The sequence below is a fragment of the Loxodonta africana genome, chromosome 2 (assembly GCF_030014295.1).
Source record: "Loxodonta africana isolate mLoxAfr1 chromosome 2, mLoxAfr1.hap2, whole genome shotgun sequence".
NCBI classification, from domain to species: domain Eukaryota; kingdom Metazoa; phylum Chordata; class Mammalia; order Proboscidea; family Elephantidae; genus Loxodonta; species Loxodonta africana.
The window spans coordinates 155,006,804-155,150,982 of NC_087343.1; the positions used below are offsets into that span (position 1 = coordinate 155,006,804).

At 40.7% G+C, this 144,179-nt stretch overlaps 1 protein-coding gene and 1 pseudogene across 2 annotated transcripts; both read left to right on the forward strand.

Annotated features, from left to right (window-relative positions):
• The first annotated feature begins 46,057 nt into the window (after positions 1-46,057).
• Positions 46,058-112,416, forward strand: NDFIP1 (Nedd4 family interacting protein 1). Of its 2 annotated transcripts, none has more exons than XM_010591427.2 (8): positions 46,058-46,198; positions 75,697-75,784; positions 88,846-88,976; positions 97,719-97,806; positions 98,715-98,839; positions 101,297-101,363; positions 103,777-103,882; positions 111,368-112,416. In XM_010591427.2, exons 1-7 carry the CDS (start codon positions 46,136-46,138, stop codon positions 103,878-103,880), a joined length of 666 nt encoding a protein of 221 aa, XP_010589729.1. In that variant the 5' UTR covers positions 46,058-46,135; the 3' UTR covers positions 103,881-103,882; positions 111,368-112,416. The 2 variants fall into 2 exon arrangements, with proteins under 2 accessions (XP_010589729.1, XP_064133628.1); XM_064277558.1 differs by lacking the exon at positions 46,058-46,198 and adding an exon at positions 46,595-46,856.
• Positions 88,983-97,710, forward strand: LOC135228790 (large ribosomal subunit protein uL22-like; annotated as a pseudogene).
• Positions 112,417-144,179: the final 31,763 nt, after the last annotated feature.

Consider the following 144,179-nt stretch of genomic DNA (forward strand, 5'->3'; position numbering starts at 1 on the left):
GCTTTCGGTGATTTTGCCCATTTGTAATGTTAATATACACTGATGTTCTCTAAGGTTCCTTGGACTTGAAAGACATGGCTGTGGCAGCATGCTTGTCCGTTTTCCCATTCTTGTCTATTCTATAATATTTCTCTGGACTTGGGCAGACATGGCTCTGGCAGCATGCTTGTCTGATTACCCACTTTTGCCTTTTTGAATATATGCCAAATAAAAATTTTCTCTTTGCTATACTAAACTTTGTGATGTTTTTACCCTGCAACAGGCAGCTCTACTCTGTTCTGTTGGGTCACTGTTAGTCCAAATCTACTCGCCAGCAACAAGTTTGGTTTTTTGGACCAGGTTATTGGGAGGCAGAATTATTGGATAGTGAGAATAAAGCTCCACAGTTAAAATTATCTTCTTATCCCAGATCCTGGGATGCCAATTGCTCTATCTCTTCTAGGAGAGACCACCTAATACTTGTCCTCAGGTACTCCTGCCCTGAGTGAGGAGAAGGCTCAGAGGCATATTTCTATCATCTCCTGAAATTGTTCTTATGTTCTTGCTGCTCAGAAGGGGGACAGCTTCCAAGTTAGCAGTGGTGGGCTAGCCTAGTGCCTTTTGACATGATTGGTTAGGCAGGGAGGAGGAGTAGAAAGAGTCCAGCATACGTGATTTCCATCCCTGGGTCTACCACTGAACTAAATAGAGGGATTGGATTAGAGACTACATTTCCACATAAATTGTGGTGCTTTTGATTGCAAATGACAAAATATCAGACTAAAGGTAGCTTTGTTGTTGTTATATGCCATTGGGTTGGTTCCTATGGGACAGAGTAGAACTGCTCCCTTAGGGTTTCCAAACTGCTTAGGTATTCAAACTGCTGACCTTTTGGTTAGCAGCCAAGTTCTTAACCATTGAACCACCAGGTCTATTGAGCTCACCTAACAAGTTTGGAGTAGGCAATCCCAAAGTAGGCACAAGTTAAGAATTCTCTTCCACCATTCTCAACAGGCTGGCAAAATCTTCTCCATGGTCACCAGATGGTGGTCACAGTTTAAAGCACGCCACCTATCTTAGTTTCCTAGTGCTGTTATAACAGAAATCCCACAAGTGAGCGGCTTTAAAGAACAGAAAACTTCTCACAGTTCAGGAGGCTAGAAGTCTGCATTCAGGGCACCAGCTTTAGAGGAAGTCTCTCTCTTTGTAGGCTCTGCAGGAAGACCCTTGTCTCTTGCTTGCCCCTTTCGGCTTCTATAGCCCCAACATTCTTTGGTTCCTTGGCAATCTTCACATGGCATCTATCCCCTCCACCCTTTCATGATCCCTTTTGTGTCCAATCAGCTCTCTTTATAACTCATAAGTGATTATATTTAGGGCACACCCTACACTGATATGGCCTCATTAACATAACAAAGAAATCTCTATTCCCAAATGGGATTACATCCATGGGTATAGAGGACACAATTCCATCCATAATGCCTCCTTACCGAACAGCTGTCTAAAGTGAGAAACAAGGGGGAAAAGTTAGCAAAAGACATTCTGTTCAAGGCAATGTTGATTTTCTTAAGGAGGAAAATCTTTCCTAGAAGAATCCTTCCCTCTCTACAAACTTCCCCTGTAGTTTCATGGACCAGAACTAGGACACATGCCTACCCTGAGACCAGTCATGGACAAAAAGAAATGGAATGGTCATGCTGGCTTAGACCAGTCATAATTTATTCTTGAGTGTTGGATTCATTGCTGCCACTCACCCTGATGATCTTCTGGTGGTTGGGGCAACTAGAGGTGAGTAAACTAGCTAAGAACCATCCTGTATTCCAATCGGTTTTTCCAGCCAACAGGGAGAATTGTAAGGTTTTCTACCCCTGTTTACCCAGTGGTGGATATTATGGTGCTGTGGTCAAAGTCCAGCATTTTAATCATGATAAGAAAGTGCACAATAGTGGGAAGAGTGTGGGCTTTTGAGCCCAACAGATCTGGGTTTGAATCTTGGTTCTCCTGCTTGCTAGCTGTGTGACTTTGGGCAAGTTCCATAATCTTTCTGCACTTCTATTTTATCATCTATAAAGTTAGGGCAAAAATACTTATTTTGTAGGGGAGCTGTGATTACTAAATGAGATAATGTATATATGTAAAAAATAAAATATATATGTAAATTCTCTGGAAATTAAAACTAACATCATACTCAATGGTAAAAGACTGTATACTTTCCCCCTTAAGATCAGGAAAAAGACAGGGATGTATGCTATCACCATTTCTATTCAACACTGTAATGGAGGTTCTATGGTAATTTGGCAAGGAAAAAAGAAAGAGAGAAAAGAAATGCAGATGGGAAAGGAAGAATAAAACTATTTCTATTTGCAGATTACATCATCTTGTATGTAGAATATTGTAAGAAATCCACAAAAATTATTAGAACTAATAAACAAGTTTAGCAAGATTGCGGGATACAAAACTAATATGTAAAAATCAGTTCTACTTCTATACACTAGCAAAGAAAGGTATGAAAATGAAATTAAGAAAATAGTATCATTTACAATAGCATAAAAAAGAATAAATTTAACAGCAGAAGTACAAGACTTGTACACTATAAAATATTGCTGAAATTAAAGAAGATCTAAATAAATCCTTGTGATCATGGATTACAAGACTTAATATTGTTAAAGGTGGCAACCCTTCCCAAATTGATGTACAAATTCAGTGCAAGTCTGTCAACATTCCAACTGCCTTTTTTGCAGAAATTGACAAGCTGATCCTAAAATTTATTGGAAATACAAGGGACCCAGAATCGCCAAAGCTGGAGGACCCATACTTCTTAGTTTCAAAATTTCTACAAAGCTGCAGTAATCAAGACAGCGTGGTACTGGCATAAGGACAGGCATAGAGACCAATGGAATAGATTTGAGAGTCCAGAATTAAACCTGTATGTTTGTGGTCAATTGATTCTCAACAAAGGTGCCAAGACAATTTCATAGGGGAAAGAATAGTTTCTCAAGCAATTGTCCTGGGTCAACTGGCTATCAATATGCAAAAGAATGAAATTGGACCCCTAACTCACACCATATAAAAATTAACTCAAAATGTATCAAAGACCTAAATGTAAGAACTAAAACTTAGAAGAAAACAGGTGCAAATATTCATGACCTTGGATTAGGCGATGGTTTCTTATATATGACACCAAAGCATAAGCAACAAAAGAAAAAACTTGGATTCATCAAAATTAAAAGCTTTTTTGCTTCATAGGACACTATTGAAAAAGTGAAAAGACAAACTATAGAATGTGAGAAAATATCCAGAATATATATTAAAAAGTTACAGTATGATAAAAGATGGACAAACTATGTGAAAAGATATTTCTCCAAAGAAGTTATATAAATGGCCAATAAAAACATGAAAACGTGCTCAACATCAGTAACCATTATGGGAACACAAGTCAAAACCGCAATTAGGAACCAACTCACTGCTGTTGTTGTTAGGTGCCCTAGATTTGGTTCTGGCTCATACCACCCCATGTACAACAGAACAAAGCACTGCCTGGTCCTGCACCATCCCCACAATCGTTGCTATGCTTCAGCCCATTGTTGCAGCCACTGTGTCAATCCATCTCATTGAGGGTCTTCCTTTTTTTTCACTGACTCTCTACTCTACCAAGCATGATGTCTTTCTCCAGGGACTAGTCCCTACTGATAACATGTCCAAAGTATGTGAGATGTAGTCTCGCCATCCTCCCACTTCTAATGAGCATTTTGGCTGTACTTCTTCCAACACAGATTTGTTTGTTCTTCCAGCAGGCCATGGTATATTCAATATTCTTTGCCAACACCGTAATTCAAAGGCATCAATTCTTCTTCCATCTTCCTTATTCCTTGTCCAGCTTTCACATACATATGAGGCGATTGAAAACACCACGGCTTGGGTCAGGGGCAACTTAGTCCTCAAAGTAATATCTTTACTTTTTAACACTTTAAAGAGGTCTTTTGCAGCGGACTTGCCCAATGCAATGTCATTTGATTTTTTTTTTTTTTTAAGAAACAGAAGTTTTTATTCTCTCACAGCCTAGTAGACTAGAAGTCCAAATTCAGGGGCTTAGCTCCAGGGGAAGGCTTTCTCTGTTAGCTCTGGAGGAAGGTCCTTGTCATCAACCTTCCCCTGCACCAGGAGCTTTTCCACGCAGGAACCCCAGGTCCAAAGGACCATTTGATTTTTTGATTGCTGCTTTCATGAGGTTGATTGTGGATCCAAGTAAAATCAAATCCTTGACAACTTTGATATTTTCACTGCTTATAGTTATGTTGTTTATTGGTCCAGTTTTGAAGATTTTTGTTTTCTACATGTTGAAGTGTAATCCATACTGAAGGCTGTGGTTTTTGATCTTCATCAGTAAGTGCTTCAAGTCCTCTTCACTTTCAGCAAGCAAGGTTGTGTCATCTGCATATTGCAGGTTGTTAATGAGTCTTCCTCCAATCCTGATACTGGGCACTTACTGGGCACTTCTTCATGTAGTCCAGTTTCTCAGATTATTTGCTTAACATACAAACTGAATAAGTATGGTGAAAGGATGCAACACCTTTCCTGACTTTAAGCCACAAGGTATACCCTTGATCTGTTCGAATGACTGCCTCTTGGTCTAAGTACAGGGTCCTCATGAGCACAATTAAGTGTTCTGGAATTCCCATTTTCAAAATGTTATCACAGTTTGTTATGATCCACACAAGTCAAGTGCCTTTGCATAGTCAATAAAACTCAGGTAAACTTCTTTCTGGTATTCTGACATCAGCCTGACATCAGCAGTGATATCCCTGTGTCCACATCCTCTTTTGAATCTGGCTTGAATTTCTGGTAGTTCCCTGTCGAAGTACTGTTGCAAATGTTTTTGAATTACCTTTAGCAAAATTTTACTTGCCTGTGATATTAATGATATTGTTTGATAATTTCTGCATTCCCTTGGGTCAGCTTTCTTTGGACTAGGCATAAATACGGATCTCCTCTAGTCAGTTGGCCAGGTAGCTGTCTTCCAAATTTTTCGGCATGTGCTTCTAGTGCTTCCAGTGCTGCATCTGTTTGTTGAGACATCATAATTGGTATTCTGTCAATTCCTGGAGCCTTGTTTTTTAGCAATGCTTTCAGTGGACCTCTTCCTTCAGTACCATCTGTTCTTGATTATATGCTACCTCTAAAATGGCTGCATGTTAACCAATTTTTTTTGATACAGTAACTCGGTGTATTCCTTCCATCTCTTTTGATGTTTCCTGCATTGTTTAGTATTTTCCCCACAGAATCCTTCAATATCACAACTCAAGTCTTGAATTTTTTCTTCAGTTCTTTTGGCTTGAGAAGTACCAAGCAAGTTCTTCCCTTTTGGTTTTCTAACTCCAGGTCTTTGCACATTTCATTATAATACTTTACTTTGTCTTCTCAAGCTGACCTTTGAAGTCTCCTGTTCAGCTCTTTTACTTCATCATTTCTCTTTAGCTACTCAATGTTCAAGAGCAAGTTTCAAGTCTCTTCTGACTTCCACTTTGGTGTTTTCTTTCTTTTGTGTCTTTTTAATGACCTCTTGCTTTCTTCATGTATGATGTCCTTGATGTCATTATACAACTTGTCTGGTCTTTGGTCATTAATGTCCAGTGCATCAGATCTATTCTGGAGATGGCCTCTAAACTCAGGTGGTATATACTCAAGTTTTTTCTTTGCCTCTTTTAGACTTGTTCTAATTTTCTTCAACTTCAGCTTGAACTTGCTTATGAGCAATCGATGGTCTCTTCCACAGACAGCCTCAGGCCTTGTTCTTTCTGCCTGATGATACTGAGCTTTTCCATCATCTCTTTCCACAGATGTAGTCGATTTGATTCATGTGTATTCCATCTGGTGAGGTCCAGGTGTATAGTCACCATTTATGTTGGTGAAAAAAGGTATTTGCAATGAATAAGTCATTGGTCTTGCAAAATTCTATCATGCAATCTCCTGTATCATTTCTATCACCAAGGCCATATTTTCCAACTACCAATCCTTCTTTGTTTCCAACTTTTGCATTCCAAACACCAGTAATTATTAATGCATCTTGATTGCATGTTTGATCAATTTCAGATTGCAGAAGTTGGTAAATATCTTCAATTTCTTCATCTTTGGCCTTAGTGGTTAGTGCATAAATTTAAATAATAGCCATATTAACTGATCTTCTTTGTAGGTGTATGGATATTGTTCCATCACTGACCACATTGGCATGACTCAAAATGAGAAGAAACAGCTGCAAACATCCATTAATTATCAGAATGTGGAATGTACAAAGTATGAATCCAGGAAAATAGTCAAAAACAAAATGGAGCGCATAAGCATTGATATCCTAGGCATTAGTGAGCTGAAATGGACTGGTATTGGCCATTTTGAATCATGCAATCATATGGTCTACTATGCCAGGAATGATAAATTGAAGAGGAATGGGGTGGCTTTCATTGTCAAAAAGAACATTTCAAGATCTATGCTGAAGTACAATGTTGTCAGTGATAGGATAATATCCATATGCCTACAATGAAGACCAGTCAATATGATTATTATTCACATTTATGCACCAACCACTAAGGCCAAGGATGAAGAAATTGAAATTTTTTACCAACTTCCGCAGCCTGAAATTGACCAAACATGCAATCAAGATGCATTGATAATTACTAGTGATTGGAATGGGAAAGGTGGAAACCGTGCTCACTAGGATGGTTATTATTAAAAGGACAGACAATAACAAGTATTGGCAAGAATTTGGAGTAATCTGAACTCTTTTGTATTGCAGATGGAGGTGTATAATAGTGCAGCTATTGTGGAAAACAGTTTGGGGGAATCCATAAAAAGTTCAACATAGAGTTACTACATGGTCCAGCAATTCCACTCCTAGGTGTATGTATCCTGCAGCCTTGCTGAACTCCTGCTTTTCCCCACATCCCCTGAACAACTGAAGTCACAAGAGGCCTAGGACTCCATTTCCTCCCAATTCTACAAGGCAGGGCCAAATGCTGCCTTACAGACCTCCTGTAGCTCATCCAAGAGAATTGAAAACATACATTCACACAAAAACTGGTACATGAATGTTCATAGCAGCATTAGTCATCGTAGTCAAAAAGTGGAAAATATCCAAATGTTTATCAACTGATGATAAATAAATTGTAGTGTATTCATACAATGGAATAGTGTTCAGCAATACAAAAAGAATGAAGTTCTGATACATGGTACGACATGAATGGACCTTGAAAACATACTAAGTGAAAGAAGCCAGTCATAAAAGGTCACATATTTTATGATTCAGTGTATATGAAATACCCAGTATAGGTGTGATTGTCAAGGCTGTGTGCCAGCTTGGCTGGGCCATGATTCTCAGTGGTTTGGCAGTTATAATGTAGTTTAGCAGTTGTATAATGATGCAGTCACCTCCATGATGAGATTTGATACAATGTAATCATTTCCATGATGGGCTCTGCTGTGAGTAGCCAACCAGTTGAAAGGGAGTTTCCTTGGGGGTGTGGCCTGCATCAAATATAGGTGGACTTTCTGGCAAGGCTTGTGGGCTTTTGCTCACTCTGGATCCTGCATCTGGCTCCTGTTTGTCTGACCTCGCTCTGGATCCTGCATCTGGCTCCTGTTTGTCTGACCTCACTCTGGATCCTGCATCTGGCTCCTGTTTGTGTGACCTCTAGTTCTTGGGACTTGAGCTAGCAGCTTGCTTTCTGTCTTGCCTGTTGATCTTGGAATTTGTTGGTCTCTGTGACCTGTGAGCCAGGAGAAGCCTCCAGTCTGACATATGGACTTGGGACTTTCCAGCCTCTACAACCACATGAGCCATTTCCTTTACATGAATTTCTATATGTATTTATGCCCTCTCCTGGTTTTGCTTCTACAGAGAACCCAGCCTAAGACAATAGGCAAATCTGTAAAGACAAAAAGTAGATTAGTGGTTGCCAAGAGCGGGGGTAGAGAGGAGTGAGGAGTGACTGCTAATAGATATGGGGTTTCTTTTTGGGGTGACGAAAACGTGCTGGAATGTAGTGATGATAGTTGTACAACCTTGTGAGTACACTAGCAGCCACAAAGTCGTACACTTACGAAGGTAAATTTTATGGTATGTGAATTATTATTTCAGTTTAAAAAATCATGATGGGTCTTATTATCCTGGTCATTACCGTTTTTTTTATTGTGCTTTAAGTGAAAGTTTACAAATCAAGTCAGTCTCTCATACAAAAAGTTATATACATCTTGCTGTGTACTCCTAGCTGCTCTCCCGCTAATGAGACAGCACATTCCTCCTCTCTACCCTGTATTCCCTGTGACCACTCAACCATTTCCTATCCCCCTCAGCCTTCTCATCATGTCTCCAGGCAGGAGCTGCCCACATAGTCTTATGTGTCTACTTGAGCCAAGAAGCTCATTCCTCACCAGTATTCTTTTCTGTCTTATAGTCCAGTCCAATCCCTGTTTGAAGAGTTGGCTTCAGGAATGGTTCCAGTCTTGGGCTAACAGAGGGTCCGGGGACCATGACCTCCAGGTTTGTCTAGTCTCAGTCAGACCATTAAGTCTGATCTTTTTAACAGAATTTGAGGTCTGCATCCCACTATTCTCCTGATCAATCAATGATTCTCCATTGTGTTCCCTGTCAGGGCAGCCATTAGTGATAGCCGGGCACCATCTAGTTCTTCTGGTCTCAGGCTGTTGTAGTCTCTGGTTTATGTGGCTCTTTCTGTCTCTTGGGCTCATATTTACCTTGTGTCTTTGGTGTTCTTTATTTTCCTTTGCTCTAGGTGGGTTGAGACCAATTGAAGCAGCTTAGCTGGCCACTTGCTAGCGTTTAAGACCCCAGGCGCCACTCTCCAAAGTGGGATGAAGAACATTTTCTTAATACATGTTGTTATGCCAATTTGGTCATTACCATTTTTATGGAGCCCTGATGGCATAGTGGTTAAGAGCTTGGCTGCTAACCAAAAAGTCAGCAGTTCAAATCTACCAGCCACTCCTTGGAAACTCTGAGACAGTTGTACCCTGTCCTATAGGGTGGCTATGAGTTGGAATCAACTCAATGGCAATAAGTTTTTTTTTTTAACCATTTTTATATCATACCATCCAGAGCGTATAGTGTGATTTTATTCTGATTCTACTCCAGACATCCCTCCTACAGCTCCCTACCCTCCAAAATAATTAGAATCCTTGGGACACTGCCTGATATGAATAGGATCTGGGGCTGATATCCCTTTCAAAGTAGCTGGATTGTTTTTTGCTTGCTTAGTTATTTTGCTAGGGTAAAGGACCAGTCTTATCAAATCAAGGGGAGACGGGCAGCAATGGACTGAAACTAATTCACGATTTTGTTTAAATTTACTTGTCAAAGGCAGAGATATTCAATTTCATGCATACTCCCAATTCCCTGCACTGGGAGCAGATTTCCAGGAAGCAATTATGTAGAACAAAATGTAATGGGTAACAGGGGGTGCCTTGTGAATTATTCATAATCCAATAATGATTTTAACCCATTTTTAACATGACCTGCTATTGGGGTTAACTTCTGGAAAGTTCCCAAAGTAAGCAACACAGAGGCGTCCTTTGGCTCTGCTTATACAACCATAGACCTCCTGCCTTTCCCCAAATCACCTGAACAGCTAGAGTCCAAAGAGGCCTGGGACTACATTTCTTCCCAAGCCTATAAACCCATTTCCGTCGAGTCGATTCCGACTCATACTTACCCTATAGGGCAGAGTAGAACTGCTCCATAGGGTTTCCAAGGAGCAGCTGGTGGATTCAAACTGCCGTTTTTTTGATTAGCAACCATAGCACACTGTAGCTCTTAACCATTGTGCCACCAGGGCCTCTCCTTTCTAAATCTATAAAACACAGACCCAGTGCCATCAAGTTGATTCCGACTCATAGCAACCCTATAGGACAAAGTAGAACTGCCCCATAGAGTTTCCAAGGAGCATCTGGTGGATTCAAACTGCTGACCCTTTGGTTACCGGGGTAAATGCTGCCTTACAGATCTCTCGTAGCTCATTTGTTCACTCTTCACTGCAGCCTTCTCAGAGAAGTTGGTGTGGCATAACGCCCAGCACTAAATGAATCATTTCTTTTATAAGGACTGGCACAAAGCTGGTTCCTATGAGGCAGAGGTTAAAGATGTCCCAAATGCCCAACTTTTCCAAATGTCAAACATCAAGTACTCTCTCTCCCCTCAGTACTCTTCTTGGGTTCCCTAATTCTTTGGGTTCCCTAATTCTCTGCAAAGTCTCACAGAGCTCAAGAACTGTATAAAGGAAATGGCTCAAGCAGGTTTGGAGGCTGGCAAGTCCCAAATCTGTGGGTCATGCGTAGGCTTCTCCTGACCCACGTGGCTGCGTGGACTGAAGAACCCAAACCTGCAGTTCAGACCATAGGCTGCTGGCTCACAAAGCTGTAGAAGCTGGAGAATCAGGTGAGACCACATGCTGCCAGTCCATGGGGCTGTGGAGGCCAGTGAATTCCAGGCCTCTGACTCAAGTCCCAAGAACTGGAAGTCTATCGATCACTAACCGTACGGATGCGGGATCTTGATGCAGAGAGAGAAATCTCCTCCAGGGCATCTACATGTATACTTAGATGCTGGCCATGCCCCAGGGAAGGCCATAACTTAAGTGAGGGTGAGGCTTGAGTCATACCCTCTTGTAAGACTGAGACCCAAGGACCCAAGACAAAGCCACACCAATCCTGCCTCATCAACATGTAGAGGTCAAGATTCACAGTACATAAAATGGAGGACAACCATACGATATTGTGACTCATGGCCTACCCAAGTTGACACATAACCCTAACCATCACAGGTTCCATATACCTTATTTGCATAGTCCCGCTCAATCATTGTGTGTGAGTCACAAAGCTCAAGGTTAGAAGAGTCATATTAAGTAATTCATTACACCACAGACCCCATTTCCTCCCAAGTCTATAAGGAAAGGGTAAATGCTGCTTTTCAGATCTCATGTAGTTCATCCATTCACTCTTCACTGGAGTCTTCTCAGGCAGGTCAGTGTGGCATAATGCCCAGCACAGTGCCCTGCACTGAGAAGGCACACAATTCTTATTTGTTTTTGATTGCTTGATTGAATGAAAGAACGAGTAAGGAAAAGAATAAAGTTCTTGAAATAAGGAAGACATAGACTTGGATCTTAGTTCTGCTACTCATCAGCTATGTGATTTGGGCAGAAGTCTTGTTCTTGGTTTCCTTCTTTGTAAAATAGAGACAATAATACCTGTCTTACTGAGTTATTGTGAGAATTTGAGAACATAGCAGGTGCTCAGTGAGTAATAGCTACTATTATGGTCTTTTTTTTCTTTCTTCTTCCCAGAATTTGGTTAATTCTGTAAGAGTCAGCTGAAGCTTTCTTATGAGCCACAGGTTCCCAAACCTGGTGGTGCATCAGAATGATTTGCAGAGTTTTAAAAAACATAAATTTCCAGTCTCCACCTCCAGAGATTCTGATTCACTAGGAACATGTTGGGGCTGGAGAATGTATTTGTAGTTCTGTTTTTAATTAAGGTAGAACTTGCATACAGTGAAATGCACATACCTTAAGAGTATAATTGGATGAGTTCTGATAAACATATGCACTTGTATTTTGAGTCATGCCACCTCAGCAAATGAAGGTTCTGAAAGCTTGACTCCATCTACATCATTAAGGTCAACTCTATTTTGAGGAGGCAGCTCTTCCCCAGTTGCCTTTTGACTGCCTTCCAACCTGAGGGGCTCATTTTCTGGCACTATATCAGGCAATGTTTCACTGCTATTCATAAGGTTTTCACTGGCTAATTTTTTTTTCAGAAGTAGACCACCAGGTCCTTCTTCCCAGTCTGTCTTAGTCTGAAAGCTCAGCTGAAACCTGTCTGCCATGGATGACCCTGCTGGTATTTGAATACTGGTGGCATAGCTTCCAGCATCACAGCAACACACAAGCCACCACAGTACATTAACTGACAGATGAAGAAAGGTGATCCAATCGAATGTGGAAATTATCAAATAGTATCATTAATATCACACAGAAGTAAAATTTTGCTGAAGACCTTTCAAAAGTGGTTGCACCAGTACATTGACAAGGAACTGTCAGAAATTCAAGCTGGATTCAGAAGAGGATGTGGAATGAGGGATATTATTGCTGATGTCAGATGGATCCTGGTTGAAAGCAGAGGACACCAGGAAGATGTTTACCTGTGTTTTATTGACTGTGCAAAGGCATTCGATTGTGTGGATTATAACAAGTCATGGATAATATTGCAAAGAATGGGTATTCCAGAACACTTAATTGTGCTCATGAGGAACCTATACATGGATCAAGGGTATACTGAGTGGTTTAAAGTCAGGAAAGGTATGCGTCAGGGTTGTATCATTTCACCATACTTACTCAATCTGTATGCTGAACAAATAATCTAAGAAGCTGGACTATACGAAGAAGAATGAGGCATCAGGACTGGGAGGAAGACTCATTAACAACCTGTGATATGCAGATGACACAGCCTTGCTTGCTGAAAATGAAGAGGGCTTGAAGCACTTACTGCTGAAGACCACAGCCTTCAGGATGGATTACACCTCAACATAAAGAAAAAAAAAAAAAAACCCTCACAACTGGACCAATAAGCAACATCATGATAAATAAAGATTGAAGTTGTCAAGGATTTCATTGTACTTGGATTCACAATCAACACCCATGGAAGCAGCAGTCAAGAAATCAAATGGCACACTGCATTGGGCAAATCTGCTGCAAAAGATCCTGATAAAGTGTTTAAAAAGCAAAGATGTCACTTTGGGGGCTAAGGTGTGCTTGACCCATGCCATGGTGTTTTCAATCGCCTCATATGCATGTGAAAGCTGGACAATGACTAAGGAAGAACGAAGAAGAATTGAAGCCTTTGAATTGTGGTGCTGGTGAAGAATATTGAATATATCATGGGCTGCCAAAAGAACGAACAAATCTGTCTTGGAAGAAGTACAGCCAGAATGCTCCTAAAAAGCAAGGATGATGAGACTTTGTCTCACATATTTTGGACATGTTCTCAGGAAGGAACAGTCCCTGTAGAAGGACATCATGCTTGGTAAAGTGGAGAGTCAGTGAAAAAGAGGAAGCCCTTCAATGAGATGGATTGACACAATGGCTCCAACAATGGGCTCAAGCATTCCAACGATTGTGAGGCTGGCGCAGAATTGGGCAGTGTTTTGTTCTGTTGTACGTGGGGTGGCTATGAGTCGGAACGAACTCAAGGGCACCTAACAACAGCAACGTGCACTTGTATATCCAACACACAATCAAGGTATGAAATATTCCATAGCCCCAGGAGATTTCCCTGTCTAGTCAATCTCAATCTTGTATAGGTAACCATTTTTTTTATTTCTCTCACCATCAACTAGTTTCGCTTGTTCTTGCACATCATATCAATGGAATCATACAGTATGTACTTTTTGTGTGACTAGCTTCTTTCCCTTATCATAATGTTCTGTGCATAATTTTTAGTATATGTAGTAAAATATATAACTTTAAGTTTGCTATTTTCGTCGTTTTTAACTATACAATTCTGTGGCATTAATTATAGTCACAAGGTTGTGCAGCCATCACCATTTGCTTCCATTTTTTCATCACCCCAAATTGTAATGCTTTGGGATTCAGCCATGTTGTTGCATATTGTATTTTATTCTTTTTTACTGCTGAGTAATATCCTACCGTGTGGATATACCTCAATTTGTTTACCTCTTCACCTGTAGATGGGCAGTTGAGGATTTTAAGCTATTATGAGTAAAGCTGCTATAAATGTTTTCATTTCTCATTTTTCATAGGCAAACTCATGGGAGTGGAATTGCTAGGTAATAGCATACGGATATGTTTAACTTTATTTTTAAAAGTGCTTCACATGAGGTAGAGGAAGATCAACTTTGATGATTTGACTGATAAGTTTTTCTGTTTTTATTTTGTTGTACAGGTGTCACGGACACCTTCTTTCACCAGCGAAATGCCTTCTCTTTTCCCTCTCCCCACCTGAGGAGTCCACCCCCGGCCCCCAACCTCTGTCTTGCCAATTTCTTACCAGAGAAGAGAGTTCCCAGCCAAGTGTCCCCACGAGGCTCTTGGACTGTGTCATCCAAATAGTTCCAGGAAGCAACAGAGGGTGAAGGGAACCAGATGAGGCGGCCAATGCAGTAAAGACTTGCTCTAACCTTGTCATGGTGACTGTTTGCTTAGGATGAAAGAAGACAATCTTCTAATTATTCCTGGGCCACAATAATCCTACCAGCCCAGCATGCAGGCCTGGGGCAGTTTGGAATGGAGACCTTCAGCAGATCTTGGGGAACTCTGCCATGTGGCCAAGAGAAGAAGAACGAGCAGAGCCCAGTTAACTCCACAGGCTCAGAAAGTGGAGTCAAAATTGTGTCCTCTAAACTGTGATGAGAGAGAACAAGTTGTCAAAATGCAACCATTTTGTTCCAAGTGACGTACTGGCTGTTGGCTCAGCAATTATTTTTATTTTCTTCTTGAAATTGCTTATTGTTTTTGGAAGTACTAGAATTTCACAGTAGGAGGAAAGACATTTGGGAGCTGAAGTGGTCCCCCAAGTCCATGTTTCCCAAAGGGTGGTATGTGTGTATGGTACTCATGCTGGTTTAAGGGGTTATAAAGATGAGCCTATTGGGTTGCTAAGAGTCAGAATTGACTTGATGGCAATGAGTTTAAAAATGAGTATGATTTAAAAAGGAGCCTTGGTGGTGCAGTGGTTAAGCACTTGGCAGCTAACTGAAAGAAAGGTCAGTGGCTTGAACCCACCAGCCACTCTGTGGAAGAAAGATGTGGCAGTCTGTTTCTGTAAAGATTACAGCTTTGGAAACCCTTTGGGGCAGTCCTACTCTGTCCTGTAGGGTTGCTATAAGTCAGAATTGACTCAATATCAATACAACCATTTTTTTTTTTTTTTGGTATGATTAAAAATAACTCTTTGGGATGAAAGGTTACATGGATTCTTTGCATTATTTTTACAACTCTTTTGTAAGTGTGAAATTACTTTGAAGTAAAATGCTTTAAAAAAAGTATTTGTTTTAACCACAGTAGAAAAAAAAAATAAAACTAGCACCTTAAATATGTGATTTCATATGAAGCCCAGTTAAAAAGGTAATTCAATTTTCAGAAAAATATTAAGTCTACGACAGCACAGGTGATACACAGGTGTGACAAAAAAAAATGTGAAGGTGGCTATGAGTGACCGAGGTTTGGAAAACTGCCTGTGATGGTTAGAAGTGTGTGTCACTTAGCTGGGCCATGCTTCTCAGTGTTCTGGGAGTCATATAATGTTGTGATCACTTCCCTGTTGAGATTCCATATGTGATCGCCCCCATGATGGGATCTGCTGTGAGTAGCAAGTCAGTCGAAAGAGAGTTTCCTTGGGCATGCGGCCTGTATCGAATATAAGTGGACATTCTGGCAAGGCTTGGGGGCTCTTTGCTAGTGCTGGAGACTGCAGCTGGCTCCTGTTGGTCTGACCTCCAGTTCTTGAGACTTGAGCTAGTAGCTTACCTTCGGTCTTGCCCTCCGATCTTGGGATTCATCAATCTTGGCAGCCCGTGAGCAAAAGCCCTGCTCTCTGACCTACTGATCTTGGGTTCGCCAGCCCCTGTGGCTACGTGAATCAGGAGAAGCCTCCATCCTGACTCACGGGCTTGGGACATTCCAGCCTCTACAACCACGTGAGCTATTTCCTTGAAATAACTCTCTCTCTCTCTATATATATATATATATTTACACCCTTTACTGGCTTTGCTTCTGTAGCGAACCCAGCCTAAGATACTGCCCCAGTCAAACTTCTTATTTAACAGATGCGGAAGCCAAGGCCAGAGACGTGAGTGACTTGTTAAAGGTCAGACTTCATCAGAGCTAGGACTAGATCCCCAAAGTTACCTGGTTCTTGGTCCAGTGCTATATACCTAGTGTTCCCCTCTTGTAAGAAGGAGAAGGAATCTCAACAACCATGAAGCCAACCCCCTGATTTAAAGTCAAATGCATTTGCGGAAACAGTCTACTGTTTACTCAGATTAAGTCAAAGAGCCAAAAAAAAAAAAAAAAAAAATCTGTTAATAGGTGTAGGTTCTGGAAAATCTAACTTTATGGGGAGAAACTAGTTTTCTAAGGATGAGCACCAAGGACTTTGGTAATTCTCTTCCTGAAATCTCTAGAGAAGATGACAGAAAGGGCAGCTGGTTTCTTCACCCCTGCATTCCAGCCCATCAGAAGATTTTAAAAAGCCTCTAAGACAAGGCACTGAGTGCCTGTGTGAACAGTCTACCCCTCCACAGGCCTTATCACCTACACTCTGAGGACCCTGATTTGATTGTCCTCAGAACTAGCCTCAGGCAGCTGGAAATGTGTAAGGGCACACCTTCTCAGGTGGCTGTCCTCTTTGAATCTTCACGGGTCCAATAGGGAGACTTAGAGGGGCAAATCTGTTAGAATTTCACTATTTGCTGGTCCCCACAGCACTAAGGGTGAAAAGGGCAGACATTGCAAATACAAGCATGGACTGAACTTTTTCAGCTGGAAAATTAACTGACAGTGACAGACAGGGTCCATGTTACTCTTTCTCTTCTCTAAATGGTGTCTTCTGTTTCTTGCCGAAGCGTCTGTCCCAACCTCTACAGTCTGGGAGCTACTCATTCTTCCTCTGTGTTGAGGTAGAAGTTGAGGTGGGGTTGGCCTCTTACATCCTAAGCAAATAATCGCCTTGTCAAGGTTAGAGAAAGTCTTTGTCTGGTTGGCCGATAGATTTTGAGCTAGTGTGTGATTTGCGGAACCCATGCCTCAGAGAAAATTTAAGGCCCTAAGAATTTGGCCCCAGTTAATTCCAATGGAGACGTAGTGAAATACAGCATATGTAAGTTTTCTTAATCAGCCGTTCAGGAGCTCAGCATTTAAGAGAACAGCACGTTATCCTGGGGTCAAACCAGAGTCCACCCCTACCTCCTGTCCTTGCTCTGGTGGTTAGGAATGAGAGCTCTCAGAATTTGATACAGGGTAAATTAGAGAAATAACTACAGTTTCAAAGCTTCTCCTGCCCTTTGTAGGCTAAAAATGAAGCTTCTTTTGCTTAGTAAAGCACTTTAATGTGTTTTTAGGATAATGCAAGGTAGACTCAGAAGCCTCATTTGGGTAGAGGTGGACAGCAGAATACCTCTGCCTTAGAGAGTAATGAGGAATTTTGGGGTACGTGCTAGGAATTTTGGGAAAGAGTCAAGGAGGGAGGAAAAGAATGTGGTATCTTTAGTCTGAGCACTAAAGAGAAGATTATGAGAAATGTGTGAGAAATTATTCTACTGGTGGAACATTAAGTTGATCTTGGTCTGAGCTATGGCGTATTCCCCATCTGTTATCCCAAGACCTTTGGTAAAACACTGAACACAATAGCCCAGTGTTGGTGCCGACTTGGGGTCATGCACAGAGTGTGTAGGACTCAGTTTGAGGGCAACAATGGTAAGGCTAGCAGAGAAGACCTTATGGTAAAGGGTAAACTAAGGAGCAGGGGTTGAACTAGGGGGCGTAGGTTGTAAGGATGATTCTTTCAGGAACAGAAGTGAGACCCTAAAAGTAAGAAAGGAGGAGTTAGGTTGGGGCAAGGTGAAGGTGAGGGAGTGGAGTGGCATGCACCTAGATGGGCCACGCTTTGTAACGGTGTTCTGGACCTTGGGATTCTCTGCCCTCCCCTAGCCACAGGTAGCTAACTGGCAACTCGGGAGGGTCCTTGTTAGTATTCTGACCCTGTCCTTGACCAAGGATGGGAATATCTGACCTGGGCCAATTTTTGGTCTTGGAATCAGAGAGTGCTTGAAGTCAGGCTGTCTCCCATGACCTAGGCTGTGAAAAGCAAAACTCATAGTATCTGTGAGCAGCCATGCTTCCTGTCTTGTGGGAAAAGCTGCTTCAAACTAGAAGAGAGGAAGCTGATGTCTAGAGAGAGGGAAGCAGAGAGAAGAGACAGTAGTGGAGTCTTCAGACTCCAGCTATAACCCTCACTAGGGCACCCTTTTTGCTAAGCTGACTGGGGTTTGGTTTCCGTCACCGCATCCAAAAGTGCCAGTAGACACCAAGAGCCTTCTCCTCACCCTCTTCATCAGTGCCCACCCTGGCTAGACTAAACGGAGACAGAGGAAAGTGTCTATTCTAGGACTGGAGTTCCTTAGCTTTGATTTCTTCACCACACCTATTAACCAAAATTGTATTTACTTGTTTACCTGTTTACTGTTTAATACGTCTCTCTCCTCCCCCCAGGAAAATGTGAAGTCCCATCTGTCTTGTTTAACGTGGCATCCCTAGTGCCTGGACACAGTAGACGCTTACAAGTTGTTGAGTAAATGAATAAACGAAGCTGGCTTGAAATCAGGCCACTGCAGACTCCCTGCAAGGCCAAAGTTGTAGCAGAAAGCTTTTGGAGCCAGACACTGAGTCTGGGACGTTTGAAATGTGTGTGTCCAAGCTATCTGCCCCTTCTGGCGAGTGGTATGCTGACTGCAAGGCTGCAGGCCCTGGGTATGACAGACAAGCGCTGTTGGGAGAGGTTCCAGAGCAGATGACAAAGGCTTCAGACAGGACCGGGGAATTGAAAGGTGGCTGTGACTAGAAAGCGTAAGCATTCAAAGCTGCCTGGAGGTCAGAGGGGGCCGGGCCAGGCAGGCTGAGGAGCCTGGACAGGAAATGGACAGAAAAGCAGTCAGTTCAGGGCTGACGTAATTGGACAGAGAGCGGCAGCCAGTTGCCATGGTAGCAGCCAATCAGAGGGCTGCTTATGTGGCGAGGAGTCAAGGTTTCTAAAGAAAGGGCTAAAAATGCTCCCTTTGTTTCCACTCTGAGAGAGTTGTCCTCAAATTCCTGTGGGGGCGATGCGGCAAGGGGACAGAGCCAACAACGGTGGCCGGGAGGGAGCCATGTGAAGGCCCAGGGCTGGGACTAGGGAAGGGCAGCTAAATATGTCCTTCCACGTAGCTGTTTGTGCCTCCCAATGTAGAGCAGCTGCCAGCGGCTTGGGTGTCGAGAGTGCAGGGTTCAGATCCTGACTGCCCCCGAGCGGCTGTGTGGCCCAAGACCGATGAAGCCTCAGCCTGTAAATATGCATTGTAAATATGGCCTACCAATACCTCCTCCACAGGACAGTTGGAAGGAGCAACACAAGTGATGCATGTCACACATTCGCTTGGAGAGTGATAGAGCCTATTGTCATTATTTCGACAAGTGACACAAACTGCTTCACAGCAGCTTCCCTAAAAGCTCTTAAGTTCTGAGGAGTAAAAGTTCTTTACTCAAGCCAGTCCCAACTGATAGCGACCCTATATGAGTATATTTGCTTCTTTACGGGGACCAAAAAGGCAGCCTCAAAAACTCCAGAAGGTGACCAGTTAGACTCATAAAGTGATATTTAAAAAGAAAACATGCTTAAGGCTGTCTTGAGAGCTGGCTTTCCTCCTTTACCTCTGGTGAGCAGTCAGAGAAAACTCTCCTTTGCTCTTTGGCCCAATTTGTGGGCCTGGACAGGATACAAAGATGAGGCCATCTCTCCCCTCCCCTGCCACAGCAGGAGTGAGAAAACAGAAGACTCAAACGGAGTACTTCCTCCCATTTGCAAGCGAGGCGGGTGGAGGGCACAGGAAGAGCTTAGTGACCAGTGATAGGCCAGAAACAGAGCAAGGGCACACTGTGAAAAGCAGGGAGATGCAGATATTTCCATTTGGACTCCAGCACAGTCCTCTGTTGCTATGGCAACTGGGTGGGCTCTCTGGTGGGTGGAAGGCAGCAGCGGTTGCATGGAAATGAGCACTGGAGGCAGCAGCTCTGCTCTTTTGCGGTGCAGTCGAGGCTTTTCTGACTGATCAGAAAACATCTGTCTCTCATCACAGGAGACCACAGGAGGCCCCTGGGGCTTCAGGGTTGTCACACTTGTCTCAGATCTACACCCGCTCCCAGCCAGGAACCAGGCCCTTGATGAGGATCCAGGTCATCCCTGGTATGGAGAAGTAGCTGCCTTGGGATCCCTACCTTGGAGTATCTCCTCAGATCACATGTTCACCTGGAGGTTTCTCTTCATTTTCCTCATTGATTTATTAATTCATTTGTCTGTTCATTCATTCAACAAGCACATACTTTGCACTGACCTTGCAAGGTGCTTGAAGCAGAACAGTGAACAAGGCAGACAAGGCCTCTGCCCTGAGTGGGGGGCTTACAGCAAACAGATAAAGAGAGATAGACTCTGAAGGTAATAAACAGGGCCATATGATCCAGAGAGGGATCCCTGGGTGGTGTAAACAGTTAACATGCTCAGCTGCTAACCAAAAGGTTGGAGGTTTGAGTCCATCCAGAGGCACCTTGGAAGAATGGCTGGTGATCTGTCAGCCATTGAGAACCCTATGGAGGATACCCTTTAAACCTGGAACTCAAACCACTCCCAGAGGTCACCTTTCAGCCAAACGACAGGTTGGTTCATAAAATAAATAGTATTACCTGTGAGTACTGTGCTCCTCTAAATAATCATCTAAATGAAACCAATTGTAAATGTTTACCCTAGACCAAAGATGAGAGGGAAGGAGGGGGGACAGGGAAGCTAGATTAGTGGAAACAGAACAACCAGACTGGAAATACTGAAAATGCTGACACATTTTGAAAAATGTAACCAACGTCACTGAACAAAATGTACAGAAATTGTTACATGGGAATCTAACTTACTGTACAAATTTTCACCAAAAGCACAATAAAATATTAAAAATAAATAAAAATGAAGAAATCGAAACATTAAAAAAAGAACCCTATGGAGCACAGTTCTGCTCTGACACACATGGGGTCAACTCAATGGCAATTGTATTCTCTTTTATGACTCAGAGAACTTCCAAGGTGATGGGCTGATTTAGAGTGGGTGGTTGAAGGCCTTTCGGAACTGAAATCGCCAAGTCAAACAGAGCTAGACACTGGAGGCATACAGGTGGGGCATGTCCCAGGGAATAGCAAGTGCAAAGGCTCAAAGCAGGATGGGTCATGGCATTTAGAGGAGGAAAACGGAGGCCTGCATGCCTCAGTGCAGAAAGCATGGCAGATAATGTTCTGAGGAGTAAAAGCTGCAGGACAGAGCTGGAGAAGAAGCAGGGGGATCAGGCAGAGCCATGAGAGCCTGGCCATGGAGCCTAAGTTTTACTCTGAAGGCAACAGGAAGCACTGTGGGGTTTTAAGCAGAAGAGATGATCTGATTCATGTTTTTAAAAGATCACTATACTAGCCTAGGAGCCCGGGTGGTACAGTGGTTAAAGCACTCAGCTGCTAACTGAAAGGTCAGCAGTTTGAACCCACCAGCTGCTCTGCAGGAGAAAAAGGCAACAGTCTGCTTCCATACAGATTTATATCCTTGGAAACCCGATGGGACAGTTCTACTCTGTCCTGGAGGGTTCCTATGAGTTGGAATTGACTCAACAGCAGTGGGTTTTTTAGGTATGCTAGCCTAGTGGAAAATGTACTCTAGGAACACAAGAATGGAAGTAGGGGGGCTAATGAGGAGACACTGCAGTGGTCCAGGTGTGAGATTGTGGTAGCCTGGTGGTGAAGATAGAGATTTTGCAAGTAGACCTGTCTCTGTTGCCTATGGCTGCCATGACAAAATATCACAAAATAGGTGGCTTTAAAAAGAAATTAAAAGAAAAAGAACAGAAATTAATTTTCTCATAGTTCTGGAAGCTGAAAATCTAAACTCAGGCCTCAGTAGACCCATGCTCTCTCCCTCTGTCCCCTTTAGGGGAAGATCCTTCTTTGTTTCCTCCAGCTTCTGATAGTCCCAAGTGTTTCCTGGTGTTCCTTAGTTTGTAGATGGATCTTCACATGGCAACTGTCTTCCCCTGTGTGTCTCTCTGTGGCTGTTCTCTTCTTTTATAAGACAGTAGTTGTGTAGGATTAGGAGCCCTGGTGGCACAGTGGTTAAGCGCTCAGCTGCTAACACGAGCCGTTCTACCCAGGAGAAAGATGTGGCCGTCCGCTTCTGTAAAGATTACAGCTTCGGAAGCCCTATGGGGCAGTTCTACTCTGTCCTATAGGGTTACTATGAGTTGGAATCAACTTGACAGCAACAGGTTTCAACAGCTTTAGTCATGTAGGATTAGGACCTACCCTAATCTGATATGACTTAATGATAATATCTTCAAACAAAGATACTATTTCCCCAAACAAGGTCACATTCACAGGTGCAGGGGAAATGACTTCAACATATCTTTTCGGGGCACAGAAAAGATGAGACCCAACAGGACTTGCTGGACAAGTAAGGGTGGAAGATAAGAGAAAGGTGGAACAAGGGTTTAATTTCAACCACTGGTGGGTGGAGTTCCCATCTGTGAAAGAGGGGCGATAGCAGAGTGTACAGGGGAAGGATTGTACCAGATCTCAGATATATTTGGCCCAGATGAAATGCATTTAAGTTGCCCAAGAGCCTTTTTTCATGCTTATCATGAAACTTCTGAGAACCGAGCATTTTATAACCAGCACTTTTAAGAAGTTAAATTGAAAGGAAGCTTCCTTACAACACAGTAGTAAGGAAGAAAACAACTATTTTAAAAGCTAACTGATGGATGTCCTAGGGTGGTGGAGGAACTTGTTATAGGGAAATACCTGCTCTTTTGAGAGGAAAATTACTTGATGGGCCATTTTTCAGTGTGAAAGGTGAGATGGTAAGATCCTCAGGGGCATGATACGAACCAAATTATTGTGTGCCAGGCACTGTGCTCAGTGTTTTCAATACAATCTATCTTAACACCTGTTACGTATTAAGAGAAAGAAAGGCCTAGCAATCTGTTTCCAAAAATCAGCCAATGAAAACCCTACGGTTTTCGATCTGATCCACAACCGATCATGGGGATGGCACAGGACCAGGTAACATTTTGTTCCGTCGTGCATGGGGTCACCATGGGCTGGGGGCTGGATCAACGGCAGCTAACAACAACAGCATACTAAGAAACTGAAGCTGAGAAACTTAAGGAATTTGAGGAAGGTCACACTCTACAAATAGCAGAGCCCGGATTTGAACAGACAGAGCCTGTTAACCACTCTGCAATGCCAAAGAGAGTTAAACTGCTGAGCTGAATGAAACAAAAAGAATTTGGGAACTGATCCCTGAACAGCTGATTTGGGAGCGATTTAGGGAGGTGGGAGAAGACTCTTAGGAGAGAGGAGGTGACCCAGCAAGTTGTCAGGAGGCCAGAGCTTGTGAAGTTCAGCCAGCAGTTCCTCCCCAGGTACAGTGGCCAAGGAGTTTTTCGGAAGAACGATGCCCGGTAGTGTTTACTGTTTGGCGCGGTGCTGTAACCCCTCTCCTTTACCCATGATCTTTGGTAAAATCGTTGGTATTTGGGAGTATAAAGAAAAGATGGTGGTGATGATAAGCATGGGGAGAACAGGTGAGAACAGAGGGCCCGAAAGCAGATTCAAGAGCGAGAATTCACCACAAAGACATAAGCTCCCCTGGAATCCACGGAAATCCTAGGCAGGGAGCTGGCCTTGCCGTAGGCTATGAAGTGGGGGAAAGAAGCCATTTTATTTGGATATTAAAGGAAAGGGCAAAGCCAGAAGGCTAGGGAACTTGGGGAAATCAGATTACTTATGGTTTTATTACGCCACAAACAGAGAAATAGAGCGTTTCCAAAAAGAGGCCCAATGGAATGAAAGCTCCTGTCTAGACTCAGTGGCTCAGTGGTAGAATTCTCGCCTTCTGTGAGGGAGACCTGGGTTTGATTCCTAGCCAATGCCTCTCATGTGCAGCCACCACCAGTCTGTCGGTGGGGGACTTTCATGTTGCCATGATGCTGAACAGGCTTCAGTAGAGCTTCCAGACTAAGACAGACTAGGAGGAAAGGCCTGGTGATCTACTGCTGAAGATCAGCTAATGAAAACCCTATGGAAATGTTGAATTGGCAAGTGTTGTGTTATATATATTTTTACAATTAAGAAAGGAAACTGTAAACCTTCACCTAAAGCACAACAACAACAACGAAAAGAAAACACTATGGATCACAACAGTCTGATCCCCAGTCGATGGTGCAGGACTGGGCAGAGCTTTGTTCCGTTGTGTGTGGGGTCACCATGAGTGAGGCGGACTGGACGGCAGCTGACAACAACAGGTCAGTACAGTTATCCATCAGACATTGGTTCAAACGGCCTGGCAGCCTCCTGAAGTCTGTGTTAGAACCACACACATTTTTGCACCACATTCATCCACCCAACTGCCCACCTTCCAATGTCTCCGTATGGCTTTATTAAACCAGAAGAGTGGGAAGGAAGAGGGACAGGGACCAGTGCAGGGTACAGTGAGGAGACAGCCTACTCTCCTGACAAGCCCCCAACGAGCTCCAGTCCTTGCCTTCAATCCGTGTTGACACCGCAAGTGGTGCTTTATTTATTTTTTCGGGTTTGCATTATCCTGTGGATTTACAGTCCCCTTTTTGTCTGTGAACATTGACATTAGTTTTAGAACACAATCTCCAGGCGTAAAATAACAGGCCTGTATAACTTACTGTGTTACTGCTTAGTGGATACCTGGAATTTTTTTTTTCTGGAGGGTGATTTGGGAGTATCTCTTAAAATTTTAAATTCCTCTTCTCTATTTTAGGGAAATTATTTTACCTGTGCAGAGTTTTCACATACAGCTTTGTATGTAATAACAAAAAATTAGAAACAACCTAAGTGTCCACTGAGAGGAAATGGAATTCCAGATGGTGGTTGGAGAGAAAGTAGTAAATCTACATACAGTAAACTAGAAATAAGGCCAAGATAAAGTGCTAAATGAAAAATCAACCTGTAGAATATGATCCCATGTAGGAACACAGAACAAAAATAACCTTGCCCACAAAACAAAGGGCTCAAGACACACAAATACCACGTTGGCTATGGGAGTTACTTATGGGTAGACCGTGGACTTGAATTTGAGGAGTCAGCTGGGGTTTTTACTTGAACTGCATTGCTTGACATTTTTCCCAGGTGGAATATGTGTGTGTGTTTCCTGTGTAATTAAAAATTATGAACAAGTCCTAAAAATACACAAATGCCACTGAATGGCATGCAAAAAAAAAAAAAAAAGCTGGTGCTGATTGTCCAACCGCAGGTCTGCCTGCACAGCCCTGTCAGCCCCGACCTGCCCTTCCTGCGATAATGAGCTCAGGGTCAATCTGAGTTAACGTGGCTGAACTCCTTGGCCCTAAGCTAGACAGTTTCATTTCAGCAGAACCATTAAGAATCCCAAGCACACAGCCCTGCCACGGTTCATAACAGTCATGCGTAATGAAGCGAAGATTAAATTCTGGGCCTTAAGATAAATTGCTGAGTGAAACAGCAAAATGCAGGGAAAAAAGCAAGGCCCAGAACACTGTGAACAGACTTTCACTATCTGAGTGAAAATAAAAACTATGCGCAGGCTGGCATGTATGATAATCTCTCTCTAGAAACTGGTGATTGCTTCTGGGGAGGGCAACAGTGGGGATAAAAGACAGAGATTGGAGAGAGGCTTAATTACAAGCACTTTGGTACCTTTTGAAGGTCCCTGGGTGGTGCAAACGGTTTGCACTCATCTACCAACTGAAAGGTTGGCAGTTTGAACCCACCTATTGGCCTTGTGGGAGAAAGGCACGGGGATTTGCTTCTGTAAGGATCACAGCCAAGAAAATCCTGTGGAGCTCAGTTCTATTCTGTAACATGTGGGGCCTCCATGACTCAGAATCAACTCGATAGCTGTGTGTTTGGTTTTGATAATCTTCTGAATTTTGAAATGTTGTATGTTTATCTTAACCTTACTTATTTTAATGGTACCCAGTCCTGGGTACCATTAAAATAAGTAAGGTTAAAATAATATTGGGCCACCGAGGAAAAACTACTAGAAAACTAAATTGTGAGAGACATAGTTGGGGGAGAAGCACATGACTGAGGGCTACTGGGATGATGTTGACACATGGGGCTACTCTTTTAGATAATAACTGTCTCTTCCAGTGCCCTTGCAATACCCTTTCAGTTCACCTTGATGCTGTGATAGAGTATGTCTCTAGGCATCTCATCCCTTAGTTTCCTTTCAGGATTTTTAGGCTAATGGAATACTATTTACTGTTATTTTACACTGAAGATGGTTCATGCCACAAAACTGAAGTTTCCCAAACGTAGTTGAGAAAGCTTTCTACTGTTGCTTGCCCAGGAAACATTATATACCCAGCCACTCCTGTTCCTTTGAGGAATGAGGCAAGACCTAAATAAATATGCATAAATAAATAAATGTACCCTGCTGTGTATCAGATGGAGCCAATACTGTGATCACGTTCCAGTTCAGATATCGTAAACAACCCTCCTCCAATACTTTTTCAAGACTGTGTACCCCTGCCGGCTGCTCTGACTGGAATCACAACAGAATGTCCCAGTTGAAGTGGGAAAAAAATGTACAAAAAAACTCAAATTTACAAAAAGACCAGACTTTACTGGTCCAATAGAGACTGGAGGGACTCCTGAGACTATGGCCCTTAGACACCCTTCTAACTTGGAACTGAAGCCATTCCCGGAGATAAGCTTTCACTCAAATAATAAGCCTATAAAATAAATAATAACCCTTCTTAGAACAATCATCTACATAAGACCAAATGGGCAGCATCTCCCCCAAAACAAAGGTGAGAAGGCAAGAAGGGGCAGGAAAACCAGACGAATGGAAATGGGAAACTCAGGGTGGTAATGGGGAGATGGCAGACACATTGAGAGGACTGCAACCAATGTCACGGAAAAATTTGTGTATACATTATTGAATAGAAAACTAATTTGCTCTCTAAACCTTCACCTAAAGCACAATAAAATGTTTAAAAAAAAAAAAAGAATATGTGAACACACACATACAACACACTCCAACACATTTTCTCACAAGTAAGTGTTCTTCGTGTACTAAGATACTAAGAGAAATGGGAAACTCTTGAAGGGTTTTAAATAGGGCATGACCCAATCAGCTCTGCATTATTAAAGGATCTCTCCACCTGCGGAGTGGAAAATGGAGTGGGTTGCAGTAAGGCCAGAGTGAATAAGGAGCGAAGGGGTGAGAGGCTGCTGCAGTGGTCCAGGCTAAACATGATGACAGCAATGACGAGCGAGGTGGGTTTGATGAGATATTAAGTGCAAAAGTGCTTTGTAATTTGTGAAACGTCTTCCCTGTGGACTCACTGTGACCACCCGTGCCTCTACGTTGCCCTTAGCAGCCGCATCCCATGCTGCAGTCCAGGCAGAGGTGACAGGCTCATCTTCGACATAGCTGAGGACAGGACGGGGGGGAGGCAGGTGGTGGTCATGCTCAGGCTGCCACAGCTGCAAATGGCATGAAGTGAGGAGGAAACTCAAGCCTGCACTAGAGCCCTGAGCTGCCCTGGGTTGCGGTGTCTAATGTGTCAGTGACAAAAGGTGCTGGTTAGAAATGGTATACAGGGAAGGCAGAGTGAGGCAGAACTTCAGACGAAGGGGCAGGATGCTCTCCTCTTTCTTCCTTAGCTCTCTTCTTCAGAAGTCCCCAGTGTTCAGTAGTGGAGCAACTACTGGTCTTAGAACTTCTGGTCTCTGGGTCGTGTAGGCTGTGGCTTATGTGGTCCATTAGTCCTTTGGACTAATTGCTCCCTTAATTCTTTGGTTTTCTTCACTCTTCTTTGCTCTGAATGATAAGAGACCAATAGTTGTATCTTAGATGGCTGCTCACAAGCTTTTAAGATCCCAGACACTACTCACCAAAGTAGGATGCAGAACTTTGTCTTCATGAACTATATTTTGCCAGTTGAGGTAGATGTCACCCGAGTCTATGGTCCTCTGCCTGGGAGCCTAGAAACTTCATGCCACCAGGTATTTGGTTATGTCTAAGAAGTTGCCCTGACTATGGCCCTTACGTGTTATTGAATCTCTTTGGAACTCAGTTTCTGCACATGAAAAATGAAGATTATCATTGCTCATGGAAACCCTGGTGGCGTAGTGGTTAAGAGCTACAGCTGCTAACCAAAGGGTTGGCAGTTCGAATCCTCCAGGTGCTCCTTGGAAACTCTATGGGGCAGTTCTGCTCTGTCCTATAGGATTGCTATGAGCAGGAATCCACTTGACAGCAATGGGTAATGGGTATCATCTCTTATGTGGAATTTAATGTAAACAAATGAATTATTAAGTGCCATTCTTTTTGTAGCATGGAAGTTGCCAAGTTTGTGGTTAGCGGTTGAGCTCTTAACCACTGTGCCACCAGGGTTCCAACACAGGCATAGAGGTTAGGATTTACAGCATACATTTTTGGGGGGACACTATTCAACCCATAACAAATACTCTGCCTTTCCCTCATTTTTACATGTGCAAATAATAACCAAAACCAAACCTGTTGTGTCAAGTCAATTCCGACTCATGATAACCCCATATGCTACAAAGTAGAACTGCTAATAGAGTTTTCTTGGCTGTATTCTTTATGGAAGCAGATCACCAGGCCTTTCTTCCATGGCAGTGCTGAGTGGGTTCAAACTGCCAACATTTAGGTTAACAGTCGAGCACAAGCTGTTCTACCCAAGGACCTATGTGCAAATCCTACTTATCCATTAAATTCCAACTCAGACACCACCCAGCCACCTCCATGAAGTTTTCTTTTATCCTTCCAACCGAAAGTAACTTCTTTCTTCTTTGAATTCTCACCACACTATCTGCTTCACTTCTGGCATTTAATACCTTCTGGGTTTTTTTTTTTTGTACAAATATTTTATGTTTTCATCTAGACAGTGAAATCCTTGAAGGTATGATCCCTGTCTTCATACACATCTATATTGCTCCAGAAGGCCTAGGCCACAATAGTTGCTCAGTAAATATTTGCTAAAAGAAAGAATCAACATAAGCAAACCTGAGCACTAGCTCAAAAAGCTATTTCACTTTGTTAAACTGCAAACTGAAGCTTACTTGGGTTCTGTTCGTGATTTGAAAGTAGTTGCTAAAATGTAAATTCTAGGAGGGCAGGTGATCTTTGTTTTTGTTCATTCTTCACTGAAGCCCAGAACAGTGCCTGGCATATAGCAGGCCCTCAAAGTATATTAGTTGAATGAATCAAAATAATAATAATAATGATAATGATGTAGCCTGGCAATGACTTCTCTTGTGCTTCTGTCACATGAGGTGAAGGCATTAAATGATTAACAGGGTCTACCCACTTTTGAAACCAGCTGGACATTTGCCTGGTGATCTCTATGGAAGCCTGCACGTTTCACCTTTTTCTAAACGGTTAAGAATTGGGGGAAGGGGGGCTATGTGATTGAGATATGACTTTTACCTCTAACTGGGAATTTACTTACTCTTGCCTTGTAGAAATCATTTCACTTTATTTAAAAGATGAAAATATTCTGCATAATTTTTCAATTTATATTTGTTATCACAATAGCTCCTGAAAGTTCTGTTATTTACCCCATATTTGGCAAATGCATATTCTTATCTTCCAGGGCCGTCCTGCCAAAACAGCTCCTGTCTGTTTTTCAGTTTCTCTTTGCTGCGTGCAGGGTGGCAGTGTTGTTTTCCAGTTTGCCCTGCTGCTGGTCATATACTAGCTGATGGAAAAATCTACTTATAGAGGGTTGTGGTAATATTCCCAATCTCCATGTGAAATGTTGACATCAGAGAGGTGGCTTTTTAAGGCCTGATATTTGTAATCCATGTCTGGCACACTGTAGGTTCTTGCATTTAATCACTCAACAGATATTTATTCAATGCCTGTCCTCCACCTGAGGATAGCAGCATTAAACTCAGGCTCTAAGAACATTTCTGGTGTTGCCTCTTAGAGACAAGTTGGCTAATTAACATACGGGACCGCTGTTATTTTTCTTGTCTGGTCTGTTGTTGTTAGGTGTCATTTAGTCAGTTCCAACTCACAGCGACCCTACATGCAATGGAACACAACATTGCCTGATCATTCACCATCCTCACAGTCATTTCTGTTTGGACACATTGTTGCAGCCCCTGTATCAATCCATCTCGTTGAAGGTCTTCCTCTTTTTCTCTGACCCTCCTCCAAGCATGGTGTCCTTCTCCAGGGACTGGTCCCTTCTGATAATATTGTCCAAAGTATGTGAGATGAATTCTCTCTATTCTTGCTTCTAAGGAGCGCTCCGGCTGTACTTCTTCCAAGACAGATATGTTCCTTCTTTTGGTAGTCCGAGATATAGTCAATATTCTTTGCTATCATCATAATTCAAAGGCTCAATTCTTCTTCTGTCCAGCTTTCACATGCATATGAGGCAAATGAAAATATTATGGCTTGGGTCAGGTCACTTTAGTTCTCAAAGTGACATCTTTGCTTTTTAACACTTTAAAGAGGTCTTTGGCAGCAAATTTGCCCAATGCAATGCGTCATTTGATTTCTTGATTGCTGCTTCCATGGACATTCATTGTGGATTTAAGTAAACTAAAATCCTCCGCAACTTCAATATTTTGTCCATTTATCATGATATTGCTTATTGGTCCAGTTGTGAGGAAGTCTGTGGTCTTTGATCTTCATCAGTGCTTCAAGTTCTCTTCACTCTCAGCAAGCAAGGTTGTGTTGTCTGCATATCACAGATTCTTAATGAGTCTTCCTTCAATCCTGATGCCTTGTTCTTCTTCATATAGTCCAGCTTCTCGAATTATTTGCTAAGCATAACAATTGAATAGGTATGATGAAAGGATACAACCCTGATACATACCTTTCCTGATTTTAAACCACTCAGTCACCTTAGACTATTTGAATGACTGCATCTTGATCTAAGTACAGGTTCCTTCTAAGCACAATTAAGCGTTCTGGAATTCCCATTCTTGGAAACGTTATCCATAATTTGTTATGATCCGCACAGTCGAATGCCTTTGCATAGTCAATAAAACACAGGTAAACATCTTTCTGGTATTCTCTGCTTTCAGCTAGGATCCATCTGATATCAGCAGTGATATCCCTTTTCTGGCCTAGTACTGGTAAATGGCCCAATTAAAGCAATAAAACTGAAGAGGGTTTGATCTTCCTTTAACATTTATAATCAACAGGAGCTCAGTTCTGTGCCAAGAAGGCCTGAGTAGAGATTTTATTGTGCCCTTTGCCTATTCAAACTGGTATATGACCATTAACTAGTTAATACAAAAAGGCCCTCAGGGAGGCCTGGTGAAGCCATTATCATTACATTACTGAAGACAGGTGGCTTGCTTAATGCCAGCAAGCGAGGTCAGTGTGCTAGTTTATGAAGTCGCTGACCGGAGACAAGCCCTTCTTTGCCAGGATTGACCAACCCTCCCACCTCAGACATATGCACATCTTTTTTGTTGTTTTGACATAAGAGGAGCTCCGTCTTGCCCTCTTAAAGCCCTGCCCACTGGTGACCTCCATCAGGCCATCCTCTCTTCTCAGACACTGTGCCCCAAGAAGCCCTTTTGTGAGAGTGCTGGCCCCTTGAAGTGAGATTGGATGGGTTTATATTTCAGAAATTATCACAAGTTGATATGCAGACCTCAGCAATTAAGTCTTTGGAGTCAGGCAATTTGGGTTCAATCTTAGTTTCATTGTTTAATATCGAGTGACTTTGGGGAAGTCCTTTAAACTTTTTGAACCTAAGTTTCCTCTTCTGTGAGATGAGGATGTTAATAATAGTGCTTACCTATGACATTGTGAGAGTCAAGTGGGGTAATGTCTGTAAGCACTTAGCACAATGCCTGGTATATAATAAAAGCCCCGTGTATAAAAATCCAGTTGCCAAGGAGTTGATTCTGACTATAGCAACCCCACGTGTGTCAGAACAGAACTGTGCTCCACAGGATCTTCAATCGCTGATTTTCCAGAAGTGGATCACCAACACTTTCTTCTGAGGTACGTCTGGGTAGACTCAAACTTCCAACTTTTCAGTTGCATTAACCTTTTATATCACCCAGGGACTCCATTTGATGTATAATAGCTATCAAATTATTAGCAAACACTATAAATTGCCTCCACACAGAAAAATAAAAGACATCTAAACTAGTCAGATCTGGTCTTTCCAACAAAACTCACCTAAAAATCTATAACCAGAATAGAAACCAGGCTCTCAAAGTGAGATAGAGCAGGTCTGACCTATATATATTTGTGTTGGCTAAAACTTGGGGGAAAAAATATAGCAAGAAAGAAGCATGCCTCGTAGAACTTGTTTACCTGGATGCAGCAAATTGAAGAGAAAGCTGACACACTTTGGAGAAATACATTTATTACCTCTGGGAAGAGATCTCAAGTGCAGCTGAGCAACCAGTATTTTGACGTTTATCTGTTTTCCCGATGCTTTATGAGCTCCATATAAAACCAGTCTAATGACCTTCCTACCAAGTCTGAACAATTTGCTGATGGAGCTGTGGGTTTCTGTGGGCCTTTTTTGTGTGTGGATGTGAGTGGCTTTGATTTCATTTCTGGAATAAAGGAAGTGCAAAGACATTAAGTCTGAGCTCTTCAAAGAAAGAACTCTATAATTGCATTTTGGCAGTCGATGTGCTGTGCCGTGTGCACTGTGAAAGCCAATGATGATTAATCCTGCAGATTTATCTGAGCTCACAAGCAGACGCGCAATAATGACAATTGCGCCAGGCAAGAGAATGCTGCGTTCGATCACTACAGACTTGGGCCTACTGTGAAGTACATGCATAGTAGCTGCAACCAGATGTCAGCCAAGAAATCTAGACCTGCATGTCCAATACAGTAGCCACTGGCCTCCTGTGGCTACTGAGCACTTGAAATGTGGCTAGTTCAAATTGAGATGTGTTGTAACTGATTTCAAAGACTCGGTATGTTAAAAATTTCATTTTTATATTGAGCACAAGTTAAAGTATAGGAGCCTGGGGTGGCACAAGCTGTGTGCAATTGTCTGCTAACCAGCAGCTCCACGGAAGAAAGGTCTGGCAAACTGGTTCTGTAAAAATTACAGCCAAGAAAACCCAATGGAGCACAGTTCTACACTGTAACACATGGAGTCCCCATGAGTCAGGGGCTGACTTGATGGCAGCTAACAACAACAAATTAAAGTAAAATATTTTAGATGTGTTGGTTTAAATAAAATGTACTATTAAAATTAATGTCACCTCTTTCTTTTTACTTCTTTAATGGGTCTGATAGAAAATTTAAAAACCCTTATGTGGTTCACGTTTGTGAGTTGCCTTACATTTCTACTGTGCCGATCTATAGTCAGAGGCTAACAGGTGAAGCAGACACCTCTTGAGCTTGCTCTCCAGCTCACAGTGATTCCTCTTTTACTAGAGACTACCTTTGCCCTCCTAGCTGCCTTGGTGTTATTTTTTGACCCACGGAAGGACTCCTGACTCAAGAATGTCAATCAGAATGCTCCAGTGGGAATTTGGATTTGGAACTTATAGTTGGACCTATAACATGTAAACTGGAGCTAAGTTCTCACCTTGGGTCCTGTGAGATACCCTGGATCCTTATAATAAATGTCAACTTTTTTCACTGAATCTAACTTAAATGGGTTTCTGGCTATGAAAAGAGTCCTGAATAATTCATACTCCAAATCTACTTTTCTTTATCACCTCAGATCTACACAGGGGTAGATTTTTCCATGAAGTACAATAAATCTTACACTTCAGGGTTTCTCACTTGCAAAGATCCCTTCCAAAGCCACTGAATGATACCAGCCATTTTGTCTATTTAATTTTGGATTCTTTTTCTTAAAATGAGTCCCCAAATTGTATAAGCTTTAGGCCTTCAAAAATGTGGATTTGCCCTGTGTATTTTTTTTTTTTTTTTATGCATTCCCCTCTGTGGCTGCAAATGTAAACTTTTGTGATTTCAGGAAGTCTGTTGGGTGGCACAAATAGCTAAGCACTCAACTACTAGCTGGGAGGTTGGCAGTTTGAACCTACGCAGAGGCACCTTGGAAGAAGACCTGGCAATCTGCTTCTGAAAGGTCACTGCCTTAAAAACTTTATGGAGCATTCTACTCTGCCCACCTGGGGTCTCCACGAGTCAGAATTGACCTGACAGCAACTAACAACAACAATCCCTTCAAAATACCCAACTCATTCCTACCTCAGGGCCCTTAATGAGCCTTCCTCTGCCTGCATTCTTCCCTCATCTTCAAAGAGCTAGTTCTTTCTTGTGAATCGGTTCTTACCATCAATGTTACTTCCTCCAAGAGGCCTTCCTTGTATACCCAATCCAAGAAGCTCCTGTGTCTCTGTCACTTCATTTTTATTTTCATGATGGCATTTACCTGACCGTTTCTTGTTATTCATTTATTTCCTTATTGTTTCTCTTCCTACTCTTCCAAAAATTGTACCATAAGAGCAGGAACCATGTCTGTCTTGTTCACTGCTGTATACCCAGCATCTAGAGTGGTGCCTGGTACGCTGCAGGCATTCCAGAAACATTTGTTGGGATTATTTATCAAATACTTATAAAGTGCTTTTTATGTGCTGGACAGGATTCTAAGAACTTTTTAAATGAAAGAACAAATCAAGTTCCCAACTTTCTATTAAGTTCATGCTCTGTGACAGATTTTCAATTCCTAATTCCCCTTTCTGAGGAAGAAAATTGGAGCTCACCAACAAGTATTTATTAACATATGCCTCTGTTCCAGACACTGGGGTCAATCTTGGCAAACATTAGAATTCCTTAGAATTCTCACAGCCACCCTGTGAGGTTGTGTATTTGGTAGAGACTGCATTTGGCTGTAAGTAACTGAATCCTGACCACAATGGTGTTACAGATTGAACTGTGTCCTCCAAAAATGTGTGTTGTTAATCCTAACTCCTAAATTTGGTTAGAGCTCATTTGGGAATGAGTTGTCTTTGTTATGTTAATGAGACAGTATTAGTGTAGGGTGTGTCTTTAGTCAATCTCTTTTGAGATATAAAGGAGATTAAACAAACCAGTGAACAAGCACAGTTGAGGGAAGATAGATACCAAGCCTCATGAAGATCACCAAAGACCCAAGGAGTAGAAGCTGAAGAGACAAGCGCCTTCCTCCAGAGCTGACAGAGAGAGAAAGCCTTCTCCTAGGGCTGACGCCCTGATTTCAGACTTCTAGCCTTCTAAACTGTGAGAAAAAGAAACTTCTGTTTGTTAAAACCACCCACTTGTGGTATTCCTATTATAGCAGCACTCGATAACTAAGATAAGTGGCTTAAAGCACTTTTCGCATGTAACAAGAATTCTGACGTGTGTGGTCCAGAAATTGTACAGCATCTTCATGAAGCCAACAAGGACTGGTTTCTTTTGCTTTCTGCTGTCATTCTTAGTGTGTGGCTTTTGTACTCATAGTTACAAAGACGGTTGCTGTTCCTCTAGGTGTTATTTCCTTGCTTTAGACAAGAACAGGAGGAAGAGTAAAGGGCAAAGAGCAGGGGTCAGCTGAATTTCTCCCTTTTGATCAGGGATACAGAATTATCTTAGAAGTCCCTTGTAAGATATAAAAATTCTTACATCTCTTTGGTCAAACTGGGTCATATGGCTACCCTGGGCTGGATTATCCAATACGCAAGGTAAGAACAGGGCTTACCTTGCTTACCAGATCATCTGTAGTAAACAATTTCACATTTTTTCACTACATCAAAGACTCTACTTCTAGGTATGGCTGGCATCTGTCTCTCTCCCAACCCCACAGCAGTTTCCTACAGAATCAAAGCCTCTTTTCAAATTTACAGTCCCTGACAGGGACGGATGACCCGGTAAACTAAGGCTTACTTGTGCTTACTAGTCTGTAGTGACCAATTTCACATGGGTTTCACCACATCAAAGATGTTCATAGCAGCATTATTCATAATAGCCATTACTTGCCGGGCTACTGCTGACCATATGGTCCCTGCATGCAGACTAGAAAAAGGTGTCCTTTCTTCCTGAAGATGCAGCCACGTACCAGACTGAAAGGCTTGGCCAGTGGCATGCACATTGGAATTTCATTTCCACTTGCCCCTTTCGGTGGTATCTTCACATGATGAATATATTGAACAACTGTTCGTGATGGCCCCAAAACTTGTATAATAAAAAGTATTTAAAATAAAAGAGTAAAAGTAATATGTTCTTTTAAAACATCCACTCTAGGCAGAATACTCTCCTTATGGAACTACTAACAGACTATGGCAGACCTTTGAGCTCATTCTTCTTCCCTCTTTGTTTCTATTTATCCACTCTACCCAACTTTGATCAATCCTTCGGATCTAACTAAAATTGCCCTCCTCTGTGACAGCTTTTACAACCACTCCAGCTCACAAGGAGCCCTGGTGATGCAATGGTTAAGAACTAGGCTACTAACAGAAAGACTGGTGGTTAGAACCTACCAGCTGCTTGAGAAGAGAAAAGACCTGGAGATCTGCTCCTCTAAAGATTACAGTTTAGGAAACCCTATGGGGCAGTTTTACTCTGTCATATAGGGTCACTATGAGTTGGAATTGACTTGATGGCACACAACAACAACAACCAGCCCATCTGGTCATTTCTTCCTTTTCTGAACTATCGTTGAACTTGATCAAACACACATGGATGGAAAAAGGAGGTGGATGGGTTGCATTTTGCCTTCCAACTCCAGGCAATTGGCAGTGACTGACCAGGCAGGGCATTGTGTTAAGAAGGATTCTTAGCTGCATCTGATTTTAGTGATAGTACTGTGATTGATTATTGATGTCTGTGCTGGCCAGGGAAATGAAATAATTTACGTGCATCACATGCATTTTCTCTGCGTGGTTTGGGCATTAACTATTTCATGCATTCACCTGTGTTTGACAATGAAATTATAAACACCGAAAGCACAGCCACCACATCTTAGATTTCTTGTTCGTATTAATGATATTCATTTATTTTGTTATTGATACTGTTGCTGATTTTATACCCCCTTAGAATCTTTCACAGAGCTAGCCACAAGAGTGTCCAGTAAATAGCGAAATAATACTGTAATAAACAGTATTAAAAAGAGAAATATGGCCTTTGGAAAATACTGCTTTTTAGGAGCACAGTGGTTCCCAGTAACAGAAAATATCCCAAAGTGGCCTCCAGTTTATGGTGGGGGACAAGGACAGTAGTAGGAAGTGGATGCAATGGAAATAGACACATTTTTATTTTTTGTTTTAACAAAACTTGGTTACCTTTAAACTATACTCACTATATGCAGTCTTTGTATGTGGGTAGAAAATGGAGATTTCCTTTTTTTTAAAAGAGAAAGTTGTCCATAAAATAAGAGTTAAATAAATATTTATTGGCTGAATTAATGCATGAATAAAATAAAAGAATTAAAAACATCTCTAACATGACGAGGTGTCTCATGGAGCTCAAGCATCTCACACCCCTGACAAGAAGCTAGCAAATGTGTCTTTGTACTGAACCTAGTTCTAGGTTAATGCAGCCACAGAGTCACTTGGGAGGTCCTCCCACTGCAGAACAAGGCTCTTCCGTATGTCCCCAACTCTGTTGGCTTGATTGAAACCCATTCTACCTGCCCGCACCCCATGTGAGCCTGCACAGGCCCAACCTCAGGCCTGCTGTTTGCAGTGATCCTAATCTTATCTCTGCACACAAAGAATTACCCACGGAAAGTCCAGGCCCGGAAAACTCCCAGGTCTCTGTGGCTGGAAAATGTGTGTCACCCCAACTGTCACTAGAGAAGTCATCCCTTCCACTGGCTGTGATTCTGAAGGTGCAGGAAACCTGTGCAGAGACATATGTTAGCTCCTGACAGGTACACGCTTACAGAGCACTTGTACATACTTGGTCTTGTTTAGTTGATCTTTAGGAGGGAACAGACTAGGCCAGAGTCTCCACGTCCTTTTCCTTGAAAGCATTCTGCTTTAGAAGAACAAATTTTCCCCAAGTTTATAAGCAAATTCTCTCTTACTTGCTGGCAAGGGACACTTCTCTTCCTCTCCCAAGAAGGAACTCTCTTCTGTTGGAAGGAAGGTATACATACCTTTAAGCAGAGCTCCATTGAGAAGGAAGGGCCACAGCTGAGCGGTGATGTCTATGTTTTGGAAGGGGGTAGGGAGTGACATTTTTAGGCTGCAAACCTCTTCTGGGACAGCTTGGAACAGGCCTATTTTTAGATGCATTCTCTGCCACCCACAAAGAACTCAAAAGGTAACCAGGCACCTGGCGGTTTCCTGAGGGGAAAATTGTACAGCTGCTACATGTTCTGAGTTACAAAGTTTGACTTTATCAATCTGATGCAGAGAGCAAGATACTTTTTTTTTTTTTTTTAAATCAGTTTGGTTGCATGATGACAGCATGTTTGGGGTTGGCACAAATCCCCAAATCATAAAAGGCTGGGTTACATACAAACCCTCAAAGAGCCGGAGGCAACCGTGTTGTGTGTTAACCAGTTTGGATGGTGCAGGGATGGGAGGAAACGTGTTAGGTATCAGGTGACGTGGCTCCTTGTTCCAGCTCTGCTACTTCCGGGCTGTGTGATCTTGGGCTTGTGGTTTAAAGTGTCCGAGCTCAGTTTCCTCATCTTTGAAAACAAGGGTCCAATGAAATGATTTCTAAAGTCCTTTTAGCCCTAATATTCCATGACACACACAAAACAGGATATTTAACCGCTAGGTTACTTGTTTCCTTATCCATAAAATAGGGATAGAAATTGAATCTACCTCATGCAAGTGGTGAAAAAGACAATAAATGTAATTTGCTTGAAATAGTTCTTGGCATAAAGTTATGTTAGTCACTCCATATGTGTTAGTTACTACTAATAATAGAGCCAGTGACATCAGAGGCAATTTTGTTAAGGTGCTAAACAATAAAACTGCCACCATTAAAACTTTCTGTAGTGAAAAACATTAGTGGTAATTTAGGCTGGTTTCCTGGAATGATCTATAACCAGCTGCCATTGAGTTGACTCCAGGCCATGACAAACCATGTGTGTCAGAGGAGAACTGTGCTCCATCAGAATATCAATAGCTGATGTTTCAGAATTAGCTCACCAGGCCTTTGTTCTGAGTCACTGGTGGGTGAATTTGAACCTCCAACCTCTTGGTTAGCAGTCAAGTGTATTAATCGTTTGCACCACCCAGGGACTTGAAATGATCTATAGAGTAGTATATCGACCATGGTTGGTTTTGGAGTGAGGCTGGCTTAACAGGTAAAGGAAAGACAAGCCAGAGGGTATCTGGTGTTTCAAGAGTCAAGAACAGAGTTTCCATTCAGTTACTAATCTGAATTTAAGATTTATATCTGAGGTTTTGTGACCAGTTTTGTCATAATCAATTCCGCAAAGGCTTCATTTCCTAGGGTTCTATCTTACTGTGTACCACCAATCTGATATAACACTGCTCAATTCAGAAGAGAATTTGGTCACTGAAGATGTGATTTTGTGATGAGGGATGGTTCCAATGCAGGGATAATCCTAGAGAGGGGTTCCTGAGCAATTTGGCCAGGATTTCACTGCTTAAAAAACTAAGGTCTTATTTCCTGGCCCTCATGTAATATTATTTAGAACTGGAGATTCTCTCTTGTGCTTTGCCCGACGCCTGCTCAAAGTCACCTGGACAGAGTTCCCTGAAAACCTGTAAGAACCAGCATGCATGCCTGCAAGCTGTGCTGAGTTTAAGTCAACATCAGCTTCTCCAGGGGGGGTCCCCGAGGATCGCTTCTCTTGTGTGTCATAATTAGGGCCTGTTATTTCTCCCCTGGCTCAGCACAGGCAGTGCAGAGTGCCTAGCTTTGGTATTCTTTAGTATTTCCCTTGTGTAACCTTGTTCTTGTGATATCCCTAAGCACAATGAGAAAACTGCCATCCTGGGAAATATGAGAAACCCTTGATTTAGCTCACCAATCAGCCTGGGTGCTTGGAGGCAGTTAAGCGCTTTTTCTACTCACCTTGTTCTTTCTTCAAGGCACTTTAGTTAATGCAACAGATTGGTACATTGTGTCCAAAGATGAGGATCAGAGACTTGATTTCCTTGTGGGCACTTGGCTGTTCCTCATTCCTTGGCCACCCAGAACACCCCTAAATAGATCTTGAACAGTAAGCCATTTGTCAAAAGAGAGGCCACTGAAAGATTTTATGGATCGCCTCATATGGCTGCCCAGGTTATGCATTGCCCAATTGCAGGAGGGTGTCGTTTACATGGACTACAACGTGAATGGCTACCTGTGAAGCTGGTCAGTGCACGATTCACACAATCAAATGTGGCTGCCCACAGATCATCACTGCTGGGAGAGGTGAAACCCAAAACTTAAGTCATGTATTCTGTTTAGAACAGAGAGGTCGGTTTTAGCATCTTTATAATAGTAAGGACGCTTGGAAGAAATTTCTTTCTTGGTTTTTATATCAGCTCTTGTTTTATTTTGCTCAGAGTCACTATGAATTGTTTAATTTATTGGGTCTCCTCTTCAGTTGGAAGCCAATTTAGGGTGTACTTTTAACTTCGTTTTTTGTGTTAATGTCATTCATACAGCTATGTCAATTCTGTAAGGGCCTACTGTGTACCAGACTGTTCACATGGAGACGATAGTGAACAAAAGCAGGCTAAGTCTATTTCGTGTTGCTGCTTTTGTTTTGCTTTTTCTTTCCCATCTAGTTCTAATGTATGATTTCCTCCTATATTCCAGCCATCTTAAACCCGTTTTGGATCAAGGCAGTGTATAAAACAAAAATCATCCTTAGCATTTCTGAATTTTGTTCTGGAGAATGAGAGACCACTCTAGTTTCAGGTTCTAGGCAGAAAGTCGCAGTGTTATTATTGTTAGTCGCCATGGAGTTGATTCCGACTCATGGCCACCCTGTGTGCGCAGAGTAGAACCGTTCCATAGGCTTTTCAAGGCTATGACCTTTTGGAAGCAGATTGCCAGGCCTGTCTTTCAAGGCACCTCTGGGTGGGTTCACACCACCAACCCTTGGCTTAGTAGTCAAGCATTTAACCATCTGGGCCACCCAGTGCTTCCTCGTAAACAAATCAAACCCACTGCCATCAAGTGGATTTCGACTTATAGCGACCCTGTAGGACAGAGTAGAACTGCCCCATAGAGTTCCCAAGGCTGTAAATCTTTACGGAAGCAGACTGCCACATCTTTCTTCTGAGGAGTGGCTGGTGGGTTAGAACCTCTGACCTTTTGGGAGCTTTAACCACTGCGCCACCAGGGATCCTTGCCTGCCCATAAAAACTAGTGCCCATAAATAGTTGGTACTAAATTAATATATTGTTGAATGAATGAACCAATTGTATTCCAGTGGCACAAAGGTAAATCAAGGAATCAGGAGTCCCATCTTTGATTCCTACTTGACTAACCCTGCTCCCCTAACTCACTTTTTTGTAGAAGCCATTTAGCCATCTGTGTTTTAATATATTTTCTAAGTTTAGATCTACCTTTTTCTTTCCCTTCCCTCTCCAGTAGCCCCTCTGCATTATTCTCAGGTTTAAAATTGCTACTCAAGCTCTTAGCACATAACTTTTTGCCCTGCTACTAAGCCAAGGGTCAGCAAACTACAGCCCAAGTCTAAATCCAGCCCATCACTGTTTTTTTATGGCCTGAGAGCTAACATAGTTTCTGTGGTTTTAAATAATTGAAAAAGATCAAAAGAATATTTGCAACATGTGAAAATTATATGCAATTCAAATTTCAGTGTCCATAAATAAAGTTTTACTTGGGACGGAACCATGCCCATTCATTTGGTATTGTCTATGGCTGCTTTTGTGCCACAATGGCAAAGTGCAGTAGTTGTGATGGAGATCTTGTGGTCAGCAAAGCTTAAAATATTTACTATAAGTACCTTGACATAAAAAGCTCGCCAATTCCTGTCTTAAGCCTTTGTACAGCCATACTCATGACTCAGCATACTTTTCCCTCTTCCCACCATGACAAAGCCTTTTTCTCATTCAAAATCCTCTCTCCTCAATCCTTACCTGGTTGTATTAATTGCTCCCATAATTCTCTTCACCATCTCTCAGCATCAGTTACTATAGCTCAACACAACTTTTTCTTTTTGTATTTTTAAAGAATTTGTTTAAAAATGTCTTGAGTATGTGTCTACTGTCTTCTCAATTTCATTGTGAAGACCCCAAGGGTTGGGACCAGTCCTTCTGTGTCTTGCATATCCTTCCATGCACAGAACAATGCTCGAGTTTTGATGTCAGGCAGATCTGAGTTTGCATTTTGGTTCCACCACTGCCAAGTAACGTAAATGTCCTGAATCTCTTCATTTGCAGAACGGTTTTGTTGTGAAGATTAAGGAGATGATGTGTGAATGGGCCTAAGCACCATGAGATGCTTCATAAACAGTAGTAATTATTAGTGGATACTGTGTTTTATTTGTAATATAAAATATTACCTTTCGCCCTTAATGAAACTCATAATTACATAGTGAGAATTAAAAGAGGAAGCAAGCCAGTAGAAATGAAACAGCACAGTCCAACTGGAGCCCTGAAAAGATTAGCTGGAGCAGTTCAAGGCCTCAAATGAGATGCAAGACTAAGAAGGCTTTAAAAATTTTAACAAACACTTCTGGGTTGTGTATTCAGCTCAGCTCTGCCTAGGCCAGAAGAGGGACCACTGAAAGATTTTATGGGTCATGTGGATGTGAAAGACAGAAGACCATATTTATCCTGGAGGAGATTTTTAATGTAAATTGGAGAAAAGAGATACAGACATGAGCCATGCTCCTACTTCTCCATATTATCTCTCTTCCCTCTCAGGATGGATGAGTCAGAGTCAGCAATTCCCATAAAAAGTATTGCACATGGAAAGTATTACCGTTATTCTGTGGGGAAATAAGTTTCTAAGAGCAGCAATTCGAAATTAATAACTTTCTCTGTGGAAACTCTCTTGACAACATCTCAATATGAAGCCAAAGGGTGCAATTTTTACAGCCTTGGATTATCTTCTCCGTCTGCTTGGTTTGCACCAGGCATGGTCCTGTGAGTCAGAAATTCAGAGTTCTCCCCTTCATTGTACAATTGGCTTGCCAACTGGAGACTTTGCTTAGCAGTCAACTCAGTTTCTCAACTCCCCAATTTATCCACCCATTGAATCAAGGCAAATACTCTCAATTTACTTTCTAAAGGCTTTGGGGAACTTGGAGGAAAAAAAGACCAAACATGACAAAGTCTTTGATAGTACAAAACATTTTGGGTGAGGACATCAGTGGAGTAGTAGAAAAGGGAGATTGGAAGTTGATCTTTTTTTTTTGTCTTTCCAGAGAGAATAGTCCTGTGAGAAAGCTAGTTATTTATATGATGACAAATATTTGTGTCCACATGCAGGGAGTATATAGATATTGAGGGTGAAAATAGTTTAGGAAAGAAGTAGATGGGGGATGTAGCAGCTGCTTTTCCACAAAAAGCCATAGAGCTGCACATATGCAGAAAGATGGCTGTTATTGTTCTAATAGCCCCAGGTGGCAGGACAGACATATTCTTTTTTCATTCCTTCTTGCATTTAAGTTTGGACAATTTGGACACAGAAAGCTGGATTTCTACTTTCCACTGATGGGATTAAAAAAAAAATCATTTCAAATTAGGCTCCCCTGCCCCCTCCTTATTTAAGACCACAAGCGAGAACATGATGTTTAGAACGATTCACTGGGTTTTATTACCTTTAAAGATTGTTTTTCTGGATTAAAAACAATAGCCAAGTGACAGAGTAAGGAGGGGAAAATATGAGGCTTTGAGTGTCTCAATTTGAGACCTCTCAGCTTGGCATATTGCTGGATTTATTCACTCTCCCAGCATATGCTAGGCTAAAACCCATAAAAAAACACATATGTAGAAATCTGGATACTGATAAAGAATTCAAGGTGGAGGAAGATGAATATCTATAACTTGTATTGATTACAATTTGCTTCTATACACAGAAGCCTCAGGGTAAATTCAAAACACAACCATGTTTTAAAATCTGTAGTTAACTAAACTTGAACATTAGAAGCTGAAATAATAACCATATTAATACCAACTGTAGACTACCAAGTTGGAAATGCAATCAAGAAGATATGGGAATCACAACAAGCTTCAAAGATCAAGTTTTTGTTGTTGTTGGACACCTGCGTAGAAGCAATTCCAGATGTCTGGGTATGATAGAAAGAAACAAAAGACCGTAAATGCCTGCTATAGTATATAGTGATAGATGCTGTGATATCAGAAGATATCAAAGATAAGAGAGAGGGGACTTGATTACCACCAAGAAAGAAGAGCTGGCAATGGAGCGCATCCTTAAACCTGGGATTCCTGCGCTGAGAACCTCCTAGACTCAGAGGAAGACTGATGTCAAGACACATGTAGATCTCCAAGGAACACCAGGCCCACAGATGTTGAAAGGAGACAAGGACCTTCTCTCAAAGCCAACAGAGAGAGAAAGCCTTCTCCTAGAGCTGGTGCCCCAAATTTCTGGACTTTTAGCCTCCTAAACTGTGAGAGAAAAATTTCTGTTTGTTAAAGCCACCCAATTGTGGTATTTCTGGTATAACAGCACCAGATAACTATCTTCACGATGTTTCTAATTTAGTTGTGTGACAATGGTTTTAAAAGCTGGTTTAATGGGCTTGCATAGGTGACCTTCAGTAAAACATTTAATCTCTCTAGGCATAATTTCTTTCTGGCTATACCTCTTCCAAGATAGGTTTGTTTGTTCTTCTGGCAGTATTCTTTGCCAACACCATAATTCAAATGCTTCAATCCCTCTTCAGTTTTCCTTATTCATTGTCCAGCTTTCATGTGCTCATATGCACATGAGGTGACTGAAAACACCTTGAGTCAGGCACACCTTAGTCCTCAAAGTGACATCTTTGCTTTTTAACACTTAACAGAGGCTTTTTACAGCAGATTTGCCTGATGAGTTGGAATCGACTCGACGGCACTGGGTCTGGGGTTAATACGTCATTTGATTTCTTGACTGCTGCTTCCATGGGTGTTGATTGTGGATCCAGTGAAATGAAATTCTTGACAACATCAATATTTTCTGTTCATCAGGATATTGCTTATTGGTCCAGTTGTGAGAATTTTTGTTTTCTTTATGCTGAGGTGTCACCTATACTGAAGGGTATGGCTTTTGATCTTCATCAGTAAGCGCTTCAAGTCCTCTTCACTTTCAGCAAGCAAGGTTGTGTCATCTGCATATCACAGGTTGTTAATGAGTCTTAAAGCTCTTAGTATGTCTAATCTCTTTCAAGTTTTGGTTTACATGTCACCTCCCCAGAGAGGTTTGATTCAGAAAACATGGCCCTTGGATTCAGGGATGGAGCAGTTAAAACACTAGAGGACTGCATAAACACGAAGATGCTATTATCACAGGCTTTGAGATTTAAGGTCAGCGAGCTTCTCTGAAAAGGGCCAGATAGTATTTCAGGCTTTGCTGGCCATACTAAACAAGTGAAAGCGTTTGTGTTCCAATAAAACTTTACATTTGGAAACTGAAATTTGAATTTCATATATTTTTCATGGTTCTACTCTGTTCTAAAGGGTCGCTATGAGTCGGAATCAACTCAAAGGCACTCGGTTTGGTTTTTTTTGGTTACGCTTTTCATGGTCACAATGGCTGACCGAATTTGGCTCCTGCGCTGTCGTTGGTTGACCCCTGATCTGTGAGGATGGCGGCCTGCCACAATAAATAAAAGCCGAGGTTTTGCAACTGGAGACCTGGGATTAGATCGCTGCAACATTGTCAACCTTTCCGAGCACCAACGACTTCCTCTAAAATTGGGCTGTGTCATGAGGTTGATAGGGTTCGATGAGAAAACGTGGGTGAAGTCCAGGGTCTGGCACGGGTGCTCATTACCAGTACTGCCGTATCTGGGGAGTGGCCTGTTGGTAATTAGTTTTTAAATAGAATCTAATCAAACACTACACCTTCGGAGGCCCAGGTCGGGGCGGGGGGCGCGGACCCCACCCCGGGCGGGGACCGGCTCGACCTCCGCACAGGGCGAGGCCGACCCGGCTGCGCGAGGGCGGTGGCGCAGGGCGGGAGCCGGGGGCGGGGCGGCGGCGCAGCGGCGGTGGCGTCGCCGTGGTCCCCGCCTCCTCTCGAGGGGCCGCGTCCGAGGCTCGGTGGCGGCGGCGATCGCAGCCGGAGGACAGCGTCTCGCCCAGGAGCGGCGACGGCCATCGAGGACCCCCGAGGCGCGTCCCCTTCGGCCCCCGGCGCTCCCAGGCCACAGCGCCCGCTCAGCTCGCTCGCTCGTTCGCCCTCCTTCCCCGCGTCCGGCTGCGCCATGGCGTTGGCGGCGGTGGCGCTGGCAGCAGTCGAGCCGGCCTGCGGCAGCCGGTACCAGCAGGTGAGCCGCACTCGGGGCCCGCCCCGGTCCCCGCTCCTGCCCTCCCGCCAGCCGCCTCGAGCCGCGCTGGCCCGGCCTGCGGCCAACGCGACGTCGGGGTTTAGCAGGCCGCACTGGGCCTGGGCCGGGCGGTGGAGCCCGGGCTCGGCTCCGACGTCGCCGCGGGCCGGGCGCGTCCCTCCGCGACCTCAGGCGGGCCCCGTGGTGTGGAAAAGCCTTCGCCCGGCCTGGCTTGCCGCATTGCCGTGGGCGGGCGGATCCCTGGGTCAGAACCTGCCACTCTCAGGAGGGGTCGACCTGGGGCATTCATTTCCTTTACCCTTTTCCGCCCTTAGTTTGATGTCCTTGGAAAGGAAAAAAAAAAAACAACAACAAAAAACCAAAAACCATAAAATGGATGGAAATGGAAACAGGGCGGAGAAAGATTAAAATCGCCGCTACTGCCGCCGACAGCTCGTCGCAGCGAGATGCGATTACTCAGGGTTTCAGAGCCTGGTCTGTGTGTGTCGAAACCCATCCCCCTGGCCTTCGTTTGAAGACAAAAGTAAAAAATGAAGCAAGAGACAAGTCCGCAGTTAGCGGTGGATTTTTGGAGAGGGCGACATTTAGCTGTGATGATGCCTCAAAATGTCGAGCGACGGTGAAAGCCGCAGGGCGTGTGCGTGTGTGTGTTTTAAACAACGGGAAATGACTTTTTAAGGATTTAATAGCGTAGCTGGGGAGGAAATGTATAGGGGAATGATTGGAGTATTATCTTGGGTATGATTTATAAATTGAGGCCTCAGGGAAAACAGCTGCTTATTTTTCTCGCTACTGTCTGTAGCCGGGTTTCCCCCCGGAAATTTAGAGGGACCTGCTGCAGGATTTTTAAGAGGTATTTAATCTAACAAATCGTAATTGTGGAAATCGAGCTAGGTACTAACTAATGTTGATTGGAGCCTCAAGTACCTGCTTGCGTTTTGTCCTTTTAGGTGCTTTCAGTATAATTTGCATGCAGATGTCAGTCCTCTTTTATGGAATCAAGTGCCCTATCTTAGATGATGTACAATTTTATGTTTTACAAATAAGGGAAACCAGTATGATGAAAGCATGTAGATTAATGCTGGTGCGGCCAGTTTACTGGTTTGTTTAGCTGTCATCAGCCCTGTGTTGTAATTTCCTCCTCCCCAGGGCTGGACTACCCAGTTGACTGTTTAAGAATTTAGCTTCTTGGTTTCAAAAATACGCCCACATTACAGCAGTTCAGCCTAGTCCTTACATCTCCTCACAGCCTGAGGTCTGGCGCATGCTTTTTTGTATGACCTTGGGCAAGGCTCTGGGTTCCTCACTGCCTTAATACAATGTGAATGATAGATGTCACTTAACTGTCACCAAGGTGTATGCATATTATACTAACCCTGTAGTGTCATCTGATTGGTTCTTTTCATCTTGACTTGAATAAGGCAAACAAGCACAAAGCCGTGGTTTTTCTTTGTACTGCCATCTTCTTGAGCTATTAGGTAATGCTAAGATACTGCTGGAATAAGAAAAATTTGGTGGGGTATCAAAATTATATATACCATGTGTATATTTAATAGCTTTAAATATGCAGAATGGAGGAGGTATATCAGGGACAGGCCATCTTTATTTTATTCTTTTTAAAATCATCATTATTTTGAAAAACTGATCTTCCTAGAAAAATTGTAAAATACGTAGAAGCAAAACGAGCCCAAAACCAACCAAAACTCTATCATCCATAGATAACTACAGTTAATATTTTTATATGTATCTTTGTAGACTTAGAGCTATATAAATATACACAAGCATAGCCAGTGTACATGTGTACAGATAAAGATAGCTAATATTGATTGAGCATTTACTATGCACCAAGTGCAGTACTAAGTGCTTTACATCTATATCTCATTTAATCCTCACAAAACCTTTGTGAGATATTTACCGTTATTCTTGTTGTATAGATGAGAAAACCAAAACTCAAAGAGGCTCAGGAACTTAAGGTCACATAGCTTCTAAGTAGTGATTACTCAGGGTTTTAGAGCCTGGTCTGTGTTTGTGGAAAGCCATCTCCCTCGCCTCTGTTTTAAGACAGAAGTGAAAAATGAAGCAAGAGACAAGTCAGTAGTTAGCAGTAGATTTAAGAAATCTACTTAAAACACGGATTCATGGTCCAAATAATAGGCATATGCATTAGCAGATATAGACACCAAAACCAAACCCAGTGCCGTCGAATTGATTGTGACTCATAGCAACCCTATAGGACAGAGCAGAACGGCCCCATAGAGTTTCCAAGGAGCGCCTGGCGGATTCAAACTGCCAGCCCTTGGGTTAGCAGCCATGGCACTTAACCACTACACCACCAGGGATTCCAAATATACACACATACATATATATTTCTTTGTGCTCAGGCATACATATATAGGCACATCTTTGTACACCCACGTGCAATCCCGTAGACCCCCCTGATCACACTTGCATGCACTTTTGCACATGTGCACGTGTGCTTACATACCCACATGTGCTCTTGTACATCATATTCTCCAGTATGTGTGTTCAGAAATTTGCATGTATGTGTATTCATGCACACACATGTATGTACAAAGGCACACATAGATATATAATAAACATGGGTTCATATTTTAATATAAATTTGTAACATGCTCTTTCATATAATATGTTATAAATATCTTTCTATCCCAGTGCCGTCGAGTCGATTGCAACTCATAGCAACCCTATAAGACAGAGTAGAACTGCCCCAGTGTGCATAGCATGTAATTCTGTGACTGAATCGTTATTAATCAATTGCTTATTCATAGTCACTAAAGATGTTTACAACTTTATTTACTGAAGTTTCTTTTACCTACATATTCACCTATTCCCTTAGTATAAATTTCTAGATGTGAAAATCCTTGGTCAAGGAATATATATATTTAAAAGGCTTTTAATTACACTATGTTGGTATATTGTCCAGGCAACTTGATAAACGCATGATATACTCTAGTTGTCATAAAAGGCTGTTCTGGCTTCTGTGTGATCTGGTTAATCAAATTGAGCTGGCCCTCTAGCCAGGTAAATGTGATGGAAAACTGTGATTCATTCACAAATGCAAACACGGTGTTGCCTTTATGGTCTTTTTATTGGTAGTACAATATGTATACAACTTGAATTTGGCATTGTGACAGACTGTACAGAAAGGCTGGGCTCATAGGTTCCCTTCAGCTTTATTTTTTAAATCTTTTTGCATTTTGAAACTGAGATTGTACATCCAAACTTACAGAAGCAGTGTTTCAGAAAGGCCTTTGTAGGCCCATAGCCCAGCGTTGAGAAACGTCTTACATTTTGCTCTGAGGACGCTGGCATCCATTTCGGGCCCTCTTTGTCTCACTGGAATACGTCTTTACCTATATCATGAATTTTGCCAAATACTTTGTGAAGTGTTTCAAGATATTTGGATTTGAATTCAATGTAAGTGGGTGATGATGACACTGCCTTATAGGTTTAATGATAGACTGCAGAATGCTTAGCTTTAGACTTAACTCATTGCCTGCTAAAGTGGTTGCCTGCTTTTGAGAGTCAACAGTAAGTGTCATTGATTGAATTCAAACAAACCTGTTGCCATGGAATGGATCCGGACTCATAGTGACCCTATAGGACAGAGTAGAACTGCCCCGTATGATTCCAAGGAGCACCAGGTAGATTCAAACTGCTGACCTTCTGGTTAGCAGCCATAGCTCTTAACTACTATGCCACCAGGGTTTCCATGAACTGAATTATGTCCCCCAAAAATGTGTGTATCAGTTTGGCTGGGCCAGGATTCCTGGTATTCTGTGATTGTCCACCATTTTGTCATCTGATGTGATTTTCCTGCATGTTGTAGATCCTGCCTCTATGATGTTAATGAAGGAGATGGGTGGCTGTTGTGTTAGAGACTGGACTCAATCTACAAGATCGATTGTGTTTTGAGGCAGTCTCTTTTGAGATATAAAAGAGAAAAGCGAGCAGAGAGACAGAGGGACCTCATACCACCAAAAAAACAGTGACAGGAGCAGAGCGTGTCCTTTGGACCTGGGGTCCCTGCATGGAGAAGCTCCTAGTCCAGGGGAACATTGATGAGAAGGCCAACAGAGAAAGAAAGCCTTCCCTGGAGCTGGTGCCCTGAATTTGGACTTTGAGCCCACCTTAGTGTGAGGAAATAAACTTCTCTTTGTTAAAGCCATCAACTTTGACTAAGACAGTAAGTTTGTAGTATAGCCTGCTGGCCTTGTAGGAGAGCTATTGGGAATGACACCTTGGATAAGTTCTCTCAGGATCGTAGAGAACTTTTTGATAAATTGGGGAAAGAATTTCATCTCTGGCATTCCAAACCACATTCATGATGTTAAAGTGTTAGACGAAGTCACCATCCTGGGGAAGGGCGCAAATAGTGTCAGAAGTCATTATAATTATATCATAGAATGCCCCTTAAAATGTGGTGTCCAGATTTTTAGTTTATTTTGCTATATTTGTGGTCCACGTTGTCACTGACCAAAGAAAACTTTTAGAAAGTATTGGAAGATGGGTAGAATTTATTTCTTAATGACATTTATTTGCATTTCCAACTTTTTATTATGGAAATTTCAAACATAAACAAAAATAGAGTAGTACAATAAACCTTATGCACCTTAGTTGTAATAGAAATACCACAAATGACTGGCTTTAACAAACAAATTTTTTCTCTCACAGTTTAGGAGGCCAGAAGTCTGAATTCAGGGCGTCAGCTCTAGGTGAAGGCTTTCTCTCCCTGTTGGCCCAGGGGAAGGTCCTTGTCTCTTTTCAACATCTGTGGGCCCAGCATTCATTGGAGATCTACATGTGTCTGGCCATCAGTCTTCCCCTGGGTCTAGGAGGTTCTCAGCACAGGTTCCCTAGGTCCAAAGGATGTACTTTGCTTCTAGCTTTTCTTTCTTGGTGGTGGTCAGGTCCCTTTCTCTCTGCCAGCTTCTCTCTCCTTTTATCTCTTGTAAGATAAAACGTGACTCAGGCCACACCCCAGGGGAACTCCCTTTACATCAGATCAGGGCTGTGACCTGAGTAAGGGTGTTGCATCCCACCCTAATCCTGCTTGACATGACCTAATCTTGCTTTATTAACCACAGGTAGGAATTGGGATTTATAGCAGATCACAAAATGGAGGACAGTCACACAATACTGAGTATCCTAGCCTAGCCAAGATGACAAATATTTTGGGGTAGTACAATTCAATTCATGATAGCACCCATCATCCAGCTTAAGCAGCCATTAAGGCTGGCCAGCCTTGTTTCATTTATGCTCTCCACCATTATTTTGCGCAAATCCTAGAAATCGTATCATTTTATCTGTAAATATTTTTGGGTGTACCTTTAAACAATAAATGGTATTGTATTTTAAACACATTATCACATGAGGAATAATGTATATTATAAGGCACTAGTAATTTATTAACGATATGGAGACAGGATTTGTGATTGTTCTTTGTATTTGATTTGACTCACTCTGGTAAGCTACGTGCTTTGTGTTGTTTTTGTAGCAATGGTAGGTTCCTGTTTATCCATTCTTAATTTCTTGCTGGCCCCGCTGGTGACCCCTTGTTAGAGGAGATTTAATTGGCTAAATCCTTCCATCTGTGTGGCGCAAACAAGGCACAACTCCCTGGTCTGGCAGAAACCAAGGCCCAGTTGCGCTGCTCTAGTGAGTCGTACTCTGAGGCGATGCCACCCACTGGTTCGCCTGCAGATAACTTCGTCACTTTATCCTAGACACTAATTATATTCCATTACTTGAGATTACAGTATATTATAAATATTAAATACAAATCCTATTTTGACTTTGTATTAATAAAAAAAAAGGAAAGCTTGAAGAAATAAATTCAGGTGACAGCCTCAGATTTATTTGTTCTTAGGGCTTTAAAATAATTATTTTGTCTTCTTAATAATTTTTTCTTATATTTGAATAAGTACAATTGCTTAGTGGAAACATATTCTTATAGTAGTAGCTGATGCTTATTTAAATAAGCAATTTTTAACACTTTAACTAGAGATTAATGCTGAAAACAGCTTGATGGTCTCATGTTTATTCTCAAGTTATTTTTGGCAGTAAGCCAGACAACTGGTAACCATTATATATTAAATTTACTGGGCTTTACGTTTTTTTCCAATTGTAGTTGGTTCCATTGGCTGCCTAGGTAAAAGTACAGGATGAGTTCTTGCCCTTCGCTAAATGTAGTAATAAAGTAGGGTTTATCAGACATCACTTAGCACATCCTGCTTTACAATTAGGCTGGCTCATTATTTCTCTGAATAACATGTTGTTGCTGTTAGGTGCCATCAAGTTGGTTCCAACTCATAGCGAACCTATGTACAACAGAATGAAACACTGCCCAGACCTGCACCATCCTCACAGTCATTGCTATGCTCGAGCCCATCGTTTCAGCCACTGTATTAATCTCTCTTGTTGAGGGTCTTCTTTTTTGTTGACCCTCTACTTTACCCAGCATGATGTCCTTCTAAATAACATGTCCAAAATACTTAAGCCTCACCATCCTAGCTTCTAAGAAGCATTCTGGCTGTATTTCTTCCAAGACAGATTTGTTCATTCTTCTGGCAGTCCATGATACATTTATTCAGTATTCTTTGCCGACACCATAACTCAAAGGCATCAGATCTTCTTCGGTTGTCCTTATTCATTGTCCAGGTTTCACATGCATATGAGGCGATTGAGAACACCATGGCCTGGGTCAGGTGCACCTTAGTCCTCAAAGTGACATCTTTGCTTTTTAACACTTGAAAGACATCTTCTGCAGCAGATTTGCCCAATGCAGTACATATATTTTAAAAAAGCCCTAAATACTAAATCAAGTTTTAAATACTAATCAAGCTTAAGGACATTTCTAGTAAAATATTTACTTATTGATTAAGGCAGTTCTTTTCACATGTATATTTCTTTTTCCCCTCACCCACCTACCAGTTTAGCGTAATCCTTGACTGCTTATCTTCAGTTAGTAACCATAATCAGAGGTGTGAATGTAATTTGGAGGTCTTTCTGGAGATTGGGTATATTATGAATGGAAATATAAGTGTTTACACTTCTGTTTAATCACAGTTTCATTTTATCATTCAATGATTGAATGTATCATTTAAAATTAAACTTTTCTTGTTGTACAGTAGTACATGGATACATTATGTGCACATGCTAGATCCAAGCAGTAACTTTGTAAAGGAAAAAACCTGATTTCCATTTCCTCCACAGGGGTGTAACTGCTCTTCAAATTCGGTATGCTTTCTTTTGGCTTTTTTCTTACATTTCCTTCACTTTTTTAAAAAAATTGTGCTAAGTATATTTATAACAAAACATTTGCCATTTCAACATTTTTTACAGGTACAATTCAGTGACGTTAATAACTTTGATCATGTCGTACATCCACCATCACTGTTCCCCAATTTTTCCGTCGCCCTTAGCAGTTCAGTGCTCCCTAAGCAACAGTAGCTCCCTCTTTCTCCCCCCGCCCCGACCCTTGTAACCACTAATAAACTTTGAACTCTTCTTTGCTTTTTTTTTTTTTTTAAAGCTCTCACCAGCCCTTTTTACCACTTCTGACGCCAACCAGCCCTCCCACGGCGCTCTACTTCTTTGCTAGGTTCGATAATTCGTTGCAGCGACCGCATGGAACTCACAGATAATACTCACGATTATGGGGTTTATTAGGGAAGTAACAGTTACAATTCAGGCTCAGGAACACTCAGGATATAGTTCTTTAATCAGGACAGCCTCTTCTCAGCTGTGCCCACAGGCAGCTCTCTCCCTCATCCTTGGCCCTTCAGCCTAGCCTCTGCCCTGCTCAGACGAGTGTTACAAAGCTCTTTAACTCTGCCAATAAGTGCCCAGAGGCACCCTACTCCACCAGTAAGCCTCGGCCTGAAGGTGCACAGCTCTAGCTCTGTGGGTTGGCAAACCTAGCTTCACCAAATGCCTGGAGGCACACTACTCTGCCAGCAAGCTTCCTGCCTGAACGTGCTCAGCTTTCTTGCTCTGTGGGCCAGGAAGCCTCCTGCCAGGTCTCCTGCTTCTGCTGCTGCCTTTTCCTCTGCTGCTGCTTCTTGACATCTCCGGTGTTACAGTTCTCCTTCTGTCTTCCGTATTACAGCTCCACTCCTGGCTCTTCTTTCTTGGTGGTGATGAGATCCTCTCCTCTCGCCTCTGATTTGGCTCATTTTAAGCCTAGCGGATTGGCAAAACTGACCAATCCCTTCCTTAGAGTTCTATATACCATATTTGCATGGTCCTACTCGGTCACTGTGTATGAGTCACAAAGACTATGGCTAGAAGGGCCATATAAAGTAATTTATTGTACCACACAGTATCAGAAGTGTTAACCATACCCCCACAGAAAACAATTTTATCAACTGGAGTACAGATGTTTATGTAGTTTCTTTTGCCTTTATCTTCATAGACTCCACTCATTTCCAAAGTTACTTAGGTCAGCACCTCCCCCCCCTTCATTGAGATTGTTTCATACCTTTATATGAGTTAGATTGTTTTGTCATGTTCTGCATTCTATCCTTGATCCTCCAACCTCCTAAATGTTTTTTTTTAATTTGTATATATTGCGGTTCACTCTCTGTGCCATAAAGTTCTATAGGTTTTGACACATGTATAGTCTTTTTTTTCCTTCTTTTTATAAACAATACTTTTTAAAAAAGGTAGGAGTGATTTCCCTGCCTTTTAATTTTCCAAATTTTCTATTAATAATTATTTTAATCCTAAAAAAAAACTATTATTTGGCAGTACTTTCAAACTTACAGAAAGCTGCAAGAATAGTATAAAATAACACCCTTATATGTTATCCAGATTCACTGTAAACATTAAAATCTTGATTACAAACCTGTAAAAATTGAAAGCACTGCAGGTAAAACGCAAGTCCCTTTGAACACTACGATACTTGGTAGAGTTCATTGTTCATTTTGCTGTTTCCTGTGTCCTCGTGCCCTGAGGTGAAGTTTGGTAGACTAGGGAATCAGGAATACAGTGTTCTCAGACTTAGGAGCCTTTCGTTTTAGGAGCCTTATGTTTGTAGCATTCAAACTTTTCACGCAACTGTAGTAATGAGCAGATTTTTAAGCTTATAAGATAGACTTAGCATCTGGCAGGCTCACCTTGGCCCATGTCTAAAAAAAAAAAACTTTTTTTTTTTTTTTTAAGTAGGGGCAAATTCAGGAGAACATAAAAGGACTTTATTAAAACATTTTGATTAGTAAACGGTCCAGCTTCTGACATGAAGTAGATAGCTATGAGGTTATCCTCATTTTTTTTTTTTTTGCGATGAGGTAGCTGGACTACCAGCTTTATAATTGTTTTGGTTGGTAGAAGTTGGTAGTTTTAACCCAAAGGGACAGCATTATACCCATGAGCTAGCAAATTTCTTTCTTGATTAAAAATTATTTTTTAAAGTGAAGTCAGTAAAATATAAATGGGTAACTATATATATGCCAAAAGTTAAAAAAAATTGTGTATGGTTAAAAAATATATGTAAAATACCTGTTTAGTATATTTTAAAAGAATGAGGCAGTGATAAGTGTAGTATGCTGTTTTGTAATTTTGGAGTTGTTAAAATATTCTGTTTGTAAGTCTTTACCTTCTGGTCAGCTTCAAATAAACATTGTGTATGATGGCAAAAATTAATAATACTTTTCAAAATCAGGAAAATTAATCAGTCTTTTAAAGGCAAGAAAACAGGAATTTTTAAAGTGTTCTTAGCCTTTATTTTTTAAAAGAAGCTCTTTTATTTCTAGTATTATTTTTTAAAATACTGTTTTATTGTGTTTTCAGTGAAAGTTGACACAGCAGATTAGGTTTCCATTTAACAATCCTACAGGGATCATTCAGAGACATTGGTTACATTTTCCACAATGTGTTAACATTGTCATTAAACCTCTTCTGGATGTTCCAGTAATCTGGTTTCCCTGTCCCCTTACCCTTTCATCTTTGTTTTAAAGTAATCATTGACCGTTTGGTCTCATACAGATGATTTTTTTTAAAGGTTCTTAGTACTCATTGATAATATCCTTTATTTTATGAGCCAGTCTGTTATTTAGCTAAAAGGTGACCTCAGGATAGTTTGGATTCAAAGTTGACTTATATCAAAGTTACACATGTCCATAGGTAGTCAGATGTATTAGCATTATTACTAAACGCAGCAGTTCAGTACTTGCTTGCCCTTTGGCTCTTGTAACTGTTTTTTTTTTTTTTTTAAGTTATTTTGGTATCCCTGTAGCTAAATAATGGAAACCCTGGCAGAGTAGTGGTTAAGTGCTACAGCTGCTAACCAAAGGGTCAACAGTTTGAATCTGCCAAGCACCCCTTGGAAACTATGGGGCAGTTCTACTCTGTCCTCTAGGGTTGCTATGAGTCAGAATCGACTCAACGGCACTGGGTTTGGTTTTTTTGGTTTTGGCAGCTAAATAACACTTATAGTGTGTACTTCTTGATTTTGTTAGTTTTCAGTATTTAAAAAAAATTTTTTTATTGTGTTTTAGGTGAAAGTTTACAGCACAAAGTAGTTTCTCGTTAAAAAGTTTATACACAAATTGTTTTGTGATATCAGTTGTGATCCCTGCAGTGTGTGAGCACTCTGTCTCTTTCCCTTTACACCTTGGTTCCCCGTGTTCATTCATCCAGGGTTCCTGTCCCTTCTTGCCCTCTCGTCTTTGCTTTGGGCAGGTGTTCCCCATTTGGTCTTGTATACTTGATTGAACTGAGAAGTATGTTCCTCATGTGTGTTATTGCTTGTTTTATAGGCCTGTCTAACCTTTGGTCGAAAGGTGGACTTCAGGAGTGGCTTCAGTTCTGAGTTAACAGGGTATACGGGGGCCATAGTCTCAGGGGTTTCTCCGGTCCCTGTCAGACGAGTAAGTCTGGTATTTTTTTGTGAATTTGTATTTTGTTCTACATTTATCACCTGCTCTGTACAGAGCCCTTTATTGTAATGGTGGTAACTTGGCACTGTGTAGTTCTTCCGGGCTTAGGCTGGTGGAAACTGTGGTTTACACGTTCAGTTAGCTCTCTGGGCTGATATTTTCCTAGTGTCTCTGGTTTTCTTCATTCTCCTTTGCGCCAAACATGACGGGCCCAATATATGTATTTTAGATGGCCGCTTGCAAGCTTTTTAGACCCTAGACACTATTCGCCAAAGCTGGATGTAGAACATTTTCTTTATGAACTTTGTTATGCCAAATGACCTAGATGTTCCTTGAGACCTTGGTCCCCAGCCCTCAGTCCCAGTAACTCCGTCCCTCAAGGTGTTTGGATGTGTCTAGGAAGCTTCTATAGCTTTCCCTTGGTCAAGTTGTGCTGACTTCCCCTGTATCGTGTGTCTTTCCTGTCACCAAAGTTAACAGTAGTTCGTGATTTCCCCATCCCCCTCGTAACCATCAAAGATTGTTTTTTTCTGTGTGTAAACTTCTTCTTCAGCTTTTATGATAGTGATCTCATAACAATATTTGTCCTTTTGTGATAGACTTAGTTCACTCAGCATAACGCCTTCGAGATTCATCCATGTTGTGAGATGTTTCACAGATTCATCACTGTTCTTTATTGTTGGGTAGTATTCCATTGTGTATATGTACCATAATTTGTTTATTCATTCAACTGTTGATGGGCACTTAGGTTGTTCCCATCTTTTTGCTATTGTGAACAGTGATGCGGTGATTATGGGTGTGCATATATGTATTCATGTGATAGCTTTTATTTCTCTAGGATATATCGCTAGGAGTGGGATTGCTGGATCATATGGTATTTCTATTTCTAGCTTTTTAAGGAGGCACAGTTTTCAGCATTTTTTTAAATTGACTTCCCACCATGGGAAATAAGGATTTAAGTTTCCTTTACCACCCTCCCACAACTGAGTATACTCACACTTCCTGTCCCTTATTTTCCTTATTTAGTTATAGCCATAATGTGGTTAGATCAGTATTTAGCATCTGCAGTAATTGACAATAATAAACTCTTTTCATAGCTGAGACATGTATTATACTGTGATTACTTTTCCTTGCCTGAATAGCACTTTATTTTCCCTAAAGTTAATAATAATTATTATTTCGTTGTTTGCTTAGTTTTCTACGTACATATCTGCATTAGTTTCCTAGGGCTGTCATAACAAAGTACCACAAACTTGGCTTAAAACAACAGAAATTTATTCTCTCACAATTCTAGGAGGCTAGAAGTCTGAAATCAAAGTGTCAGCAGAGCCATGCTTTCTCTGGTTCTAGGGAAGAATGTTTCCTTGTCTCTTCTAGCCTCTGATGGTTGCTGGCATTCTTTGGCTTGTAGCTGCATCACTTCAGTCTCTGTATCTGTGTGTCTCCAGATCTCTGCTTATGAGGACACCAGTCGTTGGATTTAGGGCCCACCCTAATCAAGTAGGAAACCCTGGTGGCGTAGTGGTGAAGTGCTACAGCTGCTAACCAAGAGGTCAGCAGTTCAAATCCGCCAGGCACTCCTTGGAAACTCTACGGGGCAGTTTCACTCTGTCCTACAGGGTCGCTATGAGTCGGAATCGACTCGACCGCAGTGGGTAAGTGGGTAACTGACCTAGTATGACCTTATTTTAACTTGATTACATCTATAAAGGCCTTACTTCCAATCAGGTCACGTTCACAGGTACTAGGGGTTAGAACTTCAATGTATCTTTTTTTGAGAACATAGTTCAACCCACAATATCCTAGATTTACTAATGCTACTAATTCATCCTCAGATGCTCACCTAATAATTTTTTTTATTGTGGTAGAATATATATAAAAATAGATTTGCCATATCAGTGACTTTAATTCTATTCATTGTATTGTGCAACCATGACCAATATTGACTTCTAAATTTTTTTTATCACCCTTGACAGAAACTCAGTACCCCTTAAGCGGTAGTCCCCCATTTCTCCCTCCCACCCACCCAGTAATAAGCTTTGGTCTCTATGCATTTGTTTATCTCTCCTAATTATCTTAATTATTATTTTAAGATGTTTAAAGACATTAATTATTGTATCAATTTCATTTTCTTACAGAATCTTTTCCTGTCCTTCTGACCTGTTTCAAGAAGGTTGCTTTCAAGGCTTGCTGTTGAGTTGTCATCCTGGGATTTATTTTTTCAGTCTTTTTTTAACTTCTATTGCAGTAAAATATATATGAGGAGTCCTAGTGGCGCAATGGTTAGGTGCACGGCTGCTAACTGAAAGGTTGGTGGTTCGAATGCACCTAGTGACTCTGTGGGAGGAAGACCTGGTGATCTGCTTCAGTAAGGTTACAGCCAAAGAAACCCTATGGGGGAGTTCTGCCTCATCACATGGGGTCAGTATGAGTCAGAATTGACTTGACGGCACCCAACAACAAAATATATATAGCCCAAATGTTGTCATTTTAGCCATTCCCAGTGTTTTTACTCAGGCCCCGTTTCCTTGATTTGTAGCTTCCTTTCTTGGTTTGTTGTTGTGTTACAGAGTAGAACTGCTCCATAGGGTTTTCTTGGCTGTAATCGTAATAGAACAGATTGCCAGGCCTTTTCTTCCACAATACCGCTGGGCGGGTTTAAACCACCAACCTTTAGGTTAGCATTTGAGTGCAAACTGTTTGTGCCACTTAGGGGCCTCTGCTTGGTTTACTGCCTCATTTTCATGGAGTACAACCTTCACTAGCTTTCTAAGAAGAATGCATAGTGGGCTAACTTTTTTTTTTGTTTTAGACTTTGCATATCTAAAATTATTTTTTCTACCTGCACATTTGATTAGCCTTCTGGGTTGTAAACATTTTCCCTTAGAATTTTGAAGGCGTATGCTCCATTGCGTTTAGGTGCCAGTGTTTCTATTAGGAAGCCTGAAGCCATTCTGATGTCTGATTCTTTATATGTGGCCTACTTTCTCTCTCTCTCAAAGCTCTTAGGAGCTTCTCTTTATCTCCAGTGTTCTGAAATTTCACTATGTTCTACCTTGGTGTGGATCTATTTTCATCCATGTGTCAGGCACCCAGTCGGCCTTTCGGCCTGGAAACTCATGTTCTGTAGTTCTGGGAAATTTAAAGACGCATTTATTTTTCTTTGTTTTTTTCTTCTCTGGATTTATTTGGATCTTGAACACTTATGCCGATTCTTTAAAAATATTTTTCTTACGTCTTTTCATATTTTCTACCTGTGTCTTTTTCTCTGCTTTCTATGAGATTGTCTTAATTTCATCTTCTAATTCTTTGATAAATTTTTAATTTCTGCTGTCATATTTAATTTTCAAAAACTCTTGTAATTGTTCCTCTCTCTTTCTCTCTTTTTTTTTTTTTTTGATAGCACACTGCCCTTGTTGAATGGTTCTTATTTCTTCTCTTATCTCTCTGAGATTATGAGATTTTTTTTTTTTTTAAGAGTTCTTCATCTTGCATAGTTGTTTCTTCCATGATGGCCTTTTCTCTTTGATTTGGTCATATTTTTTTTACATTAGAAGCTTTCCTCAGATGCCCAGTGATCCTTGCCGGCTTGATTAAGAATTCATGATCAAGTGAAGCACTTTGAAAGCTCAGTATGCTTGGTGGAGCTTGTTGATGTGGCCTGTACCAGAGGGTAACCTGACTAGGCTGATTTATTGGGTATCAGTCTTTTAGGTCTTTTCTCTTGGGCTGGCCAGTTTCCCCAGAGAATTGACCTGGTTGCTAGTATTCTGGGATAGCTCAACATTGAGCATAATCGCTTTACTTAATCACCCATTTTCTGGTATGCACTCTTTCGCCTCAACACTGGTGTCCCCAGCCCAAAGCTTTACTCTCTCAAGTGAATAAGCCTCTAGTCTTCTTATGGAGATCCTGGGAGGTATGTGTGTTTAACTGCTTTCTCCAGACTCTCTTCCTGTTTTTGAATCTCATTTTCACCCCTGCTTCCCCTGGTACCTGGTGCCATGGATTTCTTGAGTCTTTTGCAGGTGTACTGAAGGCATGTTGCTTTTCTGCCTTCTGGTTTAGGATTTAGCTTTCTTCGATCTGCTAAGTTACCACTTCTCATCCTGCTTCCAGCTTCTAGGATTTTATTGCTGCTTCCTCTCCTATTACTTGTCTTTGTAGATTTTTGCCTTAAAACTAACAAAACTACTTATATTTACTTTTTAAAGTGTTTTGGAAGGGATAAGAGGTAAATGTGTGTGCATTTAATCTTTTCTTTAACTGGAATGTTATCACTGCAATTACTTCTTTGATTGTCTTATTTGCTAAACTTCAGGTCAGAAACTCCAGCCAAGTTCAATATTGTATCCTTAGCCCCATATGAGTCAAAACCTCACACATTTATTGAGTGGTGTTAAATTAATCTAGCAGCTGAACACATTGCAGGATCGAACATTCTGTGATTATGAGGTGGAGGAAAAGGCATTAAATACAGGATGTATCCATCTCTTGGATGTCTCCATTGCTCTCTCAGGAAAAGGGAACCTCATGACTAGACCTGAATCAGAGAAGACCCTCTTGAATAGAATACCTTTTTCCATGTGTATTCTCTGCCTGATTATGTTCTATTCCAGGACTAACAAGCAAGCATAGCTTTTGGAACATCACTGAGAGAGTCATGGAACCTTATGGAGGCTGGCAGAACCAAGCAGTATACCCCTGGGTTGTAGGCATGGCTCTGCCACTGTCTTTTTAACGTAGAATATCCCACTTTTTAAGAAGCTGTGGTGGCGCAATGGTTAAGTGCTTGGCTGCTAACTGAAAGGTTGGTGACGACCGGGGGATCTGCTCCCGTGAAGGTTACAGCCTAGAAAACCTGGTGAGGCAGTTCTCTTCTGTCACATGGGGTTGCTGTGGGTCAGAAATCAACAACATTCATCCCACTTTTTGGATATGCCATTTGGTTTTAGATGAGGCATTCTAGGAATTAGTGCGATCCAAATACTAGTTTTCCTTCATGTGTTCCATCAACACCTACTGAACACCTGTTTGGACCCAGTATGTTATGCTAGGTGTTGTAGATCAAATAGTACATGTTAAAATTTTTTTATTTCTAAAGAGATTAAGGTTAGGGATGTCTGTTTTCCCTTTGTGTTTCTTAGACTGTTGTTACCATTTCTTTTTAAAATTGTTAACTATGGAATCGTAGTGCTTCTTTCATTTTTATTGTGAAATATTTGATACTCACAAAAAAGATATATGTAATGTATATCTACCTTATGAAGCACGATAATAAATCAAACACCTGTCAGCTTACCACCCAGCAAGTTTTGAAAGCTTTTTTCTCTCACATATCCTTGCTTTTCGACTTATCAGTAAGAAGGAGCTGCTATTGCCTTGGCTTGGTAAAGCCTTGTTTCTCCTCTGTCCTTTCCATTTTTAATGGGCTCCTCCTGCTAAGTAGTGAAGGCGATGCCACACCTGCTGCTGATCAGGCACGGAGCCATCATCACTTCCACAGTTCCTGCAGCCACCTGTGAATGGCTGCGTGACTGGCCTGTAAATTTACTCTATGATTTGTAAGGTACTAGGAATGCTTTTTTTTTTTTAGGAATGTTTTAGGTGAATGTGAACTGGTAAATGAGATGGCATTAAGACTAACTGCCGTTTCTTCCAGTAGTTTTCTGCTAGAGCTCTGCCTCCATGCCTGCTTTACCCGGCACGCGTTAATAACGTATCAGTGATGTGTCAGTTACTGTATTAAGTGCTGGGGTGAATACAGCTCAACCCTGCAAAGGTCTCAATTGTCAGAGAGCGCTCAGTCTAGATTGCTAATTCCCTGGCAGTCTCCTTTTTCCACTTTCTGAGTTTGTTAGTGGAATAGGATTTGCATATAGAAACGTGCACAAATCATTAATGCACACAGCTCAGTGAATTTTCACAAACTGAACACACACATTTAACTGGTTCCTAGATCAAGCAACAAAGCATCACCAGCACCTTCAAGTATCCTTCTATTTATCTCCCACTTAGCTCGCATCTGGGACCCTGGTGGCACAGTGGTTAAGAGCTCGGCTGCTAACTAAAAGGTTGGCAGCCACTCCTTGGAAACCCTATGGGACAATTCTACTCTGTCCTTCCTATAGGGTTGCTATGAGTTGGAGTCTACTTGATAGCAATGGGTTTGGTGTTTTGGGTTTTACTGGGGTCTATGCCTGCTTTTGATCTTTAGATATAAGTGTAATCACACAGTAAGTATTCTTTTTTTGTCTGACTTGTTTTGTTTAACATTTTGAGATGCACCCATGTTGTATGGTGTTATCATTTATTTGTTCACACACAGCTGCACAGTATTCCATTGTGTGAATATACCACAATTTAGTTATCCATTCTACTACTGATGAGCATTGGAGTGGTTTCCAATTTAGGGCTATAATGAGTAGTGTTGCTTTGAACATCTGTGCGTGTCTTTTGGTGAACATATGTAAGTATTTCTGTTGAATCTATAACTTGGAGTGGAATTGCTGGGTCATAGGGGATGTATATGTTCAGCTTCAGTAGTTATTGCCAAACATTTTCTAAAATGATTATACAAATCTGTATTCCCACTAGCAGTGTTTGAGAGCTTTCGTTATTTTATACAGGTCCGATGTTCCCTTGTCTGAAAATACAGGTCCTTTGTCTGAAAAAAATATATCTTCTCACAATCTTTGGGTTATCTTTTCATTCTCTTAACGTGAGTGAACTTGTTCTTGTCCTTGAACACAAAAAAGCTAACCATAAAGGAAGAAATTATATTCCACTTTTGAAGAACAGTAAGATGAACATGTTCTATTTCAAGAGGAACTTACTGACAAAAACATTGAACATTGACATAAGAGTAGAGCCCAAAAGAAACTAGTTACTGTACCTAAAAAACTACTTCCCTTTTGGTATTGTATATTGAAATAGAAATAGTGCCTCTAGCAATAGATTTAATGAAAAAAGTATTTTGTCCTTGATGACAGATATTGAGGTTAATAATTGTACGTATTGTTTAGCAAAAACTTCATTGAATTAACCTTTAATCCCTAAAATTATCAATCTTACTATTATTATTATGACTTAAAGTAACCAGATTTTATAGTACATTAAATTAAAAAATGGAGGTGTTCTTTTAGGGACATCCAGTGGGGGGCGCCTGGTGGATTTGAACTGCTGACCTTCTGGTTAGGAGGTGTAGCCCTTAACCGCTGCGTCACCAGGGTTTCCCCAGTGAGGGGAGGGGAGGCAAAATAGTCAAAAATTGGTGTGATCTTGGCATATAGTAGTGCCTGGTAAAATTTTGCACTGAATGAAATGTTTAAACTTCTGACTATCTACAAAGAAGATGGCGTAGGCTTGTGGCAGAAGAAAAGGCAACGGAGAGAATGGAAAGCTTGAACAGAAACACTTCACATCTGATTGTACTTCTGTAGGTTAGATATCTACATTAATAGCATTTGCATTTTTAGTAGGCTTTGTGCAGTACATGTGTGTTTCGGAGATGTATTCCTACATGGGCTTGTGGTTATTTAACAAAATACTTTTGCGTTGGATTGACTTAAAAGGGTTGACTTCTTTTGTAATTTTATATTATGTAATTTGTTTTTACAAGTTAGGATTTTAGGATATACGAATACCAACCCCAGTGAGGTTGATTCTGTTGAGTTAATTCCAATTCATAGCGACCCTATAGGACAGAAAAGAACCTCCCCTGCAAGATTTCCAAGGCAATAATCTTTATGGAAGCAGACTGCCACATCTTTCTCCCTCAGAGCAACTGGTGGGCTTGAACCAGAGACCCTTTGGTTAGCAGCCAAGTGCTTAACCACTGTGCCACCAGGGCTCCCATATACGTATACCTATCCCCTAAACATATAGATTTTAGTATGTGCGTGTGTGTGTTTATGTGTACATGTATGTGTATAAAATCTTAATGGAAGCTAGGAATACCAAGTCCAGAATCCTATCAGCTCTATTGAGAGTTTATAAATAAGAACAAATGAATTTTAAAAATTGTTCTTGAGATGTAAAAGAATCCTTAATAGATACCAGTTTTAGTCCGTGTCTGTTGTGACAATTCTCTTTTTTCCAGAAAGAGTTGCTTAATGTATTACTTTAAATGGTGAATAATTGGGAGTAATTAATATATCTTAGATTAAAACTATACATAGATTTTTTAAAAACACAAAATGTATTTATCACCTTTACATTTAAATTATGAAATAGATTTTATATAAAAAAAAAATTAAAATTGGTCTAGCCACTATTTTTATATTGTTTACTCTATAATGAAGAAAGAATAGTTTATTTCATCCTATCTGTCAAAGTCAAGGGGAACAAGCCAGTACTTGGTACCATTTTATACTTGTCTTTGCTTAGGACTTTTAATCAATTATCCAGGTAGGCCCTGGAGCTATACACCAAGTCTAAGTTGTCTTATGGAACCAGTAAGTAGAAAAGAGTTGGTTCCTGTGGACATGTGTTGTTCATTAAATAGTTTGAATTTGCTTCTTAAAAGATAGTAAGTTCAGGGGCGTAGAGACTTACTATTATTCATTTGAAAATGATGAGCAATTTCTCCAATCTATGAAATCATGAAGTATCAGAGACTTGCCATTCATCTGAAAGTCTCCCCGCTGTAGGTTTTGCTGAAGCTATGTGCTAAAAGATAGTGGCAACCATTTTCTTGATGTCGTCTCGGAGCCATCAGTGGTGAAAACCTTTGACCTAGGACACAGATCTCAGGTGTTGGCAGGTTGATGACAATTTTCCGGTGCCACCCAAAATCTCAATGCCATGACCATAGCTGTGGTTGACTGACTTGGTGCCTCTGTGGGTGAGGAGCGTTTCTTCAAAGTGCCTAGGCTTCTTAGGAAAGCTGGAGATGAGTGACTACTAGCCTGCTTTCCTCTTTTCTTTCTAGATGATATGCCTTCACTTGTTACCTGAAGTTTAAGTGAAAAAGAGAAAGATAAGGGAAAAAAAATCATCAAATTGGTGATCATAGCTACTGGTATTTGTTGTCATTTCTAACAACTAACCCAAATACAGAGTTAGAGAATTTTTTCTCCTTCCAAATCAAGTTGTCTTCATCGGTTGTATTTGTTTGTGTTAGCAGTGATAACCACAAAATTCTTCAAATAGAAAGCTTTAAAAACTGATGACCTTTTTAAGGGCGTTTATTGGAGTATTATTCTTTACGTAATAATCTGTTATTACATTGACTTTTAAAAGCATTATTCTGATTATTTGCTTCTCCTTTGCTTTGGTGAATTTTGATAAAATTTTAATTATGTTTTCATTTCGGTATTTATCTCTTCCTTCTGACATGATGGATATTGTTGCGGATAGTCTAAACCCAGTGTCGCTGTTTTTTTTTTTTTTCTTAGTTGTCTTTTATTAAACTCTTGGACTAGGAAAAACAATTAATTACAGTTGTTTATCCTAGGCTCTTAAAATAAGTTGTTAGCCAAAGCTGTCTTTTGAGCACTTCACCCTAATATGTTTCTCTTCAGGAAAGGAGAATATTAAGGAATTTTTGACTATGATTAGTTTCCAGTTCAGTGTGTAATTTTTCTTGGTTACTTTGATCCGTTCACAGATATGTGTTCTGTGTTAAGTTCTGGGGATATTGAGCCGATCAGGACCGATCCCTTCCTGTCATGGAACATAGACAGCAAGTCAGCAAGAGGATAATGATTCGGAGTAGTAAAATTTTTGTTTTGTTTACATACAGTTTACATTATAGAGGCTTACTTTTATGGAGTTAGAAAGTACTCTTACCTTTTTTTGGCGGGGAGGGGGGATATAATTAACATACCATAAAATTTATCCTTTTGAAGTGTACAATTCAGTGGTTTTTAGTATATTCACAATGTTGTGTACTATCTAGTTCCAGAACATTTTCATCACTCCAAAAAGAAATGCTATACCCATTAGCTATCACTCTCTATTTTCCTTTTCCCTCAGTATCTGACAACTAGTAATTTACTTTCTGTCTGTATGGATTTGCCTATTCTGGACATTTTGTATAAATGGAATCATACAATATGTGGTCTCCTGTGACTAGCTTCTTTCATTTAGCATATGTTTCTAGGTTCATCCATGTAGCATGTCTCAGTACTTCATTCCTTTTTATGGCCGAATAATTCCGTTGTTTGATATGTTCCATGTATATGCCACATTTTATTTACCCGTTACTATCAACTGATGGACACGTCTGCTATTATGAATAATGCTGCTATGAACATTCGTATACATGTTTTTGCGTGAACATATGTCTTCAGTTCTCTTGGGAGTGGAACCTAGGAGTGGAATTGTCAGATCATATAGTAAGTCTGTAGTCCCTGGATGGTGTGGAACCAATGGCTGATTCAGAAAATCAGCCATTGAAAACCTTATGGAACACAGATCTACTCTGACACACATGAGGGTGCCATGAGTTGTAGTCAACTTAATGGCAACTGGTTTATGGTAACTCTATGTTTAACTTTTTTGAGAACTGCCGAATTTGTTTTCCACAGAGTTTGTACCATTTTACATTCCCTCCAGTAGCATATGAGGGTTCCAGTTTTTCCACATGCTCAACAACAATTATTATTGTCTGTCATTTTGATTGTAGCCATCACAGTGGGCGTGAAGTGGTATCTCAGTGTGCTTTGGGTTTGTGTTCCCCTAATGAGTAAGGAGACCTGGTCACTCAGTGGCTAAGTGCACAGCTGCTAACCGAAAGGTGGGCTGTTCAAACCCACCTGCCTCTCCATGGGAGACAGATGTGACATTCTGCTCCTGTAAAGATTACAGCCTTGAAAACCCTGTGGGTACTTCTACTCTGCCCTGCAGGGTCACTATGAGTCAGAATCTATTCCATGGTGATGAGCTTTTAATGACTAATGAAGTAGCCCTGGTGGCGCAGTAGTTACGCACTTGGCTGCTAACCAAAAGGTAAGCTGTTTGAACCCATCAGTCGCTCCATGGGAGAAGAGACCTGGCGGTCTGCTTCCATAAAGAGTACAGCCAGGAAACTCTATCAGGCAGTTCTGCTCTGTTACACGGGGTTGCTGTGAGTTGGAATTGACTCGACATACAATAACGACAGCTAATGATGTCGAGCATCTTTTCATGTGCTTGTTGAATATTTGTATATCTTCTTAGGAGAAATGTGTATTCAAATCCTTTGCCCATTTGTTGAGTTACTTTTATGCTAAACAAAATTTGTCAGTTATTTATCTTACTTTAAATGTCGCCCCTAATTGATAGCTATTTGATAAAGAGCTGTTCTTGGCTGAAAAGAATCTGGTGAAGTCAAAATAAAATAGCTTACAGTTATCCCATATACAATAAAAAGTTTACAGTCCTCACAAACTCTCTGGCTGTATTTGAAGGAGAGAGTAAAATAGCATACTTGGTTGTTTACCTAAAGAAATGTGCTTGTTTACTTTCTGGTAATTATACTGTCTCGTTTAGTAGAGTTAAAAAAGTATGCAGAAGTAGTGGGTTGGTAATGAGAGGTTTAAAAAATGACATTTTAAGATAAAAGTTTTAGAAGTCAACCCTAAAATTAGAAGTGGTAAGTAACATTGAAAAGCTAGAGTTTAGGCATTCATTCAGGATTTCTGAGACTTACTGTTGATAAGTTAAAAGAGAGGACTTAAAACTTACAAGAATCTCCATGGCTGTTTAAATAGGACCCAACCAAGAAAAAAATTTTTAGTGATGCAAGTACTTGCAACTTTATGAGTTTGTTAGATAGTTCAGTATTACATTTTTATGGTTTTCTTGTTCATTATTTAATAGCTTTTTTTGTTTCTTTTTCTTTTTTTTATTATTATCCTTTAGATGAAGGTTTACAGAACAAACTAACTTCTCATTAAACAATTAATTCACATATTGTTTTGTGACATTGGTTCCCAACCCCTCAACCTGTCAACACTCTCCCTTCTTGACCTTGGGTTCCCTGTTGCCAGCATTCCTGCCCCCTCCTGCCTTCTAGTCCTTGCCCCTGGGCTGGTGGGTCCCCTTTAGTCTCATTTTGTTTTATGGGCCTGTCAAATTTTTGGCTGAAGGGTGAACCTCAGGAATGACTTCATTACTGAGCTAAAAGCGTGTCTGGGGGCCATACTCTCAGGGTTTCTCCAGTCTATGTCAGACCAGTAAGCCTAGTCTTTTTGTGTCAATTAGAATTTTGTTCTACGTTTTTGTCCAGCTCTGTCCGGGACCCTTTATTGTGATCCCTGTTAGAGCAGTTGGTGATGTTAGCCGGGCACCATCTAGTTGTGTTGGACTCAGTCTGGTGGAGGCTGTGGCACTTGTGGTCCATTAGCTCCCTTGCGTCTTTAACTTTCTTCATTCTCCCTTGCTCGCAAAGGGGTGAGACAAGTGAAGTATCTTAGGTGGCTGCTCACAAGCTTTTAAGACCGCAGACTTTTTTTGTTTATTTTTTAACACTTATTTCCTCTCACCGTTAGTAAGTAGACTCCAAGAATAACTTTGAAGTGCCTCTAGCTACTGCTGTCTGATACAGTTGCAAATGTTGCCCCTTACTTAGCCTTGATCCTAGCCCTGGTTGTGCTACCGCCCATTCTAAATTGAAGATCTGTTTTTAGGGCTACTTAGGGGAGGATGGAAACCCTGGTGGCATAGCAGTTAAGAGCTAGGACTGCTAACCAAAAGGTCGGCAGTTCACATCCACCAGGCACTCCTTGGAAACCCTATAGGACAGTTCTACCCTGTAGTATAGAGTTGCTATGAGTCGTTATCGACTTGATGGCAACAGGTTTGGTGTTTTTTTTTTTTTTTTTTTGTAAGGGGAGGATAGTTGACAAAGCCTTCCTGAGGGGGAGGGAACTCAGATGAGAATTTAAGCCTAAGGGGAGTTAGTGTATTTAAACTTGTTAAATTCAAATTTACTTCTGTTTTAACTAGAATTGTATATGAATCTGTATTGAAGAGTCTGCAAACTGTTATGTAGCTAAAAGGCAGCCTACTTCTGAAAAATCAACCACTGAAAACCATATGAAGCACAGTTTTACCCGACACACACAGGGTCGCCATGAGTCTGAATCAATTTGATGGCAACTGGTATTTATAGGTAAATTTTTTTTTTAAGAATTGAAGGTGGTCAAGGCCAAGAGGCACCATGATGGGCTCTTGGCTGTGAGGTACCTAAAGAAGGAACATGGAAGAGTTTTAGGGTTGTTCTGGTGAGCCATGGAAGAGTCTTTTCAGAGTATAGAGAGGAGTACAGGTAATCAAGAAAGTAGAAGTGAGGGCATGGTCTGAGTGTGGCAAAAAAGAAAGGCAATCTGAATTTTCCGATGACTGGATTATTCCTAGCTCAGCGATGGAGAGGTAGGTAGTTCTCTGTGAATAAACCCAGTACTTTATGTAGCATGTAGCTAACTGCATATTTCTATTTGGGAAAAAAATCCCGTTCAGATCTTTTCTGGCGATAAGTAAAAACTGGGATCTGCATTTTTTTTTTTTTAATTGTATGGCATAAAAGAATCCAGTTTCTAACAGCATTTATTGTCTGTCAGAGTCATATAATTAAACCTAGGCTCCCCCGGCCCAACAGCACAGTGTACTGAGAGAATGGAGGGTCCCACCACTTTTCAGACCTGCCTCTTAGAGTACCCCTTGCAACAAGAACCCTGTGACACCTAAGTTGGACTCAGTGACCCAGGTGGTAGAAGAAATTAGGCATTTTCCAGCTTCAGCCCCAAAGTGATGATGACACTTACTCTCTGTGAGAGAGTCTCAGGAGAGTCTGAAGATCCCTGAGACTCAGGGCCATGGTGGGGAGACCTGCACAGGACAAGTTCCCAGGGACAGAAAAAAAAAAAAATCCATTGCAGTGGAGTTGATTCCGACTCATAGTGGAGGTCAGAAAAGGGGAACCTAAAAATACATTTGGAACCAAGTAACCAATTTTATATAGCTTTATAGATAACCTCAGTCTGCTTCGAGTGCGCATGTTCCACTCTTGCTAGTGGGTACTTACCTGAGTTATTTGGCTGGTAGAGCCTAATGGCCATAAAAAAAAAACCTGCTGCCATTGAGTCGAGCCATAGAAGCCCCCAAAGTACATAAGGATGTAATTTTATGGATCCCGTTGTTTAACAAGTTATTACACAGATGGTGGTCACTAAAATGCTTCTTAGTGACGCTGATTGCCTCTCCACCCTTTCCCTCCTTCCTCTCTCCCATTGTAGAATTTTATTTTAAACAGATTTCTTGCTGGAGCCTGATTTCTTTTCTTTTTTTTTTTTTTGGCCTTAAAGAACAGAAATTTATTGTCTCACAGTTTTGAAGGCTAGAAGTCCAGTCCAAATCAGGGCATCGCCGTAGGGGAGGGTTCTTCCTCCTTAGTAGCTCCAAGTGTTCCTTGGCATTCATTCCTTGGCCTATAGAGGGTTCCTCGCATAGCTTCTTCCCCCATGTGTGTCTGTTCTTTTTTTTTTTTCTTTGTTTTATTTTATTTTATTGTGATTTAGGTGAACGTTTACATAGCAAATTAGTTTCTCATTGATGGAGCCTAATCTTAGCAGCAGTGGTATAAAAGCAAGCCAGAGTATGAAGCCTGTGGTCAGTGAGGTCCTGGGATCACCCCGGTTTGTGGCGCCCCACAGTCATCATAGAGATATATCTATTTATATTTATTTTTATATATATGTATTTTTTTTCCCCTGTTAGAAATAATATTAGTACCTGATTCTAAAAGTGAGAGTTTAATGGAGCAAAAACCTTCACCTGGAAATGGGTCTTTTTTTTCCTCTCCAAAAAGAAAACGGGGATTTCTGAGAAGGTCGGAATTTCTCTGCTGTTATCTGTTACAGTGGTGTGGGATGATCAAATTTCACATCTCCAGGTTGCTAGGAGACAGGCGCCTATCTTGTAGATACTGGCATATAAGGCCAAAAAAAAAAAAAATTTTTTTTTTTTTTATTCTGTGGACGTCTCTATTTCTTAGAATTGTTGTGCTTCCTTTCTGAAACCTAAATTATGCCGAGGTGACATGATTACTTTGACTAAGCTCAGGAAATATAAAATGAATCAGAAATACCAAACTAGTTTTAAATAAAGGACATTACTGGCAACATTCTTGAAAAGTTTGTATTTGCTTCTGTTCTTGCTGTTCTCTTGCTACTTTCTCAAGATTCCTAGGGCCAAGCCCATTGCCATCAAGTCTGTCCCAACTCATAGTGACCCTATAGAGGTACCAAACCTGTTGCCGTCCAGTCGATCCTGACTCATAGCGACCGTATAGGAGAGAGAAAAACTGCTCCATAGGGCTTCCAAGTAACAGCTGGTGGATTTGAACTGCCGACCTTTTGGTTAGCAGCCAATCTTTTAACCACTGTGCCACCAGGGCTCCAGAGTAGAACTGCCGCATAAGGTTTCCAAGGAGAAGGTGGTGGATCCCAACTGCCAGCCTTTGGGTTAGCAGCTGGTCTTCTTAACCAGTGCACCACTGGCTCTGTTAAAACCAATATTCCAAGTGAACTATGGCCCCAGGGGATCTTTTTAAATAATTCACTGACTTGGTATCCCAGGAAAATATGGCTTTACCCTAATTATTTTGTCCAAACCATCATTTAAGAGAAAAATTCATCTGAGATTTCAATACAGTAATTTTTGTGAGTGCCTTAAGTTTAACATTAGATTGCTAGGGTTCTCAAAAATGTGCCCAGGTGGTAGATATTGATGAGAATTTGGCACAGAAATTCGTGGATTTGAAATTGAAAGCTTGCAGTATTAATCAGAAAAGTTTTGTTCGGGTCTGGTGTTGAATAACATAGGGATTGGAGATTGAGATGGTTGGTTAATATTTAACAGGTTAGGGAGCTCTACTTTATGTTGTGACACCTCAGGCTTCCTCTGTCATTTTTTGTCTCAATTCAAAGTAGAGTTCTTTGTAGCAGTATGTTTTAGAGGTGTCTTCATAAGTAGATCGCCAGGCCTTTCTTTCTAGTGTGTCTCAGTCTGGAAGCTCCTCCGAACCCTGTTCAACATCAGAGATGCTGATTTTATTAGGAAAATCAGCTAATGAATATCCTGTGGATCACAAGGACTCCACCTTCAACCGGTCATGGGGGTGGCGCAGGACTGGGCAGCGTTTTGTTCTGTTGTACGTGGAGTTGGTATGAGTCAGGCAGACTTGACCAGCTAACAGTAACATTTTACAAGTGGCTCAGTTGACACAATGTATCATGATGCCAATGAAGTCAAGACCAGATCCCCACCTCAGGCACATCAAGGAATATCCTGTCATTACTTTACAGGCTGACTCCCTATCTTACACAACTCATCTTGCCAGTGAATTTAGTCTATTTGCACACTGAGAAAATTAAATCAAGAGTCTTCTGTGAATATAACTTGCATTAGACTCTCCAGACTACCTACCAATGGCAGGAAGACATACTTTCAGTGTATTATTTACAATAACTGAAGATTTGCCCAGCAAGAAAGTTGCTGAGATAGGGGAAAGAGAGATGTGTTGGCGGAAGTTATGGTTAGAATTAGGTAGAATTCTATGTTTTTATAAATGCCTCAATTATTTAAGATTTAATTTCTATACACAAACTGAATATAATGGTACACCTTGGCTTCCTTATGTTTGTCTTTGTCTTAACAGGTTATTTTCCACCTTTAAAAATTATTTAAGTGATAAATGGTCATTGCCCCCCAAAAAGCATATATATGTAAATAAGTTTCTCTATAATCCCGTGACCTAGAGATATATCATGTTGAATTTAAGATATCATTCTAGACCTTTGTGTCAATAATCTGTCTGTTTCAAAACAAAAGTAGAATCATATGGTGTGTATTATTTCTAAGTAACTTTTTACATGTAACAGTACACCATGAACATCTATCTCTTTATGTCTTCAAATGTTCTTCATTTTAATTATTAATGGTTGCTTCTTGTTGTTCGGAAGCCCTGGTGCCGCAGTGACTAAGAGCTATACAGCTGCTAACCAAAAGTCTCTTCTGGCATCTGTTTTGGTCTTTTCTTTCTTTTTAATGACCTTTTGCTTTCTACATGTATGTTGTCCTTCCACAACTCGTGTGGTCTTCCACCATTAGTGTTCACATCAAATCTATTGTTGAGATGGTCTCTAAATTCAGGTGGGATATATTCAAGGTCATTCGTACATTGGCTCTTGTGGACTTGTTTTAATTTTCTTCAGCTTCAACTTGAACTTGCCTGTGAACAATTGATGGTCTGTTCTGCAGTCAACTCGTGGCCTTCCTCTGACTGATGATATTGAGCTTCTCCATCCTCTTTCCACAGATGTAGTCAATTTGATTCCTTTGTATTCCATTTGGTGAGGTCCATGCATATCGTCACCATTTATGTTATTGAAAAAAGATATTTGCGATGAATAAGTCATTGGTCTTGCAAAATTCTCTCATGCGATCTCCGAAGTCGTTTCTGTCACCAAGGCCGTATTTTACAGCTACAGATCCTCATTCTTTTTTTCCAGTTTTCGCATTCCCATCACCAGTAGTTACCAATGCATCTTGATTGCATGTTTGATCAATTTCAAACTGCAGAAGTTGCTGAGAATCTGTAGTTTCTTCATCTTTGGCTTTAGTGGTTTATGCTTAAATTTGAATAATAGTCATATTTAACTGGTCTTCCTTGTACGTGTTTGGATATTATCCTGTCACTGATAGTGTTGTACTTCAGGATAGATCTTGAAATGTTCATTTTGATGATGAATGAAACACTATTCCTCTTGAGTTTGTCATTCCCTCATAGTAAACCATCTGATTGTCCGATTCAAGATGGCCAATACCAGTCTATTTCAGCTCACTAATGCCTAGGTTATTGATCATTATGTGTTCCATTTCATTTTTGACAGTTTCCAATTTTCCTACATTCATACTTTGTACATTCCACGTTCTGATTATTAATGGATGTTTGCAACTGTTTCTTCTCATTTTGAGTGGTGCCACATTCAGTAAATGAAGGTCCTACAAGTTTGACTCCATCCACATCATCAAGGTCAGCTCTACCTTGAGGAGGCAGCTCTTCCCTAGCCATATTTTGAGTGCCATCCAACCTGAGGGCCTCATCTTCCAGCACTGTATCAGCCAGTGTTCCGCTGCTATCCATAAGGTTTTCATTGGCCAGTTTTTCAGAAGTAGCCTGCCAGATCCTTCTTCCTAGTCTTAGTCCGAAAGTGCCACTGAAACCTGCCCACCATGGTGACCCTGCTGGTATTTGAAATACTGGTGGCATAGCTTCCAGCATCACAGCAACATGCAAGCCACCACAGTACAACTGATAGATGAGAGGTGGAATGGTTGCTCAGTAGTCCTTTATAAGAGGTACTGTAATTTATTTAAGAAGCTTCCTTTGACTAGAATTTAGATTGTTTCTAATTTTTGCTGCAACAGCATTTATACCTATCCTCCCCAACCCTTAGTCTGATTATTTCTGTAGTATAAAATCCTAACAGTAGGATACTTTGTTAAAGGGTTTACTACATTTTTAAAGTGTTTGAAACACATTGCCAAATAGCTTTCTACTTGCATTAATATGCAATTTTTATTTAGTTGCAGAATGAGGAAGAGCCAGGAGCACCTGAACAGCCTGGAAGCGATGCTCCTCCACCTTACAGCAGCATCTCTGCAGAGAGTGCAGGTAAGTAACCTGAAGAAGTGATCACTGAACCCTTAAATGCTCTATCTATAGACTTTTCTGGTGTATGTTTATTGGTGTGTGCCTTCGCTTCAGCTTTCCTTAACAAGTTTTTAGCCTTATTTTTAGTTCATCTGAAGCTTCAGGTGAAAAAAAAACTCATGGTACTGTTCTAAGAAACAGATGAAACCCTAATTCAGAGTTTTGTTTTTTTTTTAATGGAGCTCAGTTTTATCATAATGGACACTTTTTTTTAATTGTGGTAAATATATAGGTAACAAACATTTGTCATTTCAACAGCCTTCACATGTACATTTTAAAACTAGAAAACCCAATCTGTTGCCATTGTGTTGATTCCAACTCATAGCGAGCCTGAAGGACAGAGTAGAGCTGCCCACAGGGTCTCTAAGGCCGTGATCTTTACAGAGCAGACTGCCACATCTTTTTCCCACAGAGTGGGTGGTGGATACGAACCTTTCGGTTAACGTCCGAGCCCTTAACCACTGCGCCACCAGGCCTCCTTTATGTACAGTTCAGTGACATTAAGTGTATGTTCGTTATGTCGTTCTACCGTCACCATTACACGTTCCCAAAGTTTTCTATCACCCTTAACATTAGCTCAGCATTCCCTCAGCAAATGGACCTTTTTTTTTTAAAAAAAAAAAAAAAAAAACATTTTGTTTTGCTTTAGGTTAAAGTTTACATAGCACATTAATTTCCCATTCAGCCATTCATACACAAACTGTTCCATGACATGGTTGTTTCCTTTTCTCCCCCCACCCCGCAACGTGCCAGTACTCTCCCCATTTTCACTCTGCCTTCCCAGTTTCCATTCCTCCAGTTTCCCTGCCCCTCCTTGCATTCTCATCTTTGCTTTTGGGCAAAAGTTGTACATATGGCCTCCTTTAATTGATTGTTCTAAGGAGCACATTCCTCATGCTTGTTATTGTTTATTTATATTTATTTATTTTTATTGTGCATTATGTGAAAGTTTGCAGAGCAGATTAGTTGACCATTTGATAGTTTGTACAAAAAGTGTTTCCTGACCTGGGTTCATTCTTCACAGTGTGTCAGCACTCTGCCCATTTCTGCCCTGGTTCCCCATTTCCTTTTGTCCTGATTTTCAACCCCTTTCTGCTTTCTCATCTTTGTTTTGGGTAGGTATTACCCTTTTGATTTAGTGTGATTGATTATTCTAAGGAATACGTTTCTCTCAGGTATTACTGTTTATCTTATGTGCTTGTCTGTTGTTTGGCTGTGAGGTAGTCTCTGGGAATGGCTTCAGTTTCAGGTCAGAAGGGTGCTTTAGGGCCATAGTCTTGGGGGTTCCTCCAGTCTCTGTCAGACCAGTAAATCTGATCTTTTTTGTGATTTTGGTTTCTTGTTCTACAATTTTCTCTCGCTCTGTGCAGGACCCTCTGTTGTGATTCCAGTCAGAGCAATTGGTAGTGGTAGCTGAGCACCATCTAGTTCTTCTGGTCTCAGGGTCATGTAGACTGTGGTCCATTAGTTCTTTGGACTAATTGCTCCCTTGAGTGTTTGGTTTTCTTCACTTTTTCTCCAGACAGGAAGAGACCAATAGTTGTATCTTAGGTGGCCACTTGCAAGCTTTTAAGACCCCAGACGTTACTCATCAAAGTCAGGATGCAGAACATTGTTGTCATGAACTGTGTTGTGCCGGTTGACATAGATGTCAACCAAGTCTATGGTCCTTTGTCTTCTAGCCTAGGAACTTGATCCTGTGAGGTGTTTGGTTATGTCTAAGAGGTTTCCGTGGCCATACCTCTTGTGTGCTCTATATGAGCTGTTTCTACAAACACGTGTATAGGAATATCCACTGCCAAACCTGTATCTGCCTGTTGTGTTCACTTACATCCTCCCATACTTCTTAGCATATCTACCTACCTATTTATCTGTTCATAAATTAATTTGGTAATATTGTCATCGCAGAATTGTTAAGCTCTGGTAGTTGCTGTAGTTACCTTTTGTTCTTGCGTTCCCTCTTGCCTTGGTCATGTTTGCTGACTTCTCCTATATCATGTATTATTGCCTTTCCTTTCCCGAATGTTAGCTGGTGTCTTCTATCTAACTGGTAGTTTTCCCTTGCTCCCCCTCCTGTCTGTGGTAACCATCAAAGATTTTTTTTTTCCTTTCTGTATGTAAACCTTCTGTTACTACTTTATAATAGTGGTCTCATACAATATTTGTCCTTTTTTGGTTGGCTTATTTCACTCAGCATAATGTCCTCCAAATTCATCCGTTTTGTGAGATGTTTCTTGGATTTGTCATTTTCGTCATTATTCTTTATCGTTGCATGGTATTGCATTGTGTTTATGTACCACAGCTGGTTAATCCATTCATCTGTTTCTGGACACTTAGTTTGTTTCCATCTTTTTGCTATTGTGAATAATGCTGCAATGATTATGGGTATGTACATGTCAGTTTGTGTCACAGCTTTTACTTCCTTAGGATATACACCTAAAAATAGGAGTGGGATTTCTATTTCTAGCTTTCAAGGAAGCGCCATACTGTTTCCCATAATTGTTATACCATTTTACATTCCCACCAAGAATGTGTAAGAGTTCCAATCTTCCCACAACCTCACCAACATTTGTTATTTTCTGTCTTTTTGACTAATGCCAGTAATGTTAGGGTGAGATGGTATGCCGTTGTAGTTTTGACTTGCATCACTAATAGCTAATGATCATGAGCATTTCTTCATACGTTGTTAGCGACCAGAATGGCTTCTTTGGTGAAGTGTCTGTTCATATCCTTGGCCCATTTATTAATTGGATTTTTGCCGTTTTATTTTTGAGGTGTTGAAGTTTTCTATAAATTTTAGAGATTAGTCCCTCATCGGATTTGTAGTAGCCAAAATTTTTTTCCCAGCCTGTAGGCTCTCTTTTGACTCTTTGGAAAAGTCTTTTGTCGAGCATGAGTGTTTAGTTTTTAGGAGGTCCCATTTGTCTAGCTCATCTCGTACTGTGTGTATTTTTAGTTATGCTTGGTACTCTATTTATGCCATATATTAGGGCTGCTAGCATTGACCCCATTTTTTTCCTCCATGATCTTTATAGTTTTGGGTTTTAGTTTAGGTCTTTGATTCATTCTGTGTTACTTTTTCAGTGTGGTGTGAGATACGGGTCCTGTTTCAGTTTTCTATAGATGGTCATCCAGTTTCGCCAGCACCATCTGCTGAAGAGACTGCCTTCTGAAGTTACTGGCCCTTTGTCAAAGGTCGTCTAACCATACCATACCCGTATCCACTGCTGTCGAGTTGATTCAGACTCATAGCGACCCCATGGGACAGAGTAGAATTGCCCCACAGGGCTTCCAAGGAAGTGCCTGGTGGATTTGAACTGCTGACCTTTTGGTTAGCAGTAACTCTTAACCACTGTGCTGCCAGGGCTCCCAACTGACCACAGGTGGGTACATTTACGTCTGGGTCTTCAGTTCTTTTCCATTGGTCCGTGTGTCTGTCGTCGTACCGGTACCAGGCTGTTTTGACTACCATGGCTGTATAGTATGTTTTGAGATCAGGTATTCCAAGGCCTCCTACTTTGTTCTTCTTCAATAATTCTTTACTTATCTGAGGTCTCTTTCCTTTCCATATAAAATTGGTGATTTTTCCATCTCAGTAAAAAATGTTGTTGGAATTTGGATTCGGATTGTGTTTTATCAGTAGATCACTTTGGGTGGTATGGACATTTTCAGTTGGTTGAGTCTTTCTATTCACGATCATGGTATGTTTTTCCATTTAAGTAGGTCTCTTGGTTTCTTGCAGTAGTGTTTTGTAGGTTGGTTTTTTTTTTTTTTTTGAGTAGGTCTTTTACCTCCCAGTTAGATTTATTCCTAAGTGTTTTATCTTATGATGAGGGACTGTTGTGAATGGTTTTGTTTTCCTGATTTCTTTTTCAAAGTTCTCTTTGTTGGTGTAGAAATCCAACCGATCTTGTATCCTGCTACTTTGCTGAATTCTTCTATTAGTTTGAGTAGCTTTCTTGTGGAATCTTTAGGATTTTTTATGTATAGGATCATATCGCCTGCAAATAGGGATGGTTTTACTATACATAAAATTTGATTTGATTTGTTGTTATTGTTGAGAATATACAGCAAAACATACCAATTCAACAGTTTCTACATGTACCATTTAGTGATATTGATTACATTTTTCAAGTTGTGTAACCATTCTTACTCTCCTTTTCTGAGTCGTTCCTCCCTCATTAACATAAATTCACTGCCCTCTAAGGTTCCTATCTAATCTCCGATTTACTGTTGTCAATTTGATCCCATATAGATAGTTCTTAAAAGAGCATAATGCAAAAAAAAAAAGAGTATAATGCTCAAGGCAGACATTTTTTACTAGTTAAGCTAAACTGATGTTTGGTTTTAAGAAGACTTCAGGGGATATTTTTGGTTTAAGGGTTAAAGACTGTCTCGGGGTAATAGTTCCGGGTTCATTCAACCTTCATGGCTCCAGAAAGTCTGGAGTCTGTTACAATTTGAAGTTCCGTGCTGCATTTCCCTACTTTTGATCAGGTTTCTTCTATGAAATCTTTGATCAAAATGTTCAGTAATGGTAGCCAGGCACCATCATTGCAAAGGAGGCAGTTGTTCATGGAGGCAATTAACTGCACATTCCATATTCTCCTCATATTCTTGACACTCTTTCTTCCTCTGTTGTTTCAGGTGAGTAGAGACTAATTGTTGTGCCTTGGATGGCTGCTTATAAACTTTTAAGACCCCAGGCACTACACATCAAACTAGGATGTAGAACAGAGGCACTAAACATGTTATTAGGCCAATTAATTGGGATGTCCCATGAAACTATGACCCTACACTTCCAAACCAAGAAACCAAAACCCATGAGGTGTTTGGCTGTATATAAGCAGATTCAGCAGCTACTCTTTCTTTTTTGTTGTTGTTGTTGTAAGTATATTTATCACAACTTTTACCAATTCGACTTTTTACAAGTGTATAAATTATTAACAGCAGTCACAATAATTGGCTGTACAGCCCTTAATCAGCGCGATATTTCCATCACCATTAGCCCCCTCTTTCCCCCTCCCTCCCACCCCTGGTAACCACTAATAAACCTTGTTCTCTATACATTTGTCTTTTCTTGTCTTTTTTATAAGTGAGGTCATAGAATATTTGTTCTTTTGTTATTGACTTATTTCACTCAGCGTAATGTCTTCCATCCCCATCCGTATTGTAGCATGTATTAAGACTTCATCTCTTTTACTGGCTGAGTAGTAGTCCGTTGTGTATATGTACCACATTTTGTTTATCCGTTCATCTATTGATGGCATTTAGGTTATTTCCACCTTTTGGCTATTGTGAATAGTGCTACAATGAACTTGCAATGTACAAGTCTCTTTTTGAGTATCTGCTTTCAAATGTTTTGGGTGTGTAACTAGGAATGTGCAGTGTAGTGGATTGCTTTTTGTGTGGCCTTTCTATCCATGGTCTGAAACTCCCACCCAGGTGATTAGGCAAGACCGTGTAATATGGTAGTTGTGGCGCACCAAGGGAATTGGCCAGTTTTGCCATTCCACTGGGCTTGAAATGAGCCACCCCAGAGCTGGGAAAGAAAGGATCCTACCACCACCAAGCAAGATCAGACAGATACGGAGAATACGTCCTTTGGACCTAGAATCCCTGTGCTGGGAAGCTCCTGGAAGCAGGATACTGAAAGAGAGAGCAAGCTGTAACCCTGAAGACAGTGAGAAGCAGTGACAGCAGAGACCTGGCAGCAGGAGATGGCGTGGTGGACTTCTCAGCCCATGGTGAGAGAAGGTTGAGTGCCTTTGGGTAGAGACCGAGGGCCAGGGAGAGGAGTGCCTGCAAGCACAGCTGGAGAGAGGCTGTCCCGGTGAAAGAACTGTATCCTGAGTGTTCCTGAGCCTGTACTGTAACTGTTATTTCCCTTATAGTAAACCCCATAATCATGAGTATGATCTTTGAGTTCTGTGTGGCCCTTGCAATGAATTATTGAACCCAGCAGAGAAGTAGAGAGTGCCGTATGAGGGATGGTTGCTGCTAGAATTAGTACAGCTACGAGAGAGAGGAGATTTGTTTGGCTTCCACCTCATGGGAGTCAGCCTTGTGCTGCTGATGTTGGTTCTCCTTCCACCTTGTGGGGCTGAAGGAGGTCAGACACTGCCCGGAAGCCATTTTTTACAAAGTAGAATTGCTGGGTCATGTGGTAGTTCTATTTTTAGTTTTTTGAGGAACTGCCACACTGTTTTCCACAGCAGCTGTATCATTTTGCATTATTCATACCAGTAATGGGTAAGGGTTCCAGTTTCCCCACATCCTTATCACCAGCATTTGTTGTTTTCTATTTTTTTTAAATCTTAGCCATGCAAGTGGGAGTGAAATGGTATCTCGTTGGGGTTTTGGTTTGCATCTCTCTGATGGCTAATGATGCTGAGCATCTTTTCATGTGTTTGGTGGCCATTTGAATGTCTTCTTTGGTGAAATGTCTTTTCAAGTTCTTTGTCCATTTTATGATTGGGTTATTTGTCTTTTTATTATTGTCTAAGTTTTATATATATTTTGGTTATTACATTCTTGTGGTATGTGTGGTTTCTGAAGATATTTTCCCAGTTGGTAGTTTGTCTTTTCACTCTTTTGGTAAAGTCTTTTGATGAACAAAAGTTTTAAATTTTTATGAGGTCCCATTTATTTATTTGTCTTTTGCTGTTTGTGCTTTTGTTATGTATTAGATAATCCATTGTTGAAAGCTAGGCCTGACAGTGTTGCCCCTGCTTGTTCTTCTAAGAATTTTATGGTTTTAGTTTGCACATTCAGGCCCTTAATCCATTTTGAATTTGTTTTTGTGTATGGTGTGAGGCATGGATCCTGTTTCATTTTTCTGTATGTGGAAGTCCAGTTTTCTCAGCAGCATTTATTGAAGAGACTCTTCTTTCTCCATTGAATGGACTTAGCAACCTTGTCAAAAATCAGTTGACCATAGGTGTGTGAGTTTATTTGTGGACTCTCAGTTCTGTTCCATTGGTCAGTGTATCTATTGTTATACCAGTACCAGGCTGTTTGATTACTGTAGTGGTGTAGTATGTTTTAAAATCAGGAAGGGTGATGTCTCCTACTTTGATCTTTTTCAACATTGCTTTAGCTATTCAGATCCTCTTGCCATTCCATATGAAGTTGAGGATCGATTTTTCTATTTCTCTAAAGAAGGCTGTTGGAATTTCGATTGGAATTACATTGAATCTGTAGATTCCGATGGGTAGTATTGACATCTTAACAATATTAAGTCTTCCAATCCATGAACATGGAACATTTTTCCATTTATTTAAGCCTTCTTTAATCTCTTTCAGCAGTATTTTATAGTTTTCATTATATACGTCCTTTACATCCCCTGGTTAGATTTATTCCTAGGTATTTTATTCTCTTAGATGCTATTGTAAGTGGAATTATTTCCCTTTTACATTTATCATTGCTGGTGTATAGAAACCCAGCTGATTTTTGTTTCTTAATCTTGTACCATGTAACCTTGCCAAATCCCTCTATTAGCTTTAGAAGTTTTCTTGTGAACTCTGTGAGATTTTCTATACATGGGTTCGTATCCATGAGTAGAGATAATTTTACTTCTTTCCCAGTCTGGATACCTTTTATTTCCTTTTCTTGTCTTATTGCTCTGGCTTGGACTTCCAATACAATATTGAATAGAAGTGGTAAGAGTGTGCACCCTTGTGTTGTTTCTGGTTTCAGGGGGAAAGCTCTCAGTCTTTCTCCATTATTATAAGTTTGACTGTTGCCTTTTCATATATGCCCTGAATCATATTGAAGAATTTCCCTCCTATTCCAATCTTCTTTAGGGATTTCATAAAGGAAAGGTGTTGCATTTTGTCAGATGAAGCCAGTAGACTCTTAATATAAAGGAAGTAAAATTCACCTGCCTTTTGTTCTGTTTCTAGTTTCCTCATTAGCCTTTTTGCTCTTTGTGACTCTAGTACCTGTGACCTGGAATGTAGTATGATAGATGTCTCTTATGCTTGTAAATTTTTAATGGGGGAAAAACAAACAAAAACAAAAAGCTAGAAGTCTCCTGACACGTTCAGGCTATTCCACATTGCTTAAGTTACACTAGACCCTTATTTATTAAGCTTTAGTTTTCCCATCTAATACCTGATTACCTTTTTAGTTTTCACATATATATATGGAAGGGATGAGAGGAGAAGAAAGAGTGTCAGTAGTTAAGAACTTTTGGTCACTAGAGTTCCTGATAACCAGTTATGCTATAATTCGTGAAAATTGACCAGTTGTGATAGAACTTCTTTCATATTCTCTAAAACAGAGCTATGACAGGGTGGTCCATACATGGCTACTACCACTGAACCCAATTGATACGCAAGTTGAAGACAACATTCATTCCTGTTGAGCCCAAACATGCTCTTCAGGCAGCTATTTTCAGTTGATGTGAGATTATTCTATTGGTAGTCTATGTGACCCAGGAACTGGCATTATAATTAGGTAGAACATAGGTCACACAGTTTCCAGCCTCCATTGGCTTCAACTTCTAAACCTTGTCTACTTGTATTAGTGAAGAAGATTGTTTTATTTGCAAGCAGCTGAAACTACTCTGTTAACTTGAGGGTTGGTTAAATTCTAAGGTGTCTCATGGAATCCAATGAAGACTAAAACATCAGTACTAGGGGAAAAAAATCAGAATGTCATGCCTTATTCACTCCTTTCTGCCTAGACTATAAATATGTACTGGTCTTCCATCATATGCATCTAGTGGAAACTGATTAATAAGAACAGAGTCTTGTTTTATTAATGATAAAAGTTCTTTACTTTTAGGTACTTTGCATCAATAGAAGCTAATTTTTTCCTGAAAATCTCAGTTTCTACTTTTGTATTTATTTTATTTTATTTTGTCTTTTGTTGTTGAGAATATACACAACAAAACATACACCAATCCAACAATTTCTACAGTACTGTTCAGTGACATTGGTTATATTATTCTAGTTGCTGCCTTCTTTGATTGTAAAAAACTTTTAAGCATTTTAGATGGAAATCTTTCCCAAACACGTCTTGAACTCTTCTCTGCCTTGTTTGCTTACATCTCATATTCTTTGTTTAAATCTTTATGGCTTGGGGATTACAGTCAGAAACATTCACTGGTAGGTATTCTATTCTACAGTACAGTGATGCCTTTATTCATTGAGATTTGTAGTACTTTTTGATTCGAGAATAGGTACTCCCATATTTTCCCCTTGCTGTCAGATGGAGTCTCTTGTTGCCATCAGCATGAGGTAACTTTACTCCTTCTCGTTTGTTTTTGCTAATCAGCTGTAGGGCTGAACGGCAAATAAAAAGCTTCTTAAGATTGAGTATAAAGTAAAAAGTAAGCCCTTTCTAGAATAAAGGGCTGAAAAACTCTCTCTTGAGTAAAGTCTTTGGGTTTTGTGGCATTTCTTCTGACTACTCAGAGACCTTGAAAGAAAAAAAAACAAAAGCTCACTTCTTGGGTCTTTACTGCGCTTCTTGAGTTCCAAGTGAGTGCCATTTTAGGGAGGTATGTTTCTGGAAATAGTAGATTACTCAAGGACGTTAATTTTTTTGGCAGGGGGAGGATTTCTTTGTGATAAATATATATGTAATAAAACATTTGATGTTTGAACATTCTTCATATGTACAGTTCAGTGACATTAATTATGGCCATCATGTGGTCCAGCAGTCACCCTTATCAGTTCCCGCATTACACGATGACCCTTAACAGAAGCTCAGTGTCCTCTAAGTATTGAAAAGACGTTACTTTTTTTTTCTATTTTTACTCTTCTTCTTTTTTTAAGGAGACCTTTAAAATGATCTTTTCTCCCTTCATTGTTAAATTAACATGGTTTATCTTTTTAGATAAATGTTGGCTGCATATACCAATTAGTCCATTGATGAGAACAGTTATTACAATGGCACACATATATATTGGGGGGAAAAAGCACAGATTTTTCTTTTGCATATTCATTTTGCCTTTGGTTGTTTTATTTTTTTTGAACAGTTTAACAAGTATTGAATTTTATTGTTTTGAATGGTACTAAATAAACTTAAAAATTGTAGTATTAAACTTTTCGTGGAAACTTAATATTATATGAAATATCCCTATTAATGGATACTGTTTAAAGAAAAATCTTTCAAAATAGGGAAATAAACATGTTCATGGATTTCTTTTAATTTAAAGTACTAGGTATCCATTTTATTCATGTATTCAGAATTACTATGGCAATGGACTAATTCAAATTGGAGATTTCAGTTTGAAATATGTCATCTTAGTATGATTTGATTAAAAGTGAAAAGAAATTTTATAGGAAATTAATTATGCATATGGAATGTTTTATAATATATACATAGACATGCATATATGTATATGTGATATAGTTATTTTGTTGTAGAAAAAAAGGTAAGTTCCTAAAATTGGATTGTACAGCAGTTTTAATTCCAATAACGCATTTTCCTTATTTTCTTCTAAAAGCTTTGTTATTTTACCTTTCCCATTTAGATCAACATCCATCTGGAATTGATTTTTTTATATAGTGTGAGGTAGAGGGCCAAGATTAATTTGTTTTTGCATATGAATATCCAGTTGGGCCAGCACAATGTATTGAAAAGACCATTCTTTCTCCACTACACTGCATTGCCACCTTTGTCATAAATCAGGTGACCATATATGTGTGAATCTGTTTTGGGGCTCTTTATTCTGTTCCTTTGGTCTATTTATCTATCTTTGTAAGTACCTTACTGTATTTATTCTGGAGGTTTATAAGCTTGGTATCTGGTAATGCAGGTGCCTCAGCTTTTTTGTTCTTTAAGATTGTCTCATCTCTTCTTAGTACTTTGCATTTCCATTTAAATTTTAGAATTGGCTTATCAGTTTTTACAAAACAGAACAAAACAAAGAAACAAAAACTGCTGGAATTTTGGTTGATTTTGCATTGAATTTGTGGATCAGTTTAAAGAGAATTAACATCTTTATAATCCTGAGTCTCCCAATCCATAAAAATGATATATCTTTCTATTTATTGAGGTTTTCTTCAGTTTCTCTCAATAATATTTATCAATAATAGTTTTCAATATAGATATCTTACACATCTTTTATTAGATGTATTCATAGGTATTTGATATATTTTGGTGTTATTGTAAATGCTCTCTGTTTAGTTTCATTTTCTATTTGTTGCTGGTATATGGATATGTAAATGGTGGTTTCTATTAACCATGTATGCAAAGACTGCTCAATTCATGTATTCTAATAGCTTGTCTGTAAATTCTCCCTGGATTTTATGTATATATAATCATGTTATCTGTGATTAATGACAGTTTTATTTTTTCCATATTATACTATCTAGGACCTCTAAGATAGTGTTATTTAGAAGTGATGATAGTGGGCATTTTTGTCTTCTTCCTTAATCCCAGAGGAGAAAGCCTTTAATAATTTACCATTTTTTATGGTGCTTACTGTAGGTTTTTCATAGAGATTTGTTATCAGATTTAAGGAGTTTTTTTTTATTATTATTATTTTCTGTTTTGCTAAATATTTTTATTTTTACATAGATAGATGTCTCAGATTCATGGTGATCCTATATACGACAGAACAAAACATTGCTAGTCCTGCATCATCCTCACTATCACCTGCATGTTTGAGGCCATGGTTGCAGCTGTTGTGCCAGTCTGTCTTGCCATGGGCCTCCCTCACCCTTGCTGACCCTCTGCTTCACCAAACATGATGTCTTCCTTCTATGATTGGGCCCTCTGATGATGTGTCCAAAGCAAGAGAGTTGGACAGTGTTCTGTTGGGATCCATAAGCTAATTTCAAGGAATAGATAGCCAAGCCTTTCTTCCTAGTCTGTCTTAGTGTGGAAGCTCTGCTAGTATTTGAAAATACTGGTGGTATAGCTTCCAGCATCATAACAACATGCACACCCCCACAGTACGACAAACTGACAGACGGGAGGTGGTTTTATTTTTGTTATTGTTGTTGTGTTCTGTCAAATCCATTGTGACTCATAGTGACCGTGTAGGACAGAGTAGAGCTGCCCCACACAGAGCTTGCAAGGCTGTAATCTTTACAGGAGCAGATTGCCAGCACGGAGCCGCTGGTGCGTTCAAATTACCAACTTTTAGGTTAGCTGTCAAGCTCTTAACCATTGTGCCACCGGGGCTCCTGTTTTATTTTTAGCGAGTGTTAAATTTTATCAAATGCTTTTTCTGCCTATGTTAAGATAATAGAATTTTTCTCATTTTTTTTCTGTTAATGAGATAAATTATATTGACTGATAATTTCAATAATATATTACAGTAAAAAAATGGGAAGTTATAATTGGCCAAAGAGAAAAATGTTAATCGTGATGAACTATAATAATTTTTTTAATTCCTAAGTTTTTTCAAAAATTGCATAGAAATTTAATACATTTGTAAAAAGATCTTTTCTTACAACATACATTGAATCATTTATAATAGAGATCAATGAGAATTTACCAAAGAGGAAGTGAAAGATTTAATATGGATAAATACTGGTTCTGTAACTGAATCAGTTACCTTAGGTACATTAGAGAAAACAATACAAGACAAAAATAATGGCAAGGACTCAAACTGCCAAGACAAACCCGTGAGAAAAAGGAATTTTAACTGGTTTTTTTTTTTTTAAGAGCCTATTTTCACTTCCATAAATGGAAAGAAACCACAGTACATGTTTACATACATATATATGCAGACTATTTAGCTTCTTAAATGTCTCCTTTGTGCCAATATTAATATTGAATGCTTTTTGTAGACACACTACATGACAATTGAAAAAGTCTCAGATGCAGCTGGAAGGGAGGGTGCAAAGTGAGTCTGGAATTTAAACAATTGAGAAATGGATAAATTTAAAAATTATTTCTAGTCTGTCACATTTATCTATAAACATCTTTTGGTTCAGTTTTTCCATATGTGTTCTCTGGGGAATGGTTGGTTTTTGTTCTCCAGAGTTGGTGGAGATCCTTTTATTCCTTATTTCAACTAATCATCAGGTAATTGTGACTTCATGTTTATTCTGCAGCATATTTTGACTACAAAGATGAGTCTGGGTTTCCAAAGCCCCCATCTTACAATGTGGCTACAACACTGCCCAGTTATGATGAAGCTGAGAGAACCAAGGCTGAAGCCACTATCCCTTTGGTTCCTGGAAGAGTAAGTACAACACACCATTTTACTTGATGGCCAATTTGTAGGAATTAAGTTATTTTCATTTATTACTTATGATTGTATTGGTTAGTAAGAGTCCAGCTAATTTTTTAAAGCAAGTACATTTTCTTTTGGGCTAGTGGTGTTTACTGAAAATGATGAAGAGATACAAATGACCAGAAGATCACAAGTAAGCCAGCACTTTTTCCCTGTATCTCTGTCACTGCCACCGCCTTCCCAAGTCTCTTGGAATGACAGATGTCTTTAAGCAGGAGCTGGTTTAGGAAATACACTGACTTTGCCTTGATTCTGCATACTTAAAATTTTAGTGTTATGTGGATGGCTGCTAGAGAGATCTGTATAGAGAAGAATCATAAATGCAATTTCATAAAATTTATAAACTCATAAAAGGGACCTTGAAAATCATCTAGATGAACCCTTTGCTAGTAGTAGTAGCCCAGGGCACAGCATCTGTGGAGGCTCAGCGAATTCAGATCCCATCTGGCCTAATGTTGAGTCATGGGGAAGGGGTGGGGTGTGATGGAAGCCAGCCAGAGATTTTGGGCACTCTTGGTTCTTGACGTCAGACCTATAAATGATGTTGATATGGTTTCATAAACATTTATCCAGGTTAGAGTTGATGCAGGCAGAGCCTTGGGCCAAAACCTGGGAGAATGGGATGCAGGATCCAGTTTCCAGGAAAGTGGAGAAATCAGGGCTTCAGTCCCTGGTTCCTGGCAGGAAATGAGAGTGAAAGATAAGCCTAGTTAGGTAGTTTGGCCCCAGAGGTTCCCCTGGCTTTAGGGTAGTGGTCTGTGTACAGTCTACACACCTACTACTAGGGGTAGCCAAAAACCAAACCCACTGCTGTTGAGTCAGTTCTGACTCATAGTGACCCTGTAACATTTCCAAGGCTGTAAATCTTTACAAAAGCAGACTGCCACATCTCTTTCCCACGGAGCGGCTGGTAGGTTCAAACCTCGGCTTTTGGTTGGCAGCCAAGGGCTTTAACCACTGCATTACCAGGGCTCCTGCTACGAGGGGCAGAGCTCCTAAAATCAGTGCCAGGCAGACTTAATGGTTTAAGAACCAGTCTAGGCTGATCCTAAACCAAAAAAAAAAAACAAACCCGTTGCTGCTGAGTCGATTCCGACTCATAGTGACCCTGTAGGCAGATCCTACATGAGTGTATTGTGTTCTTGTAGGTGCCAGGGAGGGACTAAGGAAAAACTTTTGGGGTGAATTCCTTCCTCCTGGAGCTTAGTGTCTAGAGTAAAACAGTCGTAACTACCATGTATGGGAAGCAGACGACATGCTTGATACTGTGTTTAGTGCTCTTATATATAGTTTCCCGTTCTTAAAGTAACCTTGCAAGGTAGAAATTATCCTCATTTTATAGACGTAAAAATTGAGGGTCAGAGAGGTTAAGTAATTTGCCCAAAATCATATAACTAATAAGTAGCAGAGGTGAGAGTCACACTCAGATCTCCCGGACTTTGTAGTCCTTGTATATTTCACTATGCTCTATAGACCTGTTAGAAAATATGGTAAATGTCCTGTGGAAATAAACCATTATAGAGATTGTCTCTGATTAATTGTAGAATTCTTTAGAATACTTTCATTTGACCAAGTGCATATTGAGGGAGTTGCTTAAAGTATTACTCAGCAAACATGTATAGAGAACCTTTTTTTTTTTTCTCTAAACTTTATTTATTTGGTTGTTATTGAGAATATACACAGTAAAACACCAACTCAGCAGTTCTACATATACAATTTAGTGACATTGATTACATTTTTCGAGTTGTGTAATCATTCTTACCCTCCTTTTCTGAGTTGCTCTTCCCCCATTAATATAAACTCACTGCCCCCTAAAAAAAAAGGTCCTATCAAATCTTTGGAGTTGCATTTGTCAATTTGACCCCATATAGATACTTCTTAAAAGAGCATAATGCTCAAGGCAGGTCTTTTTTACTGGTTAAACTAACCTATTGTTAGATTTTAAGATGACTTCAGGATATTTTTGGTTTAAAATTTAAAGATGATCTCAGGGAAGCTGTTCCCGTAAGTGGCCTGAGGTCATCTCACAAAATGGTTCGCTACTCACTTGACCCAGAAAACCCCACAAAGTCATGCAAATCAAGAGATTGAAATCTTTGGGTCCATTTTAAGAATATCCGTGAAACTGCCCAGGCCATCAAGGGTGTGCCTATCCCAAAAGCCACCAAGCATCTGAAAGATGTCACTTTACAGAACCAATGTGTACCATTCTGATGTTATAATGGTGGAGTTGGTAGGTGTGCCCAGGCCAAACAGTGGGGTTAGACCACAGGGTCAGTGGCCCAAGAAGAGTGCTGAATTTTTGCTGTACTTAAAAATGCAGAAAGTAATACTGAATTTAAGGATTTAGATATAGATTCCCTGATCATTGAGTCCATCCCAGTGAACAAAGCCCCCAAGATGTGCTGCCACACTTAAAAAGCTCATGGTTGGATTAACCCTTATGTGAGCTCCCCAGCCATATGGATATGATCCTTACTAAAAAGGAACAAATTGTTCCTAAACCAGAAGAGGAGGTTGCACAGAAGAAAAAGATATCCCAGAAAAAACTGAAGAAACAAGAACTTATGGCTCTGGAGTACATTGAGCTTAAGATAAAAGTAAAAGAAGAAAAAAAAAAAAGATTATTTCAGGGCAGTAGTTTCAGGGATTCATCTGCCTTCCATGGCTCCAGAAAGTCTAGAATCTATATGTCACGGATTGAATTGTGTCCCCCAAAAATATGGGTATCAATTTGGCTAGGCCCTGATTCCCAGTATTGTGTGATTACCCACCATTTTGTCATCTGATGTGATTTCCCTGTATGTTGTAAATCCTATCGCTATGATGTTGATGTCATGGGATTGTTGTTGTTAGGTGCCGTCGAGTCGTTTCCAACTCATAGCGACTCAGTGCACAACAGAACGAAACACTTCCCGGTCCTGCGCCATCCTTAAAATCATTGATATGCTTGAGCTCATTGTTGCAGCCGCTGTGTCAGTCCACCTCGTTGAGGGTCTTCCTCTTTTCTCCTGACCCTGTACTCTGCCAAGCATGATGTCCTTCTCCAGGGACTGATCCCACCTGACAACATGTCCAAAGTATGTAAGATGCAGTCTCACCATCCTCGCCTCTAAGGAGCATTCTGGCCACACTTCTTCCAAGACAAATTTGTTCATTCTTTTGGCAGTCCATGGTATATTCAATATTCTTCACCAACACCACAATTCAAAGGCGTCAACTCTTCTTCGGTCTTCCTTATTCACTGTCCAGCTTTCACATGCATATGATGTGATTGAAAATACCATGGCTTGGGTCAGGCGCACCTTAGTCTTCAGGATGACATCTTTGCTCTTCAACACTCTGAAGAGGTCCTTTGCAGCAGATTTGCCCAATGCAATGCCTCTTTTGATTTCTTGACTGCTGCTTCCATGGCTGTTGATTGTGGATCCAAGTAAAAGGAAATCCTTGACAACTTCAATCTTTTCTCCGTTTATCATGATGTTGCTCATTGGTCCAGTCATGAGGATTTTTGTTTTCTTTATGTTGAGGTGTAATCCATACTGAAGGCTGTGGTCTTTGATCTTCATTAGTAAGTGCTTCAAATCCTCTTAACTTTCAGCAAGTAAGGTTGTGTCATCTGTGTAACGCAGGTTGTTAACGAGTCTTCCTCCAATCCTGTTGCCCCGTTCTTCATATAGTCCAGCTTTTCGGATTATTTGTTCAGCATACAGATTAAATAGGTGTGGTGAAAGAATACAACCCTGATGCACACCTTTCCTGACTTTAAACCACTCAGTATCCCCTTGTTCTGTCCGAACAACCACCTCTTGATCTATGTAAAGGTTCCTCATGAGCACAATTAAGTGTTCTGGAATTCCCATTCTTCTCAGTGTTATCCATAGTTTGTTATGATCCACACAGTGGAATGCCTTTGCATAGTCAATAAAACACAGGTAAACAGCCTTCTGGTATTCTCTGCTTTCAGCCAGAATCCATCTGACATCAGCAATGATATCCCTAGTTCCACGACCTCTTCTGAAACCGGCCTGAATTTCTGGCAGTTCCCTGTCAATACACTGCTGCAGCCGTTTTTGAATGATCTTCAGCAAAATTTTGCTTGCGTGTGATGTTAATGATATTGTTCTATAATTTCCACATTCTGTTGGATCACCTTTCTTGGGAATAGGCATAAATATGGATCTCTTCCAGTCAGTTGGCCAGGAAGCTGTCTTCCATATTTCTTGGTATAGACGAGTGAGCACCTCCAGCACTGCATGTTTGTTGAAACATCTCAATTGATATTCCATCAATTCGTGGGGCCTCGTTTTTCGCCAGTGCCTTCAGAGCAGCTTGGACTTCTTCCTTCAGTACCATCAGTTCCTGATCATACGCCACCTCTTGAAATGGTTGAATATCGACTAATTCTTTTTGGTATAATGACTCTGTGTATTCCTTTCATCTTCTTTTGATGCTTCCTGTGTCGTTTAATATTTTCCCCCATGGAATCCTTCACTATTACAACTCAAGGTTTGAATTTTTTCTTCAGTTCTTTTAGCTTGAGAAACGCCGAGCATGTTCTTCCCTTTTGGTTTTCCGTCTCCAGCTCTTTGCACATGTCATTATACTTTGTCTTCTCGAGAGGCCCTTTGAAATCTTCTGTTCAGTTCTTTTGCTTCATCAATTCTTCCTTTTGCTTTAGCTGCTCGATGCTCAAGAGCAAGTTTCAGAGTCTCCTAAGCCATCCATCTTGGTCTTTTCTTTCTTTCCTGTCTTTTCAGTGACCTCTTGCTTTCTTCATGGATGATGGTTGATGTCATTCCACAACTCATCTGGTCTTCGGTCACTAGTGTTCAATGCATCAAATCTATTCTTGAGATGGTCTCTTGAGATGGGATTAGCAGCAGTTATCTTAATCAGGCAGGACTCAGTCTACAAGATTGGATTGTGTCTTGAGCCAATCTCATTTGAAATATAAAACAGAGAAGCGAGTAGAGAGGCAGGGGGACCTCATACCACCAAGAGCAAGAGTCAGGAGAATAGTGCGTCCTTTGGACATAGAGTCCCTGTGCTGAGAAGCTCTTAGTCCAGGGGAAGATCGAGGACAAGAACCTTCCTTCAGAGCCAACAGAGAGAGAAAGCCTTCCCCTGGAGCTGAGGTCCTGAATATGGACTTCTAGCCTAGTAGACTGTGAGAGAATAAACTTCTGTTTGTTAAAGCCATCCACTTGTGGTATTTCTGTTATAGGTGCACTAGATGACTAAGACACCATGAAAATTTGAAATTCTGTTCTGCTTTTTCCCCATTTGCTCAGGATTCTTCTATGGAATCTTTGATGAATATGTTCAGTAATGGTAGCTGAGCACCATCCAGTTCTTCTAGTCTTATGGCAAAGGAGACAGTTGTTCGTGGAGGCAATTAGCCACACATTCCATGTCCTCATCCTATTCCTGACTCTCCTTCTTCCTCTGTTGTTCCAGGTGAATAGAGACCAATTGTTATGCCTTGGATGGCTGCTTGCAAGCCCTTAAGACCCCAGGCACTGGGTAACGAACTAGGAGATAGAATAGAAGTGCTAAACATGTTATTAGACCAATTACTGTATTTTTCCGGAAATAACACATGAACCTCCTACATTTGTTTGCCAACTGCTTCTTCCCCCTGCGAAGTATTTTCATAAGCGCTGCTATGCCAATCTTTTTTTTTACTTGTAGATGTGATAACTGGAATGTCCCTCCAAACCAAGGAGCCAAGTTCCTTGAGGTTTGTACATTTAGGTCCTTAATCCATTTTGAATTTGTGTATGGTGTGAGGCATGGATCCTGTTTGATTTTTCTGTATGTGAAAATCCAATTTTTCCAGCACCGCTTGTTGAAGAGGCTCTTCTTTCCCCCATTGAATGGTCTTAGCACCCTTGTCAAAAATCAGTTGACCATAGATGTATGGCTTTATTTCTGGACTATCAGTTCTATTCCATTGGTCTTTGTGTCTTTTGATTATCAGAGGTATATATATAAAAAAAAAAAAACCAAACCCATGGCCGTCAAGTTGATCCTAACTCATAGCAACCCTATAGACAGAGTAGAACTGCCCTTTAGGGTTTCCAAGGAGTGGCTGGTGGATTCGAACTGCCAGCGTTTTGGTTAGCAGCTGAACTCTTAACCACTGCACTACCAGATCTGTATAGTATATTTTAAAATCAGGAAGTGTGAGCCTTCCTACTTTGTTGTTCTTTTTCAACATAGCTTTACCTGTTTGGGGCTAGTGAACCTTTTTATACAAGGTGCTTTGTAATTTGCAGTGTTACATAGAAAACTTTTTACAAGGTGGTGTTCCTGCTGTGCGGGAGCTTAAAATCCAGCTAAGGGCAAGAGGCCCACAAGTACCCTTATGTAAGCAGTGAAAGAGCAATGGATAAAAAAAATCCTTTTTTAATTGCTATGGCATGTATAATTTTGTAACAACAACCAAAATATATACATATGAATGTGTGTATATATATATGCATTTATGTGTATAGCCATGTATATGATACTATATATATGGATATATATATGCATACGCATGTATGTGTGTGCATGCATGTATGTTCATATATATATATATATATAATAAAGCACATAGGGGGCACAGTTGCAGGGATACTACCTAGACGTAACCAAACACCTTGTGGGATTGGTTTTTATAGTTCATAAAGTTTATGTTCTGCAACCTAGTCTGGTGAGTAGTGTCTGGGGTCTTAAAAGCTTGCAAATGGCCAGCTAAGATACAGGTATTGGCTATTGGTTTCTACTTGTCTAGAGGAAAAGAGAAAGAAGGAAGCCAAAGTCACAAAGAAGAATCTAGTCTTAAGGACTAATAGTCTACACAAACCACAGCCTCATCTACCCTGAGGCCAGAAGAACTAGTTAGTGCCCGCCTACTACTATCGTCTGTTCTGATCAGGGCCACAATAGATGGATCCTGATAGAATAGGAGAAAAATGTGGAACAGAGCCTCAATTTCTTAAAAAAAAAAACCCAGAATTTCTGGACTAGTTGAGACTACAGGACTCCTGAGTATCCTGAGATACTCTTTAAACCTTGAGCCGAAACTATCCACTGAGGTCACTTTTTAGCTAAATAACAGATTGGCCCAGAAAATAGAATATCACCTGTGAGTACTGTGCTGCTTTAAAAAAAAAAAAAAAAAGCAGTGAATTTCAAGAACTGTGACTTTGCACTGGGTAGTCATGGGGAAGATGGATTTTGAAGTAGGTCCTGAGTTTTGATGGCTAAAAAAGATAAAAATATTCTAGAAGGAAAAGCTCAGAAAGCAGGTATGGATTCAGTCAACTGTAGGGCAAGTTCCGTGGATGTAGTAATTGGTTTTGCTTGAAAAAGGGTTTGTGAGGAGAAAGAGAGAAAGATGCGACCAGAACTGCAGGGTGTCAAAGCCTGGGAGTGCTAGGCTGAGATTTCTGGACTTAGATTGTAGACTTGTAAGAGTCCTTCAAAATTTTTGATAAGTTTCGGTAAGACTAGTGTGGTATTTGAGATACAGTTTTTAGGAGGAATTAAGGTGGTAGAGATCCCTAGGACAGGAAGAACAGAAGGCATTTGCAATATTATTAAGAAGTTACTTCAGTGTGTTGGTAGTATGTCTTTGAATAGTTATGCAAAAAACAGAATTAGTTTCTGGTTTGGGCAAAGCCTCACTTATTCTGCTTATATGAAGTCAGAATACTAGATATTTAGTGTTTTTTTTTTTAATTAATTGGAGAAAACATTCTTATAAACATTTCAAACTATATAGGAAGCGTGTTAAGTTAAAAATGGGAGCTGCCACTGACACTTTCCTGTTTTTCTAGTTCCCACTTCCCTAGGGAACTACTGTCAACAGTTTGGTATGGTTCTTCCCAGTCTCTTTTCTTTGTAGGGCAAGTTTTGACTGAGAAACACTCATTGGACTATGTACAAGTCTGTCATTTTTACTTTTAAGTGTATATTCAGTTATTTATCAGTATCTCAGTACATACCTACAAACTGTTGAAAAGGTAGGCTACAAATGTTGATCAGTGTTGACAGGATTATATTCTTCCTAGACTTTGAGTATTATATTATCAAATTAGGATGGAAGAATGGGAAAGGTCCTATCTGCCAGTAACACTGGAGGTGAGATGATTTCAGACCCATCTGCCAATAGAAACACACACGGAGTTGAGCAGTGGACAGCCCTGGAGGCTTCTTCATGTATGCTCATACTGTCCTGTTTCCCCATGCAAGTCTCATAATGCACTTGAGCTAGTTGATTTTATCACCTTAATACAGGCGCTGGGTTACTAATAATCCATTATGTAAGACAAATGTGTAAGTAAATTTATCTTTTCTTGTCTTTATATATATATATATAGAAGGGTGAATAGTTCTTTGTGAACTTTTTCATTTTTGGAGTCTGTTGTTAAAGAATTTGGGATTGTAAAATGAAATGTCCCTTTCGTCTAGAAAACTGGGAAGATAAAGGAAAGATTTGTTTGTCCTTTAAAATGATGTCTTTTACTTACAAGGCAAAATGAAATTTTTAGTGCATACTGAGCCTTGATGCTCGTAGTTTTGAGTAGAGCCAAGTGAGTAAATTTTCTCGTTGGCACTTTTTTTTGCCCATTTCTTTCTTTTCCTTTGTCTAGAAATAATTAGTTATGAATCTACCTTTCTCTTTTTCTTCTCATTTAGGATGAGGATTTTGTGGGCCGGGATGATTTCGATGATGCTGACCAGCTGAGGATAGGAAACGATGGGATTTTCATGTTAACATTTTTCAGTAAGTATATACATATGGCAGAGCCACCTACCACGGACTAGACTGCTTGGGATTTTGGATGAATCTGACTAAATTAAAATAACTAATTGAGCTATTATGTTAGTACGTTATATTTATTTGGTGCCTTCTTCTGGGATGTTTAGAGCTTAGTACATTTTTATCTTAATATCCTCTCTCTTTGTCTTCTATTTCTGGGAGTATTTATGGAAGATATAATTAAAGCAGTTATGGGGAATGGTGCATTTTCACACGTGCTAAGCCTCTTCTTGAGAATCTGTAAGACCCCTTAATCTTGCTCCTACTTATACCTGACCTGTGGAATTGAAATTAAATGCCTTTATCTGATTAATTTTATTCTACAAACTTCTGTTTTCTAACAGATCAAAGTCAGCCTGATTTTTCCCCTTGATATGATTTTGCATTTATCTTTCCATGTGACTAACTCAGAAGTGAACGACTATTTCTTTTATTTGCTATGTTAAAAAAAATGGTTTCTTCAAAGAACATGCGGTGCTTTTAGAGGTGAAGTTATGAAACGTCAAAACTCACAGAAGCAGGATGAATGACTTAAATATCAGATTATTTGGGGCACTGATTTAATGTTCAAGGCATTTATGTATTGGAGTGTAACACACATACAGTAAAGGTGACTAAGTGTACAGTTTGGTGAATATTGAGCCCTAAGTGTACAGCTTGTGAATATTAAGCCATTTTTGAAAGAGTGAATAGGAGTAGACTTGTTAGTGTAAAAGCCGATATCCAGAGAGAATGTTTTCTTGCTTGTTTTGTGAGAAGACAGCAGTCTTTTTTCTTGGGACAGCCCTTTAAGCAGAAGGATATATAAAGGGCTCTTTTGCTCCTTTGATACAGGGCATGTCTGATATCTTTTTTCCTCTCTGCTTTTACAGTGGCATTCCTCTTTAACTGGATTGGGTTTTTCCTGTCTTTTTGTCTGACCACCTCAGCTGCAGGAAGGTATGGGGCCATTTCAGGATTTGGTCTCTCTCTAATTAAGTGGATCCTGATTGTCAGGGTAAGTTGTACAACAGAAAAGGTGGGCTCTGCAGAGGATGATAATTAGAGTGATTTTGAATATTTGATTTTTCATTTGCGTGGGTTTTTTTCTTTTAAGGAGCCCTGATGGCACAGTGGTTAAAGAGCTCGGCTGCTAACCAAAAAGTCAGAGGTTCTAACCCACGAGCCGCTTGTCAGGAGAAAGATGTGGCAGTCTGCTCCGTAAAAATTTACAGCCTCGGAAACTCCACAGGGCAGTTCTACTCTGTCCTATAGGGTTGCTGTGAGTCGAAATCGACTCGATGGCAGTGGTTTTGTTTTTGGGTTTTTGTTTTGTTTTGTTATCTCAGCATTTTAAATGTGACTTTTGGTTTGTTTTTGCTCTGGTTTCATGATGAAGTTGAATTGAAATCCATTGCAGTTGGATTATTTGATTCATGCACACAAGTTTTGTAGTCAAATCTGGTGAATATTGGTGGTCCATGAACATTTATCCTACAGGTTGTTTGCCAGCTGCCGTCTCTTTTTAATCTTATAATATGATAATACATGTGTTTATTCTGAAATTAGTTGTTTTTCAAATGGAAGGATATGGATATTAACTCTATGGTGTCTCATCAAAAGTGGGTATTCCTCTCAGTAATTTTGCTTTTAAGTTTTACTCTAGCGTTCTTCCTCCCTCTTTCCTCCCTCTCTTCCTTCCTCCCCTTCAGGACTGGTTGTCAGTAGCGTCACTGGTTATGCCAGAATATTCAAGGAGCCACAATTGTTTAACTACCACTACTACTACATGAGGGGGCCTTACCTCTGACGTAAATTAGAAGAATGCCGTCATTGATTTGGTGGTTACCAGTTAGTAAAAATTGGATGAAATAATTTAGAGTGGTAAATATCTAGTCTCTTAAAGTGTCCTCTGACATCAGATAAGCTTATTGCTATTGTTAACTTTATGAACAAAACTAATTCAGGTATCATACATTGGTATTCTTTTTTGATTAATGAGTGTCGATTGATCATTTGGAATTTTTCAAAGTAGTTCTACTTTATTCTAAAGCATTTGTTAACATTTTTAGGGTCCCAGACTCCTTTGAGAACCTAATGAAAATTACAGGCTTTTCACCAAAACAGAGGCACGATATGCACACCTAAAACACACACTTGAGGTTAAGACCCAAGCCCTAAAGAGCTTTTTCATTCCTTCTCTAAATCTTAGTTGTTATTTTATTAAGAAATTACATACTGCATTTTAGTTATCAAATTGTGAAACTGTTAGGCACCAAAGCTTCCAATAGAAAGCAGATGAAATTATTTACCAGTTTTTTTTTTTTTTTAACTAAATATTTTAACTAAATTGACTCACTTTTTAAACTGAATTGAGTGAATCAACTTTTATCTGTTAGGATGCTTTTGGCTGTAAGTAACAGAAAACCTAGCTCAACATCAGCCCAGGGACAAGGACGAGAAGGCAGAAAGGGGCAGAAAAGCTGGTAATAGGGAACCCAGGGTCAAGAAGTGAGAGTGTTAACATGTCCTGGGGTTGGTACCCAATGTCATAAAACAATATGTGTACTAACTGTTGAATGAGAAGCTAGTGTGTTCTGTAAACCTTCATCTGAAGTGCAATAGAGCAAGGAAAACCGAGCTCAAAATGGCTTAGAAAACAATGAGGACAGCTTGTTATTTCTCATAACAAGTTAGGACGTGGGTCTGCTGTGGGGTTAGTTGAGTCAGGGGTTTGGTAATGTCATCAGGAACTTCTCATATTTCTGCTGCCCTATGCTGAACTTGTTGGTATACCTCCCCCTCCACTCATGGTCAAAAGCTGTTTCAGGTGTCACATTGAAACGCGACAGGGCTCAGCCGAAAAAAAGGCACAGTTTTCTTCTCTTCTTTTTATCTTTAAGAGCCAGGAAACCTTCTCAGAAGCCTTCAGTTCCTATTGGCCAAAATAATGTCATGTGCCCGTTCCTAAACCAATCTCTGGCAGAGGGATGGGATTATCATGTTATATGTGACAAAACTTTCAAGGTCAAGGCAAGGTGGGAGGAGGAGGAACAAAATCAGGGCTTATTAGAAAGATGGCAATGATAGTACCCAGTCAGTTTTGGCACTGGGTAAGCAAAGTGAAACTGTTGTCAGAACACATTTCTAGGAGGGTGGATATTATCGGGCTCCCAAAAAAAGCGTTTAAAAAAACAGAGTTTGTACATGTTCAAAACAAAGAGTCCATAAAGCTGAGAGCTATCATATTTCAAGATTTCTTTTCCATAAAAGAAAATACATTTACATGTGTCATAGAACGATGGCAAATCAATTAATAATACATACAATACTTACACTTATTTTCTTCGTTATTGCAATGGCTAAGTGACAGCATTGGCATTTAAAGCAAAGTCTTGTACTTTGTATGCCCTTAAATTAAAATGTAGAATTGTGTCTGTTAAGCTACTGTAAAATACCTTGCTTTATTTTTCAGTTTTCCACCTATTTCCCTGGATACTTTGATGGTCAGTACTGGCTCTGGTGGGTGTTCCTGGTATTAGGTAAGTGCTTTTAGCATAGAACAGGGAGGAAAAACATTATGTTAAATTTTAGCAGTAAAATTACTTTTAGTAAATCCTCATCTTGTTTACTATACAATAATATATTAAATCAGCAATAATAAGTATAATTTTAAAAATGTTTCTCTCTTTGAACACTTTAACAAGGTCTTAATGATTAGGCTGTTGTCAATATCAGAGTAACATACACGTTATAAAAAGTCTCTTAGTGGTGGTAGGTTTTCCCGAACCCATTCATATACATGTCTCAGGGCCCCTGTGTGCCCAGTGGGGCATAATGATGATTCCACAGTCTGTTGGGTTTTTTCCCTTGTGAGTTGTTGGCTTTAAGCATTCACAAACTCAAGCCTAAGTTGGCCGTAGTCATACTGTCGCTACTGACTCATGGGGTACGTGGCCCATCTTTGGTTGGATCTGTCAGTAGAAAACAGAAAACATACAGCCCTGCTAGATAAGACTCCTGGAACAGGCACTGTAGTTGACCATTGGTGAAGATAAGAATCCTCTTGTGATGCGAAGTTTTTTTTTTTTTTTTTTTTTTTAATACCTGGTATTTATCAGCCATGAGATTCTATTTTTCATTCAAAACACTTATTTTCAAATCTTTTCTTCTAAGACATTAAAGAAATGAACTTTGGAGGTGAATTCTTTTAATGTTGGCTTCTTCATTCTTTGTAAAGATGATGTATATAACAACAGAGACCACCACGCTGCTGTCATTTCTGCAAAGCAATACTAGGGCCATCTTGTGGTGTTAGTTACTTGTTGCCCTGGGTGCCAGAAAGAATGCTGTTCACCAAGCTCAGCTCTGACAACTCTTGGTTATTGCCAAAAACCAGTTCTACTATCTGAATACAAAGACTTTTCCACCATTGAGTATATTTTAAGATGTGTCTAACAGAAAGTAGATGAGTGGTTGCCTAGGACCGAGAAGAGGGCAATAGGCAGGTGTAATGGGAAGTGAGTAATAATGGGTACAGGTGTCTTTTTGAGGTGATAATGATGCTCTAAAATTAGATTATTGTAATGGTTGTACAATTATGTAAATATACTAAAAACCAGCGAATTACACACCTTAAACAGGTGAACTTTATGGTATGTAAATTATATCTCAATAACCCAACCCACTGCCGTCGAGTCGATTCCGACTCATAGCGACCCTATAGGGCAGAGTAGAACTGCCCCATAGAGTTTCCAAGGAGCGCCTGGTGGATTCAAACTGCTGACCTCTTGGTTAGCAGCCACAACACTTAACCACTATGCCAGCAGGGTTTCCTATCTCAATAAAGCTTTTTAAAAAATGTGTCTAAGACTCAGGGAGTATCTCTGAAGGAGGAGACACCATTGGAAGGGATACGTCACTCGCCCTTCTCCCCCAACTGTTTCCAGGAGGTGCCGACCTTTGTGAATGTAGATTCTGGTATGTTGTTGTTTGGCGCCATGGAGTCAATTCTGACTCATAGTGACCGTATGACAAAGTGGAACTGCGCCATAGGGTTTCCTCAGCTTGTAATCTTTATGGGAGCAAATTCCCAGGTTTTTCTCCCTTGGAGCTGCTAGGTGAATTCAAACAGCCAACCTTTCCATTAGCAACTAACACTTAACCATTGCACCACCAGGGCTCCTTGATTCTGGTATAGTCATATAAAATCATTCTTATTACATCAGTCTCTGGTAAATAAATGCAAAAATGGGTTGCTGTCGAGTCAGTTCTGACTCGTAGCTATCCTATGGGACGGTGTAGAACTGCCCCATAGGGTTTCCAAGGAGCGGTTGGTGGATTCAAACTGCTGACCTTTTGGTTAGAAGCCATAGCTCTTATCCACGTTGCAAAGTAACCTGTGAATTAGAGAAATAGAGTACAGATTTGAAAATGGAGAGGCTTATTACAATAGGTAAGGGAATCCTGACATCTAGTGGACGGCATTATGTACTGTAAAAATGTACTGTAGTTAGCAAAAAAAAAAAAAAAAAGGGCAGGGGAGGAAGAATCTGTAACAAGAAGGGGTAAAAAAAATATTTCACTTGAGAAAAGCACAGTTATCATTCTCTGTTTTAGGAGTTAATTATCTTGAGGTATTTTTCCTAGAAGTCATAGGGTAGCTTTTGATATACTTCTTAATGAGGTTTCTCAATGTGAGTGTTTGTTCCTTTTAGACTCATTAGACTCGTATTATACAAAAGAGATTCTTATTGTTTCTTTAGAGTATGTTTCTCATTGAGGAATGGAGAATTTTTTATGGAAAATCCTTTGGAAACTCTGGAAGAAATTCTTTATGTTTTGATAGCGTTTAACAGGAAAACAACCAAGTATTGCTATCCCAGAGGATATTTCTGGGAAAGGGACTTAACATGGATATTATAATTCATTCTTGACTTTTCTTTTTTTAATTAGGCTTTCTCCTGTTTCTCAGAGGATTTATCAATTATGCAAAAGTTCGGAAGATGCCAGAAACTTTCTCAAATCTCCCCAGGACCAGAGTTCTCTTTATTTATTAAAGGTATTAAAGGAAATAAAAAACACTATTCTAATTTTGGTAAAATCATGTGATACGTTGCAGATTTCCATTCATTTTTTAAAAAAAACTTTCTTACTGTTTTAATGTAGACAAGGTGCTTAAAATTATTTTAGCTTCTTGAGCCTCATAAAGTGTGTTTTTAAGACTTTGCAGGGACAGCATGTGGTTTGATGCTGTCACCCAATAGCACAAGGCTCTTTTTTTCCCTTCAAACTTTGAGGCATATGCCTTCTTCCTTGGATCTTGGACAAGTCTTCATACTGAGCTTCCATTACTGCTCTTTTTCAAGCTACTCTTTAATTCTATTCGAATGATTATTGAGCACCTATATTCTGTGACAGAGAATATAAAGGGTAAGAAAGCCACAGCCCCTGCCTTTTAGCAGCTTCTAGTTTAGTAGGAGATGTTTTTGTCTACAAAAAGGTGTTGATAAAGGTAAAGGTAAAATTGTCTTAGGAGAAAACTTTATCTCATGTTATGACAATGGAGAAGAGGTAGAGGAGGTAGAAGAGTCTTAGTATCATCAGGGAGCCAGGATATTTGGCTGGGACTCAAGGTCCTAGATTTCTGAATCCCAGATCTCGAAACACTGCTCACTGTTGGCACCAGTTCCAAGGACAGTATTCAGAAGGAACCCTTCAGGCCAAATCACACTGCTATAATTCTGCAGGGCCTAGGCTAGATCATAGCCAGAGCTAGGCTAGATCATAGGCACTTTAGCAACTCCTTTTGCCTGAGTTATTGACAAGCCCAAGGTTACCATCTCTTAAAATTTGTCAGAGAGGCCTCCTTGGTGCCTTTCTTTAGGTCCACAGCCTGATGTTACCACTGTGATGGGAAGGAATGTCAGTGCAAAAAAAGGAAGAAAAAGGGCCTTTTCCCCTGCCTAGAACAGTAAGACTAAGCCATGTCAAGGCTTTTCTTTGTTTCACACATGGCTTTCCTCAGAGGTTGATGCCATCTTCCATTGCTAACCACATAAGGAAAGAGGAAATGTTGAGAAAGAGTATACCAGAGAGAGGCCTCCCTGATAGTGAGATGTATTAGGCCTTCTTGGACTTCACTCCTTGTTCCTTGGAACTTGGTTGGTGTGGGTGAATTGTGGAGTGGAGCCTGAGCACCACCTAGAGGCCAGTTCAATTGAATTGAAGGCTTCTGGCAAGGCTTTGTAAAGAATGTAGCAGAGGACACAAACCTTATACAATAGGTAGAATTTCAACGAGTGGAAATCGATTGGAATGGGGAAAACATAACGTTTTCTTCAAACATGGCATAATGATAATAGCATTCATTATGTTCTTTTTGTGTATCAGACCCTGTATTAAGCATTAATTAAATGTATTTATGTAAGTAACAGAAAGATGTTATGTTGATAGGCAAACTCGGATACATCATGGTGGAGTATATTCATTAGGCATTTCTTATAAAAATTAAAGCATACAAAGAACATAGGCTTCTGTTGGTTAAAGTCAGTTTCTTCAAGCACGTATGTACTTTTATTTGAGAGAATTTTAGTCACTTGTGTTTATGAACTTAAAAAATTTTATTTTGTTGTCATTGAGAATATACACAGCAAAACATTAAACCAGTTCAACTGTTTCTACATGTACAATTCAGTGACATTGATTACATTCTTTGAGTTGTGCAACTCTTCTCAATCTCCTTTCGAGTTGGTCCTCCCTCATTAGCAAAAACTAACTGCCCCCTAAGATTCCTGTCTAATCTTTCAAGTTGCTGTTGTCACTTTGATCCCATATACATAGTTCTTAAAAAAGCATAATGCTCAAGGAGACATTTTTTACTAGTTCAGCTTAAATTATTAGTTTAAATTATTTGTTTTTAAGAAGACTTCAGGGCATATTTTTGGTTTAAGGTTTCAAAATTTTCTCAGGGCAATAGTTTGAGGGGTTCATCCATCCAGCATGGCTCCAGAAAGTCTTAAGTCTATGAAAATTTTAAATTCTGTTCTGTATTTTCTCCATTTTGATCAGGATTCTTCTGTAGAATCTTGGATCAAAATGTCTGGTAATGGTAGCCAGGCACCATCCAGTTCTTCTGGTCTCATGGCAATGGAGACAGTTGTTCATGGAGGCAATTAACCACACATTCTATATCCTCCTCCTATTCCTGTGTTTATAGGTTCTTTAAGGGGAATCAGTTTTATTGCATGTTTACAAATGTGTGGCATATCATGAATTTGAATTATTGACTTTTTTGTGATTGACTTATTTCACTCAGCATGATGCCTTCCAGATTCATCCATGTTGTGAGATGCTTCACAGATTCATCATTGTTCTTTATTGTTGCGTAGTACTCCGTTGTGTGTATGTACCATAGTTTATCCTTTCATCTAGGGGCATCTAGGTTGTTTCCATTTTTTGCTATTGTGAACAATGCTGCAATGAACATGGGTATGCATATGTCTAGTCATGTGATAGTTCTTATTTCTCTAGCATATATTCCTAGGAGTGGGATTGCTGGATCATATGGTATTTCTATTTTTAGCTTTCTAAGGAAGTGCCATATTGTTTTCCAAAATGGTTGTATCATTTGGCATTCCCACCAGCAGTGCATAAGAGTTCTGATCTCCCCACAGCCTCTCCAACATTTGTTATTTTTTGTTTTTTTGATTCGTGCCAGTAATGTTGGGGTGAGATGGTATCTCATTGTGGTTTTGATTTGCATTTCTCTAATGGCTAGTGATTGGGAACATTTCCTCATGTGTCTATTAGCTTCTTGAATGCTTTCTTTGGTGAAGTCTCTGTTAATTTCTTTTGCCCATTTTTTAATTGGAGTGTTTATCTTTTTGTTGCAGAGGTGTTGGATTTTCTTGTAGATTTTAGAGATTAGACCTTTGTCAGATTTGTAATGGCTAAAAAATTTTTTCCCAGTCTGTAGGTTTTCTTTTTACTCTTTTGGTGAGGTCTTTTGACTTCACCAAAAGAGTAAAATTTTTAGAAGATCCCAGTTATCTAGGTTATTATCTTCTGGAGTTTGTGTGTTGTTAGTTATGGCTTGTATCATGTTAATGCCGTGCATTAGGGCCTCTAGCATTGATCCTATTTTTTCTCCTATGATCCTTATAGTTTTTGGCTTTATATTTAGGTCTGGGATCCATTTTGAATTAGTGTTTGTGTATGGTGTGAGGTATGGGCACTGTTTCATTTTTTTTGCAGGTAGACATCCAGTTTTGCCAGCACCATTTGTTAAAAAGACTGCCTCTTCCCCATTTGATGGACTTTGGGCCCTTGTTGAAGATCAGGTGACCATAGGTGGATAGCTTTACATCTGGGTTCTCAATTCTGTTCCATTGGTCAATGTATCTGTCATTGTACAAGCACCAGGCTGTTTTGACTACTGTAGCTATATAGTAGGTTCTGAGGTCAGGTAGTGTGAATCCTCCCACTTTATTCTTTGTCAGTAGTGCTTTACTTATCTGGGGCTTCTTCTCTTTCCATATAAAGTGAATGATTCATTTTTCTATCTCTTTAAAGAATGTTGATATTTGGATCAGGATTGCATTGTATTTGTACATTGCTTTGGGTAGAATTGTCATTTTCACAATGTTGAGTCTACCTATCCATGAGCATGGTATGTTTTTCCATTTATGTAGATCTCCTTTGGTTTCTTGCAGTAGTGTTTTGTAGTTTTCTTTGTGTAGGTCTTTTATGTCCCTGGTTAGATTTATTCCTAAGGATTTTGTTTTTTTAGGGGCTATTTTTATTATAAATGGTATTGTTTTCCTGATTTCCTTTTCATTGTTCTCTTTATTTGTGTAAAGGAATCCAACAATTTTTGTATATTTATCTTATATCCTGCCACTATACTGAACCTAATAGTTTCAGTCATTTTCTTGTGGAGTCTTTTGGATTTTCTATGAATAGTATCGTATCATCCGCACATAGGGACGGTTTTACTTCTTCATTACCATTTTGGATGCCCCTTATTTATTTCTCTTGCCTTACTGCTCTAGCTAGAACTTCCAGCACAATGTTAAATAGGAGTGGTGTTAAAGGGCATCCTTGTTTTGTTCCTGTTCCCAAGGGGCTGAAGTGATGTTTTATGCGAGTTTCTAAATTTAAAACAAGACACCTCTAGGGCTATGATTTAAAGTAGGAAGTCCTTAGTGATAATGCTTTCGGAACTAACAGGTGAGGGAGATAAGTGAGCCTTTCCTCTCTAATTTGGAGTCAGGTGGCTGATAGTGGCTAGTATGCTTTAGGACTTGTCAGAACCCTACTCAGAGGCATATGAGTGTCCCCCATTGGAGGGCATAATAGAGTTTGTTAGCTTTTCTTCCCTACTTTGATGGCCTGGGACATTTGAAATCATTCCTGACATTCCCAGAGGATTCAGAACTTTAAGAGTTTGGGGCCTTAAAGCAGTATTTAGAATTCTAATACCTCCTTAATAATTTTCAGAGTGTCCCTAGAGGGAACCAAAGAAGCCATATTATCCCATGGGACTGAGTTTCCTTTTTTTCCAGTGAAAGGGGAAAGAGCTATTTATCAATACCCAAATGTAGAATGCTTTCTTTCTGTAGTTCAGAGCAAATTTAGTTTGAAGGTGGGCTGGAAAACCATCGTGTAAAGTGTGAAAGTTGTTTTTTTTTTCCCCTTTATTGAACTTCTTACTTTGTTTAATGGAGATATCACTAGTTAAAAGCTAGCTGTAGGCTTTTGCAAAAAAGACATGGGTAGGGATTTTTAAAATAACTTAGCTATATAACAGAAAAGTATAAGTGCCATGCTATCCTGAGATTTGGCATTTTACTAGAAAAGAGTATAAGAACAGCGACCTTTTAACTCTGTCTACCAAAATATAGTATAAAACAAACCCAAAAATAACCCCAAAAGGCTTTCTTCTAATCAGCCAAAGTAGGTGTTACAGAAGCCAAACGCTAAAGCTCACACACTGCAATCCTTGGGCTACTCACAGGTTCCCTTTCAGAGCCCAGTCACTCTTGTTTAAAGATCCTGTGTTAATAAGCGCCATAATCTGGTTTCCCAGTGTGCAGCAAAAAGCCAGAGGGAATCGCTAGAGGTGGACACAAGGACATCAACAAGAAGCGTGTGACTGTAAGGAAGTAGAAAAAAGTAAATGTTCCTATGTACTGTTTAAAAAGAAACAGAGACCGTTTAGACACAGCTTTATCTGAAATGGTTAAAAATGTGTTTATACTCTTTCTTATTTACAAGTTAACTGGAAAATACATTTTTATGGAATGCCACTTCCTTTGGTGCTGCCAGGTAAATGAGGGGTTAGCCGCTATCGTAGCCATAAGGTGGTAACACAGTTAAGTGGTTATTTCTAAAACTACTCCAAAAACACTTGTACATGTGAAGTATAATAGGTTTTAAAATATATTATTTAGATCACATCTGGAGTAGAAGAAAGCTTTTACACCCTGGCATTAATGAGCTAGGGCCCTTTATAATTAGACAGTGATTGCTGTGACCTAGTGAGCTATGCCTATTAGGCATCAAATAGCTTAACTAATTTTCCATGTGATGGAAAGGGCTTACATCTCTCCCTTTCTATCATCTTCCTTCTCTTCCCCAGTACTTTCCTGTTTTATAAAAGGAAATTCATCTCACGTTAAAGATTGATTTATTGTAGTGTGTTATATTAAAGTAGCAAGACATTAAAAATGTTTTCCAGTGGAATTTTTGCTTAAATATTCACGTCATGTCCAAGAAAATGGTTCTTTTCTTGAAATTAAATGATTTCCATCAAAGCAGTCCAGTCTGCTGTTCAGTAGTGATGCCCACAGTCCCTAAGACTGTTTGTCCTCCACTTTGTGGGCCACCAGTGTTTGCTACCGTGCGAGTCATGGTGATCTGAAAGGGCCTCCAGGGCAAGGCAGCGAGCCGTGACTCTAGCAGTCTGTTTCATCTGGTGTTTGCTGGTGGTTAAACTCACCCATTGGTAACCTAACTGGGTCATTTAATGGATTTTTTTTCATGTTTGCTCGGTGGAAGGCTCTGACTTTAAAGGGATCTATTAAAGTGAATTTTTCTATGCTGAAGCAGCATGAACTAGGGAAACTGGCCAAGTAATTATCTGGACTATGTTGCGTGTCCTTACAAATTTGTGTTTTAACCTAACAGTCATTATTTTATCAGTTAATGGGAACTGATAAAACGGAAGTTACCTAGGTTTGTAATGTATCTGGCCTCATTGTAAAAACCTTTATTTGACATCAATCAACCCATTTTCTTTTTGCTTCCGCTTGACTTTTAGAGGTCTTTATTTTCCTGTGTCTCTGATGCCACTGTATATTCTGAGGTCTACCACTCTCTTAAGGCCCTTAGTCTAAAGAAGAGTTACCCTTGTATCATTGGTTTACTTCAGATCAAAACACAGCTATATTTGGAGTTGGGGAAAATGTTGACAGTTTAAAAGGAACGTTTATTTCCTCCAAGGTTGTAGCTTCTCAGTATTTTGGCAGCCTTTTAAAGATTTATGCAGTCATACAATCAGGAAAGATATACAAAAGGGTTTTTGTGGCCCTTACAGTAATTTGGAGAGAAGGGCAAGTAAGCTTAAGGACTTACCAACCTTCACTTGGTACCGGATACTACAAAGTAGTTTCTCAATAGCTGTATTTGTTAAGTCGTTAGTGTATTTCCTTAGTGTTCCTTCTTTTAGCATTAATATGGGGAGTTACTTACAGTTTTCCCCCAAGTTGTTTCCATGAGAACCAAAAATAATTTATTATGCCAGTTCAGAAATGCCTCAAAGTATTGGATGAAAATTACATATAGCAAAATATAAGGGCACTATTTTTTTTTATCCTGAGAGCTCTTATTTCAGTCATACCTGTTTCCTTTCTTAAAATTAGTTTGGGGCTATATATCTGTTTTTTTTTTTTTCAGAGATACATGCCCTCAAAATACATTGGTCCTTTAAAAAAAAAGAAAAACTATTTGTGGTACTTGTGAGCATGCCGTGGTTTTTTTTTAAACTTTGCCATGCACTGTTTAAGTACAGAATGCTGTACCTGGCATCCTACGGGGAGTCTTCCTTGTGTGAGATCTGGCCGAACTGGCAGGATCAGCGTAGCTTTAGATGTATTAGGGAAGTTACATGTGCAAACGTGGAGTCTACTGTCTCTCTGAACTGAGTTTCAGTCCTTGCTGTCAGAGTTGTTGAAATATGGGGCGAAGAAGCGCTGCTTCTATTCTGTCCTTTTGTGAGGCCGTTTGGAGAAAGAGACCCCTGACCTTACGGGTATTTAGAGAAAGCATTCACATTCTTTGTAGTTCTGGAGTCCTTGATAACCTTAAGAACTGAAATTTTAATGTTTATTGAATACTGTGATGTCAGTGTATAGTAATCCTAAAACTATGTAAAATGTACTTCTTGTGTCTCCAAACATCCTGCCTTCTTTTGTGACTGCATCCTTCTCGTAGCCAAAATAACAAGCTAACTTGAGTTTCAATATTCAATATCCTTCTCTGGCAGATGGTTTCTGGCAAAGGCCTTCCTGCATTTATGAATTCTCTCTCAAGAAGCAAGAGAACACCTGCAGGAAGTGAATCAAGATGCAGAACACGGAGGCATAATCACCTGCTTTACAAAAATAAATAAAGTACTGTTGAAGAAGATCATTTCTCTCTATTTGTTCCTAGGTGTAAAATTTTAATAGTCACTGCAGAATTCTGTAATCATTGAATCATTAGTGGTTAATGTTTGAAAAAGCTCTTGCAATCAAGTCTGTGATGTATTAATAATGCCTCATGTATTGTTTGTGGTCATTTTAAATAGCATGAGCCGTGTCCCTGTAGTCAGTAGGGGGCAGTCTTGCTTTATTCATGCTCCATCTCAAAATGAATTCGGAATTAAATATTTTAGTGTAAGATACGTACAATGCTGGCCATTTTAAAGGGGTTTTCTCAAAAGTTAAAACTTTTGTTAGGATTGCATTTCTGCACATAATACATATTTGCTGTTAAAATTAATCTAGAAATGTATTCAGTTGTACTGTGTGAACACTGCGAAGCGAAATCATAGTGCAAAATACATTTAAAGTGAGGTCAAACATATGTTCTTAATTGGTAAATAATAAGCGTTAATTTTTTATTGTCTGTATCTTAAACTTTGCAGTACTTTATTGTTCTGTGGTGGTACCTAAGGGATACGAAAAGTGTTGTCGTCACTGTAAAAAAGAGAAAGGACAGGGACAAATGCAACTTAATTAGTAAAATGCAATCCTTGACACCTTCTGTATGAATACAGAGTCCCGACCCCTTTTTTTTCTTTTGTCTCCCGATGATTATGCCAGGGGCCGGGAGTGGGGAGAGGCTTAAATTCTAGGAGTAAAGACAGACGTGGCTTGCGGTTTTTGAGACGATCCCTAACTCACTGTACTACCTGCTTTTACCCTGTGTTAGCAGAAGCCGCTGTGTTAGAATGTAGGATGGCGTGCTTTCGGCCAAGTGGTAACTCGCCCTGGTTCGCTGTGCTAAGACTGTACATACAACAGAACAGTAATAAACGTCTCTTGTGTAGCACGTTTTGCTGTAGATTAGTGTTTTAATTTCTTGGTTTGCGTTTGTTGATTGCAAAGGGAATTTTTTTTTTTTTTTTTGATCTTACAGATCATTCAGTAAATATAAAAATTGGTCTCAGGTCAATTTTTTTTTTTTTTTTCGTTTCCAGCGGAGGATGTCCCCTTCCTTCATATCATACCAATACATTCCTGAAAATACAGGGGAAGATGGGTTCTGCAGTATTAAAAAAAAAAAAAAAAGGCCTGTTGCCGCTGAGTTGATTCTGACTCACAGAGACCCTATAGTGTATGTAATAGACTAAAATATCTTACAGGGAGAAGTTGTAGAAATCTTCAATCATTCTGAAATTCCCAGTTATGCTTCACTTTTTAGACATAGTCTCAGACAATTTACATCCAATGTCTTCTACACGTTCCCTGATTTTGCTTTTTCTCAACTGAACATAGACAGCTGGTTTACATCCATGAACACCCAGTTGCAGTGAAAGGTTCCTCATTTCTCCTGATTCCATTTTTGTCTCAGTTGTATTAAACTTAGAGATCAGTGGTTCTTATAATAGCAGCCATTTGATTTTCATATTTTTCACTTATTCAGAGGAAAAAAATGCAGCAACATGTTCAAAGAACTACACAAACCAGTGCTGTAGCACAGTATGGTAACTGCAGCGTTCCTTCGTCTGCTGTGTGTGAACATCAGCTCTTAGCAAAGGAAGGCTTCTCAGGGATGTCAGTATGTAATACACACAAGTATCCAGTTTCCAGGAAACTGGAAAGTTGAGAGCCCCCTTATTGACATCTCAATGATTATTCTAGCCAGTTTATTGATTATTGTAAGCAATAGTATTGTATTTTCCTATTTTAAAGTTTTATTTAGCAGTAGAGACACAGGATTTTATGAAAGTCCCTTTGAAGATTTTTCTTTTAATTAGATTATATCAATAAAGTTTGGAAGTTTTTGTGGCCTATAATATTCTAAGATCACGAATGAATGTATCTCTAACAATGCGAATAAGTGTGGACACATGTAAACACATGTAGCAGTTATTGTTAGGTGCCGTTGAGTCATTTCTGACTCAGCGACTGTATGTACAACAGAACAAAACACTGCCCAGTCCTGCGCCATCCCCACAATCATTGCTGTGTTTAAGCCCTTTGTTGCAACCACTGTGTCAGCCCATCTCATTGAGGGTCCTCCTCTTTTTCACTGACTCTCTACCAAGCATGGTGACCTTCTCCAGGGATTGGTCCCTCTTGATAACGTGTCCAAAGTAAGATGAAGTCTCACCATCTTCGCTTCCAAGGAGCATTCTGTAGCAAAGGGAACTATTTAAATTATCTTGCAGAAAAAAATAGAAAAGCCCTAAATCACATTAATTCAAACATCGTAAACTAGCTTGGTGTTTATCCTTTAGATCCTTGTGCCTTATTTGGTTTTGTATATTCAGAGAACTGAAATATTTGGAATTCCTATTTCTACATATCTGGTGGTCCATAAGACTGCCAAATGGAAACCCACCGTTTGATATGCTTTAAAAGTACTTACTGTAGAGGATGGTTTTTCTTTTCTTTCCTTTGAATGTCTGTCATTACCTGAAAATTAAGTTGTTTCAGGTACATAAAGTTGGTACCACATGTCTCCCAGGGTCCCCGCTATTCAAGGTGGAAGTGTTGTTTATGCTCAACTTTCTTTCTTACTCTTTTCTTTCTGTTCATTGTAAGAGCAACCCTTTCAGATAAAGGGTATTTATAATAAATCACTTTCAAAGGGGATATAGAGGAACCATTGTAATTTGTCTAAGGTTATGAAATAAACTGACATTGACCCAGAGCTAAGGGACAACTAGAACTTAACCATGAACACAGAGGTCCCTCATATCTCTTGTCATTACCATTTGGAATTACACAAGCTTATGTTTAAAGGATTCTGTGTAGCCTTTCTTTTTCTGATGAAGTTAGTTTGGTGGAGGGATAAAAGGTGCTATTAAAATTTGATTGTTAAAAAATGGGAAGAATAAATATCTTTACTAATGGGATGAATTTTGTCTAGAGTTTTTAGGAAGTGACAAAATTTTTAGTGCTAACTCTAATTTTTGCTTTCTTGTGAAGTATAAATACCTGAACTATTGCCATTAGTAACACAGATGAAATTTCTTTTGGCCTTCACTGTATTGTCATATTAAAATACCTTCTATTATTATTATTTTTTTTTTTTTTTACTTAGCTATACATTGTTTATGTGTAAGGAAGAAATAAGTCAAGAATAACTGTTGAAATGGAGTATCAGGGCCAATAAAAATGATAATTTAACCTAAGTGGTTGCCTAAGATAGCTAGGGTCTGGGATTAGAATTAAAAAATTGTACCCCACAAATAGAGCCCTGGCCTCAGCTTTGACTTTAACCCTACCCTCACCTCCCCCTGTCCCAGACTTCCTCGAGGGTTGGAACAGTAAATATTGACATAAAATGAAGAATCACTTGGTCCTGGTTTTTGTAAACATCAGTAATCAAATTTTAACTTAAAATATGCCAAGAGTAGACATAGAACTGTACATTGATAGAAAGTAGATATTTTATGAAAAAGTGATTATGATTCCTGCTTCCTACCTGAGCCTGATTCTTGGTGAGGCCTCACTGGTGAGAATCCAGGTAAATCATGTGCAAGCGGCTCGTAACTTTCAGGCTCTGCTGGTGTTTAACTGGTCGTTGGCTTTCAGCTATTGAGAAGATTTTCACGTTTACTTTCAGGTTTTCTGAAGGTGACTTGAGGAACGAGGAGGAGCATAAAAAAATGCCAAAATATTTTTCTATAGATGATTTGTGTATTTAAAATAGTTTTTTGTTTGTTTTTTAGGGTTTTTTTTGTTTTGTTTTTTATTTATTTTTATTGTACTTTAGATGAAGGTTTACAGAGCAAGTTAGTTTCTCATTAAACAATACACATATTGTTTTGTGACATTGGTTGCCAACCCCATGGCATGTCAACACTCTCCCCTTCTCGACCTTGAGTTCCCTGTAACCAGCTTTCCTGCCCCTCCTGCCTTCTCGTCCTTGCCCCTCGACTGGTGTGCCCATTTAGTCTCGTTTTGTTTTTATGGGGCTGTTTCTAATCTTTGGCTGAAGGGTGACCCTCAGGAGTGACTTCAATACTGAGTTAAAAGAATATTCGGGAGCCATAAAAAAAAAAATTTTTTTTCTTATACTATAGGGGCTTCTCTAGTCTGTATCAGGCCAGTAAGTCTAGCCTTTGTGTGTGTAAGTTAGAATTTTGTTCTACATTTTTCTCCAGCTCTGTCTGGGACCCTCTATTGTGATCCCTGTCAGAGCAGTCAGTGGTGGTAGCCGGGCACCATCTGGTTGAGCTGGGCTATTTTTAAAAAACTTTGATTTGCATGGTGTTAAGCCTAAATAATATTTACACTCTGTAAGGTAGGTAAGGTGGATTGAGTTGAGAGTATTAGCCCCCACTACCATTGAATTGATTCTCAGTCATTGTGACCTCAGAGGGTTTTCAAGGCTGTAAATCTCTAAGGAAGCATACGGCCACGTTTTTCTCCCATGGAGCCACTGGGAGTTTCAAATCGTCACTTTAGTGAGTAGTTGATTGTTTTAACCACTGCACCGTTAGGGCTCCTTTGACATTGTTAAACCGATATTAAAAAACTCTTGGTTTAACTTTTCGCTTTTGGACATATGTATGTACTTTTGCACATATGTGCAGTTGTACACATGTAGACCACCCTCAAAAAGTGTTCTTTGACAGCCACCAAATACTGGTTCTCTGTAGGCTCTACTGCTTAGGTGAAGGACATCTCAAAGAAGTGCACCAGAATTCCCTAGGGAGAGAGGAAGTTTGAGTGGAGAGTAAAGAGATTTTCAGGAGGCGATGGTGGTTACAGAAATTGACTTTTCATCATCCCCATTCCAAAAAAGGCCATTTTATAGCCCGGTTCATTGTATCACTTACCTACAACTTTATGACCTATAGAAAGAATGGACTATGGAAAGTATATGAATGAAGAGTTGCCCTTTCTCAGGACAGTTTCTGTGTTTGAAATAGTCCATCTACGGCACATTTTAATCTTCTCAGTCCTGCAGTTATTCTCAGATTTACCACTTGTAGAATAAATAGTATTACTGAAAGGTTTAATTTGTTACCTGTTTTTACTTAAAAGCTTGTTATTTTTCTTTTCTTTACCAAAAAGGATTGTCTTCTAATTTTGAGAGAAGTTTTAATTCTTCTTAAGTTCAACTGGCAACTTAGTAAAATGCAAATCTTTTACATCTGGATTGAGATTATACAAAATATAGGGAATTCTCTTGTATTCACAATTTCACCAAGATCAGAAAATGAGATACAGTTGTGTGAAATAGATGTCTGTCTGTTCTTCGTCTTGCTCTAAAAACCATTAATTTTTATCATTTATGTGATAAATGTTTCACAGACTTTCCCATCCATATATGATTGCAGGTTTATAGACACCAAAACTGAGAAAAGTGACTTTCTTTAAGTCTTACAAAGATTAGCAGTGGAGGTCTGAGAAGAAGGCAGTATTCATTGTTATTCTTTAGTTGTCTAGAATGTTCACCATGAGTGGTATACACAGCCTGGGAAGCAAGAAAATGGGTCAGAAACCTAAAAGAAATCGCTCAGATCCAGGAGTGATTCCGTAACAACGAATTATCAAAAAATCTATAGAACTAAGGAAGTGCTGCCTTCTGACTAGGAAACCCCTCTAGATTCTTTCCTGAAATTCATCCAGAATGTGTGGCCTAGCTGCAGTGATTTTCACCTTGCGTAGCTAGTGCTTGCGCTCATGTCTTCTACTGAGAGCTTCTTCGCATTTAAGCCGGTTACTTCCCCGAGCCCTCGTGGCACAGTGGTTAAGAACTCAGCTGCTAACCAAAAGGTCAGCAGTTCGAATCTACCAGCCACTCCTTGGAAACCCTGTGGGGCAGTCCTACTCTGTTCTATAGGGTCACTATGAGTCAAAATTGACTCGATGTCAATGGGTTTGGTTTTGGTTTTCCTGAGCCAAGTGGAGAGGATTGAAGCAGTCCATTACCATAATGTGGCCAGAGTTACGATGAAACAACCCTCTCTTCATTTTCAGAACAGTCAGAAATGCCTGAAATGTCCCCTTCAGTGAGGTTTTAGAGAGAATTTTGCCATCTGTTTCCTGATTCCATGTCTTTATTTTGACAGAATATTTCACAGGCCATATTTGGCAGTCTCCTGGGCTAGATGTCATCGTGGTTATTTTAGTATTTTGTTTTTTTCTCTGATTACCAGCATTGAGGATTTTTACATTGATGACTTATTTGCAGTTTATATTTTAACTGAGATTGCAGATAAATTAGTAAGTGAGCTATTGGGTAAGTCAGCCTTCCCAGCAGCCCTTTTATTTCTAGTATTATTTGGTACAACAGTAAAACCTGTGAAAGCCAAAACCTGTGTGAGGCGGAAACCTGTCAGAGAAGGAAAACTCAAATATTTTCCACTAATAGGGAAAAGTGGTAAGTCTGCACCCTGTCAAAGGTGGAAAGCTCATGAGACTCAAAAAACAAGGCAGTCCCGTGGAGTCGTGGCTCTCACAGGTTTCACTTTATATAGTTGTTCAAAAGCAGTGGTGTAAACAGCTAAGCACTCAGTTGCTAACCTCATGGTTGACAGTTTGAACCCACCCAGCAGCTTCACAGGAGAAAGACCTGGTGATCCGATTCCATAAAGATTACAGCCTAGAAAACCCTATGGAGCGGTTCTACTCTGTCACACGGGTCACTGTGAGTCAAAATTGACTCGCTGGCACCCAGCAACAGTTGTTCAAACAGTGGGCATTGCTGGCCTAAAGAAGCAAAGTTAGCAGCCCATATTTTTCTAGGTCAAACTTGAAAGTCTTATTTTTTGCTAGCTGTATATTGTCCCTGAGACTGTATGTGTGAAATGGACTTTAATCTGTACGTAGGTCTCCAACTTTTTTTGTCTTAAGCTTTTCTGCGATGTAGTAGTTTCCGTAGATTTGAGATAATGAAATTGATTTTTTTTTAATGTTTTTCCAACACCCTTTATAAGTTGGTCAGACTTAGCTCCTATAGCAGTTTTATAGAGCTTCCAAATAAAGATAAGGGGTAAGCACTCCCCTTGAGTCTTCACTTCCCATGGAAGGCTGAACAGAATAAGCCTTAAGAATTATTTTGTCTTACATAGGTCTTCTCAAAGCTCATGGCTCCAGTATTTTCCTCCTCTTTGGGGGAGGACTATGGGAAGGAATGTGTATCCAGAGTAATGAAAAACTGCCAGGGGGAAATTAACTTCTAAATATTTGGCCGAAAGTGATTGTGGACTCTTCCGCAGAGATCTTTAAAAATGGTAGCTCATCCTCTCTTTGGCATGGTTTAAGGATGGAAGGAAAGGAATGGATTACCAGGCCCCTTAAAGTCCCCAAGAGCCCTAGAGGTTTGTATGTGGCCCATGTCAGTGACAGATGGAACAGTAAGTTCAACAGATGTCATGTCTGCCGTTCCCAGGCTATGCTTCCTTTAATGTGGTGACCTTCTGGGAGCATTGTCCTAAATAGTCTGCCAGAGGGAGAGGAGCGTGTCTAAACTCCTGGTAAACCTAATTGGGTGGCTTATTACCTACTACTACATTTTCTTTTTTGAGACCCCGTGATCAAAAAAAGTTGTACTTTGCTCAGAATAATGAGAAAACAAAAAACTACCCTCTAGTTTCCGAAGCCACTTTCAAACGTTTGTAGATGCTGCAGGAGTTTGTTTAGGTGGCATTCCCTCATGTTACCTTTAAGAACCTTCCCCTAAGGGACTGTGGGTGGAGGAGAGAAAGAAGATTAGGTGAGTCAGGAGGACACTGGGGGAAATGAAGTCTGATTTGGTTAAGAAAGGAGGACTGATGGAGGAGTGTAGCAAATTGGTTCCTTTTGTCCTTTGCTCCTGCTTTAATCCTTCAGACTCACAGGGTAAGATTGCCAGCTAATTGCTAGGAGCTCCCTATGAAAGAGGATTGGCCTAAATTGAAGAATAAATTTAAGAATGATTACAGATTTTTTAAATTCCTCCTTTATCCCGATCACTTTTCTTTACTTATGATTGTGTCTTCAAGAAGGGCTTGGATACCCTCTCCAGAGGTTTCCTTTACAAAAAAGAAAGAAAGAAGAAAAAGAATCCTTCAAATTCCAAAGACTCTTTCCTCTCCACTGTGGCACTCATGTAAGAATGTGATGAACTAAATTCACTAGACTGTAGTTTAAACTTGAAAAAAAAAAGAGAGAGAGAGACTAATGTGTTTTGTGGTGGCGTTTTAATACAAGTGACTCTTTGCTAGAAGTATATTGACTATTTTAAAGTGCAATTTGATCTTTCAGGGGAAGACATTTAAACTCAGAGTACAGGCACTGCACATAGGACAAATTATTGTGTTTGTACCTTGGTACCAACCTCAATCATGTTCTCATTGGGTGCTTACGTTCAAATAATACCTGAGCCATCCAGAAACAGTATACTAAAAATTGTCTTTAAAATATATATCAAGTTTTAATAGCAAGCCATGGATAGTTTACTGCCTTTTATTTATTGCCAGGTTATTTTATTAGAAGGAAAGGTAAATAAATGTGTTTTGCAGAAAATATGTAGTGTAAGTCAGCTCCAGTAGCAGTTATTACTTTTTAACTAGATGGTGGTACATTTACACACCTAGTTTATTAGTGACCTTCCCATAAAATTTTTAGGAAGACAGGGCCAAACAGAGGTCCTAAGTTTATCCAAGCTGGCCCTCTAGAGTGCTGTTCTGGTGACATCAGACAGCTGAAGAGAAGCCAAGAAATGTTGCCTACATCTTCAAATTCCAAGTGACCTTGGCTTTGCCTCCATTGACGGTATTTTATTGCCCTTGGAAAGAATTAGAGATGAAATTTGGTTAATCACCTGTGTTAGAAGGGATAAAGTTCTACTTTTGAAAAATACGTTCCTGTTAATGAAACCAAAAAAACCCATTGCTGTGGAGTCGATTCTGACTCATAGCGACTTTATGTTAGAATGAAACACTGCCTGGTCCTGTGCCGTCCTCACAGTTGTTGCTGTGTTGGAGCCCATTGTTGCAGCCACTGTGTCAATCCATCTACTTGAGGGTCTTCCTCATTTTCAGTGACTCCCTGCTTTACCAAGCATGATGTCCTTTTCCAGGGACTGACTCCTCTGGATAACATGTCCAAAGTAAGTGAGACAAAGTCTCGCCATCCTCCCTTCTAAGGAGCATTCTGGCTGTACTTCTCCCAAGACAGATTTGTTGAAAAGTATGGTTTCTATATATTATAAATAATTGTGCTCTGGTTTCTTGAGTTAAGGTTGTTCTAGGCCTTCACTTGATCAATTTTAATATTTATTAACTGATTATTATGTATGTGACCTTGTGCTGGATATAATGAATACAAAGGTTTGTACAACATAGCCCCTGGCCACAAGGGGTTTCTAGCCTTCGGAGGAGGTGGGACAGGACATAAGACAAAGCACTTTCCTGTCCCAGAAGTCTCAATGCATCGTCATGTTTCTCCTCCGCCTTACCTGTATAGTAATGGAAGTACATCGTCATGTTTCTCCTCCACCTTACCTGTATAGTGATGGAAGAAGCTTTTTGTACTCTTCAAGCCATGATCCTACCATCACCACCACTAGCCATTGAGTAGACTCTGACTCCTGGTGACCCCACATGTGTCAGTAGAACTGTGCTCCTCAGGGTACCCCTGGGAGACTCAAATTTCTAACCTTTTGGTTAGCAACTGAGCATGTTAACTGTTTGCACCACCCAGGCACCTACCACTAATTCATTTTGCACCAGAAACCAAAAAACCAACTGTCCCGTCTATTTTCGGACTCGTAGTGACGCTATAGGATGGAGTAGAACTGCCCCATAGGGTTTCCAAGGAGCAGATGGTAGATTTGAACTGCTGACCTTCTGGCGAGCTGCAGAGCTCTCAACCACTGTGCCACCAGGTCTCCTTTTCACCAGGAAGGCACTAAAAATCTTCATATAACCAAACACTGTAAGAGTTCAAAGGAGAGAGAGATTACTACCACCTGTGGAAGCCACTCACAAGGAGTCTAGAAGGATAGAGGGGGTAGCACCTCAGGGTTCTGAGGCCAGACATGGGAAACTAGGTGCAGAGGGGAGATGTGTGTGAGTCAGCCCAAACCAGGGCTTGAGCCCTCACTCTCCGGTTGCTAGCTGTGTGATCTTGGGAAAGTGACTTGCCCTCTCCAAGCTTTGGTTTCCCAATCTGTGTACCAGAATATTTTCTCACAGGACTTTTTTAGTTCTAAATAGGATGATGTAGGCACACTGCCTGGTACATAGAAAACAGCTGTGTATAGCTCTCCAACCAGCACTGGGTCCAAGGGCAGGACATTAAAAGCCCAAACCTATAATTCAAGCCGAGGGCATTCATTTCCTTGTCAAGACCACATAGCTTTCCTAAACTGCCTTTCCTAATTCCTTCTTTCCTGAAGGCTGTCATTAGTCCATCCCTGATATCAGACCACCCTTTTCCTTCTAAATTCCTGCAGCCCAGTTGAGACTATGACTTACTCTTGCTTTCTTGGTAATGCCATCATGTGTTTATGTAGGACTTTATATTTATATACACGTTCGTTTGATCCTCACAGATTACTATAAAAGGGATTATTACACATTCGTTCTTCACCACCAAGCAACCAAAGCCTCCCTCCCCCTGGCAAATAATTTTTTCAACACTCAGTCACATCAAAACACTCTATTAATCCAATAAACTCTGATTCTCATTTCCTTTCTTGAGTTCTATAGGCTGAAACTCCGGCCTCCTTTTTTCTTAGGCTGTTTGTATTATATTACAAGATTTGCCACACACTATCTTTTGAGGATTTAGGTCTTCAAAGCATCCTTTGAACTTCTTATCCCTTGCCTTGTTTCTTTCTGCACTTGCCTTAAGTTCTTTGCTACTTTCCCTGCTCTGCACATAGCTCTTGCCTGCCTCTCAACACCGGCCCAGACAATGTTGCGAATTCTTCTTAGATCATCCTACTTCTCTTTGCTTTTTCCTGACACATCTTTGTACAATTTTACCAGTTGCCTTCAAGTTGACTCCCACTCATGGCGACCCGTTAGATGTCACAGGAGAACCTTGCTTCATAGGGTTTTCAGTGGCTGAGTTTTGGAAGTAGATTGCCAGGCCTTTCTTCCAAGGTGCCTCTGGGTAGACTCAAACTGCCAACCTTTTGGTTAGAAGCCCAGCACTTAACCATTTGCTCTATTCCAGCGGCTTACATAACTTCAGGGGGCCGTTTTCTCAATGGCCGCCTTTCCTTTCTCTGTTTCTTGCCTGGGCCATTTTAGCCCTTCATCCCTAGTTGCTTTCTACCTTCCTTTACTGTCCCACTTAGCCCACCCCACCAACCCCAGCAGAACATCACACGTGCTTTACTTTTCCTCCCGAAGCCCTCCTATATCTCCAGATAGTCCTCCTGAATGTCCCTGAGCAGATGTCCAGGCCTGTGTGCCTGTGCCCCACGTTCCCTTCCCTCACCCAAACGTGCCCAAGTGGGGCCTGCCTGTTCTCCCCTTTTACTTAGGATCTGGGGAGCTTTTCACAGACTGGCCTTTCTCACAGTGTCCAGTGGCTCTCTGTGCCCTCTCTGTGCCCCTCCTGTGTTAGTGTGGTTTGACCATTAAACAAGTCATTGGGGTATGCTCTGTGCCTCATTCGTCCTCATTATGAATGAATTCAGATGACTTCTTCATGAGTTTCTGGCAAGCCTCGGGGCTGTGTGGAAAAGCAGCTGGCATTTGGTTAGCCCCAACTCTCATAATCCCCTAAATGTGTATGAACTATATTCCAAGGAACTCTAGGATTCTGTAAGCTTTTAATTGGAATTATATCTTTTAAAAATATCTTTAACCATTAAACATAAAGTAATAAAGTGTCTATATTCAAATGTGTCTTATAACAGTGTAACAATTTGTGCTGTCATGTACAGACCTTACATGTGTAGCAAGTATTAAAATTGAACGTATAAATAAGTTTTCTCAATAAAATCAGTATTTTTTTATTGTGCTTTAAGTGAAAGTTTACAAATCAAGTCAGTCTCTCATACAAAAACTTATATACACCTTGCTATGTACTCCTAGCTGCTCTCCCCCTAATGAGACAGCACACTCGTCCTCTCCATCCTGTATTCCCCATGTCCATTCAACCAGCTCCTGTCCACCTCTGCCTTCTCATCTCGCCTCCAAACAGGAGCTGCTCACATAGTCTCATGTGCCTACTTGAGCCAAGGAGCTCATTCCTCACCAGTATCATTTTCTGTCTTACAGTCCAGTCCAATCCCTGTCTGAAGAGTTGGCTTTGCGCATGGTTCCAGCCTTGGGCTAACAGAGTATCCAGGGACCATGACCTCTGGGGTCCCTCTAGTCTCAATCATACCGTTAAATCTGGTCTTTTTACTAGAATTTGGGGTCTGCATCCCACTGCTCTCCTGCTCCCTCAGGGGTTCTTTGTTGTGTTCCCTGTCAGGGCAGTCATCGGTTGTAGCTAGGCACCGTCTAGTTCTTCAGGTCTCAGGCTGATGGAGTCTCTGGTTTATGTGGCCCTTTCTGTCTCTTGGGCTCATAGTTAACATGTGTCTTTGGTGTTCTTCATTCTCCTTTGCTCCAGGTGGGCTGAGACCAATGGATGCTGAATAAAAGCAGTGTTTTGTCTGCTTTATGTATTTATATATATACTTATATATTGGGGTCTTCATAAGATTTTGCTTATAAAAAGGATTCTACAGCTAAAAATAGATTGAGAACCACTAACCTAGGTGAACTCCTCAACTCACCTGCCACCTTGCCTGAAACTATTAGACCATTATACATTTTTTCACTTTGATATGACAAGGGTTTCAAAAATATCCCAATTTTGCAAAAAAATCAGTAAGTCTAAAGGGATCACTTTACTCCCACTGTCCAAAAACAACCGTTCTTTTTCAGCCTTGTTTTTGTGAATTTATCATTTTTACATAGTGTGGTACAGTAAAATCTGTAAAAATATTGGAGTTTTCCTTCTGTGACAGGTTTCTGCCTCATATATGTTCTAGCTTTCTCAGGTTTTGCTGTATATACCACTGAAACAAGCAGTAGAAAAGTGGTAAGGCTGTGCCCTCTTAAAGGAGGAAAACTTTCTAGACCCAGAAAAACAAGGTAGTCCCATTGAGTTCCAGCTCTCACAGGTCTCACTGTACTGTCTGATAAGACGGGGTCTCTTATTTAATCGTCTGCTGATGCTAGACATTAAATAAATATTTTTTACAGTCTTTTTGCTGCACTGGAGATCATCTTGTCTTTCCAATGATTGGATGACTCCTCTGGGTGGGGTGAGTTTATTTTCAGGACACTATTTAATCTCTGTGACCAGCCTGAAAGAAAGGTGGTGGTGTCAGGTTTTACAAATAAGGAAGCAGTCACAGATGGGTTATGTCACTTCCCTCTGAAGCTAGGAAGTGTTGGAGAAGAGATTTGATCTAAGGCCTGCTGACACCAAGTGTTATGGATTGAATTATATCCCCCAATAATATGCGTGGTAAATCTTAACCTCTATGTGCCTGTGGTTATAACCTCATTTGGAAATGGGTTGTCTTTGTTGTGGTAATGGACTGGATTAGTGTAAGATGTGTCTTAAATCAATCTCTTGAGATATAAAAGAGATTAAACAAGCAAGTGAAAAAACAGAGATGGGGAAAGAGAGAGGCCAAGCCACATGAAGATTACCCAGAGCAGTTCAAAGAGACAAGAACCTTCTCCTAGAGCTGGCACCCTGAATTCAGACTTCTAGCCCCTAAAGTGTGAGAAAATAAAATTCTGTTTGTTAAAGCCACCCATTTGTGGTATTTCTATTATAGCAGCACTAGATAACTAAGAAAATTTAGTATTGAGAAGTGGGGGTGCTGCTCTAACAGATACCTACAATGTGGAAGTGGTTTTGGAATTGGGTAATGGGTGGAGGCTGGAAGAGTTTTAAGGTGCCTAATAGTAAAAGCCTAGATTGTCTTGAAGAGAGACTGTTGGTAAAATTATGGACATCAAAGGCAATTTCTGGCAAGGGCTCAGAAGGAAATGAGGAGAGCCATAGAGAAGAAAGTCTCTGTCATCTTAAAGAATACATATGGCGCCAGCAACAGAATGTTGCTAGAAATGTGGATGTTAAATGTGGTTCCGGTAATGTTTTAAAAGAAAATGATGAACGTGTGATTGGACAATGAAGGAAGGGCAATGCTTTTTTCAAAGTGGCAAAGAGTTCATCTGAATTATGTTCAAATGTTTGGTGGAAGGTAGAACTTGTAAGTGACGAACTTGGATATTTAGCTGAGGAGATTTCTAAGCAAGATCTTAAAGGGGCCGCATGATTTCTCGTTGCCACTTGTAGTGAAATGTGAGAGGAAAGAGATGGACTTAAAAATGAACTGTGTAAAATGAAAACAGAACTTAAAGATTTGGAAAATTTTGTTGTACAAACTAAGGACAGGTGTCCTAGAATTTTCACCAGGGACATGGCTACACATTAAGCCTGTGACTGATGGATCCAACCAACTACCACAGCAGAAAACCCATCAGCTTAGACTGAAGGGGGCAGAGAAAGAACAAAAGAAAAGGACACTGTCTGCCTCTTGGAATTCTATAAGCAGGAAACAGGCTAAAGGAGCTACGTCTGTTGTCCTCCAAGAAAAGAAAAAGACCAACCCTGGACAGCTCAGAGATCAGCAGAACTGTTGGAAGGAACACAGGAAGCAGGGCTGCATCAGTTTCAAAGCGTGGAGCCAAGGGCTCCTAAAGTTTAAAAGCGTGATATCTCCACTGTCTTGGTTACAGAGTGTGGGGCTGCTGTTCACAAGTTCCAGGGGACGGAGCCGGATCTGCTGCCCGAAAGTTAGGGGCCGGGGGTGCCTGCCCAAGTGGCAGAAGAATGGGGCCTGCCAGGGCCAAGGAGGTGGGGTGGCCACTCTGGCGGACTAGGAGAAGAGGGTCACCCAAAGTCAAGGAGCAGAGTCACCATTCCAGTGGCAACACCCAGAGTCTGGAGGGCACGGCCATTGCCCAAATGGTCTCAAAGAATAGGATTATTTCCAAGCCTTGAGAGCAAATCTAAATTGTTCTTTTGGGTTTTGGACTTGCTTGGTGCAAGTTATCCTTCTTTCCTTCCAATTTCTCCCATTTGTAGTCAAAGTATGTACCTTGTGCCTGTTCCACCCTTGTACTTTGGAAACAGGTAACTTGTAGTCTAGATTTCACAGGTTCATAGATGAAGAAAAATTTTGCTCCAGGATGGAATATGCCTAAAGTCACACCCATATTTGACTCAGAAGATTCAGAAAATGAGATTTTGGACTTGGAGTTGATTTAAGGCTTTTGGGATTTTTATGATGGGGTGAATGTGTTTTGCATGTGGGAAGGAAAATGAATTTTGGGAGGCCAAAGGGTGGAATTGTATAGATTGAATTGTGTCCCTCAAAAATATGTGTTGTAAATCCTAACCTCTATACCTATGGTTATCATCTCATTTGGGAATGGGTTGTCTTTGTTGTGTTAATGAGGCAGGATTAGTGTAGAGTGTGTCTTAAATCAATCTCTTTTGAGATATAAAAGAGATTAAACAAACAGATGAAAGAAGCAGAGATGGAGGAAAAGAGAGGCCTAGCCCTGTGAAGATTGCCCAGGAGCAGAAGTTCAAAGAGACAAGGATCTTTCTCCGGAGCCAACAAAGAAAGCCTTCCTCTGGAGCCAACACTCTGAATTTAGACTTGTAGCTTCCTAAAGTGTGAGAAAATAAATTTCTGTTTGTTGAAGCCACCCGTTTGTGGTATTTCTGTTACAGCAGCACTAGATAACTAAGACATCAAGGCCTCAACTCTTTCTATAAAGCCAAGATAATATTAGCAGAACCAAAGCACATCATTGAGTTTGTGTGAATATTTTGGTTTTATCTTATTTAGTCAAAATTGAGGTTATTTTGTAATCTAATTCTCAAAACGGTATAATCAACTGTAAAATTACTTAATGGTCTGGGCTCTATGAGCTACTGATGTGGTTTTGAATGGCTAAGTGCTGTAGACTGCCTTCTGGAATCAGGAAAACCTGCAGTGAAACCGCGGGCATCCCCAAAAGCAGCTTAGGAGCTGGCTTACAGGCATAGCTTGAGTCAGCAGGTGACTTCCGGTCTGGAATAGTCAGGGATGAGGAAAGTGGAACAGTAAGTTTAGAGCTCTGGAAACAATCTGTCTGTCATGAATAGTGGGGGGAGAGAGAGTTGGAATTCTTGTGAAGATAAGGAGTCCAAGCAAGAGGTACAATAACGAATTACAAGAATGTTTGACAGAATCAGGTGCTAAAATGCTGGGACATTTCCTGAGTGGAAAACAAAGTTTGGAATCAACTGGGCCTAGGTCTCTGTAGAAGAGACTGGCTAGGTGTTCCTATCAGTTCCAGCTAAAGGATGCCACAGGACTACATTTCCCAGCCTCCTTTGCATAGAACCACGTGACCAAGTTCTGGCCGATTAAATGACAGAAGTGATGCATGCCATTTCTAAGCCTGACGCATAACCCTCCTGGGCAAACCTGCACACGTGGTCTTTTCTTTGGGCAGCCAGATTCAGCGGGTCATTGGAAGACTGAGGCTGTGGGATAGTGGATCTACTAGAAGGAGGGAGCCTGTGTCCTTGATGGGCATAGAGGAGAGTTCACTCCACCCCCTTGCCCTCTTTGTTACATTTGGCCTACAGTGACAAAGACAGTCTGTTTCTCTCAGTTTAGTAGAATGACACCTTGAGACAGCATCTCAGTACTAATTTCTTATTAATAGTTTGTATTTATTCAGCATTTATTGTGTGTAAAATCTGCTGTGGTGCTTTTCATGTATACTCTAAATCCTCAACAATAATTCAGCAGCAACAGTGCTACTGTCCCCATTTTACACTGAGAGAGCTGACTCTGAGAGGTCCTGTAACTTGGGTAAAGTCACAGCTGATAGACCAAGGATCCAAACCAGGTACACTCATTGATACTTCTCTATTTTTAAAAAGGTAATCCATGTGCATTGTGGAATCATTTCCATTCTGATATTTAAAAATCTGTCTTCTGTCAATAATGCTAAATCTGAAGTCTTTTATTTTTTTAACCTCTTAAAATGCCACCAATTCTAACATATACAGATGTGAACCTTCACAGGAGGAGCATACAGTCTTGGGAATGCTGGGAACAAGCTTGTCTTTATCGCAGAGGAGGGTATTTGAAGCGGCCCACTTGATGACATATATATGGAGTTATTCATAGGAAATGTTTCTTCATTTAGATTTGAGAACTCTTGATTGCTGAAAGGAAATCTTGGTGGCATACTGGTTAAGTGCTATCTATGGTTGCTTAGCAAAAGGTCGGCAGTTCAAATCCACCAGGCGCTCCTTGGAAACTCTATGGGGCAGTTCTACTCTGTCCTATATAGGGTTGCCGTGAGTTGGAATTGACTCGACAGCAACGGGTTTGATTTTGGTTTGGATTACTGAAAATAAAATTTATCATATCAGCAGGTCTACTGTTACTACTTTCATTGTTTTAAATCACACTTTTTTTTTAATACTTTATCTTTAGGTCAAGATCTGTTGTCAACCTGAAAGGGGACAATCCATAATCTTTCACAATCCTTTTATGTATCTTTCCAGCAGCTTTATAAGCACTCTGATCCAGTGTTTCTCAAACTGTAACATGCACACAGATTGCCTGAGGACACACAACGAAATACTATGCAACGAAAAAGAGCAACGATGAATCCGTCGAGTTGATTCCGACTCATAGCGACCCTATAGACAGAGTAGAACTGCCCCATAGAGTTTCCAAGGAGCACATGGTGGATTTGAACTGCCGATCCTTTAGTTAGCAGCCGTAGCACTTAACCACTATGCCACCAGGGTTTCCGTCCCAGGCAGAGTGGGAGAAAAATCTAGAATAAAATTCAAATTCACAAAAAAGACCAGACCTACTAGTCAGACAGAGACTGGAGAAACCCCTGAGACTATGGCCACCAGACACGCTGCTAACTCAGAACTGAAGCCACTCCCTAAGTCCACTTTTCAGCCAGTGATTAGACAGGCCTAGAAAACAAACAATAGCACACATGAGGAACATGCTTCTTAGTTCGATCAAGTATACGAGACCAAATGGGCAACACCTGTCCAAAAGCAAAGATGAGAGGGCAGGAAGGGGCAGGAAACTGGAGGAATGGACACTGAGAACCCATGGTGGAAAGGGAAAGGGGGAGAGTCCTGAAGAATTATGGGGATTGCAACTTAAAAAAAAAAAAAAAATTGTGTGTAAAATTTTTGAATGAAAAACTAATTTGCACTGTAAGCTTTTACCTAAAACACAATAAATTAAAAAATTGCCTGGGGATCTTGTTTAAATGCAGATTCTGGCTTAGTAGGCTGGGCTGAGGCTGGAGACCCTGCATTTTTTAACAGGCGCACAGGGGATGCCCAACTGCTGAGTAGAGAGAACCATGCTTTGAGCAGCAGGGCTCCAATCCAATTCAATGTCAATGCTGTCAATTCACAAAAGCTATTTACTGAATGAACCAAAACTCAAAGGGTTATGAAAAAGCAATCCCTGTCCTCAGGCTCCATGTTGTTGTTGGGTGCCATGGAGCTGATTCCAAGTATAGCGACCTCGTGTGACAGACTAGAACTGCCCCATAGGGTTTTCTTCGTTGTAATCTTTATGGAAGCAGATTGCCATGTCTTTCCCCTGCAGAGCTGCTGGTTAGGTTCGAATTGCTAGCCGACCTTTTAACTGTTTGAACCACCGGGGATCCTTTCAGGCCCCATAGCAGCCTGATTTTCTTGGAGTTCTTTGGACTTGATCTTTCTTTTTGGTGACAGTAGTGGATCAGGTAAACTCACCAGCTCTTCCCTTCTCGCTTCTCTGTGAGCTGACCCTTCATCTCTACTTGCTAGGGTGATAGGGGTGTTCATGGCTTGAACTAGTTCACGTGTCCTTCTTGGATGATCTACAGTGAGGCTTATTTTTTCTAAGTCTCACTGGTTAGGTGAATGCTTCGAGATGGGGGCAGGGTGAGAGAAAGATCTAGAGCCCCAGGATTGAACATTGGCTTGGTCCTGCCTGTGTGACTTTATCAGATAATATGCAGGGAAAGTTTGCCTCTCTGCTACCCCCACTTCCACCCACTCCAAGCTTGGCCATGCCCAGAATGGACTCCGGATGGCCACTGTGGATGCTCAGAGCACAAAGGGCTCTTGTTTGCCCCACCGTCTATCAGTGTTTAAACAGACCTGGCGGAAGCACAGGCACCCCCTATCAGCTGCTTATCGGGGCCCATGGTTTCCCATGTACATTTGCTAGTCCCTTGAGTTTATCCAGCTCCATGAGCGGGAGTTAAAAACTGCACATACAGGGCCAGGCTGTACGCTGAGATAGAGCAGGGAGAACAAGCCAGGTCCTGAGTTGTTGGTGTTTAAGGGGCTGCTGGAGACCTTATTTGCATTCTGCCCATGTAGAGAACAAAGCTGTTGTGGCCTGTGTATTCACAGGCATCCAGAGAGAACTAAAGTCTGGCTTAGAATGCACCCAGAAGGCTAGGTGGTTCCAGATCTCCCTAAGGGTAGAAGTGGATGGAGATGCCACATGTTACAACCCACTTGTTCTCTATCTGAGTTTACCTGGTCCGTAGTCAGCTCAGAATGTGGTTAAGAGAGGTATCAACAGGACCAGTTGAACACTAAAATTGTATGCAATTTTGGCATTTGAGAGGGTGTTTGTACAGCATCCACCATCCGTCAGTTTGTCCTACTGTGGTGGCTTGCATGTTGCTATGGTGCTGGAAGCTATACACTGGTATTTCAAATACCAGCAGTGTCGCCCATGGTGGACAGGTTTCAGCAGAGCTTCCAGGCTCAGACAGACTAGGAAGAAAGGCCTGGTGATCTATTTCAAAAAATAAGCCTATGGATCACAATAGAAGATTGGGTGATATAGTGCTAGTAGATGCGCCCCCTAGGTTGGAAGGCACTCAAAATACAGTGGCTGCAACAATGGCCTCTAGCATACCAACGATCATGAAGATGGCTTAAGACCAGGAAATGTATTGTTCTGTTGTGCATAAGGTCGCCCTGTGTCAGAGTCCATTCAATGGAGGCTATCTCTCTCTGCCTTGAAGGGGTTGAAGGATTCCAGGAACTGGGCCAAGAATCTGAATTCAATAGCTGTGTGTCCTACTGAAGTGATCCTGCTAGCAATTGGGGGTTATAGAAGAAACAGCCTTGCCTGGGGCAGAATCCTGTGTAGCAAGGGACCCCAGGGAGGATGAAAGAGGCCTCTAACTAAACTTCATTTTTTCCCATTTCCATTCTAACCAAATGTTCCTCCCGAAATCCCATTCCTCTGGGGCAACAATTAAGGGGAAATTTGGAGTCCCGTTGTCTGCAATTATGTGTGCACACAACCTACATTGCTGTGTCTTTAATATAACAGTTAAAGAATAATTCCTAATTTCCTACTTCTCGTTATATCAAGATGGGCCAGGACCCTCAGTAACTGAGCACCTTCATTTTTTCCTCAATAAAGGCGCATTTTGCAATGATAAAGAAAAATGATGAATCCATGAAATATCTCACAACATAGGTGAAGTTGGAGGACATTATGCTGAGTGAAGTAAGTCAATTGAAAAAGGACAAATATTGTATGAGATCGCTATTATAAACAGTTGAGAAAAGGTTTACACACAGAAAGAGATGTTCTTTGATGGTTACCAGGAATGGGAGGGTGGGGAAGGAAAAATCACTAACTAGAGAGCAGACAACGTGTTAACTTTGGTGAAGGGAAAGGTGGTACACAATGTGGGGCAAGTCAGCATGACATAACTAAGGCAAGGGAAGACACTGAAAGGTACCCAGGAATAGAAGGCAACGAAGGTAAATACTATAACATACACAATGCTGCAACAACAGTAATAACACACAATAATTTGTGAGTGGATATACATAGAAATGTATGCTGAATAGGTGTGGGAGGGTGTATGAGAGCACCAAAAAAAAAAAAAAAAAAATTGCCATTGAGCCGATTCCGACTCATAGGGACCCTATAGGACAGAGGAAAACTGCCCCATGGGGTTTCCAAGGAGTGGCTGTTGGATTCGAACCACCATCTTTTGGTTAGCAGCCATAGCACTTTAACCACTGCACTAGCAGAGCTCCGTAAGAGTACACCCAAGACGTGCATATACAGGTTTGGCTGTGGCTATTTCTGCATACATATTTGTACGCGCTGCATGTATATTCGTACATATAATAGAGCACACAGGGGCACAGTCATGGTAAAAACCTAGACATAACCAAATACCTCGAGGGACTGAGTTACTGGGCTTGAAAGCTAAGGACCATAGTCCCAGGGGATATCTAGGTCAATTGGCATAACAGTTCATAAAGAAAATGTTCTACATCCTACTTGGGTAAGTACAGTCTGTTGTCTTAAAAGCTTGCAAGTGGCCATCTTAGATACAACTATTGGTCTCTTTCTGTCTGGAGCAAAGGAGAGTGAAGAAAACCAAAGACTCAAGGAAACAATTAGTCCGAAGAACTAATGGATTACAGGAATCACAGCCCCCAGCCCCCACCAGCCTGAGACCAGAACTAGATGGTGCCCAGCTACCACTCCTGACTGCTCTGACCAGGAACACAATAGAAGGTCCCACTTAGAGTTGGGGGGAGGGGGAGTGGAGTAGGAGAAAATTCAAATTCGCAAAAAAGACCAGATTTACTGGTCTGAGAGAGGCTGGAAGAACCCCCAAGATGCCAAGATTATAGGCCTTAGACATCCTGGTAACTTGGAACTGAAGCTATCCCCAGAGATCACCTCTCAGCTAAATAATAGACTGGCTTGTAAATAAACAATAACACACATGAGAAAAGTGCTCCTTAGAACAATCATCTACATGAGACCAAAAGGGCAACATCTGCCCAAAAGCAAAGAGAAGGCAGGAAAGGGCAGGAAAACCATACAAAAGGAAATGGGGAACTCAGGGTGGTAAGGGGGAGAGTGCTGACACATTGCAGGGAGTGCAACCTACGTCACGGAACAATTTGTGTATAAACCGTATAAACCGTTGAATGGGAAACTAACTGGCTCTGTAAACCTTTACCTAAAGCACAGCAAACATAAAATAAACAAAGTTGCATTTTACATGTTCAACTTTCCAGTCTTGGACTTCTAGCAACTTTATAATTTAGCAATTGCTCTAACAGGCAAGTTAGATAAAGGATAGCAACATACTTGTGCCCTGGGCAACAGATTTCTGGAGTCTGTCTTCTTTCATTTGCTGGAAGATATCAGAGAGCAGGAAAGTTCTTTTTGTGGAGCAGCTGGCCCTCAGCCCTCCCTGATTAGGCCCACCCAATGCCCCATCTTTCTAGGGGTGGCTGGAGCAGAAATGTGGCATTTGTCTGCCCCTCAGCTGATCTGGTGACTTGATCATCCCAGACACAGTGATTGCCTGCCTGTGGTGATTAGGGCTGTTATTATGTCAGTTACCAACATGGTGTAAGTGGTTGATGAGCTCAGCTACTAGCTGAAAAGTTGTCCATTCAAGTACCCAGAGGCACCTTGGAAGAAAGGCCTGGTGATCTACATCTGAAAAATCAGCCACTGAAAACCCTATGGAGCACCATTCTACTCTGACACACATGGGGTAGCCATGAGTCTGAGCCGACTCGATGGCAGCTGGTTTGGTGCTGTTATTTTTGTTGGACCTGTCAAGTCGACTCTGACTCATGGTAACCCCATATGACAGAGTAAAACTGCTCCATAGGGTTTTCTTGGCTATAATCTTTATGCAATGGTTAAACACTCAGCTGCTATAACTGAAAGGTTGGCTGGCTCAAGCCCACCCGCTGCTCCACGGGAGAAAAGACCTGGCAACCTGCTCCCGTGAAGATTACAGCCCAGGAAACCCTATAGGGCAGTTCTACTCTGTCATATCGGGTTGCTATAAGTTGAAATCAACTCTATGGCACACAACAACAACAATCTTTTATGGGAGGAGATTGCTAAGTCTTTCTTTCTCCTGCGAAGCCACTGGGTAGGTTCGAACTGATTACGTTTTGGTTAGCAGCGGAGGGCGCTTAACCATTGTGCCACCAGGACTCCTTGGTTTGGTACTAACATGGTGGGGGGTGGGGGGGAGAGAATCTGTGCCTTCCAAGTCAGTCCTTGGACTGGGCTGGGCATTCAGCGTTCTGAACGTCCCTCATCCTCGTGGCTCGGCAGTAGCTGACCCGTGGTCCTCTTCTGAGGACTGCAACAGTACTGGTCCCGAAAGCAGAATGCCAGCTCTTCACAGCTGCAGTCCCCAGCCTTCCTCTAGCATCTTTACCCCCAAATTCCTTGGTCTTCCCAAGGACTCCAGACACTGAGCTTTGAAAATATCTCTCCCCAGCTTTCAACTTCATATTCCGTGCTTCACAGCCGCCCCTCCTCCCTGCCAAGAGTCTCGGGAACACCAGGCACACATGGAATGCTGCCAGTCACAGGAGATTCCGAGGGAGATAAAAAGCACATCTTTGACCACTTCTTTACCAAACAGACCCAAGATGTGTAATTAAAGGCCCCAGGACTCCAATGGGAAATAGGTTTAAACTTGAGGTAATCCCTTCTGGCACTTCCTCTTCCTAATAACCATCAACAAAAATCAAACAAATCCACCTGGCTCCAGCCAGTAAGTCTATAACAAGCAAAGGTCACGGGAGGAGCGATAAGAGAAGAAAGCGGCCACAAGCAGTGTTACTGGAAACACATGTCAGGACGTGTTAGAAAGCGACTCCTGCCTCACAGCTGGGACCATCCCAGCCCTGAGCTGGGCCCAGCTCAGTCTCTGCATCTGAGAAGGACTGTCAAGAACATGGCCTGGGAGGGGAAACTCGTTGGGGAGCTAATTGGTCAGCCTGGCCACATGGGCTTTCCTCTGCAAAAGACAACGTGACTCAAACCAGGGAGGATACCAGAGGTGAGGCAACTTTTGTGTGTTTTGGGATGGGGGTGGGGAGAGTTGTTTGTTTGATTTAAGAGTAAGGATATGTTAGTGCGCTACCTTGTGTATAGCTGTAAAGTTTAATTCATTAGTTTATTAATTCAACAAATATTTATTGAACACTTAATCTACAGGTAGGTCCCAGGGTAGGGCAAATGGCTTGTGCTCAACTACTAACCAATAGGTTGGCTATTTGAATCTACCCAGTGGCACTGTGGAAGAAAGGCCTGGCTGACAATCTGCTTGTTAGATTATAGCCATTGAAAACCCTATGGAGCACATGTGCAACACATGGGGTCACCATGAGTTGGAATCGACTTGACGGCAACAGGTTTGGCTTTTTTGGTTTAATCTACAGATGGGTGCTATAGGTTCCGGAGTACAAAGACATACACGGCAGAGTTCCTGCTCTTCAGAAGTTTAGCATTTGATTGGGGAAGGAAGATGTACAACCAATGAACCACCAAGTTCTAGCAATTCTGCCCCCTTAACATTCCTCGAGGAGTCCTTGAATGGTATAAAGGGTTAAAGCACTCAGCTGCTAACCGACAGGCCGGTGGTTTGAGCCCACCAAGAAGCACCTTAGAAGAAAGGCCTGGCAATCTACTTCTGAAAAATCAGCCATTGAAAATCCTATGGAGCACAGTTCTGCTCTGACACACAAGGGGTTGCCATGAGTCAGAATCTCAGAATCTGCTCAAAGGCAGTTGGTTTATGTGTTCTCTATCCGTGACATTTGTAGCAGCAGTTTACAATTAGGGAAAATCACAACGTCAGGACAAGCTGAACAAAACCAGCAGTATGTATTAAGCACCTAGTTACAATTGTTACCATCTCCACTTTCCAGGGGAGGAACCGCCAGGAACTCAATGCTGAGTCCCTTCCCAAGGACATAAAACTGGGAAGGTGAAGCTGGGATTACAGCCCAACTCTGACTCCAGGACCTGCTGCAAACCATTATGCCACACCACCTCTTATTATGATGCATTAAAAGAAAGTTTTCTAGCCAGGCAGGTTTATGTATAAGACTTTTATAGCTAACCGGACAAAATAAAGGTATTGTAAAAACTGCCATTGTTCAGTGGTATTTAGACAACCAGCTTTGCAAAAAGCTGGGCGTGGGTGGCAAGAGAGGGTGGGTTCTGGAAGTATCCTCCTCAGAATGGGTTTTATGAATTTGTCACAATAGGAATTAGCACTAATGGGGGTACATTGAACGTTTGTATCTTGGGGTAGGAAGCAGCCTCAGATAGCTCTTATTTTGCACTAAGCTTCTCAGTTTGACTATCTTGAATGAATATCAATGTGTAACTTAAGTGTTCGACCTAATAACATCTGAGCATACACCCTAAGAAGTTGGGGAGTACAGTTTTAAAAACAAAAAAAAAAAACTAGGGTAGAATTCACGTTTTGTGCTTTTCAAAATATTTTTAGCCTTCCATCTGTTAGGCATTCTTTTGTCTAATACTACCAATAATTTTGGCTTAATTATCAAAATGAAAGAAGGCTTTGGAGGCCAAGAATCTATTTTGGCAATAAACGCATGTTGTAGAAACAGAAAACTGTGTCAACGGAGCATATACAGTGAAAAAAACAAACAAACAAAAAACTGTAGAATCATTACAGCCAAGTTACAACAAAAAACCAAACCAAACCCATTGCTGTGGAGTCAATTCCAACTTGTGGCGACCACGTGTGTTACAGAGTAGAACTGCTCCAGGGGATTTTCTTGGCTGTAACCATTACAGAAACAGATGGCCAGGCCTTTCTTCTATAGTGTTGCTGGGTGGGTTCAAACTGCCAAACTTTAGGTTACTAGTCCCAAGCAAACTGCGCCACCCAGGGACCTCTTATAGCCACACAGAAGCCTGGACATCTTGCATTTTTACCACCATTTTGGGGAAGGAGCGGGGATAACGTGGTGCTGAGTGTCCCACCCACACTGAGAATGAAGTCCTGGCCCGCAGAGCTCAGACTCTGGGGAAGGCCTATTTCCTTGGGAACAGGTACTGTCATTAAGGTTGCAATTTGCCCACCGGCCCTTCAGTCAGAAGACAGTTGCCCCAGATCTGTGAGGGGTCATTTGCCTGCTAGAGGCAGAGAAACTCATGTCCTTGTGGCCTTGGCACCAAGAAACTGGGCCAGCCTTGAGTCACACAAGCACTCAGAGGACTTTTGAAAGAAGCAGGCCTGACCCAAGAAATAGTCTTCATCCTGCTTTGGGGGACCACCTCCTGCTATCTCTGCCCCTGTACCTGGGTCTCAGGGCTGGACTTGGAGCAGTAGATCCCATGACCCTGGTAACTCCCCACCACTTCTGGGGAAAATTAGGCGGCCTAGAAGCCGGGGCTGGGAAAACAGGAGGTAGTACCAACAAGGTGCCTGACTAAGGACAGAACAGCCAGGCGGGGCTCAAGGGCTAGCTAGCCACGGGCTGGGGCAGATCTGACTAAGCAGGGCCCCTGGCACCTCTGCGTGTGTGTCTGTGGGAGGATCAGCATCCTGTTCCCACAGCTGGGGAGGGAAGTCAGGGGAACTGGCCACTCGGAGGGATTCCTGGGTGATGGGCATAGAGAGGGTGCGAGGGAGGAGTAGGAGGATAACAAGGTTGGTTTCCCAGGACCTGGCCAGGGCAGATGGAGGGGAATTTGGGATGATGTCCCCCCTGCATGCCTAGTCTCTTTCCTGCCTCTACTCAGCTTTTGTCCCCTCCCTGTCTTACTTGGCACCATTGTTGGTGTTAAGTGAATAAAGATAAGACAAGCTCCTAAGCTTAGGGAGCCCATGGTTTCATCAGTAAAACTCCAGGGGTAGATACGGCACTACATCTGTAAACATGTAATTGCAGTGCAGCATGATGAGCACAGTGACAGAAGGACCCAGGAGCAGCAGGCAGGGTGTCCGAGGTGTCACATACTCTAGTAGGTTATTCTGTCTAGTTGTCTCAGGCTTCTTAGTGCTGTCTTCACAAATGCATTGTAAATGCTTTTAGGCCAGGGACCAGGTTTTTTCTTCTGACACCACCACCAATCTCACCCAGTTCAGAGTTTATGGCAAGTGGTAGTCAAAACCAGTTGCCTTTGAGTTGATTCTGACTCATGGTAACCCCATGTGTGTTAGTATAGAACTGTACTCCATAGGGATTTCAGTGGCTGATTTTTTGAAAATAGATTGCCAGGCCTTTCTTCTGAGACACCTCTGGGTGGACTTGAACCAACAGCCTTTTGGTTAGCAGCTGAGCATGTTAACTGTGCCACCCAGGGACTCAAAAGAAATTGACGGCCTTGACTTTTGTAGCTGGGCCTAGAAAAGCTGTATATTTGGAAATGACGGGCCCAATGTCTTTTCAGGGCCTTAGGGAGGAGGCAGAAAAGCATAGAGGGATAACAAATGTTGGTCAGGTTGTGAGGAGTTGGGAACTCTTATGCATGCTGGTGGGAATGTAAAATGGTACAACCAGTTTGGAAAACGATATGGTGCTTCCTTAAAAAGCTAGAAATAGAAATACTATACGTTTCAGCAATCCCAGTCCTAGGAACATACCCTAGAGAAATAACAGCCATCATACAAATAGATATATATACACATCCTCGTTCATTACAGCACTATTCACAATAGCAAAAAGATGGAAACAACCAAAATGCCCATCAACGGATGAATGGATAAACAAATTATGGTACATATACACAATGGAATATTACGAAACAGTAAAGAACAATGATGAATCCGAGAAATATTTCACAACATGGATAAATCTGGAGGGCATTATGCTGAGTGAAGTAAGTCAGTCACAAAAGAACAAATATTATATAAGACCATTATTATAAGAACTCAAGAAAAGGTTTACACACAGAAAAAAAATATTCTTTCATGGTTACAAGGGTGAGGGAAATCACTAGATAGTAGAAATGTGCCAACTTTGGTGAACGGAAAGACAACACACAATATAGGGCAAGTCAGCACAGTTTGACCAAAGCAAAGGCATAGTGGTTTCCTAGACACATCCAAACACTTTGAGGGACCCAGTTGCTGGGGCTGGGAGCTGGGGACCATAGTGTCAGAGGATATCTAAGTCAATTGGCATAACATAGTTCATAAAGAAAATGTTCTACATCCCACTTTGGTGAGTAGTGTCTGGGGTCTTAAAAGCTTGTGAGTGGCCATCTAAGATGCATCTATTGGTCCCATCCTGTCCGGACCCAATGAGAATGAAGAAAACCAAAGACATGAGGAAAACATTAGTCCAAAGGACTAAAGGACCACATGAACCAGAACCTACACCAGCCTGAGCCCGGAAGAATTAGGATGGTGCCCAGCTACCACCACCTATCACTGTGACAGGGATCAAAATAGAGAGTCCCAGACATAGTGGGAGAAAAATGTAGAACAAAATTCAAATTCTAGCCTGACAAGAGACAGAGGATCCCCCTGACACTCTGCTCACCCAGAACTGACGCCAGTCCCAAAGCCCACTTTTCAGACAAAGATCAGACAGGCCTATAAACAAACAATAACACACACGAGGAACATGTTTCTTAGTTCAATCAAATACACAGACCAAATGGGCAGCTCCTGCCCAAAAGCAAGAGAAGAAGGCAGGAAGGAACAGGAAACCTGGACAAATGGACATGGGGAACCCAGGGTGGAAAGGGGGAGAGTGCTGTCACATGGTGGGGATTGCAACCAATGTCACAAAATGATACCTGTTAAATTTTTGAATGGGAAATTTAAAAAAAGACCAAAGTTTATTAGTGGTTATCAGGGCCAGGTGGGAGGGGGCAATGAGGAAGTATTGCTTAAGGGGTTTTAGGTTTCTGTTAAGGATGATGGAAAAAAATAGTGGTGATGGTTGTACAACATGGTGACCGTAATTACTGTCACTGAATGATATGTATAAAAAATGGTTGAAATGGCAAGTGTTTTATTATATATATTTTACTGCACTAAAAAAAAAAAAAGGCATCGAGGGCTGGTTAACTGAACCTCTGCCTTCAGAATGGCCTGTTTAAAATCCATCAGCTGAGCGGCTTTGGGCAAGTTACTGAATCTGGGCTCCTTTAGCTGTAAGAGTGGATGACAGTGCAGGCACCACAGTATCAGAATAGCTTTCCTTACTTAGAATGGTGCCTGGCTTTAGTGAGCACTCACAGAAAGGTGTGGAGACACCCATCTCTTTCTCTTATCTCAACGGGCACTGGCTGTTTTTGGAACTGACCCCCATTCTGCTCCAAGCCAGGCTCCATGGAGGTCCAGGAAAGGGATTGGTCCTTGAGGCTTAGTTTTAAGGAAAAAAGGAAGATTTTCTGTTGACCTTCTATTGGCTTTTTTTAAAGTAATAAACTATTTTTTAAGGATAGTTTTAGCTTTACAGAACAACTGAGCAGAAAGTACAAAAAAAAAGAGAGCTCCAATATGCCCCTTCTCCACCCACCCCTCCGCCCCTTGCACCGTGTTTCCTCTGGTGCAGCGGTTAAAAGCTACAGCTGCAAACCAAAAGTCTGGCAGTTCGAATCCGCCAGGAGCTCCTTGGAAACGTATGGGGCAGTTCTACCCTGTCCTATAGGGTAGCTATGAGTCAGAATCCACCTGACCACAACTGGTTTGGTTGTTTTTTTTTTTTTTTTTTTTGCATTAGTGTGGTATATTTGTTACAAATAATGTACCAGTATTGATGTATTATTATTTACTAAAGTCCACAGATTACCCTGGGGTCTATTCTTTGTGTTGTACAGTCCTATGGGATTTGACAAATATATAATGTGTACCCACCAATACAATATCTTAGAGTAGTTTCACTGCCCTAAAAATCCCCTGTGCTCTACCTATTGGCTTTTTGAAAGACTTAGGTGTAAGTAGGAATAGAGAAAAGGCCAGGTGACAACATGTGACCAGAGAGGTGTTCAGTCTTTTAAAACAAGTACTTATTAGAAAATTTGCAAACAAACAAAAGTAGGAAAAAATAGTATAATGAACACCCACCACCTAGATTTAACAATTGTTAATATTTGGTCATGTTTGTAATATCTTTTTATCACTGATATATTTTAAAATATATTACAAACTTTGTGACACATCTCTAACTATTCAGTATGGATCTCTAAAAAATAAAGACGCATTCCTAAATTACATCAGGAGTGTCATATCAAAAAATCTAGAAAAGTAACATTAATTCCTTAATATACGCTAACATCAAATTCACATTCAGTTTTCCCCAGTTGTCCTAAAAACTTCTCTTTCATCTGGTTTATTCAAACCAGGACCACACATTGCATCTGGTTGTTAGGCTTTTGAGGCTATTTTATTCTAGAACTGTCCCTCCCCACCTTTCCCACCCTCAGACCTTGACTTGTTGAGGAAGCTGGCCGGTGGCCTGTAGAATGCCCCACCTTCTGGATTGGTCTGATTGCTTCCTGGTGGTGATGTTTAACTCCTTCCCCATAGCCCGCATTTCCCGTCAGCTGGAAGTTAGACCTAGAGGCTTGATTATTTTCAGGTGTGAGTCATACTGCACACTTCATATTGCCTCAAATCAGGAAGTACCTCATGTCTGGTTGACCTGCTAGGGGTCCCACTGTGAGTGGGGCTGAGGTTGATCTGAGGGTAAGGTGGTTCTAGCCGGATCCTCTCAGTGTCAACTCACATTTTTACTTTCCCCCTTGCAATTTAGCCAACAATCTGTGGGGTGAAGCTTTGACCCCTTGTGTATACCCAGTTCCACAGTGACGAATTTTACCCAGCGGCTTTCACATTCATTGATGATTGCTGCCCAAATCAGTTGTTTCAGTGGGATTGCAAAAAAAAAAAGGCAATTTTCTCATTCTCCTCCCTTCCACATTTATTACCTTTAGAATTCTCCTGTAAAGAACAGCTCACTCTCCTTGCCTGGGACTATCTCATTACCTTGAAATACAGTTCCTCCTAGAAAAACAGGATAAATGCTAAATTCTTTCTTTTTTTTTTTTTGTCGTTGTTGAGAATATACACAGCAGAACATACACCAATTCAACAATTTCTACATGTACAATTTACTGACATTGATGACATTTCTCAAGTTCTGTAACTATTCTTGCTTTCTATTTCTGAACTACTCCTCCCTCATTAACATAAACTCACTGCCCCCTAAGCTTCCTATCAAACCCACCCAGAGGCACCTCAGAAGACAGGCCTGGCAATCTGCTTCTGAAAGGTCACAGACTTGAGAACCCTATGGAGCACAGTTCTACTCTGCACGTATAGGGTCACCACGAGTTGGAATCAACTCAACAGCAGCTAACAACAACATCTTCCAGGGTTTTAAAGATAAGTTCCTAGTACACTGTGATGGTTAAGATTGTGTGGCGTAGTGGTTAAGTGCTGCAGCTGCTAACCAAAAGTTCAGCAGTTCAAATCCACCAGGTGCTCTTTGGAAACTCTATGGGGCAGTTCTACTCTGCCCTATAGGGTTGCTATGAGTCGAAATCAACTCAACTGCAATGGGTTTGCTTTTCTTGGTTTTTACTAACCTAAAGTTTGCAGTTCAAATCCATTCAGAAGTACCTCTAAAGAAAGGCCTGGTAATCTGCTTCCATAAAGATTATAGCCAAGAAAACCCTATGGAGCAGTTCTACTCTGTAACAGATGGGGTCACCGTGAGTTGGAATTGACTCTACGGAAATGGAAATGGTTTGGTGTTATGATTGACAATGGGCCAAATGGACATCAATCCATCGTTCACTTAGTATTATGGCACATCTTCTGTAGGATTCATCCTCAGGCTAATGCCAGAGGAGACAGCCTTAGGAGCTCACTGCCCAGCTCAGGGGGAAAGACATGTACACATAGGAAGTGGAGTGGAGAACACTGCCAGCCCATGTAGACTTGTAGAAATAAACTCCAATAGATTGGCTGGCCTAATAGTGATCATTTATTGAACACTTATTGTGTATGTCTTAAGCTGGGTTCTCTAGAGAAGAAAAACCAGTGAAGCATGTGGGTATATATAGAGAGAGAGAGAGACTGAGAGAGAGATTTATGTCAAGGAAATGGCTCACATGGTTGTAGAGGCTGGAAAGTCCCAAGTCTGTGGGTCAGGCTGGAGGTTGCTCCTGACTCACGTAGCTGCAGGCCTGATGAACCCAAGATCAGCAGGTCAGACAGCAGGCTTCTGGCTCACAGGCTGCAGAGGCCGATGAATCCCAAGATCAGCAGGTAAGCTGCTAGCTCAAGTCCCAAGAATGGGGGGTCAGGTGCAGGATCCAAAGTGAGCAAAAGTCAACAAACTTTGCCAGAAAGTCCACATATGTTGGATGCAGGCCACACCCCCAAGGAAACTCCCTTTCAACTGATTTGCTGCTCATAGCAGATCTCATCATGGAGGTAATTACATTATATCAGATCTCTTTATGGAGGTGATTACATCATTACTTAGCTACCAGACTGCATCATAACTGCCAAACTACTGAGAAGCATGGCCCAGCCAAGCTGACACACAATCTTAACCATCACAGTGTACTAGGCACTTACCTTTAAAACCCTGAAAGATGTTGTTGTTAGCTGCCGTCAAGTTGATTCTAACTCATGGTGACCCCACGTGTGCAGAGTAGAACTGTGCTCCATAGGGTTCTCAAGGCTGTGACCTTTCAGAAACAGATTGCCAGGCCTATCTTCTGAGGTGCCTCTGGGT

Excerpts from the sequence above, each read along its gene's own strand:
- NDFIP1 (XM_064277558.1), top strand. The coding sequence starts at position 46,596 with ATGGAAATGGAAACAGGGCGGAGAAAGATTAAAATCGCCGCTACTGCC. Across the intron at positions 46,857-75,696 it reads CGGTGAAAGCCGCAGGGCGT|TTGCAGAATGAGGAAGAGCC; the intron begins GTGCGTGTGTGT and ends ATTTTTATTTAG. Across the intron at positions 101,364-103,776 it reads GTGGGTGTTCCTGGTATTAG|GCTTTCTCCTGTTTCTCAGA; the intron begins GTAAGTGCTTTT and ends TTTTTTAATTAG.